This window comes from Chelmon rostratus, chromosome 16, assembly GCF_017976325.1.
Source record: "Chelmon rostratus isolate fCheRos1 chromosome 16, fCheRos1.pri, whole genome shotgun sequence".
Lineage (NCBI taxonomy): Eukaryota > Metazoa > Chordata > Actinopteri > Chaetodontiformes > Chaetodontidae > Chelmon > Chelmon rostratus.
The window spans coordinates 5,948,389-6,085,965 of record NC_055673.1 but is presented as its reverse complement, the minus strand read 5'-3'; the positions used below and the strand labels follow the sequence as shown (position 1 = coordinate 6,085,965).

At 42.2% G+C, this 137,577-nt stretch overlaps 15 protein-coding genes across 24 annotated transcripts in view; 6 read left to right on the top strand and 9 right to left on the bottom strand.

The window, feature by feature from the left end:
• LOC121619606 (probable ATP-dependent RNA helicase ddx6) overlaps positions 1-5,048 on the bottom strand; it is a 10,177-nt gene extending 5,129 nt beyond the window's left edge. For both annotated transcript variants that reach the window (XM_041955433.1, XM_041955434.1), the window contains exons 1-7: positions 4,910-5,048; positions 2,300-3,412; positions 2,106-2,210; positions 1,000-1,129; positions 587-733; positions 178-272; positions 1-77 (exon numbers count right to left, since the gene is read on the bottom strand). The exon at positions 1-77 is cut by the window's left edge and continues 46 nt beyond it. In XM_041955433.1, coding sequence (XP_041811367.1) covers positions 1-77; positions 178-272; positions 587-733; positions 1,000-1,129; positions 2,106-2,210; positions 2,300-2,542 — 797 coding nt within the window. In that variant the 5' untranslated portion in view covers positions 2,543-3,412; positions 4,910-5,048. The remainder of the gene's footprint in view (positions 78-177; positions 273-586; positions 734-999; positions 1,130-2,105; positions 2,211-2,299; positions 3,413-4,909) is intronic.
• A 1,561-nt stretch (positions 5,049-6,609) lies between these two features.
• On the bottom strand, positions 6,610-16,757 carry lipea (lipase, hormone-sensitive a). Of its 4 annotated transcripts, none has more exons than XM_041955631.1 (11): positions 16,704-16,757; positions 13,737-13,975; positions 12,881-13,165; positions 12,459-12,549; positions 12,204-12,349; positions 11,919-12,104; positions 10,677-10,829; positions 10,330-10,474; positions 9,905-10,132; positions 9,109-9,500; positions 6,610-7,594 (listed from the first exon to the last, which is right to left on the bottom strand). In XM_041955631.1, exons 1-11 carry the CDS (start codon positions 16,711-16,713, stop codon positions 7,328-7,330), a joined length of 2,142 nt encoding a protein of 713 aa, XP_041811565.1. In that variant the 5' UTR covers positions 16,714-16,757; the 3' UTR covers positions 6,610-7,327. The 4 variants fall into 4 exon arrangements, with proteins under 4 accessions (XP_041811565.1, XP_041811566.1, XP_041811567.1 ...); XM_041955632.1 differs by having other exon boundaries at positions 16,708-16,736; XM_041955633.1 differs by lacking the exon at positions 16,704-16,757 and adding an exon at positions 14,163-15,028.
• A 5,821-nt stretch (positions 16,758-22,578) lies between these two features.
• slc9a3.1 (solute carrier family 9 member A3, tandem duplicate 1) lies at positions 22,579-36,839 on the top strand. 2 transcript variants are annotated; one of them, XM_041954800.1, is made up of 16 exons: positions 22,579-23,121; positions 29,654-29,956; positions 30,111-30,271; positions 30,980-31,058; positions 31,258-31,435; positions 31,571-31,791; positions 31,893-32,095; positions 32,224-32,313; positions 32,403-32,473; positions 32,562-32,691; positions 32,789-32,934; positions 33,312-33,432; positions 34,109-34,282; positions 34,524-34,569; positions 34,684-34,770; positions 35,493-36,839. In XM_041954800.1, the coding sequence occupies exons 1-16, from the start codon at positions 22,785-22,787 to the stop codon at positions 35,786-35,788; spliced, it is 2,643 nt and encodes an 880-aa protein (XP_041810734.1). In that variant the 5' UTR covers positions 22,579-22,784; the 3' UTR covers positions 35,789-36,839. The 2 variants fall into 2 exon arrangements, with proteins under 2 accessions (XP_041810734.1, XP_041810732.1); XM_041954798.1 differs by having other exon boundaries at positions 34,524-34,578.
• On the bottom strand, positions 36,308-39,225 carry olah (oleoyl-ACP hydrolase). Of its 2 annotated transcripts, XM_041954801.1 has the most exons (8): positions 39,184-39,225; positions 38,949-39,007; positions 38,671-38,805; positions 38,319-38,457; positions 38,082-38,181; positions 37,592-37,761; positions 37,406-37,488; positions 36,308-37,157 (listed from the first exon to the last, which is right to left on the bottom strand). In XM_041954801.1, the coding sequence occupies exons 3-8, from the start codon at positions 38,798-38,800 to the stop codon at positions 37,015-37,017; spliced, it is 765 nt and encodes a 254-aa protein (XP_041810735.1). In that variant the 5' UTR covers positions 38,801-38,805; positions 38,949-39,007; positions 39,184-39,225; the 3' UTR covers positions 36,308-37,014. The 2 variants fall into 2 exon arrangements, with proteins under 2 accessions (XP_041810735.1, XP_041810736.1); XM_041954802.1 differs by having other exon boundaries at positions 38,671-38,863; positions 38,949-39,213.
• A 781-nt stretch (positions 39,226-40,006) lies between these two features.
• ago3b (argonaute RISC catalytic component 3b) lies at positions 40,007-58,609 on the top strand. Of its 2 annotated transcripts, none has more exons than XM_041954813.1 (20): positions 40,007-40,141; positions 40,327-40,614; positions 45,116-45,287; positions 45,493-45,613; positions 45,723-45,931; positions 46,734-46,870; positions 47,411-47,545; positions 47,839-47,926; positions 48,025-48,172; positions 48,981-49,100; positions 49,189-49,311; positions 50,055-50,188; positions 50,525-50,709; positions 50,920-51,079; positions 51,266-51,356; positions 51,785-51,979; positions 52,260-52,394; positions 52,572-52,673; positions 52,919-53,118; positions 53,950-58,609. In XM_041954813.1, the coding sequence occupies exons 2-20, from the start codon at positions 40,596-40,598 to the stop codon at positions 54,056-54,058; spliced, it is 2,583 nt and encodes an 860-aa protein (XP_041810747.1). In that variant the 5' UTR covers positions 40,007-40,141; positions 40,327-40,595; the 3' UTR covers positions 54,059-58,609. The 2 variants fall into 2 exon arrangements, with proteins under 2 accessions (XP_041810747.1, XP_041810746.1); XM_041954812.1 differs by having other exon boundaries at positions 49,189-49,332.
• A 2,836-nt stretch (positions 58,610-61,445) lies between these two features.
• LOC121619252 (free fatty acid receptor 3-like) lies at positions 61,446-62,429 on the bottom strand. The gene has a single exon (XM_041954814.1). The coding sequence runs from the start codon at positions 62,427-62,429 to the stop codon at positions 61,446-61,448; it is 984 nt and encodes a 327-aa protein (XP_041810748.1).
• A 5,184-nt stretch (positions 62,430-67,613) lies between these two features.
• Positions 67,614-68,633, bottom strand: LOC121620005 (free fatty acid receptor 3). The gene has a single exon (XM_041955941.1). It carries the CDS (start codon positions 68,631-68,633, stop codon positions 67,614-67,616), a length of 1,020 nt encoding a protein of 339 aa, XP_041811875.1.
• Positions 68,634-70,724: 2,091 nt separating this feature from the next.
• Positions 70,725-73,252, bottom strand: tekt2 (tektin 2 (testicular)). The gene is made up of 9 exons (XM_041956042.1): positions 73,097-73,252; positions 72,827-72,952; positions 72,509-72,714; positions 72,288-72,431; positions 72,000-72,114; positions 71,569-71,676; positions 71,257-71,400; positions 71,078-71,157; positions 70,725-70,929 (listed from the first exon to the last, which is right to left on the bottom strand). Exons 1-9 carry the CDS (start codon positions 73,250-73,252, stop codon positions 70,725-70,727), a joined length of 1,284 nt encoding a protein of 427 aa, XP_041811976.1.
• A 1,380-nt stretch (positions 73,253-74,632) lies between these two features.
• On the bottom strand, positions 74,633-81,019 carry usf2 (upstream transcription factor 2, c-fos interacting). 2 transcript variants are annotated; one of them, XM_041955175.1, is made up of 11 exons: positions 80,448-81,019; positions 79,694-79,737; positions 79,349-79,464; positions 78,749-78,868; positions 78,435-78,597; positions 78,241-78,328; positions 77,915-77,959; positions 77,383-77,441; positions 77,111-77,202; positions 76,573-76,701; positions 74,633-76,150 (listed from the first exon to the last, which is right to left on the bottom strand). In XM_041955175.1, the coding sequence occupies exons 1-11, from the start codon at positions 80,483-80,485 to the stop codon at positions 76,061-76,063; spliced, it is 984 nt and encodes a 327-aa protein (XP_041811109.1). In that variant the 5' UTR covers positions 80,486-81,019; the 3' UTR covers positions 74,633-76,060. The 2 variants fall into 2 exon arrangements, with proteins under 2 accessions (XP_041811109.1, XP_041811110.1); XM_041955176.1 differs by lacking the exon at positions 77,915-77,959 and having other exon boundaries at positions 80,448-81,012.
• Positions 81,020-83,526: 2,507 nt separating this feature from the next.
• On the top strand, positions 83,527-90,766 carry LOC121619447 (lamin-A-like). The gene is made up of 13 exons (XM_041955172.1): positions 83,527-83,677; positions 84,100-84,453; positions 85,897-86,053; positions 86,490-86,615; positions 86,734-86,904; positions 87,051-87,176; positions 87,629-87,849; positions 87,941-88,214; positions 88,381-88,488; positions 88,586-88,705; positions 88,886-88,942; positions 89,765-89,959; positions 90,142-90,766. The coding sequence occupies exons 2-13, from the start codon at positions 84,116-84,118 to the stop codon at positions 90,175-90,177; spliced, it is 1,929 nt and encodes a 642-aa protein (XP_041811106.1). The 5' UTR covers positions 83,527-83,677; positions 84,100-84,115; the 3' UTR covers positions 90,178-90,766.
• Positions 90,767-91,558: 792 nt separating this feature from the next.
• Positions 91,559-97,679, top strand: naxe (NAD(P)HX epimerase). 2 transcript variants are annotated; one of them, XM_041955575.1, is made up of 7 exons: positions 91,559-91,620; positions 93,025-93,215; positions 93,307-93,415; positions 94,291-94,401; positions 95,662-95,772; positions 96,200-96,347; positions 96,772-97,679. In XM_041955575.1, exons 2-7 carry the CDS (start codon positions 93,043-93,045, stop codon positions 96,969-96,971), a joined length of 852 nt encoding a protein of 283 aa, XP_041811509.1. In that variant the 5' UTR covers positions 91,559-91,620; positions 93,025-93,042; the 3' UTR covers positions 96,972-97,679. The 2 variants fall into 2 exon arrangements, with proteins under 2 accessions (XP_041811509.1, XP_041811508.1); XM_041955574.1 differs by having other exon boundaries at positions 91,559-91,698.
• A 163-nt stretch (positions 97,680-97,842) lies between these two features.
• Positions 97,843-104,688, bottom strand: scn1bb (sodium channel, voltage-gated, type I, beta b). Its single transcript, XM_041955559.1, has 6 exons — positions 103,590-104,688; positions 103,339-103,505; positions 101,827-102,064; positions 101,034-101,175; positions 99,277-99,351; positions 97,843-98,324 (listed from the first exon to the last, which is right to left on the bottom strand). The coding sequence occupies exons 1-5, from the start codon at positions 103,636-103,638 to the stop codon at positions 99,282-99,284; spliced, it is 666 nt and encodes a 221-aa protein (XP_041811493.1). The 5' UTR covers positions 103,639-104,688; the 3' UTR covers positions 97,843-98,324; positions 99,277-99,281.
• Positions 104,689-105,410: 722 nt separating this feature from the next.
• Positions 105,411-110,782, top strand: zbtb22a (zinc finger and BTB domain containing 22a). Its single transcript, XM_041955787.1, has 4 exons — positions 105,411-105,515; positions 107,134-107,352; positions 107,505-108,276; positions 109,174-110,782. The coding sequence occupies exons 2-4, from the start codon at positions 107,146-107,148 to the stop codon at positions 110,289-110,291; spliced, it is 2,097 nt and encodes a 698-aa protein (XP_041811721.1). The 5' UTR covers positions 105,411-105,515; positions 107,134-107,145; the 3' UTR covers positions 110,292-110,782.
• Positions 110,783-113,172: 2,390 nt separating this feature from the next.
• Positions 113,173-121,603, bottom strand: mbpa (myelin basic protein a). Its single transcript, XM_041955813.1, has 6 exons — positions 121,381-121,603; positions 119,394-119,489; positions 118,344-118,370; positions 116,461-116,481; positions 115,013-115,096; positions 113,173-114,462 (listed from the first exon to the last, which is right to left on the bottom strand). Exons 1-6 carry the CDS (start codon positions 121,498-121,500, stop codon positions 114,412-114,414), a joined length of 399 nt encoding a protein of 132 aa, XP_041811747.1. The 5' UTR covers positions 121,501-121,603; the 3' UTR covers positions 113,173-114,411.
• A 13,154-nt stretch (positions 121,604-134,757) lies between these two features.
• Positions 134,758-136,573, top strand: galr1a (galanin receptor 1a). Its single transcript, XM_041955852.1, has 3 exons — positions 134,758-135,411; positions 135,745-135,810; positions 136,220-136,573. Exons 1-3 carry the CDS (start codon positions 134,758-134,760, stop codon positions 136,571-136,573), a joined length of 1,074 nt encoding a protein of 357 aa, XP_041811786.1.
• The last annotated feature ends 1,004 nt before the right edge of the window (positions 136,574-137,577 follow it).

Genomic DNA, 137,577 nt, shown 5'->3' with positions numbered 1-137,577 from the left:
ATCTGCCTGTTCTTGGCCAGGAAGCTGATGATATCCTCGATGAGCACCACAAAATCCTGAGACAGCAGCTTATCCGCCTGAGAGCAAACGGAGACAATTTAACACGAAGCAGGCAATGCTCCAATCGGAAAAAAACAAACTGATTTTAGCAGATTTGACTGTTTTCACTTTGTTTACCTCATCCATCACCATCATCTGCACTCTATCCACTTTTGCCACACCCTTCTTTATCAAGTCCAGGATCCTACCAGGCGTGGCGATGACTACATGCACTGATGTGGGAAAACGAGATTAATTACAATTGCACAAAAGGTGAAGCACTGGAATATGATTCTTATATTTATCTATTCATTTGGTTTTGTATGCTTCATCTTACTAAAGTACACGTTGTACCAAAAAAAATATATAATATAATAACCCAAACATAAAAGTAGAAAAGCGGACTGCCATAAGGCAACACGCAGATTGGGTTTACTAATTTCTGACAGTAATATTTGTCAGCAAATGGCATTTGTATGGAGGACAGCAGCCCCTTTTGGACAAAATGCCATGAAGTAGGTGAGCAAGATACACTGTGGACACTTACCAGTCTCATCTAGGCGCATGATGTCATCTCGCAGGTTGGTGCCCCCGGTGGTGGCCATGATTTTGACTCCTCCCAGGTGTTTGCTGATCTGGATGGAGATCTGGCTCACCTGCAGTGCCAGCTCACGGGTGGGCACCATGACAAGTGCTAGGGTGTAAAAATGAACAATTCACAAATACTGGATGATAAAAGATTTCACTGAGGCAAACTGAAGTGTAGAAGTGATGAAACGACAGCTTACAGATCAGAGAAAAAAAAAGTTTGGCTGGTCACTAAGGGTACAGATAAAGTAGATAAGGGACAAGACGACATGCAGGGAAGCACAAGAGAAGAAAAATGGGCTTGACTTGAAAGTGAAGCTGATGGTAAAGGATGAAGGATTAGAGAGGAAAGCTCTTTTAGCAGTATCTCACCCTGTATGTGGTCCTTTTTCAGGTCTATTCTCTCCAGCAGTGGGATGAGATAGGCTCCACTCTTCCCTGTTCCATTCTTGGCCCGAGCCAGAATGTCCCGTCCAGACAGGGCGATGGGAATGCTCTCCTCCTGCAAGGAAATAAAAATTGTCTGTACTGTCTGTGACTGTACCATAGTACCGCAACAATTCTCTCATCTACATAATGTTCTTGCTACTGACATTACATTATATAATCTGACCTTTTCATGCAATAAACAAAGGTTTGTGTATTTAATGCTCACTAACACTCAACTAAAAACACACAATGAGGCAAAAACATGTCTATCTGCTAGCCAAAATCCTCAAGGCTGTAGCCGACACCCTGATAAACCTACTGGTGTACACGCAGAGTAAACTGCGAAACTGCTGGTTTGATTCGACAGAGGACGTGATCTTTCAGCTACCTTTAGTTTGTTGTGTTTTGACTTTGTCTCTCTTGTTTACTGTCCACATCTCTACTCTAATGGCTGTGAAAAGAACAGCTATATTTTTTCTGGTATGTGACCTGTAGATTATTTAAATATCCAAAGAAAAAGCCCATAGTGAACAAAGACGTATAGAAAAACTATAGTCAATAACTACTGTCAAGGCATGAGGTCAGCACAAGTCAGTATAATCATAGAATATGGCTGCAGACTCTGTAAGCAAGGGACAAGATTTTGGTTTCAGTTTGTAGTCTGGGTTGTATTGACCAATTATGTTTAAAGGGACTTTGGTTGAATGCATGTAAAAGGTAAGTGTGGAGAAGAAAACAGGCGGAACACAATGGATGACATGCAATCACAGAACCCATGGGCTATCATCTGATGACAACTTAGCTTTTTATATGTGTTTATAAGATGAAACACTTATTCTCACATCTCAAGTTGCTAATCAGACTGTAAACAATGACCAGTGCATGAAAGAGGAAGTCCTAATCTGGATATCCGTTATTCAGATATCAGCTGTCTACAAACCCTGAAATATTGGCTGTTGCCATCAGAGGCTAGATCATCATAAGACGATAATCAATGGGTTCAGAGATCGTTTGATCAGCAAATTAACATGTACAAAAATTAACCATACCTGGATAGGGGATGGTTTCTCCCAGCCCATCTCAAAGATGCCCATCAGGAGTTCTCTTTTGAGACAGTAATCTTCAAATTCATTCCCCTTGGTGGACGTCACATCCTGGAAAATACACAGAGAGGTTAGGATGACAGTACAAAACTAGTTTTGAGCCACAGTGAGATAAGAGAAACTTATCAAGTCTGACTCACTGAGGTTTTGACCCTGTTGTCTTTGGGAGGGAGCTTTAGGCTCTTTTTCCAGTCATCTCCAAACTTGATGCCTCCTCCATCCTGAGAGGCACCGCCTGCTATCTGGGGTGCACCCAAAGCCTTTCCTTGAGTTGTGGGTGCTGGCTGGACTGGAGCTGGTTTGGTCTGTCCTCTGAGCTGCCCATTCTGCTTGTTCAGTCCCATGACGACTGGGCCAACGTTTTCTGTTCTGGCGGTTGCCATTTTTCCTGTTTTCCTTGCTTTTGTTTTTTTTCTTCAAAGTATTAGATTTTTGCCTCTTAGGTTTTTCTTTTTAAAAATTCTCTTCAAAAGTAAAAAAGTTTAATAAAGCATTAACAAACAATATTCTCTATTCTTTTTAAGTCCAAAGCTTTCACAACAGAAGTCAATTCGTAGTATTTACATATACACATGTACGTGCAGTTCGGTCCCCTTCAACAACAGAGTGACTGACGTACAAGAACATCAACAACAAAAGAAAAAAACACAATTTTACACAAGAGCTCTTCAAAATGAAGAGAAATTTGCATTCATATGCATGAATATACTTGTCCACAATATAGAAAAATTATATGTGAACAAGTATCAAAGCGGTTCAAGTCCTGAAATAGAACAACTAAGGCAATCTGAACTTGGGGAACAGCTTCTTCAATATAATCTTAGTTCAACACTTAAACTTCTGTTTCTAAACTGAACAATGTTTCTCGTTTCCACTTTGAGTTCATAAGAGTTCCTCAATATCCTGGTACTTGAAAAACAAAGGATGTCCAACTTTGTACAAATCTTTCCCCAAAATCATATAGTCTATAATGCTCTCAGTTTATTTTCCACTGTGTGGATATATGTTACTCCACGTGTGAGAAAAACTGGATCCTGAAGTCACAAATCATACAAGGGGTTATCTAGTCCAAAGCCAAAAAGCTTTCCACCCCTTTTGAGTCCTCAGTGTGCGTTTCCTTTCTCCTCCAGGTGTTCCACCCTCTCTCCGCGGACACCACAGGTCTTCAGGTTGGTGTGTGAAGTGTGTCAGCGTGGCTGTGATCAACCCACTGCCTCCTCAAACTCAGCCAACAACTCAACTTTTCTTGTCACCTAGAAAAGAAAACAACAATCCAACCGAAAGGCTTTAAAATAAACAGCTGACTAATCACCAGGAAACTGACTCCAATTTTTAACATGTTCAAGAATTTAATGAAATACGAAGTATTAAACGTTCCTTCTCGATGTCTTCTTAGATGCAAAGATTTAAATGGATTTCTGTTTTATATCATTAATTGAATGCTAAGATCTGTGAATTGTAAAATCAGACTACATTAGGTAGGGCTCCAACAAACTATGTTAATTATTGGCTTATATCGCCCTTTTTTTAGTCTATAAAATGTCAGAAAATTGTTAATTTCTTATAACACTTGAACTGAGAAGATGGGACTGGGAGAAACAATTTCAACAACTACTTGGTTATCACAATAGTTAACAGTTTCAACCCAAATATGTCAACTGCCTAATAATTTCAGCTTTGTACATGGCCTTACCCTTACTCTTCATTATCTTACAACCAGCCTATTTAATCTCCCCTTTGGGGTCTTGACCACCAGGTTGGGAACCAGTAACAAAATCAGTGTCAATAAAACACTTCTATATCTCTGCAAACTTGTGTGGTGGGTGCCTGTCATCGTTTACAGTTTATAGACTTAACAAGCATTACTTTTCAGACTTAATATCTATCTATCTACATACAAATACATACGTACACATATACATACATTTGATAACACACACTACTAAGCTAGACTCCATAGCAGTAAAAGGCTTTAACAGCTAACTAATTCGTTAAATGGTTTGGTTTAAGATTGCGCAGGTGAACTTGGCAGGTGGCAGTCTTCTGAGGCAGATTACCGAAGCACAAAAGTGCTAACAGAAAAGACTCTAGGCCTGACTGAAACAAATTTCAGATTTACAGTTTATATCGACTGCCCAAAACGGATGCTCAGATAATGCTAACTTTACGTTACTTCATTTAAGGTAAACACAAACTACCTGCTTGTGCCTCGGCCGTTCCATTCAGACGAACGTCAACATACTTCCCCCACCCCCCCACCCCCGGTTTTCCAAACATTTTCTGAAAAACAGTTATCATGACTTTTAAATTAGCAAAACCATTGGTGTAGCTGTAGTAGGTTTTAGTCATCTTCCTGTGCAAATCACTAGCTTAACAACGTTACCCTAATGCTGCGTGTCAGTAGAAACATTAGCAGCGTCAGGCTACTGAGTAAGCAGCTCAAAGCTAACTAACCGCTAAGCCGTTGCAACACTCGCGTTTCAGAGTTTCATTAAGCTTTTAATTACGATATATGATCCTAAGTCTAAAGATAGGCGGACACGATGACATTACAAATTAGCAACATTAATTTAAGCTCTTGGTGATTTTATCGTTAACGCTACATGGCACAATTAGCAAGCTCGTTAGCCTCAAGGCTAATTTAGCACAAATAACTCCACTCGCTAGCGTTAGCTATGTGCTAGCGAGCGCACAACAACTCGGATGTTTTTAACGGAAGCTTGGACGGTTCCGTGTCACCACAAACTTACCTTAGTTTCTCTGTTATTTGACAGGGGATACTCAGTGTGCGGTTGATCAACTATTTTCTTTAGTATTCGCTTTAATAACTGAATTTCGCTTGAAATAAATCGCCTCTATTGTGTTTCTTCTTCCTTTAAATCAACATGGTCGCCCTCTTCTTCGTCTTCTCTTCCTCGGTGTCTCTCTCCTCTTTATTACATGTGAGACTGTATGACGCTACTGCCACCTGCTGTCAAGCCTGGTTACTGCTGCGGGAGGGTCGTCAATTATTTTGCACTGCCTACGGTACATTTCAAAATAAATTAGTACTTTCATGACAATACGCCCCATCCCCAAGACACCACACCAGAGAGCCACCAGACGTTGCCTCACCTGCAGTCACAGTATTCAAATCATGATCTATGACAACTTCTTGTGACTGCTGGTAGGAACTACAGCAAAACTAACACTTGACCAACTTGAACACAACTTGTGCACAAATAAGAACCTTCTTTCCTCATCTAACTCTGGGTGGTTCCCCATCCAGAGACCAGACACTGCGTGCCTGCAGGGGCACAGCTGCTGAGTAGAGTGATGGGCTGGACGTACTCATCAAACTCTGCTGGCTCTGGGAGTTTAATCAGCATGATGTCATTGATGATGATGTAAAGGCTTGACTCCAGGTGGCGGATAATTACAGCAGCAGCGATGCAGTCCTTGTAGCTGATGTGGTGCTGACCCAGACGCGACTCATTATCTTCACCCCTGGGAGACCGTGGTGGAAACAGAGAGAGAGATGGAAGAAAAGCACATGCAGATGGTAAGAACAAACATGCAGGAAGTCATCTTTCAGCAGAGCATGGTGCTGTAGGTCTAACTTACTAATGGCAGTGTGCAGCACTGATGACCCTGCCAATGATCAAGGCTCCTCTAGAACAGTGCCAGCCAACAGAGAGGACACAGGCACAGAAAAAGTGAAAAGAGGGAAAACTGTATGAAATAAGCAGACTACTGGTGTATTTAACTCCAAATTGTTGTTTGCCTGTAATTTTAATCACACAATGACAATTATCTTGGTCTGACCAAAGGTCATGACTGTGAAATCCCTATTAAATTCTGTAAAATTTCTAACGCTGACAATGCAAAAGTAAGATTTTGTCCTAAACTCGATTGAACAAACGGCTTGTTTTTTTGTTTTTTTTTTAACTTACCTTTAGTACCCACCAACACAATAAAAGCAGTCTGGATGTCTGCAGAAAAGAAGGTGTCTCATTTCACTCTCTCAAATTTAAAGCGTGTTTTTCAACCATGTCTACATCACTGTCAGCTGATACTGACAGGCGTCCAGCAGAAGATGCTGAACTGCAACAAGAGCAATTATCAAGCTGTGTTCAATAACTCAAATTCAGAGATGGCTCTTCCAGTCAGTGTTATAATGTTCAGGTTTGAAATGTGTTGCGATTTGGTCCTTTTGTGAGCAATAACCTGCAATACAATTCAACATGGTATTTTTTAGAATGTTTCTACATTATACATGCTAAAATAACCACTATTTATGAACTGGGAGATTAAATACCATAGCTTGTGATTTACGTATAATATATAATATTTACAGGGTCAAGTTGTTTATCATTTGGCTGCACAGATTATTCCATCAGGAGGTGTACCTTTCCGAGTCACTGCTCACTACAGAATATGTCCAAAGGTTTCAAATAAGCACAAGCATTCCTTGAAGTTTTCATTTAATTCAGACTTTAAATATAACAGTTAATAATACCAAGATATACTTAAATTCATTTACAGTATTACAAGTTACTTTCACAGCAACATTCCACATACTGCTGGTCAATACATTGTGAAGGCCTCCTTATCAATGTGTTGTAAACATGTGACAAACTGGCAAAACGAGGTTATACATTGAATCCAGATCTAACGATAACACAGTGCATCTGGAATGTGTTTCCTGTACATGTAAACCTTTAATCCTGGTCAGTTTGGTAACATAGGCAAAGCTTTTCTTCACACATGAAGCAAATACAGCAGCACTTTAAAGTCAAGGCACAACAGCTCCCATTACTTGATATATGCATCAGTTAAGAGATCGCTGTGAGAGCTGGTTACGGTGGAGCCTCTGTCTGTCTGTTGTTTTCTCGATGTGCATTTGATTTGGATCTAGAACTTTGTAGAAAAATAATTTTCCTTTTTTTGTCCTCATTCAGGATCATTTTAGAGCTGGTTATCGAGAGTTTTTAGTGCCTCTATCAATCATTGCTTCCTACAGAAAATGTTGTGCGATAAAGCTTTCAAGTGCAGGGTCCCCAAGCTTCCTCCAGTCCTCATAATTTTCACTTGTTTCCTTTTCTTAAATATATTGCATCCCTCTCACCGCAATATGTCAGATCTCTGTTTCACCCAAGAACACAACAGTCCCAAGAATGACGGCTGAATCAGCCTGACGTTTTGCTACTCTGGTTAGTCTCTGCCAGCTTTGGCCGTTTGCGAAGGGCCGGTGTTCGGTTTTCTCCCTGAAAAATCTTCCTCATTTGCTCCACACAGATTTCTGATGCGACCTCCGTCTCCTTGGCGAGCTGCAATATGCTGAGGAAGCCATGAGGCAGGTCCTCCACCACCGTCAGGCTCACAGGTTGGCCCATGTCTCGCAGCTTCTTGGCAAACATCACCGAGTCATCCAGCAAGGCATCCAGAGCAGAGGCCTGCGAAGAGACATGGCGCAATTAGGAAAAAATCCAACTCTGCAGGGAACAACAGATACTGATACTGATATCAATGTTTGGGAGGTAAAAACAAAGTCAGGGAATAAAAATATTGGTCAAGAGTTATTGTCTTTACACAGACACATAGCATGCACGAACAATCTTGATATGGATCAATTACATATATACAGCTACTGATATATCCACAATAAACTAATATTGGCCTGGTAGATTTATCGGTCTAGCTCTATAACAGACCAAACAAATATGAAAATGAAGCTGGCTTAGGGTGTGTGTTTTTTTAACGCTTTAGTGGAATTAATACAAATTCGTATACTTTACACTGCTGCTGACTGTTATTCCAGTCTTTGGTTTCAAATCATGTCAGTGTGCAATGAAAATCAACTTAAAGAGATGTGAAATTTGTTTAGGGTATTCCAATACAGCTAACATTTAGCTGTCTTATTGTTTTTGTCAAAGATACATTATTTTCTTGTGGTAATATAGTTGAAAGGACATCACATAATGACAAAAACATCAACTCTGATTGACAACCTGTCTCAAGCAACATGACCTGAACTGAAACCAGTGTCTGCATTAAAAACATGAACATTAACTGTAACATATAACAACCTTGTCATGTCAAGTTGTCATGGTGAATGTGCTGACAAACTGCTGCCAGCTATGTACACATTCAGCAGCCACAGTAGCATTAATGTGGAGTCGCCTGATGGATGTTCTGTCCAACATTCACTCTTCTTTTAGCTTCATTTATCGCTCTTCAGCTGCTAAATGCTCCACTGTGTTCACCAGCAAGTCGCATACTATGTCTGTCTGTCGTTTGGTGCTAAGCAGGCCGTATACAGTGAATCAAACCAGAGCCTTTTCACTAAAAACAGCTGTCTGCTTTTACTGAAAACAGCTGATAGTGCTGAGAGTGGACGTCCGGGCCAAAACCCCCAAACAATCACCCAAAATAGACAAAGGATCCATAGAGGTGAGGGAAACTGCTGACTTGGATCATTTTCTGGATGTTTGTCACTATGGGTGAAAACTGTCACATTGCACAGTCAGTTGATCCATTATTATTACAAAAGCTGCAGCTTTAAGGCATGCTTTGTAAAATGTGCATTAACTTTGCACGATTCACAGGAAATCATACAGAAATGTGAGGTTGGGTTGCTGTTATACACACAGTATATGCTGATATAGGTCTCTGAATTGCCGCCCATATTTCGGACTTGTTCAATGGTTCAAAATCAACTAATGAAGTAAAAGGAAATGTCTGGTTATGAGGTTAAAAATCTTACTTATTGCCTCATAATTTCATCAAGATTTGTGACTAGAGGTGCAAGATGCTGTGCTGGCCTCTGTAGTCACTATGGAGAGTCCATGTCAAACTTGTAGCTGTGCATCTGCTGCAGTTAGCTTCATTTATTTTCATCATGGTGTCTAAGTGGGTAAATTGTGTAAGGAGTCTGGATGAGGATAAACACTTCAGTTCCGCTTCTTACCACTATGTGTACAGGTGGCAGGCCTTTCAGCAGGTGGTTGGGAGCCAGCAGAGGCGACACAAACGGGTTCCTGATAATGGGACAGGAAGTTGGGCGAATGAAAGCCAGGGATTCGGATCGCAGGGGCTCAAAGCCTTCTGGGTAATCCATCTGACCTCCGCAGTTTGGTGTGGAGGTGCGAGCGGGTGTCCTGCGAGGTTCACTGCTCTGGGACTTCCTCTGCACTGATGACACTGAGCGGGCTCCGCCTGAAGTCCGCATGGGGTCCAGAAAGGACTGGATCCAGTTGGAGGCTCCCTGGGTGAGATCGCTGAGCAGCACAGCGGTGTCTCTACCCAGAGAGCTCAGACTGCCGCTTTCCACTGCAGGCTGCACCGTCTGGCTGTCTGCACCTGGGACGAACAAATACATGAGAGGAACAGGAAAAAAGATACCTGAGAGACAGAAGAGCTGATGCAACATGAATGTGGCTCATGTCTGAAGTTTTTCCAATCATTTCTTTCTCCTCCTGTGTAGACACAGTTCACATGGCAACAAGATGCTGTCATTACTAAATCTGTGAGGGTCACATTAGCAGGCGATGCTAGATAATACAGTATATTAAAATCAAATTTAGAAATCAGTTTATCTGGATTAATTTTAATGCAAATCTAAAGTAATAATCCTGTTTATGTTAATATATGTAATGGGAAGCTAAGCCCTCTCTCATACACAATGACAAAAATCTGTCACTGGTTCCAAGCTGTTGAGGCCTCAAAACTTGAAATGGTGATAATGGTTTTGTACACTCACATACCTGCATAGGCATTGAGGCACTTTGCCAGAACACCTAGAGGCAACAGCGGGTCGATGAGCGTGAGCAGGCGGGATGGCGAGGCGTCAGTGGTGAGCAGGGTGGCGGGGTAGGCAGCCATGATGCCGTCAGGGACTCGGATGCCGCTGGACATGGCCTTCATGGACACAGTGATGCAGAGGTTTCCTCCAGCGCTGTCACCTGCCAGACAAACCCGCTCTGCTGTGGAGCCTGACGCACACACACACACACACACACACACACACACACACACACACACACAGAGACAGAGTGGGCACGTATGACACCTTCCATGTTCCATGTTTTGGTAATGTATAGATAATGCCCCTCCTCCTGCAGCCAGTGCAACCAGTTACACCCCATAAGACATCGTCCCGTGTTGTTTGAGCATGGCGTCATACACATACCCAGCAGGTGACAGTTGTTCAGAGCCCAGCAGTAGGCGTAGAAACACTCCTCCAGAGCTCTGGGAAAAGGTGCTTCAGGTGACAGAGAGTAGTCCACGGAGAGGATAGGTACGCTCAGCTCCTTGGACCAAGCCCGAAGATAATTCTGATTCATAAGGAGGTGGACAGAAAACAGAATAACTAGGTTTGATATATTGCGAAACATTAACAGATATGCTGTTTAGCAGATTGACTATACTCATAATGGGATTAAGAGTATAAATATTAACGATAACTTTCGCAAACTTCTACTACAGATTAAGATACAGCTAACACCAGCAGTCTTACACCAGCAGTCTGCAGTGTACCTCATGGGATCTGGAAGTCTGGGCCACAAAGCCCCCTCCATGGAAGTGGACGAGCAGCCAGGGGGAGCGAGGCTGCTTTTGTACCCAGGGGAGATGGGAAACGGAGATGGGGGGAGGATCAGTTCGAGAAAAAGCTAGCAGCTCTTCGCTGTCCTGTAAAGTAAGCCACGAGGTAATTAATAATTAATAATAAAGGATACAAAGCAACAAAACATGCTTTTCTCTTCACACAATTGAACCTAAAATAGACATTAAAAACAACTTCTCCCATCAGCGTCAACACATTTTCATCATGATGTACTTTATGTACCTGTACATCGTTACTGTCTCTTGTTATTGCACCTTATGTGTAATCGAACTGTTTGTGTCACTGCCACTGAGTTTGCATCATTCATTCTTCCTGTTTTGTAGCAGGGACCAAACACAATTTCAGTTCACTATGTGCCATGCTGCACTCTATACAGATAAACAACTCGTATCTTTATATTAAACCCCCCCACAAAATAACAAAAATTTAATTTCTTTGTATTTTGTACCTTTTCTCTGTGGTCCTCTTGTAAAAGATAACATTTTTGTCTCCATTCTTATCATCTTGCTGATTTACATTTTGCAACATTCCCTTCATAATTATGTCCAACATCAACATCCAGATTCAAGAGGAAATCATCACGACATGTCATAGTCATAGTTTGGGGTCTCATTGTACCTTCATCTGTAGTCTTTTACGTATAATATCTCTCATCTCTGATGATGCCCACAATGAAACACTGCGGTGGACAATGATGTCATTGTCAGGAGGGTGGTGAGTGAAGTAAGTTTAATATTCTGTTGTGATACATAAAATACAAAGACTTTAAATAAAGATGCATCTTTAAAGCATACAGTAAATAAAGACTGATTTACTATGGCAGGTGCAAACCAGGCAGATTTAAAAATACTTCTTTTCTTAATTAAAACAATGTGGGCAGTACAAAGTCCTATTAAATAAGTTGTTTTCACTTTAGTAAATCAGGGGCAAGGAGCTCTTATAATAATGAGGCTCTGGCTGACATTCCTTAAAATGCATATTCATCAGTACCAGGCACTAAATGTTTTGATAAATGACTCTTATTTTTTTTTTACTTGCAAAACCTTTATCACACTTTTAGTGACAAGATTCAGGTTCAGCCAGTTTCCAAAGACTGTTTTGTCCTGTATATGTTCATCACCTGACATCCCTGTATTAGACCAGAGGAGCCTCACCTGTCCTTCTCGAAGCTCATAAGAAATGAGACGCATGTGGACTGGCCCGGGCCCCCAGTGGGCTATTGGAGGTGAAACGGTGGCTGTTAGACTGGGGTCTGAGGCCAGCGGGAGGCGTAGAGTGACAGGAGGCAAAGTGAGGGTGAGATTCACCTGCACTGGGCTAGAGGCTATCCTGTTGAAGCCCTGCACAGAGGAAGACATGCAGGGAGTTGAGCAGTTCAAACATTAGACAGGGCTTCAGCTAATTTGAGAGTCAGTGGGAGAATACTTGACCCTGCCTACTGTTATAAGGCCGGACTCAGTGAGGTTCCAGAAGGACTTCCAGAACTGCATGTCCAGGTTCTGGGTAATGCGTTCAAACTCAGCACCACGCAACTCCGGATTGATGACGTACTTCCCTGATGTGAGGAGGGAGAGGGCTGCCATACCTGGAAGAGGATGGATGACTTTATACACACATGAAAAGGCCACAACAGGACCATCCAACGACACCTTGACATCATGGACAAAACCAGGGTGAGACAAAAAAAGACTAACCCAAGCCAGACTGCTGTTTACCATACGTCTCGCCATATGAAACCATGCTTATGACAACGGTCTGGAGGAAGGGACGCAGCGTTGGCGAATACTGGGAAAAGAAACAATGGACAGTTAACAATAAGAGCTTTGGTTTCAAATAATCAAAACGAGTGACACATACGTTTCCACAATGAGGCCAACTTACTATGAAGCTTCTTGAAAACATTTTTTAAGAATACTAAACTGGTCATTTGGAGTCTGATGTTTGACTGCATATTGTGGCCTGATGAGAGGTCCTCAATGAGAGATCAGACCAATCAACAGGCTTATATCACTGTAGTTCTTTGATTCACATTTTCGGTGCGAAAACCAATTCAACACGCTAAGAAATGGATGAAAATAAAAGCAACTGGCGTGAACTGAGTCAGTTGTTGGCTGACCTGAAAGCCCAGACAGCGGCCATAGAAACAGGCTTTGTGCATAGAGATGTACTCCTGCACGAACTTGCGGCTTAGTTCCCCGTCCTGCAGGGAGTACAGCTGGCCGTAGCCGTTGTCGTTGATGAGCCGCTGGGCGAGGTGGAGCAGGGCGCGCAGCTGACACAGAGCGCTGCAGTACGCCTCCATCTCAGAGGCGTTGTGCTCCGCCCTGAAGAAGGCACTGTTGTAATTAGAGGCAATGTAACGGCCCTTGTGAATGATGTGCAAAAGGCAGGATTGCAACACCTGAAAGAGAGAAAGACAGTGTAGCTTTTGCTGAGAATAATGAGATTTTTGTCAATAGGAAAAACAGAGAACAACATGAGCTTTAATAGATTTAAAATGTGCTGCACTACAAAGAAATCAAAGATCTAAGCTACCAGCCAACTTTCTTTAGCATAGTGTAATTTTAGTGTAATACACAGTTGTCACAAAAAATGGATTATAACATGATTAAACCATAGACAAATATATAAAAAAATGCTAAAGTAATTTCAAATTCAAGAATTGCTGGTTCCCATGTGTGAATATTTGCTGATTTTCTTAAGCTTCTGTCATAATAAACCGAGTAGTTTGGAGTTTTTGGACAGTTGGTAGAAACAAGCATGTTGTGTCAAGTCAGTTTTGGAAATTGTAACGCACACTTTTCACTATTTTCTGACGTTATAAAGACGAAATTATATTAATGGAAACAGTAAATACACTTGTTTTTGTTTTGTTCATTTTCACAAAAGGTAAAATAACACATTAGGAGAATCACAGCTCAAATGTCAGCAGTGAGTTGAACAGCACATCCAGTCAGTGGGGTTAGTCATACCTTGATCAAGGTGCGGTAGCCATTCCCAGGCGTTTGTGCGTCAAAGTCATAATGGTGGAAGACGGCGGCGAAGCCACCGACCACAGGCTCCAGGGCTCGGCCGTGCTCCTGAATCTGTGTCATACAAGTGACCAGTCGCTTGGCAACAGCGCCGTGAGCCAAATCGGGCCCACACATAACAGAAATGTTGTCTTCACATACTGTCGCCAAGGCTGCAAACAAAACCTTGTAATCCATATCTGAGGTTGGGGGAGAATGAGAGACAAGAGCAGAGTCAGTTTTTTTTTTAACCCCCTTTATATACAGTATCTGTCTCTGTAGCAACCGACACAGCAGACATGTGATGTGCACTGTAAACCTTAAAGAACACACACAGATCTTAATGGCGTCATCTCCTGCGAGACAACTCATTGCTTTATTGATTACACTCTTATCTGTTTGGTCAAGGGTTGACGTTCCTGAGCAGCCTGAGGGTAGCTCCAAATAAATAGTATCACTCTCTTTCAGAGGCAACGTTTCGATCTATAAGATCTTCCTCGGGCAAGCTGCATGTCAATGAAAACACAAAGACGTAGATAAGATAAAATGACTGGACATCATACTCGAACATGCGCATCCAATGTAAGAGTGATTGCAAATATTGAAAACTTGTACATCAAGAGTCTGCTCTCTTTGTCGATACCTGAGAAAGACTCTGCATGTACGTACCTGCATGCACTTCAACAAACAAACAGCTACAGGTTCTAATGTGAATCTTGCATGTTGGATTTCTGACAGTTCAGCTGAAATTAAGGCCTAGTCAGCAAAAACACAGAGGTCTGATTGCAGGTTCCTTGTATTAACATACTACCAGACCACAGCACATAGTTACACAAAGTGCCTCTCTTTCAAGGTAAGCATTACAAATTAAGTTAATGTCAAAGTATTTTTAGCCTCTTAGGCTGAGGTGATATGATGATATTTTCTTTCTCATATCATTAATACCATGATATCTGTTAGAGCATGTCCATTACCAAGTGGTTTGTTCGTTTACTGCTGTTGTGACATGTGAATTTGCCCCCGGGGATAAACAAAGTTTCTATCTATCTATAAATCAACTGTGGCAATACATCAGCTGATATTAGGTTATCCCAAACATGCCAATAACAAGAAATTCAGTACAGAAAGACCAATGAGTATACGTCTGAAGAAATATAGAGAAGGTGTCACCATTGCATAGTTTGTTCAAATGTAAAATGTCAATACCAGTACTGGCCTAAAAATGAGATAGCTGACAAACTGGCAATATTGGATTTAAAAGGATTGGATTTATCAGTGTGACAAAGTACATTGAAATGTCAGATATTGCATTCGCTGGATAAGCCGAAAACAGACGATTCGATCCATAAACGTCAATTTTCTCAACTGATTTCCCAGAAAATGTACAATTTCAGAATGTATTTCTAATAGACTCATATAAAATGACATAAATGATGTGAGAGGATTTAATTCATATTGTCCCACAAGAACTTGTTGGTGTAATAATGAAATATACTGAGCATGCAGTGTGCAGTTCGCTGACCTAAACATACCAGTTTCCAAGCTACATCAAAGTCATAATCTTATTGTTCATGTAGAGATGCAGAGTGGCTTTAAATGTTAGGAAAGAATGGAAAATCTCTACTCCGTCAACAGTGGCTGTCAGTGTACATAGCCTGGAGCAGGAGTTGGAATCAGGACACTCTACTATTTGTGGCAATGTTCATAAACACTAGAGGCTTTATCACGGCTTTGTGACATGCCTGATTGTGATATTCTGTGTCTGCTCAGAAGTCAGTGTCTCAATGGGCAGCCTTTTAGGCTTATGACAACAGCAATATGCCAGCCCTGTAACTAGATGTTCTTTGAGACATCTGCATTAGACATGGGACACATTTTTAGGCCCGGGTGTGATCAACATTTGAACACAGGCAGGCAGGGCTGAGATCAGGAACAGACACGAGACACCAGCCGAGTGAAACTTTACAGGCGCAGGACGATGTATTTGGACTTAAATTACAGTGAACTATGTTGCCCATGTTCATTGAAATGAGTGAATATTTCACCCAGTGCAACACTGCTGCTCTCGGATGTGTTTTATTATTTTTGCACAACAGTGGGGGTCTACAGCACAGAGGAGTAAGTTATGATAGGCTTTAGGTACAGAGACAATAATGCTAGCAGGCTTCATTAAGTGGTGGTTTTTAATCATATAGATTTCAAATATTAAGTATCAGCATAATAGTTGTACACTATCAACTTTCAATTTAGAACATCTGACCTACTCATGCAATGTTGTATGTATAATGTATAATGTAATGAAGGCTTTAAAATAGCCTGGTGCCATTTTAATCTATTCAGTCCACGAGATTTCTTTGTTTTCAGTTTCTGTTTTGAATAACTCAGCACTTGGATCCTTTTGTTTTCCCGCAGAATGCCACCATTTACCAAAATAAAAAGCCTGGACTGTCCTCCGGCAGCCCTTTAAACCAAAACAGCTGATAAATGACGTAGACCTGTCAACAGTCGCTCCTCTGTCACCGTCCGACACTGAGGAGCGATATCACTTTACCGCACAGATATCAGCTTCTCATACTGTTACAACGCCTCTCTGAGGCTTTGGAGCATTTTTTCAGTCGTCCTTTCGCTAGCTTGTCAGCATACCTTCACACAAACTTCACTGCTAAAATGCTAACACAACCGTTCACATTGTAGATGTCGAGCTATGGTTTGCTACCGGTGACAACTTCGCCCACAACACCAAGTTGGAGGAGTTCAACTGCCGATCACGCTGTTGCTTTCTGTTCAGAGCCACGTAAAAACGCTGAAATTACAGTGACATCGCTTCATATTCGTCACGAACAACCCGCGCCGCGACACTATGCTATAAATGTGACGAACAGGACAGGAATATGTTTTTAAATGTGTTTTAAAATTGGCCTGGCTTACCGACCCGCATCCTCTTCCTTCTTTTTTAGTTTTCTTGGCTCTTCTGACGGTTTCTCTCCCACAGAATTCTGGGTAGCGTCATGTGAGCAGAGCGCGAGCCGCCGCGCGTGCCTTTCAGGTTGTTAGCATAATGAATCAACAGGTAGGCTAATAGATCACCATATACAACGGAATAATTAGGTATAGATTTTGACATTCAACATATTGGCATATTAAGGTAATTAATATTGATAAAAGAAGTGATTACCTGAGATATTACCCCTGTTAAATACAGTCATTTACTGCATATACAGAGTTTCTCATAGCAAGTTTGTTACAAAAGGTGATATAACGTTAGCCTAATGTTATTTTCATATACTCCCTTACATTTCATAAACTGTTGGCTGGAAAACAAACTTTAGGAAGCAACATTTTGGCCTGAAAATTAAAAATTAGGGACGATAGAGATATTAATATTATGAGACAGTAGCCTATGTCATTATTTTTAACTTTGGAAATCAAAATGATGAGATACAAATCAATGCAATGAGATAACTGATCAGATTTCAACATGTTAAAGTGCCTCCGCCCTGTGGTTTAATGTAATGTTAAGTTATCTGCTTGTAGAGGTTTCCTTTTAAATAGGCCTCCTTCACAGGCATTACTAATAACATTAATTAAAGCTCTGTTATATTCAAGTGTCCCAGTAACTATGACAGTGAGCCAGCATGCACAATACCAGGGCCCTGAAACGGAAGCAGTGAAATGGGACTTAAACATCATTCACTTTATTGTTTACACCTGTGTTTTACCTGTTGTGACATGTCAAATATAAGTTTACAGTTCAAATAATGTCTTCCATGGAAAAAGGCCCATATATGTGTGTCCTGCTGCTATGCCTGTCAGCTTACAGACCTGGTGACCTTTCTCCTCACTGTTGTAGCAGTAATTGCTGGAAAAAATGATTGCATGTACAGTAAATACTGCAGTTGATGACTCCCATTCTCTTGTGTGTGTGTGTGTGTGTGTGTGTGTGTGTGTGTGTGTGTGTGTGTGTGTGTGTTTGTGTGAAATGAGGTTATGGGAGTCTCTAGTGGCTGTCAGATCATTTGCAAGTTGCAGCACTCTGGTCAAGTTTTGCTCTATGGAGTGCCTGGAGCTGGATCTAGACTTTCATACTGTTATAACCACCCACCCAATTATTTGAAATAATCATTAACTCTGCCCTAGAATTAGGATTGATCTTACAATAAATTAAATAAAGGCCACAGTAATGCCAAACGTCCTCTGAAGAACCTGTCTGGTATACAGGATAGCTGTCTCTTGTTGGGATTGGATCCTGAAGTGTTTTGAAAACCAAATTTTTGAATAGATAAAATGCGTCGAAGTGACCAGCTGCACATCAGTCTCATTTTTGTTATACATTTTACAATGTTAAGCCTGTTTGTGTTCTCTTGTCTCTTTGGACAGCATCACGAGGGAAGGCTGAGGTTTTCCTCACAGCAATTAACAATATTAAAACAGAAGATGTCATGAATGAAGTGACGGTCAACATGCAGTTGAAATCCCACAGGTAAGTGGCTAATCTTATAGTCTAATATCTCTACTCTGAAAGAAATGTGTCTTTGAAACATCCAGTTGGAGGTGACTCGTGTTTTCCTGCAGTTTGTATCAGGTGTTAAATAGCGTATTGGGTGTGGTGACGATACTGTGCGTGTATGGATGTCTTTCTGTGAATGACACAGCATTGACGTGTTGATATGACACTGTATCAAAGGTATTCTGTTTTTTTTCTCTATTTATGTTGTGGACAATCACCTTTTCTTCAGTACTAACGAACTATGGGGGTTATATAAGTTTAAGAATATCAGATTGGTGCACAATATCAAAGGTGACCTCAGTGATCTTTTGTTGGCTCAACATGTCTGTGTTACTTACTTGACCTGTAAACCTAAACACGTCCTTCATCCGACTGATGTTCATGCAGGTTTCACTGCTTTTATTTAACATCCACTCCTCTGCAATTTGACACCATAAACAGACTGTGAGCCAGATGAACTTTTCCTAAACAGCTACAATCAGTACCGGGGAAAATACAGTTGTATTTGTAATGTCCCATTCTGCCACATCTGTGTCATCTGCCCTGAATTTGTCCTTATCGTTCCATTTTATCACAACTTTTAAACTACATTGCAGTCTCAAAAATGTGTCAGAGAATGAAGAACAATATTGACTTACTTGTGTGGAGTGTTTCTTAGCATGAATTTTTTTATGTTAAAAGAAAAAAAAGCTGTCAAGGACATTTATTAATAGATATAAGATGAGCAAATCAATCAATTAAGTCTGGGAAAATCCATCAATAAACACTGAAAACTAACTAAATGATAACGATCACAAGAATGAGGAAGATTCCTGGTTTTATTTTCTTTGTGTCTGACGCTCACTGATGTTTCTTCCTCTCTGTGACTCAGCATTCTCGTCAGCAAACTTTCCTATCACAGTGTGTGCTCAAAATGATAAGTTTTATGGTCTGTGTTTAAATCTATAGAGTGGCTTTTTTATACTATATATATCCTATATATATCTGGTGTCCAGGCTTTGTGTTGAACTGTGTGTTTCTGCTGTGTTCACAGTTGCAAGTATGGCCTTCCGACACTATTGTTAAGACACAGCTGTAGCTGTTATAATTGTGAAAATATCAGGAAATAGTGAGAAATGTCCATCCTTTTTTAGGGCCCATGATGTCTTCAAATAGCATGTTTTGTCCAAACAGTCCAAAACTGAAAGATATTCAATTTGCTATCAGAAGCGATGAATAAAAGCAGCAACTCCTCACATTTCTGCAGCCAGAACCACAGAATGTTTTCACACCTTTTCTTGTAAAATCAATTAGTTGACCAATTGTTTCAGCTCTAGTACATGCAATCACTGAACTGACTGTATGGCCCTTTGACAATTAATGGTTTTAGGCAAAATGTCAACTGACAACTGATGGATTGCTAAGTTAGCTAAAGTTAGCATGCTAGCATGCTACAGTAAGACCGTGAACGTGATCAGCGTTATACCTGCTTAGCATCAGCATGTTAGCATTGTCATTATGTGTCTGTTTGCATGCTCCTTAAGCTCAAAGCTGGCATGGTTGTAGACTCTTAGTCTTGCTGCTTGATAAATGATTTAAACAAACAATTGGTTATCAGATTTATGGATTTTTTTGTCATTCGTGTAATGACATTATTGACTAATCACAGCTGGACCACGGTTAAACAAATTGTTGTTGATTTATTGCACGTGTGAGTCGGGTTAGTACTGATGATAACACACAGATATCATTCTTTTGTTTATACCAAAACCCCCAGTGGTGGCCTGGTGCAAGTCTGATCTGGTTCCATCAAACAAGTTTCCTGTTGATGCATGACCTTAGAGGTGAAGTCACAACCACAGGCACATCTTTGTTGACTGCTGCCCTCACAGAGACCCTCTGATTGCCACTGACCTTAGATACAAGTGTCAGGTGTATCTTAAGCCAGCCAATGCAGCCAGTTTACTCATAAACTGTCAACAGAGCTGCAGTGCAAACAGCTCCCCTCAAGTCCATGCTGGTGTCCCGGAAGAGAACACCTGCATGAAACTGACTGTGGATGTCTCATTGTGGTTTGATGTGTTACCAAGGATGTTTCCTGATTTTCTGCTTCAGATTTTTTAGAACTTCTTAACAGTGCAAGATAATTTTGCTATTTTCTTGTTATCTACCACACTTAGGAGGATATACAAATCTACAAATTCACACCCAGATGTGTAGGTTTCGGTATGTTTATAGATCCAGAAGATATACCAAACTGAAGACAGCCAGATTAAGAATTCAGTATCACTCTTACTCATTGAAAATACATAAAAGGTCTAATTTCCTCATTTAACATTTCTTTGTCAATGACACAAATTTCAGGAAATAAGTTACAAGGGTGATGTTTACTTTACTCTCTTTTGTGTACATTTGCTCTCAATACTGGATTTCTGGAAAGGCACATTTCCTCAATGCCCCACTTTTGATCCCAGCGTTCCTGAAAACAAGAGCAGGAGCTGATATTGATCTTTATTTTGTAACTAAAGGGAATGTGCCCAACAGTGAGAAGTCTTTGATCAGTGACTCATGGAAAAGAAGCGGCACGTCCAAACTAAGGCTCATTTACGAGTATCTGTCACCTAAACACGCATGTATAGTGGCAATGAAGGCTCAACACAGTCACTGTCGTGCAGTGTGTCTAGAGGAGGGGATGTTGGGTGTGCAGGCGCTTCTTTCCAATAGGGGAGACAAACGGGTCGAACTGCCTTCCTGTGCTCACATCACTTGATGCGTTGAGTACATATTTATGTAAAACTCTGAGACACACATGCACACACAGTGGTAGTCACATACAGACATGGATACATGAGGGATAGAGGGGTCTATTTTACTGAAAGAAGCAACCTAGATCAGGTATCAGTTCATCCTATTTATTTTTTATTTAGCCAGGAAGGTGCCATTATGATAAAGTCTGTGAACATGATGAGGGGAAAATCAGGAAGTGACTAATGTACATTTACAGCAAACAATTTGGATAATTACACTAATATGAGCGATTATATGCCCTTCCAAATAACTGGTTTAGATCACTGGTTAACAATGTTTTTGGCTTTTGACCCCTTAAAATGAAGCTGTGTCTCCCTGTAGCCTCTCATAACAGGTCATGTTCATGCGTTCTGACTAGTTCTGGCTCAAAAAGGTTTATTTAAGATGTCAGAAGAGGTAATATTATCCAGTATCTCACAAGAAAAAGGGAAATATTCGGAAAAAGACAGAAAAGATTAGCATATTTGTAGCAAAAATCCTCCATCTTTATGTGATTCCTTTTCCTTCTGTTATGTAAGATTTGACCCATTTGGTCTTGGCTCACTGGTTTAGATAATATGGGTAAACTTGAAACATGAGTGACAAGTGGACTCCATTACAGAGATGAGTTAAGCAGTCTTGTCTTATACCCAGTTCTCTGAAAGGATGGTCAAAATTGATGCAGCTGAAATGCTGAATTCTACATTTTCCACAATCCAGCCATTACACACTCTCCGCCCGGTATATCTTTCAAACTCTACAGCCCCAGTTTGTAACGCAGGATTTCCTTTAAATGTATGTAATATCCAAGCACAAGCTGAGATAGCCCTCATCATTTTCAGACTTTGGTAAACAACAGCCGTGATGGATGCAAGGACTGCAGCAAACAGTTCCTCTCAAGTATTTTCTTCATTAACTGTTGAGTCATTTGGTTTATACAATTTCAAAAAACAGAAACACTAATTCTTTTACTAACACTCACTAACACTTTTATTCTACTGTGACACACATATATTTATTTCTGTGCAATAGAATAAACATTGTACTTAATTTATCTGTACCCACCGTGTCCAATTTCTTTCTTCAAATTTTTGGCAGTATATTTTTTCTTATCTCTGATATTATTAACCAGTAGTAGTAGACTGTAAACTGAACTTGATGTGTAAATTGGTGGTGTGCCGCTTAAACCTGACCACAGAAATCAAAACAAAATAAAAAAAACAAATCACAAATAAGATGTGGCACATAAAAAGTACTTTTTCTTGAAATGGACAACCATACCTTCCACTTCAACCAAACTTTTACTAAGTTGTTAAACATAAATTGGTGTATTTTGCAAAAAAATTCTGTACGAAAAATCAGTGAAAACTTGCTCATCAAGCATTGGCAGCCAATAAAGAAAGGAAGAGAGCATCAAAACCTCCATTGAGTAAAGTGGCCAAACTAGCTGGTCTGGGTACTAAGTGGGAGGAGGCAGACTAGCATCAGGATGGGCTGAGCCTCACCTGCTGTAAAACGCTGCATCCTTAGCGGAGAGGAGAGCAGAGAAAGGGCCACAATGCTCAGGTTAGATAAAAATGTGGACATACATGAGGACAAAGTGAAAGAGACCTGAGAGGGAGGGAGACACAGGACGGGAATGAGAGACTCACTCACAGTCTGAGGTTTACCTGAGCACTTGAGTCCACATCCTAAAAGACGGCTGCTTAAGAGTCTGTGGAGAAGTTTTCCCAAACATGGCAGCTACTTGGCGATTTGCACTTTTTCTCTGCATGTTGCTGATGGTGTCCAGAGGCCCGAGCATGGCCAGCGATGAAGCCGGACACGGCACTGTGGCGAGCAGTGATCATGGGACCAACTCGAGCTTAGACTCAGGCACAGGACATGGGACGGACTCAGGCCATGACACGAGTGGACACGGGGACTCCGGGCACGGGGACTCCGGGCATGGGGACAGTGGTCATGGAGGAGGGCCCATCACCACTCTACCTATTGTGAGCTGGAAGTGGCATCATGTCTCCACCCCGTACTTGGTGGCCCTCTGGATCCTGGTCAGCTGGCTCTGCAAACTAAGTGAGTCCTAACAGGTCTTGTCCATGGAAGGCTGATCCAGATCCATCTAATGCAGCTCAGTACACTAAAACACTTGTTTTAATTAGAGGCAACATGTGATTGTGATCAGTGTGTAGAGTGCAGAATGAACACTTCCACACCACAGTGTACTCCATTACAAGTAAACTGCATTTCAAATCTCATTTAGTACAGAAGTATTATCAGTAAAATTTAAAGTATCAGAAGTAAAAGTAATACGAAGAAATGCCCCTTCCAGAGTGTTCTATTACATGCATCATATTTATTATTAAATTTTTACTACTTTTGTTCTGTTGAGTAGTTTAATCTTTAAACTAATGCAGTTTTAGGTTTAAATCCTAAGGGAGGTGATAATGTTCAGTTTTTGAGGTCACTGTAAAGTGGAGTAGAAGTAGGGAGTAAAATGGGAATACTTAAAGTACACAGCAGTTTGCTTGAGTAAATGTCCTACTTGCCATCAACGGTAATGTGCGTTCAATTTTGGGGATGTGGCGAAATGGTGATTAAATGGAAATTCAATCAACAAACCATTAATTAAATAGCCAGATGGGAGAGGGGTTATGCTTATTGAATTAAAGGTGAGTCATTCTGGAGAAAGACTGATGATATTTGCAGATGGAGAAATCCAGAAGACTCACCTTGCCTTTAAATCCAGCATCGAGAAGGAGGAGAAAATGTCTATAATTTCATTCTATATCATCTTACTGCTCATCCTCATTCCAAGGTTAAGGGTTGGGGTGTAACCAGGTCTGCAATCTGTATTAATTCATGCTACTGTCAGGCTGTTTTGATAAAAAAATGTCACCCAATTTCATGTTACTTGTTTTTATAAATGTCTGCGTTTTTCTAATTCTAATGTTTTGATTGGACCAGGACAAAATACACTTCTGTCATAATGAGCCGGGCGTAAAATGGGAGCCTAAAGAGAGCTTGACCTCTGTTCGATAGCTCACCAGATGAAGCCTGAATACTTGTCCCTGTTGTCATCACGGAGTGTGGTCGTTAGTGTTTCATGTGTACACAACAGGCGTAAATGGGTTGCAGCACTGTGGACAATGTAAATGAATGAGCATGCATTCATGTATGTGTTTGTGTGCGCCTCCACTGACATAAATACGGGACAGTGGTTGTCGCTACATGACGCAGGAAATGACTGTGGATAGCCAAACAATGAAATCAGACACAACCGGCTAACTTTTTTTTTTACAGTAGATAAGTCATGTTTGGCAGCTTCAGCGTTGATCTGTGCTGCCTGTGGCTGAAAATGTTACAGCCCTGTTTGTAGTGACAGTAACTTGTACGAGAGGTTATTAATAATAACAGGAAATATGTTATAAATGGTTTTAGCATATATTTCTGCAGCTTTTGGCTTTCGAGTTTTTGTGAAGGGAAATTTTGCAAGTTAGGAAGGTTAAATACTAGATTTAATCTAAAAACTGCTTTGCAAGTATATTTTTGTCAGCAATTTTATCTTAGCATATCTATCAAAATTGCTACACGTCCTTGACGCAGTTTAGAGTTCACACTTGAAATCATTTAAAGCATCAGAAAGAAAAAAGGCCGTGCAAAAGGCAAACATTGACACAAGGATCGGAGTACACCTCTAAACCTTTACAGCTAAATCTGTCATTTCATAGAGGCATCGAACTTGTGGATATAGAGATAATAGGACTCGTAAATGTTTGATCTTTCAGTCACGACCACGCTGTGACAGATTTGTTCTGCAGCAGGAAACCATTAACATGTACTTAACCTCAAACATGTTTAGAAGCTGGGGATGCATGCTTCTTGCTAGGAGATCAATGAAATCAATGTGATTTAAGAATTGATGCCGGTTTGCCAAACTTGTTTTCAAAGGAAGTGGAACAAATCGGCTACATGGAGTAATCGTGCATTAATCAAAACAAAAGCAGTTTCCTGAAGTGAAGACAATGGCAGAAGTTTTCTTCAGATCTTATTTCCTCCCTCCAGATTTACAGTGCTTGCTTTCCTTCATTCTCCTCACTGCAGGTAGTTCCCTCCGCTCTGCGCTAATTGAAGGACAATGGACAATAAATTCATGTTTACGTATCCGTCATCAGCTGGAAAGCTGCCTTTTCTCCTGTCAGTCAGCGCACGAGCTTAATGTCTCTGGTCTGACCTCACGAGGAAACATTTTGTATAATCAAAAAGGAATTACTCCATGTTTTCAGGAGTTTGTGTTCATTTTTTGTTTTCACACTTTTCAGGTGAGACACAGAAACATTTTTTACTTTATGTGTCACTGTCAGTGTCTCTGACCTTTTCACACCCAACAGGTCAGCCATCGTAATGCTGGTGTCGTAATTCAGGTTAATTTTATTGTTTAGCTCATCTTACATAAAATAAAAAGCATTAGGTGAACACTTGCAACATGAATACACAGTGAAATGGAATTTTATCTAGATTTGCGTCACAGTAAAGCTGCTGCTAGTGTGGCTCCCAGTCTGAAAGCAACTGTATGACCTCTGTTTTTCACCATGAAGGTGACCTCTCTTTGTGGCTGTTTAAAGAGTGCAAGTAGCTGTGGCATTTTACAATGAGTGAAAGGTTTAAGGACCAGCCAGTGTTCAGTAAGATATATGAGGTCATTAGTTAATAAGGCTGAGCAGGGGACTTCATGCTTGACTGTGCAGGCTGTGCAGCTAAACGTTCTCGTAGCGATGATTCATAGCATTTAGAAACCAACAAGTTGTCTATCAGACATAAAGCTGCTTTTCAATAGATCAAACATTGTAATTGTTTGTATATGTTCATGCTAAATTATCTTAACTCCACTGGAATATGAATAACATAATTTACAAAATAATAGATTATGCAGTTTATTTCCATTTTTGTCGCTTGCATAAAGCTCTCAGTAGAGACACACTGGTTCACACCTGCGCCTGTGTGAGAGCTTACGTATCAAATCATCAAACCAGTCCATCTTACCAATGAGGCTATTGTCCCTTGTCCTGCTCAAACAGGACGGGACTGTTGGCCAAAAAAAAACAAAAACAAAAACCAGTCATAATAGAACAATTCCACTCAATGAGCGGATCAGGGAGACAGTACAGTATTCACAACGGAGGCTCATCTTCCTTCACTTTGCAGAGATGTTTTGTTGTCAGCCATGCACAGACCGGAGTTTACTTCCTTTAAAAATGCGAAGTGGTCATTTAAAGGACAAGGCTGCTTTCATTCTGTGTTTTTCTTACAGTCACCTTATGTCATGAAAAGACCCAAACCAGTTAGTCGTCTTTTAATACTGACTTCTGTAACCTGTCAGTGGCACTCAGCCCAAACCCACTGATTACTTCTGAAGACATACACCTTTAATAATGTCTCACAAAAATACAGTTTATTTTGAAAAAGGCACAGTAATTCGCTAAAACAGCTGGGCACTGTAGTTTTGAGCAAATGTTACTCCAACAAAAATAAATGGTGGCTTTTTGGAACTGTTTTCAGATGCGGATTCGTACACAATACTCACTCACTCACTGGGATGAAGGCACGACAGTGCCCATGCTCATCGTAATGAAGGAACATGTTCAACAAAGTGGCAGTTGTGTCCTAAAAAGCAGCTGAAAATTAGGCCAACGCCAAGTGCTCAAAACTGTAGTTCCTTGTATGGCCACTTGTTGCTGGTTCCAAAAGCGTGTCAGTCCCCATAGACCTCCATATTAAAATGTGCAACTTTACAGCAGAAATAAACATGTTTACAGCCTGGTACAAAAAACTTTTTTTGTCTTCATAGCTAATTCCCTGCTCATGACAACTATATGGGGGTGAATTTTTATATTACATTTACAGGATGTTAAAGCTTACGCTTATGTGCGTGGCCACTTTGCGTGACAGCTTGCAGCTTGGTTTTTGCAACCAGGCTTCATTCAGCCCACGTCAGCTCCACCCAAAATCCACATCTTTGCCTATTTTTGGATTAGCGACTAGCAGACACTGCCAAGATGGCGACGACCGGAGTCACTGTGAGTGAGCTTCACCATCTTCATCACTGGACTACAGTTATGTCTCATACAGTCTATGGTCTTCAGAGTTTTTGGACAACACTGCAGCTATTTATCACAGAGAAATAGCACATCAGGCTTATTAGATATAACCTTAAAAAATCTGTATAATTCTCTAGAAATTATGGATATTTCAAACATGTCAGGACAAAACAAATAAATAACAAGTGATAATAAGTGAATCATAGCTTCATTGTTTCATAGTAGTTTATTTAGGGACTGTTAGTGGAGAGCTTTCTCACTTCTCTCACGTCAAGAAACCGGGAGTCTTTAACCAGGATTGAGTAACATCAGCGTCAATCATTAGTAAGCGCAAATCTGGGAGACAGAGTTGAAATGTTCCTAAACACACACATTTGTTCAACATGCATCAAATGACCTCTGCACACACACGCACACACACACACACACAGACAAACTTGAGTGGATGCGGACCGGAAAGCACAACAAAGCGATGACTGGTGAGAGTTTCAAATGTGACTGAATAACTTGAGACCTTTCTTGGACATCCTTTACTCCTCCTTTAATTCTCCAAGCTAAACACACACACACACAGACACACACACACACAACCTTGGTCATAGAGGAGATACTGTACATATAAAAAGCTGAGTCCAGGGTTCTGCACACTTCTGAATTCACTGCTGACCACAGACTGTGGGAGGAATGAGGATACAGAGTCGCAGACTGAGATGAGACTGGGGAAAGAGGAAAGATAGTGATAGCAAACAAGAGTGAGTAAGACAGAGGAAGCACAAACCTACAAATAAAGGAGGGATCAGAAGTGTGACACGCTGTCCGGCAGTTCGGTTTGGCCTTGGCACAGACAGTTCACCTCACAAGACGTCTTTTGGAGCTCAGCCTCTCTTTCCACTGCTGTTCTTTACATTTATTTGATGAAATGCGACGCTGTGGATATGTACACCTGCGGCTGCTGGGGTCGGTGTTACTGATCTGCCTCATCTCCGGGGTGAACGGGGACGCTGCGCTAACACACCAAGAATCCCATCTGAAGCCGTCAGAGTCCAAATTGAACTTGAGTCAGACTGAACATGGCCATGGCTCCGGCATCACAGGAATACCCATCGTGACCTTCAAGTGGCACCATGTGGAAACCCCTTATCTAATTGCATTATGGATATTGGTGGCTGGTTTGGCGAAATTGGGTATGTAGCAAACATTTTAGGAAATGAAGTGTGCTGGACTGGTGAATATGGACTACATGTTACCAGTTACTACCAGCTTCTCATCTCTTATGACCAGTGATGTTCAGAGATGAGATAAGAAGCAAAGTATCAGCCTGTTTGACTCACGTTTGGTTTGGATGTTGCAGTCCGACTCACTTCTCTGTCAAAGAAGATAATGTTGAGCTATTTTTAACCCAACAAATATAAAATAATTACGATGTTGTCCTGTTGTCACACAGGCTGGAAAACTCTGATCTTCCACACGGTAGCATACGCATGATTGATTCTGTCTTGTACCAAAAACAACAAGATACGTTTTTAAAATTTGCCCGAATTTTTATTTTTTTTTTCAACTTGACTGTTCCTTGACTGTTCAGACATCATTTTAAATGATGTTCATCTATTGTAGGATCCCATCGCTTATAGAAAAAGCTGATTGGTTGCCGGTTTCTTTAACCTGCACCACTATGTGCCTCTAATACTGTAAAGCATAGTGTCATTGGCTGCAGCAGTAAACAGTCTCATCAACACAACATGATGTTCCCGGGAACAGAAGACTTTCTTTTTATGCATGTTTGCACTGTGTTCATAATCATGTCATTGTTTCATGTTTTATCTGATTGGACACCAAATGCCACAACACTTGTGTGCTAAAATGAGTGAAAAAAAGATGCATCGTCTTTAGTTTTTAGTTGCGATCAGCAGCTCTGTAGCCTCACGCTTTGGCGGCCACAGTTTTCACCCTTGGAGGCTGAAATTTGCTGTGGAGTTTAAGTGTGTGTGTGAACGCATGAATGCATGGGTGCATGCACATACATGATTGCCCTTAACTCTAATCAAGTATGTTTAAGTGAAACATATTAGGATGGCTGGATGGAGAAGTCCAACAGTTTGAAATGGGTCTATTGCAGTGGTTCAGTAGGTTTGATTATTAAATGATCTTCAGCGACACTTTGTCAGGCCATTAAGTCAAGTAACCTGAAGCAAAAGTGTGTCTTTAGTAATGCAGAGATTTCTAAACCCTCATACGCTCCACCGTGCTGGTTAATCATATGCCCTGAACAAAAAGTGCCACTTTCTCAGTGGAGTGCAGCAGTTGATCATTTGCAAACTTTGCAGCCTCACAAACAGCTTTAGTTTTATGGTTTAGTTATGATGCAATGTTTTTTAAACGTGACACAAAATTGAACACAGAGTCTTGCCAAGAATTCAGTCTTAGTATTGGTTTTTATGAATCTACACTTGCTGGTCTTGCGTGGGAACCTGCTAGAGAAAGTCAACTCTCCTTTTCCTCTCTTCTCTCAGTCATCGAGGCCAACCACCATGTGACCAATGTGATCCCAGAGAGCGCCCTACTCATCTGCTTTGGCTTCATTCTGGGTGGGATGATTTGGGGTGCAGACAAGGTGCAGACCTTCACGCTGACCCCAACTGTGTTCTTCTTCTACCTGTTGCCTCAAATCATCCTGGACGCGGGCTACTCCATGCCAAACAAGCTCTTCTTCAGCAACATGGGCGCCATCCTGGTCTACGCCGTCATCGGGACCTGCTGGAACGCCGCCAGCTTGGGCCTGTCGCTGTGGGGGTGTCACAAGGGAGGAGCAATGGGTAAGAGGGACATTCACTTTATTTCACTTCAGCAGGCTGCCTGTCACTTAACAATCATGCAACTAGTGGATTGTGGGGTGGTTCTTCAAACTTCCTGCTCAGCTACATGAAATAAAAGCCAGATTTCGAGTTTCCCCTGCCCTGTGTGCCGTAGGTGACCTGGACATCGGCCTGCTGCAGTATCTTCTGTTCGGGAGTCTGATTGCTGCTGTGGACCCCGTTGCTGTCATCGCCGTGTTTGAGCAAGTCCACGTCAACGAGGTCCTCTTCATCATGGTGTTTGGAGAGTCGCTGCTCAACGACGGTGTCACAGTGGTTCGTATGCAACTGCTGCGCTTAACTTTTCAAGTTAGCTGAGAAGCAGAACAGGTTGTGAGTTTACTGAGACATCCATCACTTGAAAGTACACGTCCAAGACATGAAGTGTTCAGAATGCAAACAAGCAAGGACAAAGCAAATAAGGACCTTTACCACTTTGTCCTGTCGCCTGTCAGCCTCTTTGGTCAATCAATGCGCTGTTTGAAGTGATTGAACTAAATGTAAATATTGCCTGCATGTGGTATGAATCATGAAATTCCAGTCTATTCATTGCTGAAAAGGAATAAAAAGGTATTATTTTTAACTTTCCACTCCTTACTAATGGCATTGTTTAAGACTGAAAAAGCCCCACACTCTTATCATGTCAAAACTTTATCATGAGAGGTAACAAGTGACAAGAAGTAACAGCATTCTGTACCACAAAAGGAAAAAATGTCAGCACACTGCGGTTTTATTCCCAGCTCTTATTCAACATGCCATCTATTTTATATAAATCTGTTACACACTCTCAGTTGCCATTACAGACCCAAAACACAAGACAGACTCTGTGACAGGCAAGTCAAAGAGAATATAGGAGCTGCAGATATGGAATAATTACAAAAATAAGAAGAAAGCATTTGAAATTAATCATTGATCAGTCGTGATTATTGCATGTTATAAGTCATATCCATTCTTATCCTACAACTCATTTTCTTCTTCTCTTAGGTGCTCTTCAATGTATTTGACGCGTTCGTGTCACTGGGAGGATCCAAAATTGATGCTGTGGAGATCATTAAAGGAATAAGTAAGAAGACATTTATTTATCCATTCGTAGATAGGAATGTAACTGTGCATGAGGCGTCCCGCCTGGCTCGATAGAGTTTGCCTGGGGTTGATTTCAGCGATGCTGTATGTATGCAAACATGTTTAGAGAGGGATAATAAATAGCTTATAATCCAAGCTGAATGACATAAAATTTAACTTTTTACACACGTTATTTTCAGTTTCCTTCTTTGTGGTGGCGTTTGGTGGTTCCCTCGTGGGCTTTGTGTTTGGCCTGCTGATCTCTCTTCTGACCAGATGCACGAAAAACATCCAGATCATCGAGCCAGGCTTCGTCTTCGTCTTGGGATACCTCTCCTACCTGACGGCTGAGATGCTCTCCCTGTCGGCCATCCTTTCGTGAGTCCCCCATTAAAATAACATTGTATATGTTTTATTATTTCTGTGTCCATTTTATCATGTTTATCAAAGGATTTATGGAAGTTCGTGTAAAAGCCATGACCATGCTTAGTTGTACATGTTTTCGTCCGGTAGGATCGTCTTCTGCGGCATGTGCTGCCAGAAGTACATCAATGCAAACATGGACGAGAGGTCCGTCACCACAGTCCGATACGTCATGAAGGTGTTAGCCAACGGATCGGAAACCATCGTGTTTGTGTTCCTCGGCATCTCGGCCATTGACAAATCAATCTGGGTGTGGAACACGGGCTTCATCCTCCTCACGCTCCTCTTCATCTTTGTGTATAGATTAATTGGTGAGGTTTTGTCTTTTGTTGTCAGTTTTGCGTGCAAACAGTACACTATCTGATGTCCACAGTCACAAAACAGCCTTTGTTTGTGTGCATTCGTGCTACAGGTGTATTTTTCCTCACCTGGATCCTGAACAAGTTCAGGCTGGTCCCCCTGGAGTTCATAGATCAGGTGATTATGAGCTACGGTGGCCTGCGAGGGGCTGTTGCGTATGGTCTGGCTACAATGCTGGACGAGAACAAGATAAAAGAGAAGAATCTGATGGTCTGCACCACCCTCATCGTAGTGTACTTCACTGTCATTCTTCAGGTGACCACTTTTCTGACTTGTTACCAGGCTAAAAAATTGTATTGGTTTATTTGTTTTTTGAAGCTTTTTTGCTCAAAACACAAAACCACTTAATTTTGCAAACTTGCTTGAATCTCTTCCTGTTGCAGGGAATAACCATGAAACCTCTGGTCACCTGGCTCAAAGTCAAGAGAGCTGCAGTGACTGAGCTCACACTCATAGAAAAAGTGCAGAACAAGGTAAAGCTTGAAGTTAGAAAAAGTTAGAAAAGCCATAAACTACCAGGCTGCGGTCCAGCGTTTACAGAATCTCTTTTTTCGCTGTTTAGGTGTTTGACCACATGCTTGTTGCCATAGAAGATATATCTGGACAAATAGGACATAACTACATGAGGGACAAGTATGTAAAGACATCTTAAATGATTTGACGAGTTCAGTTTCTTAACTGTTTCGATGAAGCTACAGTAATCTCCTCTCTCGCTATGAAGGTGGAATCATTTTGAGGAGAAGTGGATGTCGAGGATTTTGATGAAGCCGTCGGCGAGGAAGAACCGCGACTACGTCTTCAATGTCTTCCATCAGCTGAACCTCAAGGATGCTATGAGCTACGTGGCTGAGGTGAAACTCATATGCTGTATAAGTCTCTTGTTGTTTTTTATTCAAGCATATTCAAGTGGCTGTTGGTAAAGAAAGTCCTTCTGTCTCGCTGTCGCAGGGTGAACGTAGAGGCTCCCTGGAGTTTGTCCGCAATGAAACCGCGTTCATCGACTTCAAGAAAAAGTTTGGTGACGATTTCTCAGACGTCATGCCCGACATTATGGCTGACATGTCAGACGATCAGGGTGCAATGTCCACCATGAGGTGAGCAAACGTTTTTACCTGATTTACACCACAATCACAGGATATCCGCAGGGTAGTCTGAATACAGGCCAGTGTACAAAACTCTTTAAGTGCAATAGTTTACTTACAAAACTCTCAAGTTCCTTTCATTACTTCCATTTCAGCTATGAAATGCATACTTATATTTAGATATGAGACACCAATAATAAATTAACTATTTACAAGTTGAAACCTAGGTTTGATCTGCTTGCATTAGATCTTTGCAGACACTGCCACCTAGTGGCCAGTTACAGCAGTAGCAGTTACAGCATTGCTGCTTTGTATGAGAAGCCCAAGTTAGTGTTGTTGTTCTTGTTAAAGACTTAAAGTAACTGACGTGATTTTCTGTGCTGTGGAAGAGACCCTGTGCCGACAGTGAGCCTGGAAATGCACGAGCAGACCATGAATGGTGTGAGGGAGACAGAGGACGTGAACTCTCACCACCTGCTGCAGCAGCATCTGTACAGAGGCAGGAAACAGGTGAGTATTTACAGTCATATCACTACACACACCACATTAAATGCGAACTACAGCAATTTAGATTTCCATAAACAGTAGTTGGATAGCTTGGAAGATGAGGTAAACTTGTTTTGGAGAGTAGTTACAGTTATCAGTTAAGAACCATTTCCAAACTTGAGGCACTTCTGTCTTTCCATGATTTAGAAAAAGTAATTCTCTATATTTAGGCCTTCCCTGATCTTCATCAACTCACCTGCAGATAGTCCAAAATACAGCTGCAAGCTTGAATCGTCACTCCAGTCCTAGCCTCTCTTCATTGGCCCCCTCTTAATTTCAAAATTCAATTTAAGCCCCATCTTATGTCACCGTCCTTCTTCACTGGCACTCAGCTCCTTGGTCCCTTAAGCTGTGCTTAAATGTGCTCTAAAAATAAACTTTACTTGCTTACTAAACCAATGCAGCAGAGGACAAGATATCCTCATTTTTATTCAGACAGAAATGCCATATCCTACATTTCCCATAATGCAATGCAATAGTGGCTGTCATAGATGCCACCTGCTTCTAACTGCTTTAACACCCTACACCCCCAGTTTGCAATGCAATGTCTGAAACTAAACGTCTTGTCCTCTTTGTCCTCTCAAAAACCAGCTCTCAGATTCTCATACTGTCTCTTCTCTGCTTGTCTATTGTTTTCTAGCACCGGCACAGGTACAGCCGGAGCCATTTCGACCTCAACAAGGATGAGAATGAGGTGCAGGAGATCTTCCAGAGGACTATGAGGAGTCGTTTGGAGTCCTTTAAGTCTGCAAAAATGGGCGTCGCTCCGCCAAAGCACATTACCAAGCACACAAAGAAAGACCAGCAGCAAAAGGTCAGAGCCTGAGATTTCATTTTTCTGATCATGTAGAACCTGATTTGAATAATAATTTAGCCACTTTTATCCAAATTTAAGTTCTTGTTCTTGTGTGACTGATTGTAATTAGACAACTTTAAAGTTTTAGGACTCTGATTTCTGTTTTTTAAATTAAAACTTGAGTTTTGCAGATTATATTTGTAAAAGTAAAGTCATAAATTGTAATTTACTGATAAAATGACTTCTCTGCCTACTGCAGATGCCAAACGGAAAGTCAGTGGACAAAAGTAAAAGCTACCATTCAGGTGATGAAGGTTTGTTCCTCTTTTTCAGGTTTAAAACTACACATAAGCCCTAAATTGTCTGAATACTCCACAAAAGCCTTTTTGTGCAAAACATTTTCTCCTCTTTTTCCCCAGATTTTGGGTTCTCAGAGGGAGACAGCGCCTCCGGCTTTGAGGCCTCAGGCAGTTCATTCCCCATGAGGGTCACCTATAGAGCAGGAGGTAAAACAAGTCCACCACTGTGTCCACTTACCTTTAACCAGTGGGGCGAAGAAGAACAAGAAGTTCTCAGATCCTTTACATGAGCAAAAATATCATTACAGCATTCTAGAAATACTCAATTATAAGTAAAAGTCCTTCATTCAAAATCTTTAAAGTAAAAGTATTGAAACTGTGACTCATATGACATTATTAGAAACTACTTTTAACTACTTGATATACAGTGAGGTATTTTAGTGTAGTGGTTCCTAACATAGTGGTCCAGCCCCTCCAAATGGTCAGAAGAAAAAACAAAGTTCTGCAACACAAAGCTTCAGTCTTTTTGCAGTTTTTGTGAAATATTGGATAATTTGACCTCTTGGGGCCTCAGTTATTTCAATAAAACCTTTTAAAAAGCTTAGAGGGTAAGTCTATTTGAAATCTGACCAGAGGCCTCAACTAGACACTGTTTATAGCAGGACACAAGCCAAAAAGGTTGGCAACCACTGGTTTAATCTTTAAAAGTGATATAGTTAATGTAAAATCATAATCTGAAAAGTAATTTAGGCTGTAAAATGAATGTAGAGGAGTGAAAAATACAATATTTGCTGCAGAGAAGATGCAGAAAGTAGTGATAAAATTGAAATTCTCAAGTAAAGTAATTGAAACTTCTAAATATCTTTCCCACTACTGTCTTTAACCTTCAAACCCCGTCAGCACTAATTCACTTTCTTTCTCTCATCCAGCTGGGATTGAGAACCCAGTCTTCATGCCGGACCTGGACCCCATGGAACAGGTGCAGATCCCTCCGTGGCTGGCGGAGGGCGAGCTCGACGGCGACTCTGTGGCTCCTTCGCAGCGGGCCCAGGTGCGGCTGCCGTGGACGCCCAGCAACCTGCGCCGCCTGGCTCCCCTTCGCGTCAGCGCTCGCTCCACCGACTCCTTCGTGCTGGCCGACGTTCCTGCCGCGCAGCAGAGGGACGACGAGCAGCTGCCTCCACCGCCTCCGCCTCCACCTCACAGAGACGGAGGCCACATGTAGCAGCACCCCGCCCCTCCTCCAGCTCCCGTTAACCTGGCTGCCAAAGACACAGAACCTAACCTCAGACTTTGCACCCCTTGCTCTCAAAATATTGACCAGGGGGTGTTTTCTTTTCTGTGCCATTGTTTAATCTTAGTCCAGAGTTTCCAGACAAAACATTCACAGTCCCACAACCTTTGCTCTCTTGAGGCAGCTGCACTTGTTGCTCTGCCTTCACCCCTCACTGAGCAAAGGGAAGCTGCGTGGAAAGCGAGGGCTCCTGCATGCACAGTGGCATGTTATTTACCAGCACATGTTGAACATTGTCCTACCTTCTCCTCTGGTTCATGGTAAACCAGTCCAACGTTGCAGATCAGTCCCTGGGGAGACTCTCATCCCACAGTGTGGTGCAAAGACCTTTTTCAATAACGTAGATATTTATGAATTGTGTCGTTTGTAAAGATAATGCGTTTAATTAGAGCGGCATGAGGATAATTCCAACTTTGTAATCTGAGTAGAGCATTTCTGTGTGGTTTCTCATTTGTCCCGGAAGAGTTAAGAGAGAGGTTGAACTTAAACTTGAAGAATGTAAAAACATCACGTGTGATACGGACGTACATTATATTTATTCACAAATGAAGTTTAGTATTATGTGGACTTTTCCAGCATCTCAAATCTGTGCACCAAGAACACTTTGCCTAACTGGTTTCAAACTTTATGGATTTAGAATTAAAAAGAGTCAGTTGCACTGTGTCTTAAGTGAAATGCTAAGTCACGAATGCTAAGTAGACTGTTGGAACATTAATCCACAACTACTTTGATAATTGATTAATCATTTATTAATTTATTTATCAAGAAAATTTTTGTGTTGTTGTTGCTTTTCTCTTTTTCATATTATTGTAAATAACTGTTGGCGTATTGTCTGTACAAAATCAGCACATTTGACTGGACTGCAAATGAAATTTAGCTAAATCTGGCACATTTTCATCAAACTGGTGTTAATTAATATGAGATGTATCTAATAACTAAAAGTAAGGTAAATAAAATAAAAAAATTAATGGCTCATTTTCAAGCTGTGGAGCCTGCTGACTCTTTAATATCCACTGGACACTCGTTCAGTTCCATTTGTCACACAGTGTGTTACATGAAATCTCTGAAATGTGCACAGAATTCATTTGCATCACCACGAATTAGTAAAAAAAACACATTTAAGTCATTAGACACGATCAGTGATTGCACATATTTCATTATAAATAGTCCATTTCTGATGTTTCCAGTTGCTTTGTGACGTAGTCTAAAATAATTTTTTCATTTCCAGAATCCTTCAGGTAAAAATGAGACCCATCGAGCATCCTGACGGTGAAATCTCCTGATGTGAAGCTTTTCCAAGCTGTTGATAAAATACATGAATATACTTCATTACATATTATGGAAACAAGTCATTTTAGAGCAAATTTAGCTTTTTCTAGAGTTTTTTTTCTCACTGCAGGCTCATACAGATGGAGTTTATGTCATTCATTATGAATGAATGAATTTACAGAGACCAAATGTTCCATGATTTCTGATATTAAGCATCCAGAACCCGACAAACTGAAGCCCTGTCTATCTTAGTGTAGAGTGACAAATCAGAGGACTGACCTTGTAAGTCATGAGGAACGTCATCCTTTCCATCGAAGCATGTGACAGGACAGGAGAGGAACGCACCGTCTGGCTTGTTACACCTGCGGGAAAGTCGGCAGCTCCGATCACTACAAACATTCATTCAGAATCACAAATCAGTTAAATACAGATTTGACTAACTGAGTAAGGAGGTTGTCAGCCCACCTGTAGTTCTCCACGACGTGCAGGTCGGCCTTCAGGGCAGGAAGGAAGAGCTTCAGGACGTCCGGGCTCGCCAGCAGCTCAGGTGGAGTTCCTCCAATCGAACTCAACCACTTGAGAAAATCGTCGTCCGATAAGTCGCTTCTCTTCGGAGCGTTGATACGCGTCTCTGACTAGACGACAAAAGACGACATTAATAGTATCTTATCAACACCAAATCCTTTGTCTTCTGTTAAAGTGATGTTATAGTTGAATATAAAGATGCATCAGTCGGTCAGACCAGTCTAGAAAGGAAGTTGTCTGCAGGTTTTCAACCATGAACTGAAATCTGAGCATTAATACACTTAATCAACTGAGATTACAGTCTGTGATACTGTTTGCATGCTTTTATTATCCTGTAATTTGCTTTTAATACATGAATTCAAGCCTCAGAGGGTATATATATATTGATACTGAGTGAACAATCCTGGACAAGTGTAATAAATACACTCACATAAGGTGCAGAGGCTCCAGACAGGAAGATGTGAACAGGTTCGAGGTTGTGCAGTCTCTTCAGAGCGTCCGCCACGGCGAAGCTGGTGAAGGCGCCAAAGCTAAAGCCAATCAGGACGGAGCAAATGTTAAGAAAAAAGAAGTTGGAAGTGGTGGACACTCAAAAAACAAGTGATAACCGGGCTGTGTCTGCATGACAGACGCGATGTGACCTACAAAGCCCTGATTGTTATCATACCTGTGGCCGAACAGAGCAAACGGCTTCTCTTTCAGCACCGGTAACAACACACCAACAACCTCGTCCACAATCTGCTGCATGTTCTGAAAGAACGGCTCCCTGGCTCGGCCCTCTCTGCCTGGCAGCTTGACAGCAAACACTGCAAGTGACAGTAAAAGTGTTAAAAAAATAACATTTAGAGTATAAATCTAATCATATTGTGACATTTCAAGACTTTGAAACTCTGAACCCCATAACTCCTTTTATTACAGTAGATTAATTAGCTTTAATTACACACAGCAGAGAAATTGTTAATGCAGAGCAAACAGCATGGATGAACTGTGCAGAGTGCAGCATTAATGCAACATCTCACCTTCTATGGAGCTGTTGAGGATGTTTCCCCAGCGTGCATAGTGCATGGACCCCCCACCTGCCCAGGGGAAGCATATCAGCCGGGTCACAGCATCCGGCCTTCTCTTGAAACAGTTGATCACCTTTTCCATCTTAACTGCACAGAGGGGCAAAGATCCAAGACTGATTCACATCTGTAGTTTATGCTCCTGCTTCTGTTTAACAAGAGAGCAAAAGTGGTGATCCACCAAATCTAAAGCATTAAGGGGGGGGGGGGGTTATAGAAATGTTAAGTCTCACCTTTTTGTTACTGGCTGCTCCATCAACTTCTCCCTGTAGAACAGCAGTAATTCCTCATGCTGAAGTGGAACATTTCCTGGTTATTTTCTTCTATGGTTCATGTAAATGTGATCTCTGTGGACTCTGGAGACATCTACAGTATGGAGTGTGTATGTCCCTGCACTCAGTTTACATTAGTTATACACTGCGCCATTAACTTGCTCATGTCATACTTTTATAAAATGTTACCTGATACCTGGATGGATGAACAGGACAGAAGTCATTTCAAAACATGGTGTCAACACTTGAGAAAAAGTTTTTCGGAAGTGACGTTGTTTTTCTGCTGTTGGTATTTCCTGACGGGTTTCCCTCCGTGGTGGAGGAGGCGGAGGAGGGAGCAAGAGCTTCGTCAAGTTTCGACAAAATTAAACAGGCAATGACAGGAAATGCCACGATTTTCACTGTCGGAAACATTCAATTCAAAATTCCTGCTTTCAAAATTATATTTAAAAAGGAGTGTTTACTTTTAAGTATGAAAAGCTCTTGTGTTCAGAATTGCCCTTCAACAGGTTTTATATTATTATGTGTTTATTTTATCGCTGTGATGCATTATCTTGTAACCAGCATTTTAAATGTGTATGTTCAACCTGGAGCCAATTTTCTCAAATTTTTGTACTGATGACTATTTCAAAGTATGCAGGGGTTCCCAGTCTGAGGGGCTGAGAATACATGACAATGGAAAGAAAAAATATGTCACAAAATTAATTTTTCCCATATTAGTAATCCAAGTTTTGCTTTTATTAAGGCCCCTGTTCAAATAAGGAGGTAAAATCTGTCTTTGTTGTGTCAATGAGGTGTGCTAAAAACTACATATATACACATAATATGTCCCTCTGGTGGAGTAGAAATATAAAGTTGCCCAGCTTAAAACGGAAAAAACCCCAAATTCTACTTGAGTACCGTGTTAAATTTTTTATCACGCTAGTCGTCATTTTTGCTTTGTTTTGAAGGGGAATTCCGGAAGTGTTGCGTTTCTATTCTCGCTAGCTTTATATTAGCGAGAGAGAGGGCGGTGTAAGTGCAGGTTTCAGACCGGTTTGTAGCCGATACCGAGTAGGACGCCGGGGTTGTGAACCCCTCATATCTGTTTGATAAAGAAGAACACCGGATTGTCACGTTCACCAACCGGGACGACGAATTAAACCACTGACCGGGTAAATATCCGTATCAGTCGTGTGTGTCGAGTTGCCACTTAGTTGCTAGTTGTCGTCGGCTAAAGCTAACTACCGCCGTTAGCTTACTCGCCGCCGCTAACGACCATCAGTGAAATTTAACCAACTCCATGTCTAAACTGCCATAAACATTTCCAACACTGAGAATAACGTCGTTCTTTTTCTAGATACAAGCTGAAGAACTTCAAAGGACGAAACAGGGGACATTTTGTTCAACTTTGAGCTGTCAGTTGCGGTAAGGGAGGTCGGGGGAGAAGATTTCCAGCCGTGGGGAACCCCAAGCGGCCCGGTTCCACATCAGCGACCGAAGCCAGGGAGCGGGGGAGCCGCGAAGTCGGGGAGCGGCGTGTCGGCCGGCGGATCTTTTATCACGTTTTAACCTGCGCAAGGAGCAGTAATCACTGGGTGCCGGGTCATCCGGACAGAGACCTCATGAATGGAAATCGGAACAACAGGTGGGAGCCCCGGACTAACGGCCATGCTTACGGTGCTAATTTGTCGTACAGGTGCTGCACTTGAGTTATTTGCAGACAGTGTGCAGGCTAGTTAGACCCCCATGACTGAACATTTAGGGGGCTGCAAGTGTGTAATCTAAGTCGTCAACACTGTGGTTTGAATGCGTTGCCAGGCTGGCCTGGGGTCAATTTGAAAACTCTGTTCAAATTCCCATCTCAAGATCCAGCAGGCATAATACACGGGGTTGATTGTTCAGCGGTGTTTTACCGGTCATTTGTGCGCCTCTCTCTCTCTCTCTCTCTCTTTCTGTGTGTGTGTGTGTGTGTGTGTGTGTGTGTGTGTGTGTGTTCTAAACTAGTCTCACGGGTTACTTGTGCTGTCTACGTCATGCTTTGTCGGCTGTCAGAGGCAGGTGGTGATCACGTCAGGTGTGCCTGAAGTCAGAGAGGCTGGTTCGCTTTCAGGGGTGTGTGTGTGCGTGCGCGCGCGCGTGTGTGGCTGCCTTTCACACCAGCTGCTGCTATAGTTACCCTAGCTATTGAATAATATTCAGTTAGCTGCTGCCTGTGATAATTACAAATCAATTGAGCATGGCAGGACATTAGTCAATTTACTTTGTTGCCAAGGGGCACAATTTGTGAGTCACAGCTCATATATTATTGATGTTGTTGGGGCAGTGATGGACTGGGAAGGGGGAAAAAAAAGTGCTAAACTGGTTCATTAAAACCAACCCATTCGTTCTCCACCCACTTTCATCTTATGAGCTGGACAGAGCAAAGCTTTATCAGAAAGTAATGTAATTTTAGAAATTTTAAAGCAGTGCCTGACATTGATTAACAGACTTGTGTGTATTTAATTCGAAACGTATCTGATTTATCAGCAGTTGTCAACACAGTTGCACACAGCTGCCTGTACTCAGATCTGTGTAACACGGCTGTTCTTGAAAGTTGGACTGCAGCTCTTAGTTTTTTTCTGTATCAAATAGTTTGTCAGTTCTGCTTTCAATAAATTGGATAGATTGTTTTGTATGTAAAACATCCAAAATAGAGCTGCAACGATTAATCGATTAGTTGTCAAGTACTAAATTAATCAACTATTTTGATAATCAGTGAATTGGCTTGAGCAATTTTTCCAAAAAAAAGTCAAAATTCTCTCATTCCGGCTGCTGAAATGTGAATATTTTTTGGTTTCTTCTAAACTGAATGTCTTTGATTCGTGGACAAAACAAGCCATTTGAGGATGTCATCTTGGGCTTTTTTTAAGAACTGAAAACTTTTTTATAAACCATATTCTGACCTTTTATAGACCAATTGACTAATTGATTGAGAAAATAATCAACAAAATAATCTATTTTTTATTTTTTATCTTTTTTTTCTTGAGCTCAAAGGCGATGTCTTCATATAGCTTTTCAGAAACCCAAAGATACTCATTTAGTAATAATATAAAGCAGCAAATCCTCACATTTGAGCGGATGGAACCAGTGAATGTTTCTTTGGCATTTTTGGCTGATAAATGACAACATGAATCGTCATGTCCTCCTTATTTCCTCACTGATTCAACTGCTAATGTGAGTATTCCTGACAGGCACATTTAGGGCAGCGTAATGTAACTCCAGCCATACTTTACATGGGTGTGAAGCTGGACAACTGAACAGCATGGGACTGGATTAAATAATTTTTCTTGTTAGGGGATTTAGAACTGATCCACCAGGAAAAAACTGTTTTGACAGGTCAGTCTTCCCCTCGTTGAGGCTGAAATTATAGGACACTGTGTGAACGTGATGATAATGAGACGTTGGAGCAGTCTGTACTTGTTTATTGATTTGAGAGTGAGAAGTGAAAAAAAGGCTATGCTTCATGGAGTTGTTCCTGAAAAGTCTGCTGTCTGAACCACACAGACCGGCCTCGGATTTGTCTTGAAACTCATCTTTCTGACATCTTCCTCCCCGTGTTTTGCATTCTCCCATGTTTTGTGTTATGTTCAACAAATTTCCATTATCAAGTAATCTGTCCATTCATCAACTAATCCACACATGAATGTTTAATGCCTGAAGCCTGCACGGTAGAGGGGGTTAAAACAAATTTTCACAGTTTTAGTCCTCTGCATTAGTGTAGTGATGTCAGGATTGTACATTACATCAGTGGAGTATGTCACGTTAAGTGTGTGGGTTGAATGTCAGCTCTGTGTGGGCTGATACTGGTTGTATGGTGCATTTGTACGATGAAGCAGCCTGATAAGTGCTCATTAATCTCTCCATTGTCGCTCATTCTACAGTGAGCGTTTGTGTTTTTGGGTCGGCCCTGGTGCAGGAGCTGCTGTCTGCTGCTTACTGTTTAAGATGTTTGCCATAATTCTTAAAAGAAATCTACTGTTCGATTCCTTTTTGTTGTCGCTTTTTCATTTGAAAAAGTTAAAGAAATAGAAATTAAAGATGTTGAAAGTGTGGACCAGTTTTGACCTCCCATCAGTGGAGAGCTGGTGAAAACAGATGGATTCCACCCAGTACTCTAGACAGACCATACACTGGAAACAACAACAGTAATAGTAATAATAACTGTTATTATAATAATGCATTGCAGAGTAAAGTAATCAACAAATACAGGAAACACAGCATTTGCAGTGCCATCAAAGTATTATTATCTAATAATACAAAACAAATGAAGGATTCGTACAAGGTCTTGAACATGCATCATTTTAACCGTTATGTTTTCAAGGTTATGAATATGCTTGAATTTGAATACACCCTTGGAAAATTGCATACTCTGGTAATAATCTGGTGTTTCACGAACACAATCACTCATGTAAACCAAAACTCTTTTAATATTTGAAATGAACGGATTCCTTCGTCCTATTTATTTATTTTAATTAGCAAGCATTAACAAAGGATCAAAACATGCAATCAAAGTTAATGTGAACAGCTGCTGAAATAAAACGTGACAATATTCTTTGATTGCTGTAAATTTTGTAAACTTTATTTTTCGCAACTGCAATTATAGTAACAATTTGGATGTGATTATAAAGGCTTTGAGAGAGTCTGGTCCCTTGAAAGTGTTTGAAAAGAGCTAAGATTTCACTCTTAAATAGCTGTAGTGACTATACAAAAAAAGTAAAATAGAGTTTGAAGACTTTATTTCAAGTAGTCCGTGTTTTAGTCGCTTCAAGATGAATGAGACAGATCTGTGTGCACCTGCTTTTCCTCCTCCTGTGAGCATGCCTTTAGTTGCCATGGAGAAACTGTAGCGACTTGGGTGCCGTCACCATGGGAACGGCACAGGGGAGGAAGCGACCTGGGGACGCATCAGCAGAAAGTGCGGTCTCTCTCTGTGAGGGATGACTCCTTGCGGCTGGTTCAGGGTCAGCCCTCGACCCTGACGGGAGCTGCTGCTGCAAACTGGAACAGTTTTAAGACTTTCCAGCTGCTCCATTCAAGGCCACGGTCATCATTGCGTCCTTTGTTCAGTAGCTCATTTTTTTTCTGTCTCTGTGGATCTGTGCAGACTTCTTGCCATGCAGGCTATTGTGCGTATCTGTGTGGATCCTCTGACTCACATTTGTGGAAATTGTGTGGTTGTGTGATGTAAGTTGTTTTTTTTTTTAAACACTGAGTACTTTCCAGTTTGGCATTTCCGAAAATTGGTGTCAAGCTCGCGTAGTGTGTCACCCGCCTACTTCTCTTCCCGTCTGGCAAAGGCCATGTCAGTCAGAAGAAACCTGAACGCTGAGCTGGTCTTCATTCAAAATGTCACCAAACTCTGTAACCTTTTTATACGGTCATTATCAGATTGATGTGGGAAAAATGGCGTCGGCCCGTTTGTTTCAGTTTTGTCAGTTTGATGTGAGGCAATCTTTAACGTCCTTGACCGTCTTCAGTCCCAGCACCCATCAGCTGCTCTTTCCTCCTTATTAACCACTTCCTTCCTCCAGTTTGTCAGCCTCACAGAGCTCTCAGCTTCTTTGAAGGGGCAGATCACTTTTACTGGGTTGGGATTTTGTTTTAGTGTTCTGGGACTTTCAGTTTAAATAAGTGTAGAGGATGGATAGGTTTGTTTATACTGGATCTTGGATTTTGTAGGATTATTTGACATGCTACCTATTGCAGATTAGTAAGTGTGCGCTGAAAGTGTTGCTCAGGGGAAAATGCACCAAAATCCAGGGATTAATTGCACTGAAAAACATAAACTGCTGCTCTTATTATGTCTGGCCTTTTTAACTGATAAATGCTCTGCTACGTTCACCAGCTAGTTGCTAACTTTGTCTCTTTGCTGTTTGGTGCTGGTCAGAGAGTACACATTGAGTTTTTAGAGTTTTATTGATAAAAATAGCATCTTAAAGTATTTAAAACTATACTCTTAAATTATCAAGATGGAAACTTTAATGTACAAGCATATTTAATATTCAATTATCATAACAAGAATGCCAAGTGTGACAAACTTTTTTTTTTTTACTGTACTTTTATTTTACAAACTATTTAATTATTATTTTTGGCATGTGTTTTTGTAGGAGCCGTTGGAGCCCAAGCCCTTTTCTCGTTGCCACGGCGACCTGGCTATGGCACCATTGGGAAGCCAATCAAGCTTCTGGCCAACTGCTTCCAGGTGGAAATACCCAAGATCGACGTCTATCTGTATGAGGTGGACATCAAGCCTGATAAATGCCCTCGCCGGGTCAACAGGTAACAGAAAAGACTGAAACTGGATCAGGTCTTGAGCTGGTCTACACAAGCATACTGTAATCAGGGGACATGGACCAGTTTGCTCGGTGTAGACCAGTTTGACTGTGACTCTATAAGAGATACTTAATCTCATTTTATGTCAAAAATATCTTCAGGCGAAGCCTAAATTCATGCTGTATGTTGATTGTGGTGATGCGTGTTTCAGGGAGGTGGTGGACTCCATGGTTCAGCATTTCAAGGTGACCATCTTTGGCGACTGTCTGCCAGTTTACGATGGAAAGAGAAGCCTCTACACTGCTAACCCTCTTCCTGTCGCCACTGGTGGGGTACGACTCTACACTGAAGTTTGGATGCTGGTGTTTCGTGTAGTCTGGAGCAACAAAAATCACAGGTTAGCTTTCAGTAGACCACAGTAACCCTTGTTTTCCTCTTCAGGTCGACCTGGATGTCACCTTGCCAGGTGACGGTGGGAAGGACCGCCCATTTAAAGTCACCATTAAGTTTGTGTCGTTGGTCAGCTGGCACATGCTGCACGAAGTCTTGACGGGACGCGCTGTGTCTGAGCCGGTGGACCTGGAGAAACCGATCAGCACCAACCCCGTTCACGCCGTGGACGTCGTCCTTCGACACCTGCCCTCCATGAAGTGAGTTTTCTCCCATCTGCACGGATTTGTTTTCCATGTGGAAACCTTTTTAGAGAAACATTTTAAACTAAAGTAAAGAAATTCACAGCTATGTCAGACTTAAAATCTTAAAAAATAATATTGAAATATCAGTGTGGCTAAATATTTGAGATATTTTCTAGTTTGTGAGATTTAAAGTTTGAAATTTTGTGGCTCAAATCATGAGTATTGCCTCAAAGTAATTAAGGCTGATGATCACTGTATATGCTTCAGTTTGCCTTTAGCATGTGACGGGTATCAGTGACAATGACAGTAAGGTGAAGATGATAAGAGCTACAATCTAAATAGGATTGAATTAAACATGAGAAGAGTATTTTTTGTTGATTAGCTCTGATTATGAAGTATGATCCAAGGATACTTCTATTACATCCTAGAGCTACTGTATAGCTCCCTTAATTTATTATGAAGTATTTCAACAGGTACAGGTGCAGTTTGCACGCTACAACACTACAGGTGGATAAACTTAGTATGCAAGGTGGCCCAAGTGCAATTTGACTACGACACTGAGATATGGATTAATAACATCTTTTATGTAATCTACCTCAAGAAATGCCATTTGGTGAATCCATTAACCAAAATAGCTTTTAGTAACATGAACGAAAACCTTTTTAGCCTCCTGAGGTTTCAGACCAGTGACTCAGGCTGCGCTTGTGTTGCACCCAGTGAACCACACAGGGAATGCAGCTCCCAGCCGGGGTAGAGTTTTATTTTTGTGCTCTACTAACCTTTGTGTCACCTTTGTGAACCCCTCCGTCCTCACCAGGTACACGCCCGTCGGACGATCCTTCTTCTCCTCCCCAGAGGGCTACGACCACCCGCTAGGTGGAGGAAGAGAGGTTTGGTTTGGCTTCCATCAGTCAGTACGGCCAGCTATGTGGAAAATGATGCTCAACATTGATGGTGAGTGAACACTGTGAAACCAGGGACAAAGGAATAGTTTGACCTTTTGGGAAATGCACTCATCTCCTTTATTGTGTTAGTGTGTGCTGTAAACATATGGCTGCAGCCGGTTATCTTATCTCGTCTTAGCATAAAGACTGGAAACGGGGTGAAACGGCGTGCCTGGCTTATATAGACTAACATTGCCTAACACCAAAACTTGTTCGATTTTTGTACAGATTTAACAAAGGAGGCTAATTGGTGAGCTGTTAGGCAGATTTTGTTCCCTCTGGACTGTAGCTTCATATTTACTGAACAGATAAAAGGGTTGTATTGATCTTCCAACTCCCAGCAAGAAGTCAAAAGGCCTGGGTTTCTGCAAACTTAAGATCTTATTTTGTTGATCAGGTTTGAACTGATTTATACTTCTAAGGTATCTGAAAAGTTATACATTTTGCTACAAATGTAATGCATTTATCTTGACGTCAAGGAGTGATCTGCTCTACATAAACCTTCATCTGCCTCCCCCTGTGTTATTGACCATGTCCCATATTGTTTCAGTGTCAGCCACAGCTTTTTATAAAGCCCAGCCAGTCATCCAGTTCATGTGTGAGGTTCTGGACATTCACAACATCGACGAGCAGCCCCGCCCTCTCGCTGACTCCCACAGGGTCAAGTTCACTAAAGAGATCAAAGGTATGTCACCAAGGAAAGGTGGTGCTTTGTTTTCCTGGCGTTACCCTGTATGGCTTTGTATGGTGTTGTTTGGGGAGCTACTGAAGCTTTTTAAAGTTGGACTAGTCTATTCAGTCTGCTGTGTATGTTTTGACAGTTTTGTTTGATGCATAAAGGAGGTACAGATTAAAAAGCTGAACCTTGGTGCTGGAGGAATTTAAGCCTTTTCAGTAGTTCCACTCTATGAATAAAAACTTCAATCACTTAAATGTTGCTGATGCTTCTTTTCATCAATGGCTCCACCATCTTCACAGGTCTTAAAGTGGAAGTGACACACTGTGGAACCATGCGTAGGAAGTACAGAGTGTGTAATGTAACACGACGCCCTGCCAGCCTCCAGACGTATGTTTCTACAACCCACTCCAGTAGCTGTTAACCTGCAATGAAAGCTGTCGTTGGCTCGCATTAACATGAGATTCCTGTTGCCTTCAAATTCACAGATTTCCGTTGCAGCTTGAGAATGGTCAGACGGTTGAGCGCACAGTGGCGCAGTACTTCAGGGAGAAGTACAACCTGCAGCTGAAGTACCCCCACCTGCCGTGTCTGCAGGTGGGCCAGGAACAGAAACACACCTACCTGCCCCTGGAGGTAAGAACTGAGACAGTCTGCAAATTTTACTGTAAAACTCATTTTCCGTTTCACACAACCGAAGCGCATTTATTCTCTTAGTCGTAATCCAAGAATATTAAAATCTAATCACTACCATAAAACATAACCTCATTTTTGTGTCCTGCCTGCTGCTTGATAATGAGCCTCAATGTGTTTAAAGGTTAGCTGGGTTCCAGCCTTCTGAATCAAAGTCCACATCTCTGATGTGTTCAACTAATTCAGTGGCTCTCAAACTTTTTTTGTCATGGCCCCCATCAGAAGCTGAAAAATGTTCATGTGGCCCACCCATAATCCCCTTACAATGATGCAAGTAATAGAATAGGATCCAAGTTGAATGTCAGCATGACCTTTAGCATCAGAAAACTCTTATTTGTTTATTTTCCTGACACAAATCATATTAATTCAACTTAGTTTCACTCCATGTAACAGGGATGTCTTCTTCCTCAATAGCTCACTACATTAATCAAAAACAGTGATGGAAAAATGGCAGTAAGCGTGGTTGATGTACAAGTTGAAGTCCACGTACAGGTCTCCAAACAGCATATTTCTTTCATCAATGTGAATAATGATAACTTTACGACTTGCTACTACAGCTTCTCTGTCAACTGTAAGTGGATACATCACTTGCTCCTGATTGGTTGGGACAAATCAAAACACCCCCACCCACCCAACAAGAAATCATCTTACATGAACACAGCGTCAGGCTGAGTGAATGAATGAAAATGATAACACAGTCTGATTACTGGGCTGGATTAAGAGCTGGATTAACCTGAGCTGCCGTTTTTAGGTCTGCAACATCGTAGCTGGACAGCGCTGCATTAAAAAACTAACAGATAACCAGACGTCGACCATGATCAAAGCAACGGCCCGCTCTGCGCCAGACAGACAGGAGGAGATCAGCAGGCTGGTGAGCATCCTGTCTACCAGACATAAAACCTGAAAGACGCTTAGTTTTCCCCCCCCTGTTATATAAAAGCATTGTTCTCTCCTCTCAGGTGAGGAGTGCAAATTACGAGGCCGACCCGTTCGTCCAGGAGTTTCAGTTCCGCGTGCGAGATGAGATGGCACAGGTGACGGGCCGCGTCCTGCCGGCCCCCATGCTGCAGTATGGCGGCAGGGTGAGCTCTGAACAATTTATGGTACCTTCCCTTTAAATCACGCTTCATTATGCATGTGCGTTTGTCAACGTGTCTGTGTGTGTGTGTATGTTTGAGACAGCAGGACTTCCTTTAGTTTGTCAGAAAAGCTGCACTGTTGGGCTAATTATGACTCTTGACATTTAATGGAGAAAAAACTCATAGTGATCAGCGATGTGTATTGTGGAAAATTTAAAGTTCTGAGTTAAACACATTTATGTGGGGAAACCCTGTGTTACAACTAATAGTTTATCTTCTCACATTTTAATGTGCTGAAACTGTTCTCCCTGATTGCATCTTGTTTATCTCTCACATCTTTTCTCTCTTTTTGTCAGCACTTAACTTTGGAATTTGCTTTAGATTCATGCTGTATTACACATGCATTCTGTTCTAAGAGCTCGTACATAGAATCAGTCTTAATTGGAAAGAAACCTCTGTTTTGCATGTCTGCCATTAAAAATGTTTTGATGCCATACATTCTTAAATGCATGACCCAATCAGAAGCAAGCACAGTTAAAACTTCAAAATGTATTTGGCTGATCGTGGCATTAGAGACAATCAATCAATGAATCTCATTAAATAATCATTATCCTTTGATCTTGAGATCCCCACTGGCTGCTTGAACCCTTTAAATCTTTGAATCCATACTTTTGTCTGTGTCCTTGTACTGTATGTGTCTGTGTGACTGCCAGCCCCAGCAGATCAACCCTGCACTGTCGTTGCAGAACCGCACGGTGGCCACACCCAGCCACGGGGTGTGGGACATGAGGGGGAAGCAGTTTCACACCGGAGTGGAGATCAAGATGTGGGCCATCGCCTGCTTCGCCACCCAGAGGCAGTGCAGAGAGGAGATCCTTAAGTGAGTTCACCACAATGACTGTTAATACTCAGTTGAGTTTAGTTTGAGTGGTAATAATACACACTTCAGCATGTGAGATTAAAAAAAGATATGAAGAAAATCTCACATTTAAAGAAACTGATCAAATGTATTTATATTAATAGAAAACATGGTGTTTATTTAGAGAATAGAGTAGTCTTGCAGATGTATTTTGAGTAATTATACATTTGTGTGACAGTTAATTTTATGAATATATATCCATATCCATCATAATCCAAATCCAGATCACAGTAAACCAGTGCTCTTTTTCATGAAAATGATCAGTCTGGTCATCCATTTTTTTTTCTCCACGCTTAGGAGCTTCACTGACCAGCTGCGTAAAATCTCAAAGGATGCTGGGATGCCGATCCAAGGCCAGCCATGCTTCTGTAAATACGCCCAGGGTGCTGACAGCGTGGAGCCCATGTTCAGACACCTGAAGAACACCTACGGTGGGCTGCAGCTCATCATCGTGATCCTGCCGGGGAAAACACCTGTCTACGGTACAAAAATAAGGATTTCTGAACAAAATCCAATGTTTGAAATGATAACAGCACAAGAGTAAATCGACCAAACCCCTGACCTCTAGGCTACTGCTGCCTTTTAGAAAGACAAACCTAAAGCAGCCTCACTTCAGGCATGTGAAGTTTGTGAGGCTCTTACAGTAAGCAGCGAATGATGAGTTACAGGAATATCCAATCTTTGACCCGCAGCTGAGGTGAAGCGGGTGGGAGACACTCTCCTCGGCATGGCCACTCAGTGTGTGCAGGTGAAGAACGTAGTGAAGACGTCCCCTCAGACCCTCTCAAACCTCTGCCTCAAGATCAACGTCAAACTGGGAGGAATCAACAACATCCTGGTTCCACACCAACGGTAAAATGAACACAGCAAATACAGATAAAAAGAGAGCCTCTGGGTTCTTGTCGTGCGGCTTATTTAAAGTACTGGTATTTGACAGCTGCGCACGCCGTTTCCTGATCCCACCGTGATCTCTGTTCCTGTTTGTTGGTTGTCACAAATATTGTGACGCTTCATGACAGATTGTTCTTATCCGTGCAGACCCTCTGTGTTCCAGCAGCCTGTCATCTTCCTCGGGGCTGATGTCACTCATCCTCCAGCGGGAGATGGGAAAAAGCCATCTATTGCAGCGGTGAGACTTCGCTGCAGAAAGAAGCTACTTGGGCAACAATCTTGTATTTTCTCTTCACTCGCACTGCTTGTATAGATCTGTGTCTGTCAGACTTTTAGCGACCACTAAAGTGCGACTGCACATTGGTGATGTGACCCTGCTTTTAGCACTATTGTAGCACAAAGCCACGCATATAGAAAACCTAGTGTGATGTTTAAAAGGGTGGCTGTAGCCTTTTCCTTACTGATATATCTGCTAAACACAGGCAGCTTCCTGTGTAATTTTATGGCTTATTCTGAATGTTTATAAGATGTAATGTAGTTGTATTTATTGTATTACTTACACACATTTGCAGAAAAACACAGACAGATAGTTCCTTAAATGCTCTTCAATTGCAATGCTTTTACATGTAATTGCTGACCCCTCTGATCGATGTTGTGCCTGTGCAGGTGGTGGGCAGCATGGACGCCCACCCCAGCAGGTACTGTGCTACAGTGCGGGTCCAGAGGCCCAGACAGGAGGTCATCCAGGACTTGGCTTCCATGGTGCGAGAGCTCCTCATCCAGTTCTACAAATCGACCCGCTACAAGCCAACCAGGATCATCTTCTACAGAGACGGAGTGTCCGAGGGACAGTTCAGACAGGTGGAACAACTTGTTTCTTCCCTTTTTTTTGGCTGAAATCGTACATGTTTTGTTTGACATTTGGTAAATAAATCACACCTCTTTAAAAAAGCAAATGTCCTGTAATGTCCAGCTTGACGATAATTTATGGAGGGAGCACATAATCTTAAATTGCATGTTGCCTTAATGCTGGTAAAATTAGTCTAGTAGATGTAGACTCTTCAATCTGTCCGCCAGTTTTATAAAACACATGCATGCTAATTTGTTTACTCAGTAAGTCTAACTCCATCTTTCTGTGTAGGTGTTGTACTACGAGCTGCTGGCGATCAGGGAGGCTTGCATCAGTCTTGAGAAGGATTACCAGCCGGGGATCACTTACATCGTCGTACAGAAACGCCACCACACACGTCTCTTCTGCGCAGATCGTAACGAGCGGGTGAGTAACGCAAAGGAGTTCTGTTTGTAGACAGTATTAATGGTACTCTTGTAACTATTATGGCTGCCTGCGCTCTCCATCTGTTTGATTGGTTCACTGCTCAGGCCTGTAAAGGGGTTTTTCAGGCAGCTTGACCCCTCTCTTAAACGAGTTTGTTAAATTACATCTCCCTCTCAGGTTGGACGAAGTGGGAACATTCCTGCCGGCACCACAGTGGACACAGACATCACCCACCCCTACGAGTTTGACTTTTACCTCTGCAGTCACGCTGGAATCCAGGCAAGCTTCATACGAATCACTGAAAACCTTTAACACACCGAATAGCATGGTGCAGTACTTACTGTATATCTGAGACACAGAATATTTTACCTACCTCAAACACACTTGAGCAGCTCCAGCTTCTCCATTTCTCTCAAACAACCAGCTCTCCCCGGCTTCACCCAATTTTATCTGCTGATCGTTTGTCCTCTCTCCATGGAGCCGCTTTCTCTGGGGTGCCATTAACTCGGCTTTCCTCCCTCCAGGGTACGAGCCGGCCTTCCCACTACCACGTTCTGTGGGACGACAACTGTTTCACCGGCGATGAGTTCCAGCTCCTCACCTACCAGCTGTGCCACACCTACGTCCGCTGCACGCGCTCCGTCTCCATCCCAGCGCCGGCCTACTACGCCCACCTGGTGGCCTTCCGAGCCCGCTACCACCTGGTCGACAAAGAGCACGACAGGTGGGGAGAAACTCCTAAATTAAGATTAAATTCGATTTGCTGTAATGTCAGAGAACAAAACAGCCTTTTTGTACGTAAATACAATTTAGGGGTACTTGTACTGAACTTGACGTGAGTTTTTCCCTTGTTAGGCATTTCAGAAATGCCTTTTCTCTTAACTATATCTATTTAAGAGCAATAGTTACTTCTCAAGATAAGATTTTACGCATGATCAGGTTCTAAAATACAGATTAAACAAAAAAAGTATATGAAGCAGTTTAGAATTAGCTCCATCTTGAACTACTGCAACATTAAAGTACCTCTTACATATTATTACGTCAATAATAATCATCCATAATATAAAAGAACGACACTGATAGTAGCCACTCGCTGCATTATGAGCAGGGCAATGCAGGGTAATGTGCGTTTCCATCCACGGCCATTATGCAAATATTAGAAGTTATCTGCTGGTGGCGCTAATTCTCCACTCAGGCGCCGTTAAAGCATGAAGTACACAGGGGGGGCGCACAAGACAACGTCATTAAAAGAGTGGCAGTAAAACCTCAAATGGTGGAAATAGTGATGGAAGTAATGACAATGTTCACAGCTGTTTTTATACAAGTGAATAGAAACAATTATGAAAATGATTGCATTCAGGCAATTATGTAATGTTTGTAACATGATGCCTAATTATGAGTATTTTTGCTATTTTAAGTACATTTTGATGCGAATACATCTGCACTCTTACTTGAACTGTTATGTTGCTTCTGGTGTTCAAGTAAATGGTTTCTGAAATACTTCCTCCACCACTGTCCTCACCATCGCCTCTTTCTTGTCTTGTCCTCCTGACAGTGCGGAGGGCAGCCACGTCTCAGGGCAGAGTAACGGCAGGGACCCCCAGGCGCTGGCCAAGGCCGTTCAGATCCACCACGACACACTGAGGACCATGTACTTCGCCTGAACGCCCCCCCTCCACTTCCCTCCATCTTCCCCAGCCCCTCAGCCAGTCTTAGTGTCCCACTTCCACCCAGCCGCCTTGTGCGGCCCGCAGACTGGCGTAGCTTTGGCCACCAGACCTCGATGACGAGGGCCGCAGGCCGTGTGAGGACGTAATAAGCCAGAGAGGAGTCACAGCCACATTATGCAAATTGAAACCAGCCAATCGTTTCTGTGCTCCCGCTCATGCGTCTCCTTCTCACCTACATCTCTGCTGTATTTAAATCCCGTTGGACTGTGTCTCCTTTAGAGCTCGCAAGTCATGTCCTTGCCTTCCAGTTTTTGACAGCAGCTCAACGTTTTAGCTTGCTGTTATTTCTTTCGTGTGTTTTTAAAGAATGGCGGAGCAGCAGGGAATACAAAAACTGAAGATTTATTTGGTGCATGGGCGGGCATGAAGCAGAACCAGTGAGGACCTGACTTGCTCCGTAGCATCATGTTGAGCTGCTGGTTTATATTGTAGACGGTTTTTACATGTTTATTTGTTGTTGTTTTTTTTTTTTGTTTTTTTTTAAGCTTCTCTAGATACAATACTGTATGTGTTATCTCTCTGTCGAGCAAATGCGTGATTGCCATGGCAACACGTTAGCAGAGTACGCTCGTAAACGGCGTGCCGCCGTGTTGGTTACTCTCCTGTCTCCCTTTAAGCCAGTGGTTCCTCACAGTCATTGAGAAGCGTAAATCTGCACTCTACCAACACAGACACTGAATGAAATCTTTTTTTTTTTGTTAAACAAAGCCACGTACAGCCATCGATGAGTTAGCGTGTATCGCTTGAAGCCTTACTGCGAGGCAGGTCGCATAGAGAGGACAGGTAGAATACAATGCCATGGCCACAAAATGGACAATTTTAAAATTCTTTCACTTACAGTTCAGCTTGGTACAAAGTGTAATACCAAACGTTTCTTGCGTGTTTTATTCCTCTTGCTGTTTATGACGTGTTGTTTTTCTTTTTAACTTGAATTAGCGTTCGTTTTCAGCAATAGAGCAGACAGTTTTAGTCTTCTGACGACCACAAACCTTTTGACTTTTCCCACTTTTTACATGAGGAACTGACCAATTTAGTTGTCAAGAACTCCTTCAGTGCAATAAGGTGTTGACGCAGAGCGAGCAGGTGCGGCAGTGAATGTTTTCGATGAGTATTGGTGCGCTAAAATTGTTGGGGGGCGAGTTTTGGCAAGTGACAATGAGCTTGGATTCAGGAATGTACAGTATTTGACATTCTTATGAAGAAGTAGGACTGATGCCGCAGACGTGAGCATCAGTCGTGGTGTCTGATGGTGTTTGGAGAGATTAAATAAGTGCCTGATTCGGTTAGAGGGTGAACTGTTGGTTGGATGGAAGGTTTTTAATCGTATGTTGGTTCGGGTGCCTCTGTTAAGGAATTTAGTGACGGTCTCAGAATCCCAGCGAACCTTAGAAACACTGCACTGCCCGACGTGTGGCGGGACGAGCATGGCGCGCCAAGTTTGTGTGACTATTTTTAATGTTTCGGTTCCTCGCGATCAGGAAGTAATTACTTCCATATCATCTTAACCTGCTTCGTTTCCCAGCGATCACAAAAATATTGTGTGATCAGAGTGAGACGTCATGCGAAGGTTTCATCATTACGCAAAAAACAAAGCTAACATTGGTTATGAAGCGTGACAAACTGTTTTCTCCACGTAGCACAAAATAGTTGTTCAGTTTTCTCAAGAAAACATTTATAAGAATAAAAGAAAACATTTATGAGAATAAAAGCTCCATAATCTCAACATGCACTCGGTAGCCGCTTTTATTAGATACACCTGGAAAACCATAAAGTCTGCTTTTATGATGCCTATAATATTCGCCGTGTGTTGACACTGTCATATAGATGTTGATTAAACATGTCTCAGCATTGAGGTCATAAAATTAAAGTTACGTAAAGATAGTTGTCGTGCTGCTGCGTTAGGTTGTGCAGGCGTACCTAATAAAGTGGCCACTGAGTGTAGTTTTCTGCACTTAAACGATCAGCTCTTCCAGCTTTTTTTGCATGATAATTAGTTACGTCATGATATAAATTATCAGTCTTTGCTGCTCTGGCCGGACTTCTGACAGATGCAGTTACTCTCGCCAGGTGAAGGCGGACACCGTCGGCTCCGACCACCTGCTGACGTCCTGTCAGTAATCGCTGTTTGCTCTCCTCCAGTTCAACACTTCACATCCACATTTCAAACTCTTCATCGCCTACAGTATATTTGTTGCATTTGTTTTCCGAAGTCTGGGTTGGGTATCTTTGAAACTGGTTTCAGTACTTGAAATGCAGCCCAGTTCTAAGTAGGGCTGCAACTAATTTAATTTAAGTTTAAATTTAAGTCCAACCAACAGTCTAAAACCCAAAGATATACAGATTACTATCATGTATGACAAAGAAGAGCAAATTCTCACGTTTGAGTAGCTGAAAATGTTTTTTTCCTTGTAAATGTACTAATAGATTAACCAATTATCAGAATCCTTGTTAATTATTTTTCTGTCGATCGACTCATAGTTGCAGCTCTTGTTCAGCGACGTGCTTTTCCTAAAAATACTTTCTGCTCTGGAGAAAACGGTATGTCTCATGCAGACAGATTTTCTGCTACATTTGGACGCACTGGTGGCTCATCAATCTCAAATTAGAACCAAATAATTATCAATATCGTCACGTGAAAGGACACTTTCATGCCTCTGATCGCCGCCAGATATCTGATCTGAAGCTCGGCCCTTGAGGGGGCTGCATCATGGTCTCGCAGTATAGTTTAACACAGACGAAGCTTTCAGGCTTCGTCACTTGGACCAAACCCAAACGTGCCTGGTCGGGGTGAGGGCGGAGGACTTGGAGAGGGGGGGGGGTTCAGCTCTCGACTCTCACAGCCTTACAGCAACGTGCTGATGGGTAGCCGCATGTCACCAGAACCAAACTGAAGCTGCTATAAGAAAACACATTTATTTAAGATTTCATCAGATACATAAAGGCTATATATTAATACAGAGAGAAGAGGAAACAGCATTTTCCTGCACTTAAAAAGACGCGTGTTTGAGGCTTGTTATCAGAACAGATTGTCCCCCTCTGTGTTTGTTGTCACGTTGAAGCTGTTTCTTAATGTCAGACATTACCAGCATTTGATTTTACTTGAAGAAAATTAGCCGTGGGCATGTTTAACATTGTTGGCTAGTGCTCTGCTTGTTATTGAAAGTCTATATGGAGCCTTATTCCACTCGTCGCGCCACGTACAGTAACTCGACCTCTGGAGCCTGTAGTGCTGGACATCAGATGCCTTTTTCCTCGAAAACAAAAGCATTTTTAAGTCTGAATTGAGATATATTTATATGTAGAGATATTAATGTAATGCACACACCACTTATTTTTTCTAACAAAGTCCTATTTGAAGCAGAAGTGTGATAGCTGTAGTGAAATATGGCGTTTAATAACCGCAGTGGTCTGTGATCATTTTTCCAAATTTGATAATGCAATAGGTTTACTTGTGTGAAAAAACCGATGCGTTCGCTGCTTTGAGCTGCTCCGTGGAGACCGCCGGGGGTTGTTTTGTCATGTAAGTGATCCGATGAACCGTCAGCCCTCCTCTGCAAAGACCTGTGAAGACCTCCTGCTACTGTTATCATCTCAAAAGCCCATCAAAGAAGTGAAAGACTCTGACTTTGATGGGGTTTATTTCTCAATGCATGTGCTGCAAACTGCATCAAAGACCTTTTTTTTTAAATGTAAATTCACAAGAGGAGGAGGGTTGAAAGTTCATCCTCGGACCGATTTGTCCGTGAACAGACTGTGCCTTTCCTGATGGTGCTGAAAATACAAACAAGTAAATCAAAGGAAATCTTAACTTTCAGAAAGGGCGCGAGGCCCAAGTCTACATTGATAAGTATATATTGATACATGACAATACTGTAAGGTGTGTTTGTTTGTGTGTGTGTGTATGTATTTGTGTGTGTGTGGATACCTCTGACATATGCCAAGAACACAAAAATATGCAGAACTGATCAGTGTGGAGCTGACCGGACCAAAAGGCCTGTGGGGACCGGTTTAGTGGACGGGCACTCGCAAGCACAACCCAAAACATTTCTGCAGAATAAACGGCGAGGGGAACGCTCATGACCGCGTAGGTAGCGAGTAGCTCTGTGTAGACATTATGTAGCATTATTTATTTAACTTTATTTCTCTGGGGACGTGACGCCTCCCTTCCCTCACTGTACGCATGTCACTATCTGACACCTTTATGATTTTAGCTTCTGTCTTCTAATGTGAATTTTAGACGTTTACAGACTCGGGGTAGTTCTTCGGTTGAGTCGTTCCTCCACGAGTGCCCGTTCCTCATGTTAAGGGATTCCCCACAATAATAGATTTTTAAACCTCTGTGGTTGGCTGCATATCACGCTCAAAAAGAAAAATAATGTTTGGGTTTCACAGTATATTAATGTGCTTTTTTTTTGTTTTTTGTTTTTCTTTGCCTGATTTTTAAATGGTGTCACTTTTAGAAATAAAACTGTACATCAAGACCTTTATTTGTCTTAACACTCATCTGATCCTGGTCCTAAGTTGAGCCTTTTTATTTGGTTGTCATATTTAATTTTGTTTTTTTTTTTTTTTTTGAATAAATACTCTATGTATGAAACGTGTTTGTTCTTGGTGTTTGGACGACATCAGCAGGATGTTTAATCAGGCTGAAACCCGCACTCGTAAGAGGAAATAGAAAGCTTTAAAAGGCAGTTAAACACGCTCGTGGCTCATGACGTTTCCGCAGGTGTGAAGGAGCTCGTGCTGTTTGCACTTCGCGCAATCATAAAATGAATTTCATGTAATGTCAAATCAGCCGTTCGTGCCTCGATGTGTTTATGCGTCAATATGATCGTCCATAACAAGTGTGTGTTAATCTCATTAGAATACATTGGATTGTTATTTGCAGTGAAGATGCCACAGCAGCCCTACAACCTAACATCAGTTACACCTTGATTTAGTTTCTTTTTAATAGGTATTGTTGTTTTTAACACAAATAATTTAACTGCTTCCTGTGTAGGACAGTCTGTACGGATGATACCTCCTCCCTAAAGATGATCCTTTATTGATTCAGGTGTTACAGCAGCACAAGGGCGGAAATAAGTACAGATCAATTTGAATTTCACATCTGATTTTGTGACATTTTTATTTTGAAGGTCAACAAGGTAGACAATCTTCTGAGACGGACATATGTCAGCACTCAGTTTTTGTCATCTACGGATGGAAGGTCAGACCACCACTTTGCTCCAGACTGAAGTAACTTTGCAAATGTTTGCTGAACGTCAGAGGATGAATATTTGGTTTAAGACCAAATACCTGCAGAGCGAATGACATTCACATCAGCCACAGCTGTACTTTGTGCTAATTAGCAATTGTTGCGCACTGAGCTTTGATGGTGAACAAGTAAACGTCACACCTGCTCAACATCACCATGTTAGCATGCTGATGTTAGCATTTAGCTCAATGCACCACTGTTATGAATCATACAGATCTGCTAGCATAGCTGTAGACTCTCAAATAGAACTCTTTAAGTTGCAGTAGAAAAAAATTGCAAATAATTAAAAGTATGCAAATTATTATTACCAAGTTAAATAGGCCTGTGATAAATTAGTAGGGGCCCACAAATTTAGAGTTACACAGAACTGTGTATCATAATATGATTCTACTTAAAGGCAATACCCTATAATTAAAAATAAAAGTGGATAAGTGACTGGTTGTATGAATGTTTGAGGTGAATTTGAGCCAAAAACCACAGCACCAGTAAAATAATGTCTTCTAAAATCAGAGCCAGATGTGCTGCACTCTGCTGGCTCGTTACCTGCTGGACACCTGATTAGATTCGTTTAAGTTTCTCTAAATTGTCGGTGCACACAGTAAACTAATAAGTGCACTGCTGAACCAACACGCCCGTCTGTACACAGCTCAGTGTGCGACAGGACACTATAAGGGGATGTTATCTGTATGTACATGCACTCCGCCTGCATCGGAGCGCCACCTTCATTATTATTGACAGGAAATGGCCAGAGGGCGGTTATCAGTCACTTCCTGTTTGAAGTCCCCACAGAGAAGACAGAGACACACTTTATAACTTTATAACTGTGTGTTTACACTTCTGCCTGTGCTCATAACTCCATATTAGCTTGGCAGTGTGCAGCCGCCACTTCCTGCTTAGGTAGCCTAACATCCCCAGGTTTTTAATTGCTTTATCCCTTGCTCCAATAAAACACTCATCCATGATTAAACAGTGCCCTCGTTACACTGTGAGTCACAGAAAAGGATATTTAACCTGCACGCAGCCTGCATGTTCCCTGATGGGACAGTTTCCTGCTTCATTTATAGCCGAAGGTCACAGAGGGTGCAGAGCAAACATTTGATTCTCATTAATATCAGCCCGGTTCAATCTGTTTCTTCCAGTTATTTTGCCCATTTCAGAGTTTTCTTTTAAAGATGCAGCCTTCTCTCAAATGTTGGTGTTTCCCATTTCTACCGCTCACGACCGACCGCTGCTAAATTGAATTGAACTGAGTCCTTTAGGTAAATATGCTGTAATTGCTTTTTACAGCACTGTACACTTTGAAGCGATGGTTTGTTTTGTCTTTTTGGTCGCTCTTTATTTGCCTTGGAGGGATCCTCCAGTGGACTTGTGGAAAAAGGCTGCAGAGGATCCAGACAACAAACCTTAACTGACATACACACAATCATTACTGCAGATCTGACGGCTAACTTACATACCTAAATATTTACATAGAAATGATGGATTAACAGTCTCCAGTCTTAATAGGGACAACTTTTAAACCCGTATTTTAAAGGACCAGTGTGCAGGATTTTGTGACATCTAGAGGTCAAATTCCAGACTGCAACCAAACTGAACTCCCTTCGCCTCACCTTCCAAGCATGGATAAGAACTTACAGCAGCCACAAAAAACGTTAACTGCGCTCTCTGGAATCAGTGTTTGGTTTGTCCCTTCTGGGCTACCGTCAAAACATGGCGGACACCGTGGAAGAGGACCCACTCCCTCTCTAGATATAAAGAGCTCATTCTGAGGTAACCAAAACACAACAAACATAACTTCTACCAATAGGTCCCCCTAAATTCTACACACAGGACCTTCAAGTTATTCTGAGGTCATACTGTAATGGCATGTTAATGAACGTGAAAATGAAGCATGTGCGGATTTCAGCTGTAAGTGTTGTAGCTTGACCAAAACAGAATCAGCAGATAAATAACTGAAAACAAACTTGCTCATTGAAGCGTTTGTTGCATCTCTTTTGACATGACGTGAGAATCTGAAATGATAAAACACATCTACAAACGAATGAAAGAATGATTCCTGCGGAGCGTTTAAGGAAGGGGAGCTTCCTTGTATCTATCAGCCTTGGAGGGTCTCTGGGTGGGACAGCAGGCGGCCCCTCCACACCTCAGGATGTGCAGCTTCGCCCTGATGCTCCTGCAGCAGTTACTTAACGTGCTTCTGACGGCCGCCGACGAGAAGTAGAAGATAAATGGATCCAGGCAGGCGTTGAATGTGCTGGAGAGCAACGCCACGTTCCTCCACTCCTCGCTCTCCTGGCGAACGAAGCCCACCACATGGGAGGCGTTGTAAGGCCCAAAGCAGACGGCGAACACTATCAGCGTGCCGAGCGCCAGGCCGATGGCACGCAGCCTTCGCCGCCTGCTGATGTTTGGAAGGCGGGACAGGATGAGGATGAAGTTGACGTAGCAGAAGCAGCAGATCAAGAAGGGGATGCAGAAGAGAACCACGAAGAGCTCCAGGCGGAACGGCAGCAGGATGGCGAGCTCATCCGTGGTGAAATCCAGGTAGCAGGTGGGCGGAGGCGTGGCGGGGCTGTTGGTGGCGCTGCCGTTGTTGTCGCCACTGTCTGCACCTTTGCTCCACTGGGCGTAGGGTATGATGTAGACGACGCTGAGGTTCATACAGCTCACCACCCAGAAACAGATGCTGGCCAACCAGGCATAGCGAGGCCTGCGACACAGGGAATACCTGAGGGGGTAGGCGACGCCCAGGTAGCGCTCCACACTCACAGCGGTGAGGAGCAGGGTGCTGTTGTAGATGGTGACGTAGAACAGGAAGCCAGTGAAGGGACACAGGGGGAAGGGCAGCAGCCAGGCCATGTCATCAGAGGCCTCCTTCATCTTAAACGGCAGGAAAGCCAGGAAGATGAGGTCGGAGATGGTGAGGTTGAGGAGGAGGATGTCTATCGGGGACGCCTTGCGACGCACCTTGCGGCAGAAGGTGCAGAAAGCCAGGATGTTGGCGGGGACCCCCATCAGGAAGGTGACGATGTAGACGGAAAGCAACAGCATGGCGGCTTCTCACACCAGATAGACCGGACAGATTCTCTCAGACGCTGGCTGCAAGACAACATGGAGCATGACTCATCAACACAGAGCACTCGAGCCTGAATCTCTGACTGAGAACTAATGATGACTGAAACATCTCAGCAGCTTCTGGACTGACTGCCATTAAGCAAGTACATCCTGCAAGTACATCAAGACATTAATCTGAAGGACTTTAAGATAAAATATTGATGTTCTGAGGAAACCAACATCAGACCTGATTCCTCTGCAGAGGCAAGGAGTGCTTCTTCTGCTTTTTCGAGGAAATTAAACCAATTAAGACAAAAGATTTTTCCTGAAATCCTTTAACAAGTCAGTGGAAATGAATAATTAACTGCTCAAAGAAACTCTTTTCGTCCATTGCAACTACTGCAAGTAAGGATGTAAAACTTCTGCTTCAAATATCTCACACAACCTGACTTAATAATGCAGCATCTTCTTAAAAACACCATATGCACTTTTAAATGACATCCAGGGATTCAAATGGATCATGCAGAGACAGCGACGTGAAAAAGGCTTCAGTCGGTTGACGGATAACGCAGACGTGAGTCTAAAACCTCATGAAAAGACCAAAGCAACATGTTAGTCTGGCTTTGATCTGTTTGTGGCTCTCAGACCAAACCCATCTGAAGGAATACAACTTTAAAAAACAGCTACAAATACCATATATGTATTTATTCTAAAAAAAAGGCAACATTCTGAGTAAAAATGGACAAATTGATAAAGTGTAAGCAATTTTTTTGAGGAAGGAAAGAGAACATCACAAACAACCAGACACAAAACAAACAGGGATCAGGGGCTCAGTAATAATAACACTTTTAATCATATATCTGAACACGTCAAAAGAAAGTGCAGATTCCAAGTTGCCTCGCAGCTCATTCCAAACTTGCAGGGCGTGAAAGGAAAAGTCAGATTCATCCAGCTCAGTTCAGATGGTTTGGACCATGAGAGGAATTTCCTCTGATGATCTAATGAATTCCATCTAACACCCAACAGAAGTCACAACTTCCCTTCATAAATGTGACTGACTCACCTCCGTCAAGCTTGATGCAGCCTCTCCATCCGCGTGCGGCGGTCCTGTCTGAGGCTGCGGGCTCCGGCAGCATGCTTCACCTCCTGAGAGCAAACTGTTTGATCAGACCACAAGACTGCACTTAATACGCATGTCCTGCTGAATATCTGCTGTCTCACCATCAACAGGGGGAAATTTAATAAGCCTCCGGTCACTCTTTGTCTCTCTGTCCAAACATCATCTCCAGGCAACCGCTCAAAAGCTCGCCGTGATGCGGGTGGAAATGTGTCGTAATAACTTTTGGTGTGAAGGGACAGTGACAAAGAGAGGGACAGATGTGTCAGAGCATCTGACCACAGGTCCTGTCTGCAGTGTCCACCAGAGGGCAGCCATGTTCATGTCCGCTCTACAGGTTCCCTCTGGAAAACTGCCACTTTTATTTTCTATTCACAGCAAAACTTAAAGAAATATGCAGAGGCTATAAAGGGAAGCTACACCTTCCTTTGTGAGTTTTATTTAAAGACACGTTTAAAATTCAGTCGTGGAGACCCTCAATTATCAGGGTTTATCTTTTTATAAATCCAACATAACTGGATTATATAGCACAAAAATATGTGTTTTGTTAACAGGAGTTCTGCATTAAAAATAAATAAAGGAAATAGAATTAAAATTGCAATTCCAAATAATGAAGGATGTTTTAAATTAGCTTAATTAATCATTTGGACAAACTGTATGTCAGTAAAGGGGAGTAAGTACAGGACTGGTCCGCCACCAGATACTTATCGAAAGCAATGCTACAAACACTTTACAACAAACACATGAACACAGCAATAAAATGCACAGTAATGTATAAATAAACAGGCCAGCACAAGGGATGAAGGAGGAATAAAAACCTATTGTATGTAATGTATATTTATATCTACATATTGTTACTTGTAATAATACTGCTTTTGTCTGCCTATGGACTATGGATGTAAATTAGCATTCTTGCTAAAATCCAGCATGCAAAATCTTGTGTTTTTGAAAAATAAATAAATAAGAGCATTAAATCTTAATTGATGTTCACAAATTAAACACAATCCAACAAATCAAAGATACTCAAAATAATGTCTCTACTGCAAGTTTTGCCAACTTTGGAACCAAACATGAAACCTTATAGCACCAAACCAGCGTCTCAAAACACCACAAAAACATCTGCACCAGTAGTTACTGCAAAAAGTCTGAGTGGAGACAAGCCGACCTGCCTGTTATCTGTTGATGCCTCTCACATGAGTCCAGATCTGTTGGCTGACTGGTGTTGGTCACTCGGCCACTGAGGATCAAGCTGCCCGAGGGAACAGCTGGGTTCAGTCTGCAGCCTGTGGAGTCGCTCACTTACTCAGTCAGTTTGTATCAGATCCCCTCCAACCAGCCCCTTTTTATATCGTCTGACAGCACAACAATAAACCTGATTATGGTGCCAAATGATCCCTGGCTGATCTGCGCCAACAGAGGCTGAACATTAAAGACATATAAAGACCAGGCGAGTTCATCAACTGGTTCACGAGCACGTGTTTATACAGGAGGATGACATAATGTGTTCAGGACTGGAGTCTTAATTTAAATCAGCATCGCAAGTTATCCAACAACAAGGATCCCAACGTGCATTATTCTTAAAAGTTTGCATTATTTATATTTTGTACTTTGCATGATTTTAACATATTACTGCTTTATTAGGTGGGCTGCTTCCAGATTAGTACATGTTTGCAAATATTGTAAATATTTTTTGTGTTAAACATGTGAGAAGTTCATGTACCACCCTATGAAAGCACTCCATTACCTTAAAGCCCTGCGTTCAAAGTTTTACTAAGTATGAAAATATAAGCAACAGATGTACTTAAAGTATCAAAAGTAAAAGTACTCATTAGGCAGGACAACCCCTGTTCGTGTTGTATGAGTGCATCATTATTAATGATGTCACTTTATCAACCACCTGTACCTCCTCTGTGATTGCACTAGAAGATATTCTTATTTTATTTTTATTTGCGATCGCTATATTACATTATTGCACTGTTCTTATTTGCACCCTCAATACTGTTTGCACCCCCCTTGTGTGTTCTAAAGAGCTTCTGTAACAGTAAATTTCTCCGTTGTGAGATTAAAAAAGTCTAAATAAAGTTAAAGTATAAATATGAAAGCGGTACTTCAGTTGAGGTGGAGCTGCTTTTACCTGCTTCATGTACTGCTGTGTAGTTTCTAAAATCTTACTCTGAAAAGGAAACTGTAACTGTTAAATAAATTTAGTGGAGCAGAATAATAAAATACACTGAAATTGATTAATCAATTAAGGCCCAATTACCACAAAACTGTACTTGAGTAAATATACTTGTTTGCCTTTGCTTCATGCATTTATTTGTGCACCTTTAATTAAATTAAATCCTCACTTTTATGCATCCCCATGTTTTTCATTCCTGTCACATCTTCCAGATATACATCTCATAAAGCAACATGATTTTATACAGAAAATAGTGAAAGAAAATCATGTTTTTTCTAATGTTAGACGCAGTGGAGATAATAAAGTAAGATCTGCTGATTGAATATCTATTTTTGTCCAAAACCTTTTTAATTTTAGCTGTTTGTTCTTTTTATTTAGCTCACAATACTTGATTTATGTGTATGTTCACATGTAGGACGCCAGACAGAAAACTGTTTATTAGACAATGGTTTGATAATGTTTTGCTGATATGTTTCTATGACAATCATGAGCTCAAACACACCGATCATTACATCTGTGAGTATTTATTTCCAAAACTGCCCCTTTTATTTTTGGCTTCATTGTCTTCATCCTCCAACTGTGTTTCTGTGTTTATATTGTAACCAAAAGGAAGTGACACATATTCATGAAAAAGGGGCAGGATTAAATAACTTTCTGCTTCTTCCTGCTCCTTTTCGGAACAAGTAAAATTACTATTTTTTTGTTGGTTACATGTTCAAAGCAAAGACTTCATTTATTCATTCATTCAGTATTTTTCTTTATTCTTCTTTAAATAAAACAGACAATGTACTTTATTTTGAAGGACATTTTAAAACATTTTACTAGTAAACAGACTTAACTGAGAAAAATGATTAAAATATGAAAGAAACCAATCAATTAATGCACAAACATTTATTAAAATGAAGAATGAGTTTCAAACATGAAACCGTTGAGAACAGTTTTAACTCATCTCAGCATGGAAGAGAGCAGGTGTAACTAATAACTAATTTCCACTGAGATGTGCCAGTGAGACAACTGTTGTGTTAGCTGCAAAGAACACCTGCAGGGAAGGGTCTGCTCACAGGTCCGGTTCTACCTGTCTCTCTGGAAAAAACCCTGAAAACACTTTGCAGAGGAGACGTCAAGTGATTCCTGTCTTCCACCCTTGAGCGGTAACTGACACCAGATGGAGCCACCAAACCAACCGTCTGACGAGAAGTTCACCACCGGCTGGTTTGAAGTTGAAAACAACATTTCTACTCCTTCAAAGATGCAGTTTCCTTTGCCAAAACACATTTATTTTCCAATTCTGCTAACAGTTTCCCATAATGTGAAACGGAAAAAAAAAAGCATAATGAGTCACTTTTTAATCCTCTGCAAAAAATCTGACAAAACATGAGACACGTCAGTACTCTAGAAACATCTTCTGTCATCTTCTTGTCTTTAGAAACACTTGACCTGTAGAAAAAAGGGAAGTTGTAGCCTGATGACAGTGTGATGTAACTTTGAGGAAGCTATTCTATCAGTGGTTCCCAACCTGAGGGTCCCGACCCCGACAGTGGGTCGCCAAAGCTTCACAGTGGGGTCATGATGTTGTTGTATTTTAAGGGGAGTAAGAAAACAGTTCGCAGAGCCTTCACTCTCTGCTTGTCAGTCTCGTCCTGCATTAGAGAAATACGTAGTTAAAGAAGAGCTAATAGACGATGGCCAAGTGTCAGGGGGCAAAAAAACACAACAAAAAATAAGCCTGTGAAGTTTGGGAACAGGCAATCTGGATCATTTGCTGCTTCACCTGTTATTAGCAGTGCTGATGGCTTCTATCAGACTGTCCTTGAATGGTTTTATCCTGTTTCTCCTCCTATTTGTCATGATTATTTTTCCTAAAGAGCCTCGTCCCACTGCGACCTCACTCCTGACTTACTTTCGTCACCTCGGCCCCCGCCTGGCTTTTCCCAGACAGTGTCGGTGGTAACTTGACGTTTGCGACACCCTTACTGCTATTACATTGATGCCGAAACCCTTCGATTTGGCTGAAATGGCTTTGCCGTCCACAGATTCTTCCCACGATTCCCCTCGACACTGCCGGGGACAGCATCAGCATGACCACGGGCTCCAGGAAAACATTACAGGAGCTCGTCAGCATGGCGTACGTCCTCCACTCGACGTTTTCCTTCAACACAAACCCCACGATGTGCGAGGCGTTGTAGGGTGCGTAGCACACCACAAACACAGCCAGCGTGGTGAGCGCGACAGCCAGGACTCTTCTCTTTCCCATAGGCCGCAAATTTGAGCGCCACACCAGTGTAACGCAGCGCAGCGTGCAAAAAGACGTCACAGCGAGAGGCAGAAGAAACAAGACGATGGCCATCTCCAGGCGTAGAGGCAGCAGAACAGCCAGCTGGGAGGCGTTGAAGTGGTCGTAACAGACCGAGGTGTCACCCTTAGTGGAGACGAAGTAAGCTCCTCCTTCAGCCACAAGAGCACAACCGAGGTGAAGGAGCACCAAGGCCCACAAGGCAACACAGATGACGCAGGAGAGCCGAGCACGGCGGTACCTCTTGTAGATAATCGGGAACGCGATGCTGAGGTAGCGCCCCACCGTCACCGCGGTGAGGAACAGACAGCTGCCGTACAGCGAGGAGAAGAGGAAGAAGCTGTAGACGAGGCAGATGGCTGGCGGCAGCCTCCAGTCCTGAAACAAAGTCTCCATAGCCTTGACGGGCAGCCAGGCCACGAGCGCCAGGTTGGCCATGCACAGGTTGAGGGCGTAGACCACGTTGGGTGTGGCGGCGCGCTTGCAGGCCTTGCGCACGTACACGAACAGGACCAGCAGGTTGGCGGGAAGGCCCAGCAGAAAGGTGAAGGTGTAGACGGAGAGAGCGACCCAGTCCTTGGAAGCCACCTGCATCTCTTCAGCTGAGGACATGGACACACGGAAGTCCAGCAAAGAGGTCGCACCGCCTCCAGTTTACCATGACACGGGTGAATATTACAAACGCAAGCCAGAAAAATATCCACTGAAGCAGGCAAACAAACTGATCGTTTGAGGAATATTTAGGTGCCCGGCTGTCCTCGCGTCCTCTCTGTTTATAAACCACATCTTTCAGAAGACAGATTCTCCTTTTGTGGCAGCTTTTTCCTTTTCCAAGCTGCTGTAGCGGCAGGTTTCTCCCTCCGTCATGTTCAGACGCAGCTCTGAGACACAGCCCACATCTCTGACAGCAGAAAAAAAAAAGAAAAAAGGAGGCGGTGACCACAAAGGTCCTGATGCATGTGGGCACGAATGGGGGCGAGGTGCACACGGCATCATGACTGAGGTGCAGATAAGGAGACGCATCCTCTCATGCAGAAGTAGGGGGCATTTAGCAGGCACCAGGCTGCCTTAATTGCCCTCTCAGTGGGAAACACACAGGTAGCATCTGGGCCCTTAAGTGAAATGATTCAGAATAATTCAGCGCGTCAGGAAGCACATGGCCGTCCCCTTAAAACCGAGGCTGTTTAACTGAACTGGAGGGCCGGGCAGTAAAATCATAAATGTGCTGATGGTCGATGCCAGGACAGGACGGGTTGGGCTTTGGTAAACGGCGACTTGTTTGCAGCGTGGAGGCGATTCTCACGGCTTTATGGTGGACATTGAGTTGTTCGGTGTGTGTATGTGAAAAAAAAATGTGAAAATGGGAGTGTATGCAAAAGGCTTTGGGGAGGAAAATGGAGCAGAAAATCAGTGTGACTTGTTGCAGAGGCATTTTATTGGAGCAGAAATAACGTTTTTCCAAGAAAAGACCTGCAGCGGTTACAAACACGGCTGCTAGCTGTTTGATTAGTCTATCGATCCACTGTTTAAATACGTGTATAGTTACACTTCTGATATCTTCAGATGAATGTTTGCAAAGTAATGACTACATATTTATCCTATTTATTATCTGAAGTGAAATTGACATCAGCACAGACTTCATCATTCTCTCATGTTTTGTTTCTCAGGAGCGTCAGGAGGCTCATTTAATTACTCCCAGCTAAGTCGTCAGTCACAAAAGCAAATGATCAATTATGTCAATTATCAATGGCTTCAGCGATGCCCTCATATTCTAGTTAGATATGGTACCAATTACAGGAAAAGTGACTAATTACTCACTTGCTAGCATAAGTCGAAGCCTTTCAGTCATTTGCTCACATCAGATCAACATGAAAAATGTGAAACTCGTCTAAAGGCAAGCATACGATTATATTATGCTGTGATTGAATCATTTTCCCAAACAGACAACTCATCTCACTTTCCAAACATTTCCTAAAAACAGCTCTTTCTCTCTCGTCTCAATCCTGCAGCAACTGACACAAACACATCCATCTGAAGACATTACAACCGAGGCGGGTGAGAGTTGTGGGGGTTTATTATATGAGGGATCGTGCTTAGTGCCTGTTTACCAGAATTTTATCTAAACCGAGTACACTGCACGGGTCAAAGTTCAGGTCATTATCGCCATCTTCGTGCTACAAACAGCGTCAGTTGGTCAAACAACATGACGAGGCCAAACAAAGCCATTAAAGCTATAAAAGGTGGATAAAAGTAGTGATCTAACCAAACACGTGAGCACTTTCACTTGAGAACAGTCACTAAACTTGTCAAAAAAGATGCACAAATACATTCAGGTGCCAGAAATATTGTCAAGACTAAATGTTGAATTAAATCAGAGGAAACAACGAAATAATTCATATTTTAAAAATCACTTGGATGTTTTTTTGTATAGTATAATTTAGCACAAGTAAAAGCAGATTAACTACACACAGCGAGTTCAGGGGACAACTTCATGCAAGAAGATAACAGGTATTATAATAATAAACTAATAAACTAAATGCAGGAGAGTATTTTGTTCTTCTGCACTAATGGGGATGATTTATGATGATTTATTATGTATCTCAATTATAGGCAGAACATTTGATGGCTGCAGGGTTAAAACATGAGGCTGAAAAAGAATGAATCACCCTCATATATTTGATAACCTCCCCTCATAAACTCGTCTCACTGAGCCAGCAGCTGCAGGTTGCTCCTCCCGCTGGAGTTTGTGAGTGGGACCAGCAGCACCGGGGCTTTATCAGTGCAGGAGGTGGATGTGAGGCGAGTGCGGGTGGTCAGGCTCCGTTGCTCCAGAGACAGAGCTTCCTGTTTTCTGGACAGATCCTGCAGCATGCGGGAGTGATGGAGCTTCATCTTCTGCAGAGTGAGCCTGAGTGAGGATGAGACGGGAGAAACGTGTATGGCTGAAAGTTTCAGAGTGGTTTCTTTCTCTTTTTGACTTTTGATCTACAGGAACTGGTAAATAAAATGTGGATCAAGTATTAGCTCCACTTGGGGATCATAGGAACAAAACTCACTGAGCCTCAGAAAGCTTCTGTTTCAGCACTGTGATTGTGGACTCCAGCTGATGGACTTCATTAACGAGGCCATGCTGCACCTGGAAACAGGCAGGAAGGAAAGGATTAAAGTAGCATTAACCCTTGTGACCTAACTACTGCCCTTACTCCCACTGCTCATATTCTGGATTTATCTAAACCTCGTCTCTGCACAGGTCCGTGCCAGGTCTGGTGGTCCTGTTCTCCAGTCTGGTGTGAGCCAGTTTCAGGGAGGCCATCTTCGCCTGCAGGTCTGCATCCAGCCCCTGGATGTCGCTCTCCATTTCTGCCATTTCATCTTCAGTCTACAGCCAGATGTGCAGAAACACTTCACTGTAAGCAATAATCTCTTGCCCTCTGGGAGAAAGTCTGGATTAAAATCTCTTTGAGCCCCTGCATGCTAAAAACAGTAAAGCTGCAACCTGCATTCGAAAAGATAAATAGCTGACATTATAGGCTATTAGATATCTTACATTTCTTATCTGCCACTCCAGCTCATTGCGGGCCTGCTCTTCATGGTGATTACGCTTACGGAGAGCAAACTCGGTGGCCCTGCGCTGAGTGTCCAACTCGTTCTGCAGCTAAGAAATACAGAATAGAGAAAGAATTCATTGGAAATGTGCCATTTTTTACACTGCTGACCATAAAAGAAATGAGAGCAAGATTGGTACACAACATTCCCAGGCTGTTCGGAAAACCAAAAAGGGAAATGTGAATCAAACACATCGTTTCAGATCCCCTGTTTTCATGTGTGTTCAGTCCTGGGCTAAATTACTGTGTGAAAGCAGTTTGGTTGCTGTAGTATAACTCATCTGCTCCTTATGTACCATACATTTGCAATACATATGCCATATAGTCAATGCTACAAATACCATACATGCAGGTGAAGTTACATCACGCACACCTGGGCTCTGGCGAGACTCGTGTCCTCCCTCATTTGCTGGGACACCTGCATGGCCTCCTGGGCTCGATCTACGTTATACTGGCTGAACTGGATCCACTCCTGTGGGGTGGAGGAACTACAACGACACCGTTCATGCATTTTACTTAACGAGGCACGGGTGAACCAGGAAAACTGTAAAAGGTGGAGTATAGGTGTAATCCTACAAACAGAATATAGTAGAATAATGCTTCTACTACCACTGTGTGTCATTTTTCTGCAATTTCATGCACACCCTCATCCCAGCATTACCCTGATGCTATACGAGTTGGGTTGGTCTTCAGGGAGATCTCAGGTGACTTTATTGTAAGTGACAGGCAGGACATATCAATGTCTAGGGCGTCCATCTTGTTCTGGAGGTCGGCGGTCAGATGGTGCCGAGCCTCCTGCAGGACACTGGGAGCAAGAACAAAGAGAAAAAGCTAAAAAATGGCACCTGAGTGATATTCATATCACACCATGGTGCCTCTTACCACAGTTGCTCAAAGGCCTTGTCTATGTGCTGCTGCAGAGCTTGCTGCACTCTTTCAATCAGCGCCACTTCTTTTTTCAGCTGCTCGTCTGCGGGGTCTATGACAAGCTCGTACCCTCGCCGCCCGTCCCTCAGCGTCAAGCATTCATTGCTGACCTCCAGGGGAACGGCAGTCGCAGCCAGGGCCTGCTCTGTTTGCTCCTTAGACTGTCCCAACACACATCAAGGCAAAGGTCACACAGGTATAAAAGTACATGTGGGTCTGACACTTAAAAATGGCTTCTGTACTGTTTTGAACAAAGGTTTTTGGACAAATCACCAGAGTGAGAGCCTCCATCTCTTTATCCACTTTCTGTGCACATGCTTCTAACGTCTCTTTCCACCGGGCAACATCCCAGGCCCGGTCCCTCAACCTGCAAGAGGTGTCGCTTTCATCCCAGGTTGTCTACAGAGACAAAGTGCAAGAAAATGACTGAGAGGAGGTCGATAAAACCTGCAAGTATAAAGGAATGTGTGCACAATGCGAGGTGTCACAGAATATTCTTCATCACACTGACTCCCCTCTGGTTCCTCATAAACCAGAACCCACCTGACAGTTGGTCTGGTCGCGCAGTGACCTCCCTTCCTGCCGGATCACGTTAGAAACATGTCGCTCATGTTGTGCTGTGGCAGACAGCTGGTGGTTGTTGTCGTACCACTCCGGCACACTGTGGCGCAGGCCAGGCTTTGCAGGAAGTGCCGACATCCTACTGTCGCAGCAACATGCAAACATCCCAGTCACTGTGTTTGCCAAGTACAGTTAAACTGTTTTGGTGACACTCTCGCAGAAGCATATTGATACCCTTCAGTTTCACGGTAAACACAGACAGGCATGGTACAAGTCCAACAGAAGAGGCAGTGAGAGATGATGCAGCACAATAAACACTAGCTGTCATTATGCATTTATCACACTCCTGTTTTCTAATATTATTAACCACTGATTCATAAATCATGATGCTACTTTCAGAAGAGGCGTCTTTCAAAGAAAGAAAAATTTGGCTGTAGACAGTAAAAATCTGATCACATCATCATTTCCTCTGCACAGCCTGAATGACCCAGAAAACAACCAGAGCTGATTTATGAGGGCAATGTGCGGAAGAGCAGCAAAGGAAATGGAAGTTACAGTTTAATTAAGGGCTAGACTTACCTACATCACCACAATTCTTCTAAGGGAAATATTCTATTATTTGGTCCCCTGTTTGGCACCTATACAGTAGTCAATAAGTTCATGTTTAGCTTCTACCATGTGACTAACTCAAAAATGCATGTTGTTATAGTTACAACTATTCTGTGTCTTAAGTAGTTATACTCAGCATCACCTAGAATATCACTTAGCATAGTGTAATTGAATATTGTATGAAAGTAACATTGTTTTTGTGACTTAAAGATGAGGGTAGCATGACATTACATCACATACATGCACAGTACATGTAGATTGTATAAGCATAATTAATTTAATGGGCTGTTTGACGGTTGCTAGCAGTGAAGGCGGAACGTAACATATCGGACATATTAATATGACACACATGAGGGAATCATTAAACCCGCAAATGGAACTTGACATTTTGAAAAATCTGGATGAACTGGAGAATTTTAAGACCAAACCACCAGATGTTTGTCTGTTTCACCGGATCACAACTGGAAACTGTCCTCGTACTTTTTTCATCTTGTCTTTAGGGACCATAAAGGCCTTAAAGTTTACGGTTAACGTCGCCAAAACATCAAGCTTCTCTTATCAGCAATTCCCGCCTTTTACAGAGCCGAAATTATAAAAACCGCGTCGAGTTTAAAAGTCAGTTTAAGAGTTTGTTCTCGTTGAATTTTACTCACCAGAATTTCAGTTCAGCTTTTTCTGGACCAGGGTTCCTATAGCAACAGCTCGAGCCGTCTCCAGGCAACGAAGCGACACAACGTTCGAGTGTCATTTTTTTAATATTTAAAATCCTGAGGCAACGTTCACGGCGTTTCCGAAAAGACAAACTCCCCTAAAACAAAGGCAAAAATAAACACTGAAGTTGTCTTACGAGCTGCCCAAAGGCAACTTCGAAACACACAAAGCGAAGGGAGCAACCGTGACACACACGACTCAGGTATAAACACGTCTGTTTTATTGTAGTATCAGAATTAGTCATGCCAGTGGTTGTATTTCCATGCTGTGGTGACTTTCAGTGTAGACAAAAGCCGGTTAGTCAACAACTATCATCATCCAAACTCCCCTCAGCACCTTCCTGACCATGGTTGTTCTACGGTCTTCTGTCAGCAGCAACGGTTCCAAAGTTTTAAAGAATTAAATACTGCAAAAAAAAAAAGAAAGAAAAAAAAAGCCACCTCAGGTGTCCACTTAAATGCAGCAGGACGAGCGGGCCAAACAGAGGCCGGTCTCGAACCAAGACCTCTCATGACTGAACCTCTATTTCAGTGCATTACACCAGTGACCTATTAAGCAGATATACAAACAAACCATATTTTAATGCCCGTTAAAAAGGACTCACACGCTGAATATCATCTCCATACTGTTATTTATCTGTACATTGCACCTAATGGGGACACGACAGAGATCTAAGCTCTATATGTAAAGACTTCATTGAGTCTGGGAACCACTTGCCAGTGCACTATCCCATTTACCTGAGCTATGTTAACACCTAGATTCTCCGATAGGCTTCTATTAAGGCCTTGCACTAAAAATAAAACCTCCATGACTGTGCTATCAAAGCTGCTTTGTCAGAAAACAAAGTATTATAGTATTTGCATGTACTGACATTGGACTGTGTTTATCATTATTATTATTATTTAAGTTTGCAAGCTCTGCCTGGTGGTTGGAGTGTCAGTGTTAAGAGGCAGAAATTAAAAAGTTACCTCAACCTGCACACAGATCAATTATACACACCCACACACACATGCATGCACACACACACACATACTATCCACTGACAGTATCCTTAGTAACAGTGATGAGCATCATCAAAACATCTGATTTGCCCATTATTTGCTGCTAGATCAGGATCAGCTTTTCTTATTCCTCTCTGTGTACACATTCCTTAAAGACTAATAAATTAAAAGTAAATGGGAGCTATCATTCATGTCACATTTAGTTTCAAACACAGCAAACGTCAACAGAAAAAAGAAGGAACAAGCAGGCGTTTGTGGTACAATAAAAAGGTGAGATCATTAAAAGTAAATTTTCTGTGGCAGGTTCATAATTTAAAGTAAAAAGAAAGTTTGGTGCAAGCGTGGTGGTGCTGTGCAGAGGTCGTTATCCTTGAAGCAGAGGTGAGAGGTCCAGTTAGCCACACAGTTAACGGATTTCAGAGTGTTCAACCTCCGAACAGCTGGAGGCGGAGGAGGCATTTTCATTTTTCCGTCCTTCAGTGTTCTTCTCGAGCCCTGCATGTGTGTTTGTGGTCCAATTTCAGATGGAAATTGTCATGTCATTGTTATTCCTTTCCTGGTATTGTTCAGGTGGGTGGGAGAATGCGACATTGTGTTTGTGATGTTACATGTGTCCAGTCCACAATCACTGTGGCGTTGCATCTCCATTGACTTCTACGCCGTGCTGCTGTAGCTGTGCTCGAAGCAGTGCATTATCATTCTTCAGTTCCTCAATCTAGAAAAACAAAAGATGATTAGCAGTGGGAAACATTCCTACATTGATCGGGGTTGTAAAACTTGGATGTTGACATGAATTACACGATGGAAACTGGTAATTGCAATTACTCCTATATGACTTGAACGCAGCATCAGTCGCTATAATGACAGCAAAGTGAGTCAGTTGCACTTAAGCTCAATATTAAAGTTGGATAACATTAGCATATATTAGCCACTGGCCATATAATTTAAACTAAGACTGTAGTGGACTACTAAATTACATTAGGTTAACTTTTTGTTCTTTGTTTTGTGTTGAATTTTTTGGTAAATGGTTACCTGCCTCGATATTTTTGAAACTTTTGGTTTCAACTCTACAAAATAAAAGGTTAAACATGCACATTCAGTTCAGGCTGAGTGCACTCAAGGAATGATGATGTTAACCTGTTGTCTAAGCATCTCGTTGTCCATCTCGACTCGCTCCACCTCTTTGTAGCTCTCCTGCAGTCGCTGGTTGCTCTGACGGAGCTCTCGGATGTAGTCGCAGGCTTTGGACAGGATGCCTCCTTTACTCTGAGAAACACAAGATGAGATGTTAAAAAAAAAAAAAACCTCACATAAATCTTTACTGAATAATTTCAGAGCAATATCAGAATAATAAACTGCATAAGCGCCGCAGCAGAGCCTAATCTGACCTGAGCTGAGACTGAAAGTCCTGAGCTGCTGTGTGTCAATCTGACTTTTAGCATCAGTTATGCAAGCACACATTAGGTGAAAGGACAGAGTGTAGATAAAGTGCACTGACTCGGGTATTGAAGTGGTGGTTATGAGTCTGGATGTATCCCTGCTTCAGCATGCAAATAAGCGAAGTGAGGACATAAAACCTGATCTTTACAGGCAGATTTAATGAAATCCAAAAGATGCGTGTTCTCACAGCCATCTGACGCTAAATTTGAAAACATTATCTCTGCAAAGCACTCACCGCTCCAGTTCTGCTGTCTACACTGCAGTCAGGGATGATTTTTGAAAGCGTGACAATCCAGTTGTTGATCTTGTCTCTTCTTCTTCTCTCCACTGCAAAAAAATGCATATGAATAGTTATTTTTAATTAAAAACAGGGAATATCTTTTAGGCCCTTTCAATCTGAAAACTTTGACGCGCTGTACGTACACATCAACATACAGCTACTGTTTGTGTCGCATCCACAGAAACACAGGAAACATGAACTTTAAGACACTTCTCCTGACAACAAACCTTCATTGTGCTGCGCTCTCCGCCTCTCATCTCTGGGCGCTCGTGTACCCTCCACCTTCCTGTAAAGACACAGCAAAACACATTTTACCATGAAATCATGAATATAATATCAGACTTTTAACATTAACCAGATCTGTGACACCTGAACTAGCACCCAGTTAACAAAAAAAACATATTTATCTGTTTATTCTGGCTGGTTGATGAGGTGTTCCCACATGCACCATTAGTCTTCATTAGCCTTGACTGTCTCATTTGTTGAGGAGGTGCAGGCACGGCTGAACCTTCAGGTCCTCTGAAGGGTTTGTGGGATCCAGCCACTGAATCCAGATGTGTAATTCCTAACATGGTATTAGCCTTATTTATGCTAACAGGACTCAGGTTTAGGTAACAGCTTTCAGCCAGCAGTATCCTCTCTGTCAACATTTAATTCACGATACAATGATGCTAATGATCGATTAGTGATCCACCAAACGTCTGTCTCTACAACACATGATGGGGGCAGGGTGGGGGCGTATGTGAAAGTTCTTCTCACCAGTTTGTACTGCCATGCTGCAACATCTCGCTTTCACCAAGGTCTCTGGGGATGGCAGGTAAGTAGGACAGAGTGTGGTTTTCAGATGTTGGATGTTTTAAATGACGGATTTGTTTTGCTTTTCTTTTTTTTTTTCTCTCTATCTTCATTTGTACACACAATTACAAAAGTGATCATTCCAAAAAGGGAAAAGGTAAAGGACGTCCGATCCACTGCGAAGTTACGGGGAAAGGGGAGGTGAGAAGTCGGCCAAACACGTGGGGAGAGAGTTATGGCGGTCTGGTATCTGCAGGGGTGAGCGTGTGGGGGCGGCCTGCTATACTCACGCAGTGTAGGTGTGTGTGCGTGGCGCGATGGTACGAGGGGCCGTCGTCTGCAGCACCTCAGGGGGGCTCATCATCACGTAAAACTGCCCTGGAAGAGACAGAAGGGGAAGAATTAAGCTATCCTCAAATGGCTGTTTTATCTGAACTGATTGGGAATGTGATCGGGGCCAGCGAGGCCACCGTCGTTTTCTCACCTCCCGCCTGTGTGATCGTCGGGTCGGCGGCGGCCTGCACCGACACGGCCGTGGCTGTTCCATCGCTGACGGTGGCGGCGGGGAAATAAGCGAAGCGTGTCTCTCCTCCCACGGTCTCCCCGCCTGGACTGCCCCCGTTGCTGAAAGGGTTCTGGATGACAGCCTGGAGAAAGTGGAGTCAGTTAATATCAACAGCTAATATCTAATACATGGTACAGCTGTGTGTGTGTGTGTTCACATCGAATTATTACCGCCATAACCTGGACAAAAACACACCCTTACACCTGCTTCAGTCTCACAGTGTGTTTACTCACCTGTGCCACTGCCTGAGGGGCTCCGGCAAACGCTGCGGTGGAGACGACGCTGACGGCTCCGGTCCCGTCAGCCGTCGCTTCTAGCTGATCGTCTGTCACCTGAACCACACGATAGGTCACCTGAGGACGGAGCAGAGAGAGAGTTTCATTAAAATATAACACTGGTGTTTACTTTTACGACGTTTTAAAGGTTTTTTCTGCAGAATCACAGCGACAGCAGGGCTCGCTAACGGAAAACGGCCGACACACATCCACGTGTTGAAGCACGGGACTGAGGTTAGAGCAATGCTCTGCATTTAAAGGACTCACCTTTAACAGTGAATTCATGTATAAATCAAATGCCTGTAAGGGAAGTTACTGCGATTCATGACATGTGAGGGAACTTTACGCTGTCGACTGATTTTCTGTCACGTTAAACCAACTCATTCGTCCAAGTTCTGATATTTTAAAATAATCATGTGGATGTTTTAATCAGTGCTTGTGTGACTGACTTGTCTTGTGTATTGATCTCAGTGAGACTTCCTGAATATAGAGCTGAACTAATGAACTAACCGACATGTAAAAAACGCTGCTGAGCAGAAGGCAGGTTCAGGTGCTCACCTGTCCTCCGCTGTTATCTGTGCGGAACTGGTACTGCACATTGTGGTCGGCGAACGCAGCCTGCGGGACACCGGTGATGGTCACTGCAGTCTGCTCCTCCGTCCCCACCGCCTCTCCTGCAACGCACAGGCCAACATGTGTCAAATCTGTGACGCCGCACCACGGCAGCACCATAAAAAACGGATGGGAGTGAACGCATCTCTGCAGCAGGCACACATTTCACTAGAAGTTCTTACAATGTGTCTCAAAGAAGCAAAACCTAAATCTGCACCACAGATTGCACATTCAGAGAAGAAGCAGATCATTCGCATCACTTGTCAGGATTACAAGAAACGAGGCTCCCACCTTCCTGTAACTGCACCACTTCTTCTGTTTCCTGTTTGTCGTGACTGAAAAGAAAAAGTGAACACCGGTGAGTCAATTGCAAGCTGAATCAAACATGCACATTTCTCAGAAACAGCATCATTAGATGTACATGTGGAGCAAGCTCTCACAACCAGCTGTGGGTGTAGGGCGCCCCCAGGTGAGGACATGACGGATAAGACATAAATAAAGTGATAAATATCTGGCAGGAATCACGTTTCCTGCAATTTCCGGGAGGAAAATTCCAATTACATGAAAACTGGAACTCAAGTTAGTGTTTTAATTAGCTGCACAAGGAGAGGCAAACTTCCCAAATAACTACAACACTCCCAACAACGCCCTTCCAAGTTTCATTTAAGCATTTTAATCCTAAAAAGTGCTGCATCGGGTGCAGAAACTGCACAGTGCAGTTGCACGTCGCAATGAAAAATGGTCACAGATTGCTGCTGTGCATTCAGCCTTCTTGTCATGTAAATAAAACAGTAATCGTGGTGTTACATTTGCAGAAGGGCGCACAAACTGTGCTGAAAACGTCTTTCTGGGTGCCCAAACGCATCATCCCCGCAAGCTGCACAGCCCCCGCTCCAATCGGTGGCTCCAAACGACACAATGCACGCATATTATAAGTATCTGGAGCGGGGCAGGTCATTAACGGAGCATTGCGCTGCAAGGAGAAAAAGGTTTTAGGCCGTGGTGCGAGCCATGGCTGAGCAGGAAGCGGCCAGCAGCCTCTCACCTCGCCGAGCTGTCCAGACTCTGCTCCAGCATATCCATGAAGCTTTTGCGGGTGTAAAACGCCGATATTCAACGACACTGATTTACGGAGATGGAAGCGCTGATCACGGGGACAAACACACGGGTCATGTGAGGAAGACAGTCCAGGACACGTGAGGCAACGACCGGGCAAGGAGCTAAAATGGAGGCCGCTGCCGAGCAGGACGGAGCCGTCTGCGTCTGTGCGGAAACCAGAAAAAAAGAAACCGTCTCCGGGTGATTGCGCGGCTTCGCGGCGGCGGTGGAGCTCCGGTCGGGGGGTTTAGATCGTTGTAATCTTCTAGATTCCCTCCTGGATGAACGGATGGGAGATTGTTTCCCTTTTAATGGCGCTGGGGATGTTTTTGTCCTCGGTTTCCTTTCCGTCGCTCCGCTGCGCACAGCTGCTGTTTATCCGCGCAAAGCTGCGGGCTGCAAACATGCGCCCCAGAAGACACGGAGTGGACTCGTTTGCGCGCTTTGTTACGCGACCAAAGTCGTGTTTTTATTCCGCTAAATGTCGCTTTCCGTCTGCAAGAGTTCACATTTTGTCACCTAGTATTCACGTGACTCCTCGGATGCGAAGAGTTTGTCGGTTGGACGCTGATTTTCTGTCTGTTCTCGGTTTATTTCTGCATCAAATCTGACATATGGAGGAATTATTTGTCGTGAGCTTTTGAGACAAGTGGGTATGTGTTCTCCGGGCATTCATATTCAGCCACACGCTCTTTATTTCTGACACAACGCGGACAGTCAGCTCTTCTGCGCCGCTTTTTTCAGCTCCTGTGCCCAGGTGACCACAGAGATCCAATACGGGTTTTCCCACAAACCACATGACAGAAACTGGCCCTGTCGTGCCATAAACCTGCTCTCCGCGCTCACGCGTTCCCCGTAAATCACTTTTATGTCACGTCGAGCAGCTAAGTACCAGTTTTTACTTCAGAACCAGGAGACGGATTGAGTCGGGGGACAGTAAGGACCGGATCCTGCCGTCTTTCTGCTCTGTCCATCAAATCCAGCGTCGGTGCGTCTGTCTGCAGGCGTCACGTCCTCAGCAGCCACGACCGAGATCGAAACACCTCCCTTTAAATGTTTCATTAAATTCACGGATTATTATTTGTTTTAATCAACATCTGTTTCGCAGTGTTTTTTTTAATGAGGCTGCAGACCTGCAGAGTCTGGCTGCTGAGCGGGTGAACTAATGCGCTCCAGCAGCTTCGCAATGATTGATTCATTAATTAACCGTCCAAAGTGTTTTGCACGGCAGAAAACAACATAACGCAGCAATTTACACATAAACACTGAATGCAGCTTCGTATGAAACATAGTAAAGCAATAAACAAGAAGTTAATAGACTGCAGACATCAGCGAGCCTTAAACACATCCAGACATGATGTTTTTTTTTTTTTTTTTTTTTTTTTTAGAGGTTCCCAACCTGCGGGTCAGGATCCCTCAAGGGGTCACAAGATGAATCTGAGCGGGCACAACGTGTTCAGGCTGAGACAACACATGAAATACATGTTTCTTATATCTGACTTTTCTACCCTTAATACTTTAAACTCCTCTGGTCTATGAATGATCATGAATCCATGACAATGCCTCATACAGATCAATATATACTGCAGTGATGCCCTTCTGGTCGTGTAATCGCATTGTCGCAGGTTTGAGTCCAGACCTCACTTCCTGTCTGTTTCCTTGGAATAAAGAAAAAGAAATCAACATATGAAGGAATAATCACTGACATGTCCTCACTGAGCCCAAAACCTGTGAAAAGAAGTCACAAGCACCTAATTTCAAGGGGTTGCAACCATGTTTTAGGACCCCTGATGCACACCCCCAAAAACACATCCACAACAGCAGGGCCCAACATGGCCAATAACTCATTTTACTAACTTAATGTGTTGTTTGCTGAAAATCCCTCTCAGTAAGAAAGTACTCAGCTGTAGTCAGTTGTAAAAGCTTACAAATAATTAAGTCCCTGTGAGCATAAGTGTGCAAAAGAAAACCCTGAACTGGGAACTGCTGGAATATCTGATGGAAAACGTGTAATAAACACTTAACTGATGTTTTAAAACCCTTAAACATCAAGTTTTACCCTTTTATTTCCCATTTTCTTTGCTTAGCAAGAGACCACCAGATTTAAATGGGGGTCTGCTAAAGCATGTTTAAGTGTTAAGTGTTTTTTCCTGGCTGTGTCTAACTAACAACCCTGATTCAAAAAGTTGGGATGCTGTAAAACATAAATAAAAACATAATGCAGTCATTTTGGGGTGTTTCTGAGTCCATGTAGTTACATCCTTTATCCAGTCATGTGTTCACAAAGAGGTGAACCTCGCTCCATCCTCGCTTCGGAACGACTGAGCCTTTCCAGGATGCTCCTTTCATACCCAATCATGATACTATGATGCTGATAAGGGCAAACACTAAATATATTGTCTTTGTGCTGTTTCCTATTGAGCACACATGAGAAAGGATTTGCAAATGATCACATTTAACCAACTTTTTTGGGGATTTATGGGGCAGCTGAGCATCATGGGATGGTTTATAATAGCTGACTGATGTGTGAAAGAAACACATTCCTGAAATTGAAGCACCTTTTTTGACACTTCTCACTGAAGAATAAGGAAGTCTAGAGTCTGCAGCCCATGCACAAGAGGAATACTTTAAGCTCTGAAGGCTCCGTGTCTGTATTTAGGGGTTAAAACAATCTGAGACCTCTTATATAACTTGTTCATGGAGAAGTACGAGACGTGTGGTTTCAATCCAACAAACCCAACTCTCAGGCAAAGTTTCTGCTTAAAATTATGCCTTGTATGTATCACATGGCATTGTGAGTTTCTTTGAGTGGAGGGTGACTCATTCATTCAGACTGCACACCCTTCACAGTGGGAGAGAGACAGAGAGAGAGAGAGAGAGAGAGAGAGAGAGAGAGAGAGAGAGAGAGGGAGAGAGAGAGAGAGAGAGAGAGAGAGAGAGGGAGAGGAACAACCACCTACCAAGTGCCAAACTTGAGGCCAACCTCTATCCTCTCCTCCCATCTCATTCTTTCCTATATGGGCACTCTCACATGGATTTGCAGACAGCGCAGTAACAGACTGAACAGTACTGGAGAGCTAAGAGGAAGACTCTGACCACAAGATAACAAAGAAAATTAACAGAGAAGTCTACAAACACCTCGGAGCAGCGTTTTTCTCTTCATCCAGCCAGCAAAAGGTAAATCTCCCCGTCGCAGTTGGCATCTTTTGTGCAGGGACGTTTCTTTGAGTCTCGGGTGGAGTCGATAACCCCTCCCATGTCTTTTGATTAATTATACTCTTTGTCTTTTGTATGTTTTATGCCATTGTGCTTAAAAGTGCCTGGAAACAGTGGATATTTTAGGGTGAATTATGTTTAATTTAAATTCTAAACACGTATTTATGACTTTTTTTTATACACATAGAAGTTCACAGATCTGCATTTTCCTTAAAAGTAAAAATCTACTTTGATGGATGAATTAGCTGGAAGTTAAGCTGGATTTGTTTCAATAAAAAGGATGTTGAATGTAGATTTGTAGACTGATATTCAGCTTCCTCCTTCCTGTACATTAAACAAACGTCCAGAATAATTAGTTGATAATCATGTCTGTTTCTGCAAAGATTTCAGATAAGTGCAATGGCGACACCCAAAAACACTCCCCGAGGTGCAAACACACCACTATCCCCCAACCGCATCACCCGGCTCCAGGAGAAGGAGGACCTGTCCAACCTGAACGATCGTCTGGCCGTCTACATCGACAAGGTGCGCTTTCTGGAGGCGGAGAACTCCGGTCTGCGTCTGCGCATCACCGAGTCGGAGACCGAGGTCAGCCGGGAGCTGACGGGCCTGAAGGCCGCGTATGAGACCGAGCTGGCCGATGCCCGCCAGACTCTGGACTCCGTGGCCAAAGAGCGAGCACGCCTGCAGCTGGAGCTGGGCAAGCTGCGAGAGGACTACAAGGAGCTGAAAGCAAGGTGGGCTGCAGCACTGGTCCAGATCTAAAGCTGACAGTGTTTTATGTAGTGCTTTCTGTGTGTGGTGGTGCAGAAATAAGGAGGACTAGATTTAAACAGTCATAAACTACATTGATTAGGGTGGGGTGGGGGGTGTTTTGAAGGGGTCTCAGCACGTTTGAGGCCCTGAATTCCTTAGAAGCACCCATGTATGTTTCTGACATTACAATTAAAGTGAGACAATGGAATATGAAAACACTTATTTTTGCTGTTGCATCCTCACGTGGACCAGCATGGTGGCTAATGTTAGCAACTAGATAGCTAATGCTTTATAACTGACATTACTGGGCCAGCGTCCTGCCTTTATGACTCTTCTCTACTTGTTCCATTGTTGCACAACTTTCTAGCCTATACTGTTATCCCTTAATGATCACTTGCGGTCACAGTGGCTGCTGTTCAGCTACAGTAATAACATCGTCTGTACAGAATTGCCAAGCCCTTTGGTAGATTAACACAAAACACAGCAAACTCTGTGTAACTAAGATTCTAAAGGTTTTTGTGTCTAAAATAAAACAAATCAGCCTGGCACACCCTTTATAAGAAATAAAAGACACCACTGAGCCCGATTTTTTGGTGATCATGAGAAGAAACAGCTTCCCCGAGGCTTCTGAAATCCCTCCTTTTCCAACCACATCTTTTCTCAGTTAAATGCATCCTTTTGTCCGTTAATGCATGAGTGACGGGGATTCGCGATTGCAGTGTTAATGTGTAAAACCCTCCTGCACGTGTATCCACAGCAGCAAAACACACGCTCGCTCCTCAGCTCTTAATGGCTGATGATTGTATAACTACTGCTGACACTGTGGGAGCAGCCGGGGGCCACTCCCTGGCTCCAGCACACCCTCCTCACTGCTCATTGACGCTGGACTGCTATGCCGACTCCTTCCCATGCCGCCACATCCAGAGCCCGATGACTAACTCTTTCCCCAGTTTCTCCTCCTTCACCAAAGTAACCATTATACACACAATACGTGGCAGTGTTTTGAGGGCTCCGCTCTTGCCTCCGTAATTTTTCCATAAATATTGAGACGAAGGCAGTTGAGTGTTTGGCAAAGCCAAGCCGTTGCCATGGCAGCGTCTCAGCTAAACACCAACGGCTGTGGTTTGTGGCTACCAGATACACGGGACTGGACGCAGATCGTTGTGGCCTATGAGTCATATGCACCGAGGCTTTTCCCTGCTTTTATTTCATCCAGGCTACATCCTTGTTCAAAAATAGCTCATATTTGTTTCATTAGACTGTGTAAAGGAAACTGTAGTAAGTTTCCACTTCTTAAGTTCTTAAGTTACGAAGCAAATGTGGATGTCTGCCCCTCTTCTATTCGCTGGACTACCCTCCATCAGTGCTGAAAACACATCCAGGAAGGTGCAACCTAACAGTTGAGACTCATTTTGTCTTTACAGGAACAGCAAAAAGGAGTCGGACTTGGCTGGAGCGCTGCAGAGGCTCAAAGACCTGGAGGCTCTGCTCAATTCCAAGGATGCGTCCTTGACCACGGCTCTGGGAGAAAAGCGCAACCTCGAAGTGGAAAACAGGGACCTGAAGACGCAGGTTGCCAAGGTAACTCAAAGCCACGCTCCGTTTAAAGCTCAGTGGAAAAACATCTGGGGTTAAAGTTAATGCAGATACTCTACAAGCTCACCAGCTCAGAGTTTGTCCCTTACGATCCTTTGTGTTTTCACTTGCTGATAATAAATGTCAGCTTATGAAAGACCCAGTTAACCTATCTGTGCCTCCACTGCTCGCTGTTTATTTAGTTTTCCAGGGGTGGTTTTAAAAGGGCCTCACATATCCAGGGCTTGCATAATTTTATTGAGTAAAAGTAAAACAGAAAAAATCTTGGATTCAGTGTCTCTGTGAGTTAATGAAGAATCTCTCAGCTGACTCTTTCTGTCAAGGCCACTCTCCTGTGCCTTTTGCTGTATTTACTGCATGTTTCTGCGCTTGTTTGTACATTGCTTTGCGCTAATATTCAGTTCCTGTTGTGCTTTCTTAGCTGGACACCAGTTTGGGCGATGCCAGGAAGCAGCTGCAGGATGAGATGCTGAGGAGGGTGGACGGAGAGAATCGCATCCAGACACTCAAAGAGGAGCTGGAGTTTCAGAAAAACCTCCACTCTGAGGTCAGACTCCCGGAGAAAAGCTTCTTCCTCCACTTTGTTTTTACCTCTTGTCACATCAGCACCTGTCATTTAAAAAAAGATGTATTTGTAGCTGATGATTTTGGGACTTCTCCAACAGGAACTGCGGGAGATAAAGCGGCGCCATGAGTCTCGTATGGTTGAGCTGGACAATGGCCACCAGCAGGACTTTGAAAGCAAGCTGGCGGAGGCGCTGGTGGAGATGCGCAACCAGCACGAACTGCAGATCAAAATGTACAAGGATGAGATTGAGAAGGCCTATAATGCCAAGGTAGACCATCAGTTTAATGTTGCTAGAAGGCATAAAAGGCAGTTTTCATTTGCAGCAGGTGTGCAGTTTCACAGCCTCTTAAAGAGATGAGCAGAGTTGTTTGATGATCATATTAACCGTCCCCCTTTGTTGTTTGCTTCTGTCAGCTGGAAAATGCTCGTCAGTCAGCGGACAGGAGCAGCCACCTGGTTGGAGCGGCGCACGAGGAGCTCCAGCAGACACGAATCCGCCTGGAGTCCATGTCCGCTCAGCTCAGCCAGCTGCAGAAACAGGTGATCTGGAATGAGCAGTTCACGTTCAGGGTTCTTATGCAAGATGCTCGTAATCATGCAACGCAGTGCATCATTGTGAATATGTGCCTTTTAAGACTGAGAGGGAAGAAGAGGCATTATGTGATGTCTTCTTCACTTTCAATGCAAAAAAAAAAAACTCACTTGAATTCATGTTCTATATAAAATGTAAAAGTTAAAAGATTAGTTGTGTTCTTGTGAAATGTTGATTTTTCACATTTTAATCAGAGAACAAATAAAGTAGTATAACACTCCTCATGTGGCTAACATGCCACTGAACCCTCATCTTCACCCAAAATGATATCAATATTTTTATTGTAGTTGTACTGTGTGTGGTTATCAGTCAGCTGACGGTGATCAGCCCCTCTTGTTGGACTCCTGTGGTGTTTTGAGACTCTAATTTTGCCCTGACAATGTCCTTCTATGTGATCCAGCTGGCGGCCCGCGAGGCGAAGGTGCGGGACCTGGAGGACGCCCTGTCTCGGGAGCGGGACACCACCCGTCGCCTGCTGGGGGAGAAGGAGAGAGAAATGGCCGAGATGAGGCAGCAAATGCAGCAGCAGCTGGACGAGTACCAGGAGCTCCTGGACATCAAGCTGGCTCTGGATATGGAGATTTGTGCTTACAGGAAGCTGCTGGAGGGAGAGGAGCAGAGGTGCGTTCATTCAATATTTGCAGTAACCCATGTGCCTCCCACATCTTGTTTTACTCCCAGTTAATAAGCACCATCATGTTTGTCCCTGCAGGCTGCGTCTGTCCCCCAGCCCCCCACCCACCAAAGTGACAGGAAGTCGCTCCTCCGCTTCAGCAGCTCACTCTCGATCAATCAACTACAGCAGTCAGAGCTCTCCAGCCAAGAGGCGCCGCCCCAACGACACCGACAGCGAGGCCTCGAGCTTTGCAGGTGGAGCTGTGGCCCGCACTCGCATCACCCAGCAGGCCTCAGCCAGCGGACGGGTCACCGTGGACGAGGTGGACCTGGATGGGAAATATGTCAGACTCAGCAACAAAGCAGATGAGGTGAGAGGATGGATAAAATCATCTGAGAAATGCTGTGATGGAAACAAATGGGAGCACGTTGAGTACAGTTTTCTGACACTGTAAACAGACACAAAGCTGACTCGTGTAGCTTTAAAAGGCCAGATTATTATTCACTATAAAAAAGAGCTTTTTATCCAACCATCAGGATCAAAACTTGGGGAACTGGCAGGTGAAGCGCCAGGCGGGATCAGGTGTTCCCATCGTCTTTAAGTTCCCGGTGAAATTCACCTTGAAGGCCGGCCAGAGGGTCACGGTAAGATGCACCTTTACTCAGAAGAATCACAACGAGCACAGAGATGAGCGCAGTTACAGACAGCTCACCTGACTTGTACCTTTTGCGTGGTTCACAGATCTGGGCCTCTGGTGCTGGCGGAATCCACAGTCCCCCATCTGACCTGGTCTGGAAGACTCAGCCCTCTTGGGGCACTGGAGACCTGTTGCAGACCACCCTGATCAGTGCCAACGGAGAGGTATTCAATTTACCAGTCAAACTTATTTTACAGACACTTTATTTAAACCTAAAGTACTACGATTACATTTTATTATGGCCACAGTGTTGATGTAAAGTCCTATGTGAGACTTCAAAGTGTCAGAACTGGGCAATAAATGAATTAATTCATTAATAAACATTAGAATCCTTTTTCCCTCAGGAAATGGCAATGAGGAAGGTCACCCGCACACAGCTTGAAGAAGAAGATGATGACATGGTGAGAGACATTGTGCTGATGACACAGAAATCGGCAGAACAAAGATGCAGGTAGCAGCGTTCAGCGGCTGCCTCGTTTTCATGACAAAGGAGCTGAAGTCCATTGAATCAGACCCAGAACATCGTGTCGTCTTGTCACATGATCAAATAGTCAGTCGACACTGGACGACATCTACATAAATATTACCCAGCTTCACTGTGTATATGACAAAGTACCAAAGAAAGAAAGAAATTGTTTATTTAATTGAATAGTTTGTTTTTAGTTCATGCATCGTTTTTATATTTTATGTAGAATAAGAATGAAATTTTGTTCCAGGTTGCTACTGAGTATTTTATAGCTGATAAAAAAACCATGATGCAGATGGATTCGTTTTTTTTTTGAAGGGATATATAGCAAGTGGCACCAACTTTATATTATTGTGAGCTCTTTTCAGAGGACTCAGTCTGAATACGTCAAAGAGGCACCTGTTAAGAACCCTATATAGTGCTTTTACATAAATATTCAATTAGCTACTTTAATGCTGCTATAGATCAGCCAGGGATTATAGTGTTGAATTAAATAAATGACTGGCAACTGACATGATGCTGAAACATATAAACAACCTGAAACTCTGTCATGAGATGCTGATTTCTTTGCTCATTCTGGTTGCTCTAAAATGGTGCGAAAGAGCAGAACAACAACCAGATTTTGGGAATACTGAATGAAATTAGTGCTAAACTCATCATTATTGAATCCTTTTGCCAGAAAATGCCAAATTTTCCTACAGCCAAACATGAGCGAGCTCTCATTAAATGCTCTAACTTGCTCTCTTTGCCTCCGCAGGTGGCCCACAGCACCTGTGGGGACAGCGAGTACAACCTGCGGAGCCGGACGGTGGTCTGCGGCTCCTGCGGACTTCCCTCGGACAAATCCAGCAACTGTTCCGTGACCTCGGCCTCCCGCTCCTTCCGTAGCGGAGGCATCTCCGAGGGTTTACTGCCGCACTCCTACGTGTTCAGCAGCAGCACTCCTCGCAAGGTGAGCCCTGCAACACCTGCAGCCGACACCGGACTTCCTGTTTAACCTTTTAAAGGCCTAATCAGGAATCCAAACAAAAGCTACTGTTGGAGGCTTAAAGATCAATGTGTTTTATTGACGTTTCTATAGATTTTGAATTGATTTGTGCAACTAATAATAACTGTGTCCATCTGTCCTTTTAGGCTGGAACCAGGATGGAGAGCTGCCCGATTATGTGAGGCCCTGGAGCTGCGCTGAACCACTTCAACTCTTCACTTAGTTTTCAGTTAGTAGTCCTTTAGTTACCAGCTGTAGTTATGAAGTTAAGTTCATGTACTTTGGAATCATTTTCAAGATATTGGTATGCAATAAAACTTTATACTGCCTTTTTTTTAATAATGTACATAGGCATGCTTATGAAATATTTTCTTGAATTCATTGTGATTAAAGCAGCAGCTTTAGTTTGGATCTGTGACATTAAGGGTTGGAAATGTCTTCCAGGCTTTCATTGAGCAGTAAATCATGAGTCTACCAGCTTTCTTAACAGCTTAAAACAACTGTTTAGGCTAATTTATTCTAAAAAAGTTGGTGATATCCACAACTGCTGTTGCTGGTAGATGAAATCATACTTTTTGTGCTATTCATATCTCAGTTAAATCTGATTTGCTTTACTCTCTGTAAACATACTGATGCAGCAGGGTTAGAGTAAATCCATTTTTGTTCACCTATTTTGAAAACTACATTCATTTTTCAACAGAATTCATATCTGGAGTTAAATAAATTGACCCTAACCTCAGTACAGATCCAAAGAATGTGTATTTTTTACTGATATCAATAAAAATGTTTTCAGAATTCTGCCTCATTTGTCTTGATGTCCACACACACACACACACACACACACGCACACACACACACACACACACACACACACACACACACATTTTAACATTTCATAGTAATATTATGATGGACAAGATATTTTAATTGCTAATTAATTGAATATGACAAGAGCAAGAGAAATCAGAGATGAATAATCCATTTTTCAGGTGTCTATCTCAATAAGCAATACTGTCTGGTAATATTTATTGTGTGTTTATATTAATATTGTGTTCTTATTCATTAACTGACAGCAATGTAAAGTAATAAAGCACATTTATGTTGTACAAATACTATTTCAAGGTACTTCTGCTTTAATTTATTTCTATTTTATGCAGCTTTATGCTTTTACTTTATCATTGTTATTTTATTCATTTTGTTTGGTGTTTTATTTCATTTTATTTTGCATTATTTTTGGTGTTTCCTCAATCCTGAAATGTTTTAATCCTGTTTCGACCATGTTAAGCAGTTTGTAATTTTTATCTTGAAAAATGCTGTAAAAAAATACCCCTTTTACTCCAGTAACAAGCATTCGGTATTTTAATTCTGCACATGGACTATTTTTATGGTGTTGTATTGCTACTTTAGCGTAAATTGCCTCCCACTAGTGTCTAGTCTCAGAATTAAAACAGCACTCAATACCTTTCCCGGTACAGCACTTTCTCCTATATATGCGGTGTTCCAGGGATCGTGCTTTTATTTTGAAATTAGGGCGGTGTTTGTTTTTCAAACCCGGAAGTGGCGACCCCGTTGGGCTCAGAGAGTTGCTGCTCGTCTCCTGTCTTATATCAGTATCTTATTGTTCTGTTAGTTGTGCCACTGCATTGTTTTAAAGGACAAGCGTGCATGTGAAGTTGTTTTCAGGAAAGACTTGTTAACATTTGGTGAGTTTCGTTAACACTTTGTCACGAAGTCTAGCAAAGTCAAACTTAGCAAATTTAGCTAGCAACTCACAACCACTGAACTGAGCCTGTCGACTGTAGCTGAGGAGCGACCGGATCCTTCTGTGCGTCTCAATCTACCGTTAATTCACTGTGAAAACAAACCTGTTTAATTAACATACTCGACTTTTACTGACATGTTCATACAGGGGAGGTTAGCTAGCTGCTTTCTGCTAAAGCTATTAAATACATCCAGTAGATCTGATCCAGGTGGAACAGCAAAATGACATTATATCAGCATGTATTGATGTCACCTGATATGTTCACAATCACTGAGAGCATGTTATAAAGTTAAACCAGCTTTCAAACGGTGTTCACTAAAGTTTATAATTTTGTGGTAGATTTTACTTTTGATGTTGGACTGTTAATTGATTTTGTCTTGATATCAGTGCTGGAACGAATGGTAGATTAAAAAATGAATAGACAGAAGACTTATGCGTTTTTAAATGTTTCATATCATTGTAAATGTCGCAAACTGTTATTTTCGTTATCAATGTATTGATTTATATATCATTTATATTTTGATTTGGATATCAGTAAAAGTTAAAAATGGTCCTCACAGTTTCTCAGAGCTCAAGTTTATGTCTTCAAATTTTTCTGTCTGACCTACAGTCCTAAAGTTGTATTTAATATCAAGATATTTTAATATATTATATTTCCAGTGATATAAAACAAAGAAAAGCAGTAAATCCTCACATCTGAGCAGCTGGGACCAGCAGATAAAATGACTAATTGGTTGATTGACTGATCTTTTCAACATTAATTCAAACAAGAAATACTTAGACCTTGAGCTCTGGGAAACACTTGCATATAGTCTTAAATATCATCTGACTTGTGATGAATCAATTAATTGAAAAATAACTATCAGCTTAATAGATAATGTGTGTATAATTAGCTGCAGCCCTGCTTGATATGAGCATTTCAGTTCAATTTGATTCTGTTTGATCACTCAGCCGTAATTACAAGTTCAGAAGTTTACAGAAAGAGAAAAAAAAGAGAGATTCTTGTGTCATCACTTCCTGTAAAGTATATCGAGCAGGGAGTGAAGGGATGACCAATGCCTCGGGGACTGTGAGTTCACAGCCTGCAGGTGGACGGATGTGAGCGAGCAGTGAAAACAGTGTAGCAGCTGCAGGAGCGCGATGCCAGCAGACTGAGCAGCAGAGCGCTCGTTAGGGGGAAAGTGTGCAACAACACTGGAGAAGGCTCTCGCAGGCCTTGCATCATCTAACAGTTCATGGGAGATCACTGTGGTCTCTTCTGTTCCAGGACTTTGGATCCCTCTGGATGTTGAGTGTGCGGGCTCTGTTTGGGATCGGATTCCTGGTGACCTCAAAGGCCGCCACAGTCCTCGCTCAGACAGGGACATGTCCGCTGTCCACTGCCGCTAACAATCACAAGAGGGACTGTTTCAGCAGCAGACCTGCATCCACGATGGCCCAGAGCATCAAATATCTCGGGTAAAGTTTTAACTCTAGTTCACAGAGCAGCAGACCGTTTACAGGCTGTATGTGTGTAGACTGTCCAGACTGACCTGTCGACGCTCTGCAGGCAGGAGGAGGCCCAGCACATCGATGAGGAGCTCTTCAGTGAGTATGGCTTCAGTGTGGACCAGCTGATGGAGCTGGCTGGACTGAGCTGTGCCACAGCTGTCGCCAGGGTGAGATGTCTATCAGTGCTCTTATTTTGAAATAAATGACTGTGTTTAATGTAGAGAACTATTTAGAAATAATTGTTTAAACTAAATATTAAACCAAATTTTTGACTGTTGGTCGGACAAAAGACATTAGAAGGTGTCACATTGGCCGGTTGGAAACTATAATGAGCATCTTTCCCCTTTCATTTTATGAACAAAATGATTGGATCAGTTAATCGAGAAAATAATTGGCCGGTTAATCAGTTATGAATATAAATATTAGTTGCAGCCCAAATAATGCAGTGGTGAGTAGCCAGATTAATTTAGGAAACTGGATCATGTGTTTTTATGTGTTGAATTTGTCTGATTATTCAAAAACAGCAGTTTTCATGATATCTGGTCTGTCTTGTTTTGCTAGCCGTTAGTATTATCGTTCTTCACAGGCAACTGACAAAATGCCATGGGAGACAAACGCACCTAAAATACAAATATATATATTTGAATGTCAGTCAAGTTGTAGAATACATGAAAACAATAAGGTAGATTAAAGACAATAACAAAAACAACAACCATTGCAACCACTTTGACATTATAATTGTGTTGCTGTATTTTGTGGTTTTTAATGCACATGAACACACCTTTAAGGCCTTTTAGGCCTTAAAATATTTGGTTCCTCCACAAAAAGCCCAGCTGTGTTACCAGGAAACCAGTTTTTGCATGAACAGGAATTAAATTATTGCCTGAAGATGGGAATAATGAGATTTCTCCAGCGTCTGACTCCACAGCGCTGGAAGCATGTCTCTCGAGTAGCTGCTGTGAAGAAAGTCCTCTTTTCCTTGTCAAACACCGGTTGTGGTTTAGTGCCGTATAGATTTTTTTCTGTCTGCTTTTTCCTGCAGGCCTATCCAGTTACCTCCCTGATGAAGGCCAGACCTTCTCTGCTGGTCATTTGTGGACCAGGAAACAACGGTGGCGATGGCCTGGTCTGTGCCCGACACCTGAAACTCTTTGTGAGTGTCCTTCAGTTCATTTCAAATACTGCACTTAAGTAGTTTTCAGGTGCTTTTACTTTACTTAAGTGTTTCTGTTTTTATGGTATTTATACTTCTGCTCCACTGCAGTGAAATATATTGTACTTTTTACTCCATTACATTTATTTAACAACTATAACCACTAGTTATTTTGCACGTGTTTTGTCATCTAAAACTCACGATGAGCTTCTGAAAGGTCATTTTATTCTGGAACTGGGTGTTATTCTTTGATGAAAAGTGAGGAACATCTGCCAGTTTAGCAGGAATATTTCAACCTGTTTTAGAACATTTAAAGCATTTTCTAAATTTCTGGTGGAGCGATGATACCTTCTTCTGTCTTCTTTCAAAATATAGACATATTTTAGGATCTGAATCACCTTTATTGGACACATGCAAGGAATTTGACTTGTGTTGTTCACGATGTTCCACACAGTTCCAGTAGACATTCAGCTAAAAACAAAGACAACAAAGCTGAACCAAGATAAGTTTACAACATATTGTCAATAAGTTGTTTTAATTAAAAACATAAATAATGCAAAATAATGTTTGGAGGACTCGTTGACACAATGAAGAGGATCTATTGGATTGAGGTTTTTTGCAGATTAAACTGTCCAACACACAAAGTTGTGGGATGCTCCAAAAACACCTGTTTGGAACATTCCACAGGTAAACAGGTTGATTGGTAACAGGTGATTGTGTATGAAAAGGAGCATCCTGGAAAGGCTCATTAGCTCACAAGCGAGGATGGAGCGAGGTTCACCACTTTGTGAACACATGACTGGATAAAGGAGATTAATACAGGAGCACTTTGTAAAACTGCTGTCTGTCAACACAGTTTGTTTGGAGTCTGGCTGGTACAGTATCAAATATATAACACCATGAAAGGGTCCATCTGGTATAACAAGTACTTTTACTTGTGTTACTTTAAGTACATTTTGACATATTTCCACTTTTACTGAAGTAAAGGATCTGAATACTTCCTCCAGCCCTGCTGTACAGATCCATTAGTGTGTTTGGCCACATTCTGACTTCAGGTGGTTAAGCAGAAAACCATTTAAAGACCTTCTGTGCTACATAAATCCTCAGTGGCAGCTTTGAACCAATCTGAGTGCTTTCTTCACCCACAGCTATGCTATCAAACTCCCGGTCGATGCAGACAGGAGATTAACTTTGCTTGGCCAAACCTGCGGCTGTCAGTTTTCAAACTATGAAGGATGCTTTCTACCTCTCCTCTTGCAGGGTTACGAGCCCACCATCCTCTACCCGAAGAGGCCCAACAAACCTCTGTTCCAGGGCCTGACCACACAGTGCCAGAAAATGGAGATCCCCTTCCTGACTGAGATGCCTGAGGTCTGGAGTAAATCAATTATGCAGCGGTGTTATGTACAGTGGTGATTTCTTCTGCCTGCTGCGTTTATGAGTGTGCATTTTATTTCAAGCAATGCGAGTGCTGTATTACACATTATTAGATCTTGCTCAATGAGGCTGCAGTTTAGACTAGTCGAAGCCTCAATTATCCCTGTGGGGGAATTAGGGTTTTTATTGCAACAAACAACACAGTCTGTAATATAATTGATTGATTGCTACAGTAATCGTTACTGTAGCAATCAATCTGTAGCAACCTCTGGGTTAGTGGCTTTACTGATGTTTTTCAAGTTCTAGATCTGCATTTTCTAACACATTTCGAGTGTTTTTACACATGTTAAAGGCTGATGTTTGTTGGTCTTTTGAGGAAATGTAAAAGAACAAACAACGATTGAAGACATTGATTTCGCAGGCTAAGCTGGTCGACGAGGCTTACAACCTGGTGGTAGACGCCATCTTCGGCTTTAGCTTCAAGGGGGCCGTGCAAGAGCCTTTCGGTTCCATCCTGGACGTGTTGAAGAAGACGACGGTCCCCATAGCCAGCATCGACATCCCCTCAGGTCAGTCGGGTTTACATGAAAGAAAAATGTGCTTCCGACCAGGTTGGTGAGTTATAATCTTAACAAATTGTGCGTATTGTGTAATTTTTCGCCTCTATTCATCTGCATGTGACCAAAATAGAATATCTTAAAAAAAGGTTGAGAGGAAGAATTGATTTTGGTGACTTTCCCTGTAGTGCTACCATGAGACCAAACTTTCTGTAACCAAGATATCTGGAAAATAATAATAATAATAATAAACTGATTGTAGGGCTGAGCAGTTATTTTCAGTTTCAATTTTGGCTTCCAATGATTATAAAAACAAGTTAATTGAGATAAAATGATTATTGTGCTGCTTTCTACGTCACAACGATGCTCACATTTGTCTTGTGTTCTAATATAATATATATATATATATATATATATCTGTTTTGTTTTTTTAAAGGCTGGGATGTGGAGCAGGGCAGTACAGATGGACTGCAGCCCGACATGCTCATCTCTCTGACTGCTCCCAAGAAGTCGGCCTCCTTGTTTAGAGGACGATACCACTTCCTGGGAGGCCGGTTTGTGCCTCCGGGCCTAGAGAGGAAGTACCAACTCAACCTGCCTCAGTACCCCGACACGGACTGTGTGTTACAGCTGTAGCGGCTGTAGGTTTGAGGACAGGTTTCTGTGTCGTCTTCAAAGGAAGAGTTCAACATTTCTCATCTGCCTTTTTTCCCAAAAGATAGATGAGAAGATCAATACCACTCTCTTGATTTTATGTCGTGGATGTATGAAGAGTTGCAGGTCTGTGTCTGACTGAGGGTGGGGTTAAGTCACACACACATACAGATCAGAGGCCATAGTGGACAGGATAAAGCATGTATTTCAGCTGCGTTAACACAAAATCCAGCAATGCGGCACCTTCGTGCTGGGTTGTGCAGAGGCTCGTGGAGGTGTGGGCGTGTTTATTCGTGCTTCAGAATGAAAGCGGTGTCAAACAATGACAAAATTACATTTTATTTCTCTGATTCACTGCTTTGTTCTCACTAACGCCTGTCTTCGTTCACTCTCTAGCTCCCTTGACCACCGCTGCTCCCTCTCTTTCACTCTTTTTTTAGACCACCTTTGAATGGTGTGTTTAAAAACAGCAACAGACAATCGGTAGTATGCCTTTAAATGTGTTGATCTGGTTGGGTCCTGTTGTGTGGATGACGGTGGGTGTGATCTTAACATGTGCTGTTAATCCCAATAAGGTGTCATAATAGAGCTTTATTAGCTCTGTGGAAGCGATTTCTTCATGTGAAAACACTAAGATTTAAAGCATGGCTGCTTCAGCTATATGATAATGAATAAGTAAATAAAAATGATCGGAAGTTGTCTGTGTTGTCATTATTCATGTTATGCCAGCCATCCATTTCAACCCCTAAAATATTTATAAGACGAATCAGCAAAAATGTTCATGGTGAGGTGCGTCAATGGAAGACTTCTCCATCACATGTACTTTTTTAGTTTTTATTAGTACACCTTAAGATTCAATTGAATGTACAACTAGCAGCTGGAAAGAAAGTCTATCATAGTCCATCACATTCTATTTTAGAAATAACTTTACCAATACGTGTTGTGTGTCTCATTGTTTATACATTAGGTGGTGATGATGTAGTAAAAAGCTTTCTCTTACAATCAGCCTCACGGAGTCCAACAGACCACCATAGTACCACATACATTCTATATAAATGTGTGACTACATATACTTAAATACTGTATGTACAGTATATGCTTCTGACAATGTGGCTCATTAATGCATAATGGGTTCTCATGTAAGTGCAGGACATGCTTTTGCGGGCAGAATACTATATACAGTGCTGGTACCATGCTCTCTGTATGTGATATCCATTTGTGATCTTTGTCAAGGAAAAGGTAAAATAGAGACTCGAGATGAAGAGGAGTTTTCCCTTCAAGTTGTCTACATGCAGGTCAAAGGGTGGAAGAATGTCTTCAGTCCATGAAGGAAGCCTGAGGATGAAGACAACAGGCATAAATGGATTTAATGGCACTCAAAACCAGTTTTTAGAGTAAATCCAGCCCATCAACAGACAGTAGTGCCTCTAAAATATACAATAAGTTGCCTGTTTTCAGGTGCAGTTGATTAAAGCTGTTTGTAAGGCAGTTTCATATAAAAACTCTACCACATGGTTATGATTTAACATGGTATGTCATGCTTAACTTGTCATGCTGTACAATTTTCATGTGTTATTCTGACAGGCGTTTGTAATATTTAGTCTCTCATTGATAGAAATTGAGTGGACAAAATATCAGAAATGACTGCTTCAACAAAAAGCTTAACATTAAACCATCATGAAGGTACAATGTATTGCCGGACATTAGATGTTAGTTTGGTGTACCTAAAAAACATAAATGCATCAGAATTATCAGTAAATGTGAGAGGATAAGTCTTGAATTCACTTTTTGATACTAGCTCACATACACAAGTTTTGGTACAGAAATATAAGACAAAAACCCTGTTTTTCATAACAAAAGACACCAAACGTGTCACATGTTAAACGCTGTTAGTAGCCACAATATTTCTGCCTTAACATGTTTCACCTTATTTACCTTTTTATTTGACCAGGAAGTCTCTTAAAATATATTCTTTTAAAGAGACACCTGGCAAAAATGTAGGTAGAACGGTGAGAGGAAGACTTCCACATAAGTTGAATAAGTTCACTTATTCACTTTCCTGCAGAGAGTTCGATCGATAGCACTCTTGTGTCCGTACGGTGAATATGAAGCTGAAGCCAGCTGTCTGTTAGCTTAGCTTAGCAACAAGACTGAAAACAGAAGGAACAGCTAGCTTGGCTCTCTTGGCTTTAGTGTTTCTGATAGCAACGCACCATTAGATGGTATAGCTATGTCACGGTGGAATGATGCTGCTGACGTGCATTTTCACATTAATATCACGACATACCTGTGCTATTCTCCGACCTGCACTCCTGCGCAGTTATCTTTACTTTCCGAAGCTATCGCTAAATATTCAGCATTTCTGGAAGGAAAGGAGAAAAAAACCCAACCCCCAGTGGTTATCAGAATGTGAAACTCTACTTTAGCACAATGAAATGGGTGGAAAAATGCAAAAACAAAACACCACAGCTATGGTTGTATGACAGGTCTTTGTTCTTTTCTTTTTCTTTGACTTACAGGAGGGAGGTTTTGGTTTTGGTTTTGACTAGGGATGACAGGACAGGACGGACAAGACGACAAACATGACAGACAGACACAGGGAACTGAGATGTTAGACAAAGAGACACAAGTGAAAACACACAAACACGATGGACACTTTGATCATATTAAAATAAGTAGGTAAGACGACAAAGTGGGAGACATAAGAACCAAAGTGAGGACGCAACAGCAACGTTAAAGGCTTGACTTCAGTAATAGAACATGAATAAGGTCTGGCAGTATTCATGGATACACACTTTTCAAAGCTTTCCACATCAAATGCCTCATTTTGAACACACCAGTGAGTTTGAGAGTTAGTTCTTAGAGTAAAGGCCCTCACACCAGCAAGTGACAGCAAAATTCAGCTGTCTGAAACATGCATGTCTGTAGCTAGCGAGCTAACTGCTAACAATCTAGAAAGAAAATCACTACCCATCGCATTTCATTCTCAGGAATGTATTTCATTCAGTTTTCGAAGAGGTGTGCTCCATGCCAATGAGCTTGCTAAATATTAGTTAGCTGACAGCTAGCTTGCAAACAACAGTTAGCTGTTGGTTAGTTTGACACAACATCAGTTAGCTGCCGGTTAGCTTGAAACAACATCAGTTAACTGTCTGTTAGCTTTCAGTTCACTTGTTAACTCACTTGCAATGGGACAATTAGTTCACTTTATTCAAGAGACATACAGTATGTGTGCCATCGACCCACGTCTCATAAATGTCTGTAAACCGTTCCTCTTTTGTGGAGCAGACAGACAGAAGAGGGTTAAAGAAAAGTGGAGCGACTAAGCTAACAAGCTACGATCGCTTCCTTCAGGTCGGACTCACAGGTCAGAGCTGTCAGGACAGCTTGCTATTAGTGAACATGTTCAAGTCCACCAGGTTAAACTCTATGTGAAAGACTTGTGTGGATACACAACGATTCCACTGGAATGAGTTGATTTTGCTGTTTTATGCTTGTGTGACCGGGCCTTACCCCAGGTGTGTGTTGTTTGAAGCTCTGCAAGCCCAAAAGCCAGACAGATATATCTATAGCAAATATGGTGGACAACAAGTAACCACAAATTGCAGCATATTTGTCACTGGCAGGTTAAGTTAACTGACAGGTTAAGTACCTTAATACTTCAGTGCTTTAATAACCAAATTAAGGACCTTTTATCCATAATGGCTGCTTATGTTAAAAACTTGATATATCTTTACTGGATTTTTTAAGACTATAAAAATTCCAGTACTTGGTTTGGGCTCTACAACACACATACTTGTATAAGGTTTCAATGGTAGTGAATAAAAACCTTGTATCTCCTAGAAACCTTGAAAATTTTTTTGCCATTGAAAGGTTTGCATTAGTCTAATAAAGAAGCCGCTCATCTGTAAAAAAAAATATGCAAATATGCTGTGATCATTCAATAAGTCTGAAACGAATCTAGAAAGAGGAGATACAAGTTTTTCACGTCATGAGTGGCATGACATGAATGTGCATACAGATGTATGCAGTGAAAATACTTACGCTGCTTCCCGCAATGCTTCTTCCCCGGCTGCTGCTATCTTCCTGTAGCAGTAAATCATCTCGATGAGGAGCCAGACCTGAAGGCCAATGATGGACACGTACATCATGACCTCGGACACGATGGAAGCTGTTCCTCTGGTGGCTGCACACAGGAAGCCAGGAAATAGAGAATCAGACCAATAGCAAAGAGGTAACAAGACACGGCTCTTGCAAAGCAGGAACTATTTGGAATTTAGCTGTTATCTGGAAATGTACAAACAAAAGATGGCATTTATTTTTAAGGAAGTAAGAGTGAGTCACTGTGACTGTTGATGAAAAATGATACTAAAAAGCTACCTGAGGGCAAGAAAGACCTGCTTTTAGATGCTCGCTCTGTTCCAATGCTATACCATCTATTATATAGCATATGCTGACTGTTTGGGGCAGAGTAAGTTTTCATAAAGATAATAACACCAAGCAGCTGAATGAGCAAGGTCACTAAGGATGGTGAAGATTGTTTACTGCTGTTGCTAATGGTGCAGAGAGGAAGTGAGACCCATTTCTTTAAACCCTCCATCTTTATGCAGAATGACCTTATTAGCCACAAGTCTGACTTCCAGTCCATCCTTATGGCCTGGGAATGCTCAACCTCTTGCACCAAGAACCCCATTTAGTCGATTTATAGCTATCTAATATCAAAAAAGTGTAAATGCATACAAGATGGACTGAAATGTGATTGCTCAAACCACCACAGGAGGCACTTTTCAGGCACTATTTGAAAATTTAAACACAAATGCAGTTGACTTCATCGTACCTTTAGCCACCACGGACAGGTGGACCACCTTGCTGACGACGGTGTTGTACTCGTAGTTAGCGTAGAAGAGGATGCGGTTGAAGAAGCAGCGGTAGGTGCCCGTGTCGTTGAAGGTGACGTTGAGCAGATATATGGACGCGTCCTGGATGTCGCTGCTCCTCTTACTTCCGTTCCAGTCCACGCGGTCCATAAAGTGGTCGTGTTCGATGGTGGGTCCGTCCTCGTTGTAGGTGTAGATCTGGTGCCGCAGAGACATCGAGGTTAAGTAAAGTGATTTGCACAACATACAGATCATGTGTAAGTATTGTAATGTACTGTATATAATGTACATAGCTTTTTTATGTAATTTCTGCGCTTTTTTGTTGTACTTATAATTTAAAATAGTTTCCTTCCCCCTCAGCTTGTTTCTCATGTTCAAGATTCAAGATTCAAGATTAAAGAGTCTTTACTGTCATTGAGCATGACATGTCAATGAAAATTTCATTGCAACCCCCATGTTAGAGACTGAAAATAAGAAAGATAAGAAAGATTAGAAAGAATAAAATTAAGATAACTACAATAAAATAAACCAACGTGCAATAAAAATGCTTGTAAATGCAATTGAAAATATACCAGAATGGAAATATACTAAGGCAATAAAATATACTAAACGATAAACAATAAAAAATTGCTGTAAAATGTGAATTTCTCCTCTGGGGAAAAATTAAGATGAATTACTGTCATATAATGTTGAAAACATTCTGTGTCATTCTGTGATGCAGGTAAAGCAGGTTGGGATGGTGTAAGAATCGATGAGGACTGAGATCCACTGAGTTCCCAGTCAAGGTTTGAGTAGTATTTACTGTAATTCTCTTCATATACAATACTCAGTAAACAGGGGAATGAAGACAATTTAAAAAATAATTGCAGTGTTAACACATATGTGTATACAAAGGAGATAATCTGTTTTTATCGCCACATAAAGAAACAAAATTCACGTGAAATTCATCACAAAAATCCAGACGACCCAATCCTTAATCTTGTTTCTATTTTGCTGGAAAGGGGCTTGGTATTATTATTTTTTTCATCAAAAAGTTTACTGTTTTGCAGTGAAAGTCAAATCACGTGGTATCTGCATTTGGATAATGTTACACTGAAGCGTATCCACAGCTGCATTATCACAGCATGCACTCTGAAGCTCTAATGATCTCTGTGGTGTAAAATATCACAATCGATTCCATATGAACCTCATGACGACCTCAGCACTGGCCGTAACCATGCAATCCAGGGTGTACGTGTGTGAGTGAGGGAGGGAAATAGGACAGAAAAGAGCTCGGGTGTGCGCTACATATGCATATATAAATAGCTTGCGTCTTGAGGAATATAGCCCAGGACAAGTTTGATTTTTTGAGGATGCTTGCACGGCTAGAACTCCTCTAGAAACCTTCCTGTACTCGGCGGTGTGCTGCGTCAGATACATTTTGTGCTGGCATCAGACTAAAAATTCTTCAGCAACGGCGGATTTGTACTCACATGAACAAAGTCAGCCTCCCCTTTGGCCCTGAAGTACCATTCGACGGTGGCAGAACCATCCACCTCACTCCTCCTCTTGCAGGAGATGCAGCCCAGTTTGAAGCCTTTGCCAGCCACTGCCTCAGTGTCAGAGTCCACCTCTGCACAGGCCCCATGACACCGGTACACTGTTAAAAGAGAGGCAGTCATTACTCCGGTTTAACGTGACGTAGCGATGGTGATGCAGGCCACAGGCCATGAGCTCAACTCACCAAACAGGGAGCAGAGAAGAGAAAGGAGCAGCATGTGCACCGCTGCCATGTCTCCAGACGTTAGAGGAGATGTTGTCTTTGAAGAGGGGTCTCAAGAAGTGCAAACTTTGACACCAACGCTCCAAGTATGGAGCTCCAAAAGATGACACTCATAAACTAAGCACCTCCAAGTTTGGAATAACCGAACAGATATTTGCAATGTTTTTGTTTTCTACACTTAAAGAAGGCCGAGCTTATGTGTAAATTTTAAAAGCTGTGTGTCAGTAAAGTGCAGGCAAATATAATGTATGTATTAGAAAGCTACCGCTAAACATGCATTGTAAAGTGCAAAATGTATCCGTCTAGACGCCTTCCTTATACACCTAATTTTTGTGTCTGGTGTCCTGACAGTCCCGTGGAACCCTGTGCTCTTTGGCTCAAGCCCGCACCAGTTTCCTGTTTCCGGTTACAGAATTTATTGCCAAAAATTATTGCTGCTTTTGGGAAGTCCCCTCTCAAAGATATCTGTTTTCAGCTGATGCACTCAAGTGGTGGGCTTTCTGCTTTTAATTATCGAGTAGCATATGAAGCAATCCGGATATCTGGTGACTCACAGTGCTCCCCAGATCAACACCCTGAGAGTTGATAGTCTTTTCCCTGAGGTCCTAATGTGAGATGCACAGAGCAATCCTTAGACTGGCCTGGGGCCACATGCTCTGCTCTTTTATGTTGGCTAATTACAGACAGCACAAAGTTATATTAAATGTGTGTTTAGATAATGTGCAACATGCCAGCTACTGACTGAACGTCTACAATACACTTACACGCCAGTGCATATATAATTAATTTGCATGCTCTATGGGAATCAAATGGCTACCTCTTGCAGGCTATACGCTACCAATATTTAATGCAGACCAGTCTAATGGTCTAAAGATGGTTATCCAAAATCGGATCACTGAAATCAGAGCCTACGGTCCTGAATCACAGGCCTCCCCTCCTCGAGCTGAGTCTTTTCTCCGGGAAAAAAAATTCTGTCCTCTCCTGCGATGACAGCTGAATGTGGAAGGACTCGTAATATCACCTATCTCACGACCCCGTGCTCGTGGAAGAGATGCTTCGGTCGTGCTGGCATTGCAGATAAAACTGCGCGAGCGCACACGGCTACATAAAAGCCCGATGAAAAAAAAAACAAAACAACAACAACAAAACAATGAACACGTCCTGCTCCAGTTCACGATGTTTTCTCCTACGCCACAGCGGCACCCCTGTCGCTCCGACCAGAGGATGCTGCAGATGCACTGCGGTAAAACGGCGGCGCGTCTATGACTGTGCAGTTGCTCTGTGTGACGACTGTTTGAGCGTCTGCCCCGCTGGTTTTAAACTGACACTAGCTTAGCTTTGTCTGGAAACAGCTGCGGGGGCCTCGCGTAGCCTTCACAGCACATTTAAGGAGAAAGAAAGGGCTTTAAGCACTGATACTAAGCTGGACTGGCCCTTTAACTGAGCCCCGGTGGGGCGGGGTGATACAATGATGGAATCTTTCTGTCAACAGAAGTTCATCATGTTACGCAGGGACAGCCAATAATTTCCTAATAACGGCCCATTCAGTTGTGGATTCATCTTATATAATGGCAATTAAATATTAGTGCGGCTAAAGCAGCATGTTAATGAGGCCATTGTGATGGCATTTCGTAATAATCCCAACCAAATTTCACACCAAACACCCACTCACGTTGTGTGTGAGGATACTGATGCTGATTTGTCAACCAGCTAGCATCAGCTACGCCTACGGGCAAGCTGCTGTTAGCATTTACTAGCTGGCTTCTTTTTTTTTTGCACAAACAAGCGATGGTGCTTCGTATCTGGAATTCACGATAACAATGAGCTGCAAATAGCTAGCGACGTTCACCGTAAAAGTAAAAAGCTCGACATACCGACATATCAAAGGTAAAGTAATTAAGCTAACGGTAGCTACCTAGCTAGCTAGCAAGTAGTGACTCCTGGTTAGCGACACGCTAACGCAGGAATGGGCATACATGAACGAATGCTGTTAGCAGTGAACCAAAAACACGAAAAGCTGTTTTGTGGTTCTATAACCAGACTTCCTGTTAATAATGTCTTTAACGACACGTTAAGTGACGAGCCATGTAACCAAAGGTAGTGCTTCGTACCTTGGAAAGCTAACGTTAGCTAGCTAAATGTGATAGTGAGCATCAGGTGGAAGCTCCCTTCATATCACAAATCATTACAGGTTTGGAAGCCCACAACAGGTTATCATTCAGTACCTGCCTGTATTGACAATCAACCTACTTTTATTTTATCTGACGCATGAGCGGAAACGATAAATCGATCAGATAATTATATATAATCAGTTGACAAGCAATGATCAGCAATGATGTAATCAAAAAGTAGTTGATTAAAGGATATCAGACAAACTTTCCAAACTTCTTGTCTTAGCTTCACAGATGTGAAGATTTGCTGCTTTTGTTAATCTCATTTGACAGTGAACTGAATATTTTAGGTGGTGTTAATCAAGAGTTAAAAAACTGGGAAACAAATAAATTGGTAGATGATTAAGACCTTAGGATTAATCAATTAAGAAAATAATCATTAGCAGGAGCCTTAACCATTTTCTCCAGGAAACTCACTACCTTTATATTCTCTACTAAAGTTGGTTGGTTTGTCTAAATAAACGATTCATTCATTCATGATTCATTTAGTCTCCAAAAAGCAAAACAAAAGCAGGAAGTCTTCACTTTTGGAAGCCTGAAACTGTACATTTATGCATTGTTTTGCGTGGAAAATGCAATCAATTAATTATCCTAATCATTTCAGATAGACTTTCTGTTGACCAACTAATTGAGTAGTTGATTTAGTATTTCAGCTGTGCTGTAATTGACATACACTCATGAGAAAGTATATTAATCTATGTACATGTAGAAATTTATTTAATTCAGAATAGATTCTTCCTCACTGACAATGTTTAAATACACAAACAGAGAGGAACAATGAGCCCATGAAGCAGTTTATTCTTGTTTGAATGTCATTGTCACTGTTGTTGTTTTCCCTTCTGCTTAGCTTTGTCTTGGATCAGCCTTCATTACCTTCACCTTCATTACTTGCCTTTGGTGTTGTATTATTGTCTCCAGTGTAGACAGTGTGAGAGGTGTGCAGCCTCACTTGTATTGTAAATGTCAACAGAAAAGAAACTGTACATAATAGTCATCAACACATACTGCAATTTAAACTGACCTTGATACAAAGGACAAGTTACTTGAAATAATTTTCCCATCAAAAACACTGAAATTAAGATATATAAATATTTAGATATTTATACCAGTGAAGGGAAGCACATGGCCAGAGGCATTGTACAGAAGTAACCCAAGAGAACTAGAATACTACATACATTGTGTGCATGTATTCAAGATAAAGCAATCAAAAACCAAAATAAGTACCAAATACTGTATACAGCATTAAAAAGAATAACTACAAAGTGTATTGAGACACAAGATATATAAAAAGTGATCTGCTTTTACACTTTATAATGTTGTAATGTTCTCTACAGTTTTGTGTGGCCATGGATCCGACCTGCAGTGTTTCTGCTGCTCCAGCTGGTCTGACTGTCCAGGTGTGCTTCCCTGGTGCCCGTGCCGCTGTTTTGGACAATCTGAACCGCCAGCGGGAAGAAGGCAGGCTGTGTGACCTCTCCATCCAGGTGCAGGGTCAAGTGTTCAGGGCCCACCGCTGTGTGCTCGCTGCATCCTCGCCTTACTTTCATGACCAGGTAGGCTCAGCCACATTAGTGCACAGTATACTGTGTGTACAGTCATTCATTTATAATAAGGCTTTTGTTGTTTGGTGGCCACTTCACTCAACCCACGTTTTCTATCCAGATGTAGAAAAGCTAAGCATGTCTTTGTTCCGATCTCTCAACAGGTGTTACTGAAGAATGTTACAACTGTTTCCCTCCCCTCAGTTATGGACCCAGTGGCCTTTGAGAGTGTCCTGAGTTCTGCCTACACAGGCCAGCTGAGCATCGTGCATGATGACATTGTGAACTACGTCACCGTGGCCAGTTTCCTCCAGATGTGGCACATCGTGGACAAATGCACTGAGATCCTGAAGAGGCCCCGGCCCTCAGCAGAAGTCACCCCCGGAGAGGCCGCTGTAGCTCACCCCGGCACGGCGTCTCGCCAGCAGTCACCGAGCAGCACAGACTGCTTATATCTGGAAAGGGAGGGAAGAAGGAAGGAGAGAAAGCCTGATGCATTGCCTCCATTAGCTACATGGAGACGTCCGCAGCAGTTTCCTAGATGGGGACGTCCACGGCCCCCATCTGCCCAGCAATTAGCAGACTCTCAACTGGACACCCTTCCTGGCTATGCGGATAGTGATTACACCAGCTGTGAGGAGGCATGGGTATCAAGCCACGCCAAAAGCAGCCACTTTGGTCATGATGGACCTGGCCACAATACCCGGCACTACGGGGGGTTCCCTGGTGGTGAAGCATTGAAGCTGAAAGTCAGATTTCAACAGCGGGGAGCAGCGCCGAGTGCTGATAGACTGCTCGATAAGAATAGAGAGAGCGGGGACAGTGATGAGACACGAGAGAAGAGGAAGAATGAGAAAAGAGAGATTGAGGCGGATGAGGGGGTAGGAGAAGAGGCGGTGGAGAATAAGCAAGGCTTTGCACAAATAGGACACTGTGGTAAGATACAACAGCCTCATTTTCCTTAAACACAAACACTAAGTCTAACAACATATAGCTTAACCAGACATAATTATAGCTGTATGTAGAGAAAATAATTAAAGCGCAAAGTTGAATTATACTTTTTCCTCTTTAGTTAATGCTGGCATAAATTGATATTTATGTAAACAGGATTTTTACCTCTGGAGGTCACTTATGATGTAGAAATATGCAATTACTTTTTAAATTAGTGCCTTATTGCCGGAAGAAAAAGCCTGTAGATGTCTTTATCACTGAAAGTGGAAAATCCTGCAACAACCACAATGTCTTGCATGCAGTGCCTACAAGATGGCTCAGGCCACTTCTTTTATCAGTTCTTTCCACACAAGCTTCAGCTGATGGTGCTGTGTTTACTGAAGGCAGGCAGGCAGTTTGTTTCCCCGGCGACCGTTTTAGCAGAGACAAGTTGGCATTGACTACTATTGTATGTCTGTACTGAGGCTTTTGTTCATTTCTAACAAGTTTTAATCATCATGGAGTCCAGAGTTTCTGCAAGAAGTACCAATACTGAAACATTAGAACTAGAAACATGTTTTCTCGAACAGTACTAAAATGTTAATTGTTGTCTTTTTGACATGCAAAAAGTTTGCCAAAATAAATCATTTTAAGGATAAGTTTGATAAAAAAAACAACAATGTGATTTCAAAGCGGAGCAGACTCTCTGTGCATTCAGCTCCTCTTAGTTTTCGATACTCGCAGGCACATTTAGATCAATACCAACACAAAAGTATTGAGGCGCAGCCTCATAGTGCGGCTGTTCCTCTATGCTGCGTCTTGTTTGCCTTCTTGTTCTGTACGTGGTCTGAATTAAAATACTGTAGCATCTGCGTTTGATTAGATTTTTTATATCTCCAACAGGCTTCCACCCAATTTCAAATGAGAGCGTAGGTGCTGGACAAGCCACGGGGAAGGCGAGTGTGGACGAGATAAAGGAAAAAGTGCAGAGAAACTCGGACGGCAGCGACGCCTCCTCAGGCCTGCCCAGTGTTCATGCTTGCCAAACAGGTGAGGGAGTCCCGGGTCCCTCCTGTCCAGTTTCAGCCCGGCTGCAGTGGCAGACGGGTCCCTGGTCTCAACAAGAGCAGAGGCCGCAGGAAGGCGAGGGTGGCAGCTGCAGTAAAGACGAGGATGAAGACGAGGAGGAGGAGGATGTGGACTTTGAATGTTTCACAGAAGGGACCTTCAGCAGAGACACTTATGATGAGATTGAAGACGGCACGGGGCAGGTTTCACAGAGGCCTTTAGTGCCTGTGTCTCCTGACTTCACCATGGCAGGCTCGGAGGTGAACTGGCCCTCCACCAGCGTGGGACAGGGTGGATCACTGACCCCCACCTCAAATCGCAATCTGTCTCCATCCTCCGCCGCATTTCCGCCACCCTCTTCACCCCCGACCCCGTCTTCGTCATCCTCAGTGTCCCTCGCCGCCGCCCCCTACACGGGCAAAGTCCACTTCTGCCACTGCGGCAAAGCCTACACCCTGAAGAGCATGCGTGACCGACACGTGAAGATGCAGCACCTGAATCTACGGCCCTTCGGCTGTCCCGTTTGCACAAAGTCCTTCAAGATGAAGCACCATCTAACCAAGCACCTCAAGACTCATGGAGGGCTGCGGCCCTACGAGTGCGGCCTGTGTGGGAAGAAAGTGATCTGGAGGGACAGCTTCCTCAGGCACCAGGCTCGATGCGAGAGACTGGCCTCCAGCTCCTCTGCTAACAGCAACAACACGAGCACACCTGCGGCGGAAGCGGATGACAGCTACAGCTACGGATTTGATGACGGGGAGGCTTTTCTTGCAACGGGAGGACAAGTGAAGGTGGAGGAGGTGGATTTTCACGGGGAGATGGAGGACGGGATGGGCGGCCTGTTGGGCAGCGTGTCTGGGATTGTGGATCAGCTAAGAACTCAGTCACAAAACCTGAACACCGGCAGTCATGGTTTTAAAGAGGAAGCGAGTGAGAGCTTTAGCGGAAATTGAACGTTAATGTGAAACATGGGTACTTAAACAGCACTTAAACTGTATGTACATAAATACAGTACATACAAGACGGACAATTAATTACATGACTTTAAAAATCCACCAACTGAAATCACTGAAGACTTTTTGAAACAGCTGCTTTTATTTGATCTTTTGATGAGCATTCTCTTCATGTCATGGGTGTTAAAAAAAAACAATCATATGCTTTATTCAAGAGATCCTTTTTGATTTGTGCAGTGCCATGTAGACTCAGTTCTTGTTTAGTGATGCTGTAAACTGTCCATCTGTAACAAGCAGTGTTGTGAATGTACTTCTTGAGCCCGAATGAAGTTAATTTTGCACATAAATTATTTGCATTTGATCTGCATTAGATAATAAATACAAGGGTATGAAAATGTTTTCTGTGCCGTATTGATGTGTCTTCATTCTGTGTAAAGGAAAGAAGTCTCGCCATATATGGTAATAAAAGCAGTTGGGACTTTTCTGATTGATTTTTGAATGTTTGCAATTGTTTATTGTAGAACCCTGAGGCTCACTTTAAACCATTGTTGGTCATTTCTGGAACCCCGAGGCTCTTAGTAGAACATCTCTGGTTAACCCGGGTCACCGAAGAGCATTCTGTAACACTGAAACTCGTTCTAAGATGCCATTCTAGAACAGTTTGGCTCACACTGGTCCATTTTTGAACAATTCCTTTGCAGCACAATGGTGGGGCACCAGAGGTCTCTCTTGCTCAACTCTGCACCATCCCTCTCCTGTGATCACATTATGCCAAAGGTCTTCACTGACTGTTCAAAGGCAGCTTCCTCCGTCCATTGTGAAACCCTGTGACCTCAAAAGACGCCCAGTACATGAATGGGACTGTTTTCTAATGCATTGAGATGCATTCAGGGGACAGCTCATAGAGATTTTTCCATTTCAATGGCGAACATGAGGCTGTGACAAAGAGCAGCTCTACAGTGAGGTGCAATAAGGGCCAAAGGTATTACATATGGCATATATATAACCATTTTATTGGGACACAGCGTAGGGAATTACACAACAGTTAGGAATAAATCACATTTAACTATTTTGGGTGGAACTTTTGAGCTTGTGTCTCATATCAGAGGATTCTGTTCTATTTGTTTTGACATGTGTGGAGATATTGTCTCACCAGAACCAGCGTGCAGACAAACCACGGTGACAGCCCTGGACTGTATGTGAGTGCTAAAATGCGTCTGGCACATGAAAAATTGCCTTTCACTTCCCCTTTGTGCGGTGTGGGTTTTGCGCCACTGAGCCAATTATCGCAGGAACATCGAATGAGGGAGCGTCGGAGCTCTTGCTAATTGTGGTTTTAGGGGCAGCTGTCCTTGAAATGTTCAATCTCAGCGTTATTTCTAATGATGAGAAACATTGTTTTTCCCACCTCTGAGTATCACGCTTATTAAGTGTTGCTGTAAATGTAGGACAAAATGAACCACATGATGCAGTGGAGATCAGGTTTTTTAGAACACTTTGATATCGGGATTATTGTCTGAGATAGATGATTGGCCTCCAGAGGATATTTCAAGAGCGTGTGGGAGCGTTTCCAGTGGTGTATCATGGGTTGAAGTCGAGGATAACACAGTACATACTTCACTGTATTTCTTCCCTCTTCAGTTATTCAGCTGACATGTGGCAGTGTCAGGGTTACAAACATCGGTACCATCAGTATCATCTTTGAGTACCATTTATAGGTCACGTTTTGAGTCCTAATACATTCACAGAAAGACAAAATAAATGTGTATCGCCCAGTTATTATCGGTTTTTTGATGTGGAAGAAAATAGGCTGACAAGAATGAACATACATGAACTCTTTTCTTTTTAGGATGATAATATTCGAATATGGTGCTGAGAATTATGTTTGACATAATTAACCAAAAAGCAAAGAGCCTCACACACCTGAGATCTGTTGAAACCGGACGGTTTGTCGGTCTGGATGAAGAAAAGTGACTTTGTTCATGTGCTGTTTGATATAGAAAATGGGTTTCACTTTGTTTTCTATTTCTCTTTTTACTGGGAGCTGCACAATACTTTTTTTAGTCACATAAAAACATTGATTTTGTGAACCTGGACGTTACACAAAGATTGAGCTTCCCTTACGTCTCTTTATGTTCTTTACTGAATGAGGCTGTGGTTAAAGGCTGGAAAATGTTCCCACCTCTTGTTACAAATAACCGGTTTTGTTGCAAGAAACACAGCTTGAACAGGCGTCCGCTGTTAACTGTTAGGCCGCCACCATCTCCTCCTCCTCCTCCTCCAGCTCATACACATGCACCAGTAATCTGAACTACACATCACTTTGATACTCATTGCAGAAACGTGGATATTAAATGTACAAATTTCACATGGCCATAGTTTATAGCAGCCTATTATGCCATCATCTCATTCTGATGACTGGACTGGTAAAATGACATTTTCTTTTTTTACACTAAACAAATGTGTTAATTAGTGACCTTTAGTGTGATTTATAATATATTGGTTGTGGAGTTAAATTGCAGGCGCTCCGGTTAAAAAGTAGACCAAACATTTCTACGGACATCAGTTTTTGAGCCCAGCCCGAAATGACGGGCTAAACCTTGTTTTTTGCCGAGCTAATTGCTGGAAATGCCTTTTGCTATGTTGTAACACATATCCTCAAATAGCGGAATAAAACTGCAATATAAAATAGGTTTTTCAAAGACTGTGAATGTGCAAACACAAGAGGAAGAAGTAAGCATACAGTGATGAATGTGCACAGAAACTAGAACTCTGACTGGTCCAGTATGCGAGATTAGCTGCAGACAGACACACACATGTCCAAACGTATGGTCTCCTCCAGGTTTATGTCTTATAGAAATAATGAACAGCAACAGTATTGTCAGATTTTAAAACATTTAATAACAGAGAGAAGACATAACATGTTTATTTCCAGTTAGAGTTTTACATTAAGAGGAAACACAGTTTTCTAAGTATCAGTTCCTGTTCCTGTAGCACCACCACACGTCAGCAACCTCAGGAAAAACAAGCAAAACACCTTTACAGTTCTTTTGACTTTTCAATTAAAGTGAACATACAAACAGAGCATGTACAGACGAGAGCGGCGGTGTCATTTGTCATGAACAAAATAAAGTTACGCGTCAGAACATTTGAAATCAACATACTGTCCTTCAGTGTTAAACTCCTCACTCCATCTCAGTGCTTCCACCGTAAACCTTTGAACCACTTACTATCTGACCATCGGATAACACGAACGTTTGTCTGTCTTCTTCTAAATAAAACACAAATGACATTAAAACTTCAAACTTAAGTAAAGGTGCAAACAGATAACTCACAATAATTGAGATGCAAAGAAAAAAGAGAGCAGACCAGTTTTTTTAGGACATTTTTTAGTTGAATCATTTAGTTGTATATAACAGTGCATCTGAAAAGGGCATTTTGTTTTATTTGATAGACTTGAATGACATCGTGCTGTACATGTTTTATTAATTACACCGAAACAAAACTGTTACATAAAAACAACATTAGAGTCCACACTGCTCATATACTGTAGGTTTCCAGTTGTGTTTTCAAATGCATTTCTTTGCAACGTACGTTTCACTCAAGCACAACGACCACGAACAGCAGCACTCTCCGTCTAGACTTCACGATATGGAACAAAAATGTTTGGCGCGTGAGTCGCGTGAAAGCGGCGAGCTACATGAAGCGTCACTCATGTACAAAATGACGGGAGACGAATAGAAAAACAAACATCTGCCATGAACGGACCTCAGACAGCAGACACTAGCACCATCAGACCAAGATACTTGAATGGGTGATTTTTACAGTCAGATATTTACTGAAAGCTTGACCAAACCTCTTATAAACAGCTACATAATGACTGACTCAGGATATGCTCAGAAGTAGGATTAAAAGCAAAACTGGCACAGTGACCACCTACACTCCCGGAGAGCGGATTTCATACTGTGTCAGTGTGGCGTCACTGTCCCAACATGCACGAGGCTCGTGTTAGTGGGTTAGCGTTTCTTGAGGTTGTGAGTCCGCCGCTTGCAGATCTGTTCCTCCTCCTTCGTCTCGTCCCGTCGGCGTTGGATCTGTGGTTCGGTCCTCGGCGGAGAGCTTAGAAGATGGTGCTCCAGCGTTTAGGGGGTGGACGGGACTTGGTGTCTCCCTGGAGAGAAGAAAGAGGATGATGAGGTGGCTGAGAGAAGCATCTATTTTCTGTCCCCAGAGACGGCATCTATCAATCCGGGGCGACTGAGTTTTCAGTTTAAACTGTGCTGCAAGTTCAGGAAAGATTTGATTGTCAGATGCTTCATATTTACTGGGATTCAAAGAGATCATCCACTGAAAATAAAGCCTCAGAAGAGTCGAGGTAGATGGCATTTACATGGAAATAATCAATGAATACGCGTATGAGGGATGTAATATTTGGGTTTACATGTGGTGTCACTGTGAAGATGAAAATGTTGCCCTGATTAGTTTATTATGATGGAAGGCGTCTGTGAAAGCATGTTGATGAAAGGCTGAATGAAAAGAAACACAACTGAAACGGAGACTCATTGTACTGTATTTAATTATTACTCACTGATCTTTGATGAGAGCATCACTGTTGCATTTGGGCAAACACAGACAGGAGACAGCGTTCATGAGGCCCAGTTTTACAGATACGATGAAGAAACTTTGGGTAAAACAAGCAGGCAAACGTGTGGGAAGCTCACCAGGTTGAAGAGTCTGGACAGCGTGCTTTGGTCTCTGCGTCTTCTGACCGGCGACTTTGTGCTCTCGGCACGCGGCGACGAGGCCTAGAAAAAAACGCTCTATAAGCACAGATGGAGACCTGAAACCAGCGCCCGAAAGCACGTTTGCTGCTTTGTCAAGAGTTAACCTTTAACCAGACGTTTAATCCATTTTACACTATGGCCTTTTTCTACCTCAGAGCATCTGAGATGCTTTAACAAAATGCCAAGCACAAAAATGATTGCTTAAAGATGTTATAGAGGGCAGTTATTGCTGTTGTTGGACAAAAAACACATATCCACAAATAAGTTGCCCTTCAGAAATGAAGAAAAGACTTCATACTTCCTCATTAGCGCAAAACTTTTGCACTTTTTGTACATTTTGCGCATATATTTTTCTATGTTTACCATCTATCTTGTTTAACTGCATTGGGATCGACCCTCTGATGTTTGAACCTATGCTGTCATTGAGATTTAATGCGCTTTGCCACAAGCTGAAAAACAACAAAATGCAGGTATGTGGTTTCTCTGCAACAGCAGCAGCGCTGTGATGTGGAAGATACAGTCGTCTCTGTTCTTTGGTCTGTTATTGTGAGAGAACAAGATGGACGGAGACATGGAGGACAACATGAACATGTGACAGGAGTCAGATAACGGCAACCTTCGGGGGAAGAAAATGGATGAAGGGCAACGTAAAGTCCACAGTGAACTGATCAATGCAGAGGACACAAGCAGACAATCACCGTCAAACGACACACGTGTGGCCGTCCACAGCCGCCAGACAGATGAGGTGACACAAAGAACAGATGGATCGGTGAGTCATCTCTGGCACAGAGGGGGTGGAGGTGTTACAGAGAAAGAGAGGTGAGAAAGAGAAGAGGAACAGGAGGAGGAGGAAGGTGACGCCGGCCAAGAGGTCCTAAGAGAAAATGTTTACCGGTTGTGGTTCATAAATAGTTGAGCTGTTTCAAAGTCATCCAGAAGCAGTGAGTCGCTCTGGATTGAAGCAAAGAAAATCATTTCACCAATAAAGCCAACACCTGTTGGCGTCAAAGATGCACAACTCAGTCTTTTTTCGGTCTGATCTACCAGTGAATGAAAGTGATTTTCTGTGGCACCCGTCAAGAGTGAGCCGCCGTAAGCTTTGCCTTTCAGCTACTCTACGCGCATGCTGGTGAATCAGCCTTCCTCTTGAACATGCCTTGATTCCACATGCTGAGGTATAAATGATATTTCTCTTCAAGGAGCAAAGCAGTGAAAGACACAGTGAGAGAGAGACAGGACGAGCGTGAGGGTTAGGTAACAGGTGCGCTGCAGACAAAGGACGTGTTGCGGAGGAGATCTCTACATTGCACCCACACAGACACACAGCGCTGCAGTCAGCAGCGGGGCTTTTGTTTGATTCGAGAAGGGAAGATTGTGTGACGTACCAAACCCAAGACGTCTCTCCACTGGACATGAAAAAGAAACAGACAGTGACATGATGAGATGAGAGAGAAGCGGCACCTGGATCCACCTCAACGCCTCTGAGAATCATCCAGTTAAAGATTAAAGATTAGCCGTGATGTGGTGAGAAATAAGAGGAAAAGGTGGGAACTTTCTAGTTTAAGTAAATACTTCATCCTGCTATTTATGTCTACAGTGCTGACCCGTGATTCCCAACAGTTTTGGTTTGTGACCCCTTAAAACGAGGCGAGAGTGACTTCCCCCTTACACTTGCACAGAAAAGCTAGAAACTAGCCAGAAAAAAATGAATATAAATGTGTGAAGCCGAACAATGTTTTTATTTCTTTTCCCAGTGATCATCTCTTGACCCCTCAGATTTATCATGTGACCCATTGGAGGGGTCTGGCCTCACAGGTTGGAAACCACTGTGCATTTCCATCAATATACAGTAGAATCATTCTTTATCTTTGCTTGTCCCCATCTACAATTTAAAGGACCTGTGTGTAGGATTTAGTGACATCTATTGGTGAGGGTGCAAATTGCAACCAACTAAATACCCCTCGCCTCACCCTCCCCCAAGGTGGCCACTAAAAACAAACAAAATGGGAAAGACGCTCTTGGGAAAGGTGTCTGTTCTGGGCTACTGTGGAAACATGGCGGACTCCATGGAAGAGGGCCAGCTCCCTCTGTAGATATAACGAGCTCATTCTCAGGTTATGAAACACCACAATTCCTTTTTTTCATTATTAAACACTAACGAAACATATCATGAATATCATACTCCATTGTTGCTGGTTCCCCTAATTCTTACACAGTGGACCTTTAAAGCCAATATGTGCAGAATTTTTAGCCATGCTAGCAGTGTGAAATACCAGCTTTTGGTTGAATTGCAATGGAATGGGGTACATTCATGATCCCCAGAGGATGAAGCCTGCTGACTTTGAGATGTCCTTCCTTTTTATCTACTGCCACTAACAAGGCGAAGTGCTCAATTATCCAGTGAAATATCACCACAGCTACAAGATGCATTAGCATTAAAGTTGGTTGTTCTCTACAGGATGTATCCTCGTGGCTTTGGTGAGTTTCCTCTAGTGCCATAATAACATCAACATCTCAATTTGTCCAGTAGTTCGGTTTTTGGCAATGAAATACCTGCGAAACTAATGACATTTGAATCAGTCTTGGCTGTACTTGCACTAATATTGTTAAAATAGCGTTTAGTGCTAATAGCTAAACATTGGCTAAAAAACTGCGTTCAGTTCTAATTCGCTAAACTATTGTTTAGCGCTTCTTAGCAAATGTTAGCATGCTAACACACAAAAGTGAACATGGAAGTCCATTATACCTGCTAAACATTGCTATGTTAGCATTGTTATTGTGAATGTTAGCATGTTGACAATAGCTTTTAGCTGGGCCTAGCCACAGTGTGGCTGGGGAATCTTGTTTGATTTGATTTGAATATAACATCTTTCGAGTTGTTTTGATGGTTTACATTTTTGCTTGTAAAAAATATGTTAATTATTGTTGGGCAACATCCACGGGGGGAGGGGGCTAGCGACAGGCGTTGCTGTCTTACACTGCATCTTACGTGCTACTACCACAATGTTTTAAAATCCCACACATAATAACTTAGACCCAAATATCCTACCACAAGGTATCAAATGAAACCCCAAATGTATATCCAAGAAAAAGCTTAAATCATCATTAAAAAACTGCAGCTGTTGGGGGAACATTAGCATAAAAAACCATGACTAACAAGTGATCAGAAGTCCTCTTTTGAATTATCAGTGCATCTCTGCATCTTCACCCTGCGGCTACACCTCTGGATCGATCAGAACAACAGATATGGTGAAAAAATGAGACTCACCCTGGATTTAGGTTGAGGAGAGGAAACCTGAGAGACACCAAGCAACAAACGACAACAGAATGACTGATTGTGCAGGGCAGGAAAGTACAACAACAAACTCTGTTGTGAAATAAACAATTGAGCTGCTGATTGAAACGTATCCCAGTTCCTTTTTTAGCAGTATGCAAATGAAGGAGTCATGCAGCTTTGCAATCAGTGACGGCGCTGAGGAAAACAGTTAAGCCTGCTGCTTTTGAAATGCTGCCGCACTATTGATGCCAAGAGTTGGATCTGAAGGAAATCAAAAGAAAAAACTGAACGTTCAACACATTGCTCTGTTGAGCTTAAAAAGCCTTTGAATAAAACTGAGGATGTTAGCATGATGCAACAAAAAGTGACTTAATGTACATGATTAAAGGTTTGTGATATTATAGAGTGCTACAGGAATGAGTCCTTAAACCTGGAGGTGAGTTAGCATTGTTGCACTTCTGCTTTTTTTAATAGGTTTTTGGTTTGATGCCTGAAAGAAGGTTTGTGGTTAACGCGTTTTGTTCTGCGACATAAAATATGTCATTAAATACCCCACTTGTAAATTCTGAAGCTTTAATGTGCCTTAAAACAGGCGGTTGCTAACGAGCAGCTAAATGTGCCTGCAGAGGTTATCTGGGACGTTAAGCGTCATCATCCTGAACAGGGAAGCTCATCTACTCACTAATCTGCCTTTATGGCGTTATTGTGTTCATACTGTAGATTTAGCAAATTTCCAACTTGTATGTTAATGATTTATGCATGTGCAGTATAGAGTAATGGAAAGTGTCGTTCATTTATAGCCTAAAGTGAGCTTTTAAGTTTTGCCGATTGCACTTAAGTTTCAAAAATCATAAAAGTGGTCTTCATTTGTAAAGAACAAAACGTGTAGGTATCTGAAACTTATTTATTTTTGTTTTCAACAGTAATCCATGATTCAATCGAAGAATCCGATTGGATTTTCGTTGAGGAAACCAGGGTTGGTTGCTAACTTCTGTGTTAACTATAAAAACACGCCATCCCTGCAGTACTTTAGAAACTTACAAGGCTCCTGAAGAAATGCACCACAGCATTTTCATTGGTCCGGCGGCGAGTAGAGGATTGCTGAGGTGAGGCGGCCAGGTGACCCCTGAACGAGCCCTGTGAGGACCATCGGAGACAACAAGATGGAACAACGCTACAGTGAAACCAGACTGGAATCAAATAAAATGGTATCAGGCTTTTAGAGCTTTAAGCACCGTGGAGCGCAGCAGCACTGAAAACTATTCTTCTGCAGTATATATTCATGATGGATTAGCTTGGCATGAGCTTGAATACACATCAGTTATTCCCTGAAAGTTGGTCTCAGCTGCACCATACCTCCTAATGTAATAATTACAATAATAATTCTAATACTTTCAAGGCCCTACTGGGTGTCAAGTCTCACAATGTGAGAAAGAAACCAAATTAAGTTGACAAAATCGGCAAATTAAATAAATTAAGGGCAATTAAGACATTACAGAGTTAAGAGAGTGAGAGTGTCGCCGATGACGATGTGGAGCTGGCTGACAGGCTGGCTGACACCCAGTATGAAACCAGTCAGTCAGAAGTCTCTTCGGTATGAAAAGTGCAGTTAACACAACCTCCAGAACAACCTCACACATGTGATTATCCCATTCATCCTGCAGTCTAACAAAAAATATCAAAAAATACACTGATGTCTGTTTATCCAAATGAATATTTTCTGCTGGGGTTCATCAGTGTAAATAATGTAAAATAACCCTGAAAAGATGCCTTTGATGGACATAGGTACGTATCTTTTGAGGTTTTCTTTCAGCACTTTACTATATTACAACTGCAGAACAGAAAGCCTTTAATATATGAGGGAAAACTTTTCTTCAAACTCGTCTTTAAACAAATTAATGAATACACAAAATCTGAAATCCCCTCGCTGCACCTACTCAGGAAAGATGAAAGGGGGTCTGTTTGAGAGCCGCTCTGACCCCTGAGGTCCCCTCCCATCACACTGTGTTGAATCTTGAACTTGAAAGAGGTTTTGTCTGAGGTTTTCTATCTGCAGCTCAGGGCCAGGCTTGCACTACAAGCTAGATTTACCTGCACCATGGAAGTAGTGCATCTATTGTAAATATAGCTTAGGTGTACCCTTTTTCCAGCTTAATAGTCATATAATAATGACATTATAGTAAATTCACTACATTTTGATATATAATATGTTGTATAATATTTGTGCAGCAACACCTCTTTATCATTAAAGTGTCTAAATGACTACAGTCAAACATTATGGTCCAAGTTCCTAATTTAAAGAATTGTTTTCATTTTAATCTATAAGAAAGATAACAATAAACCTGAAGCAGAGGTTTGGCAAAACAAAATGAATCTTCTAGAAAACCAGTGTTCTGAATACAAATTTTCTTCTTCAGTGACATTAAAATCATGCAGCAACCTGCTCCTCAGAAGGGATCTTTCCCTCAATATATATTTATAAAAAAACAGCCAGAAATGAAAAAGTCTTTGATCAGAACCTCAGTTAAGGAGCGTCTCCTTGGGGAAATGAGCCATCGGTGCTCTCTGCTCCTTCAAACAACGACTGTCAGAAAGCCTCTCGGCAAGGAGCATGACCCCAAACTAAGCAAGATGTTGTTTAAATTTTTCAATTAGTCTTACTGATGGATTTTGTTATTATTTTATTTCATGTTTCTTAATGAGTTTGACTTTTACAAACCCAGGAGATAATCTTAAATTAGTCATATTGTCACACAGCTGAACAAAGCTATGTGGTTTTCACAGGACATCAACCCTTATTATTGACATATCAGGTAATTGTACAGAGCAGCTGAGACTCTTGAGTCTTGGTTTAAAGCAGACTGACTGAGACTAGAATTGCTCTCAAATGTTCCCAAAATCATCAGAGCACTTAAAAAAAATAGAATATTTCACAGTGTTGTTGTAACGTGTCTAATTTGAAGGTTTTCTGACATTACGATGAAGTTTTTAGACTCCCTGAACGATACCTTTAAATGTAGATTCTCACCTTGCTCCTTTTCTTTTTGTCTCCTCCAAAGAACTTGCTAATCTGATCCATGAGACCTGGGTTCTTCTTTTTCCTCCCGAGCCCGAAGGTGCTCTGCCCTGAGGTGCTCGCCGTAGCCATGCTAGCAGTTGCTGGGGTTGGGTGGGGTTGACCTCTCACTATATACTCGGTAGTCCTCTTCCAAGCCGGTCCACAGTGCCAACACGCGTCTCTGCTGCTGCTTCAGAGGGGTTTGCAGCTCTTCTGACGCGCAGGGGCCGTCTTTGAAGGTGTCATCCTCTCGGTCCCAGGGCACCATGGGACATGAGGAGGGTCAGGTGGGGGGGGGGGGGGGCGGGTCGCGGTGCGGTTGGAGCGGCAGCGAGGTCCGTGGTTCTGGCTCGGCTCCAGGCATTCTTCGGAGCTTCAGTGGCTGTGTCAGTCACTGCCGCCCTCTGCATGGGCCCGTCCATTGTTCCTCACCCCATCTGCCTCACCCCGGCCGCAGGGACAACAAGGGTTATCTCTGAGTCTGCGCTCACACCCTGATGGAAAGCAGCCCGCAGAACTGTGAGGCCATTGTTGAGTCGGCCTCATATATTTTCTTAATGGATTGTGTTTAAATTAGATGTATGTCACCCAGATTAACATATGGAGAGGCCCAGAAGAAAAGGGAAGCTTGTGCGAAAACTTGTGTGAGCATGAGTCAAGTATCTGTGTCTGCACAGTGTCAAACTTGTGGTGACTTTGCATGTTCACATTTTCTCTATTTTTGTGTTTTCATATTGAAGCCAATGAAATCCACACAGCACCACCTATAACTGCAAGTTCATGACTCACGGAGCTTCAAAAGTTGTCTTCTGGGAAAATTAAAAAAAATTGCATGTTTTACTGTAAAAAGTTACAACAACATATCTGAAAGCAACTGAATGTGCAAAATGAGTGATGATTGTTTGGATAACTGTTGTTTTGATGATCAAATACATGAACTGTCATGCTAACATTTAAGCTAACAAGGATAAAAAGGCTTCACAGTGTGCAGAGAAGTGAAAGTTAATTTAAGAATGTCAGTCTCAACCTTTATTTTATGGTGAGAACACTTGTTCGAGTTTCTGTCAGTCAGTCTGAGATGCATGACTTCAAACATCCTCAAATGTTTGCTTAACTTGTGATTTATTTTGCCATTGCGCCACATTGCAACGCGACCAGGAGTCCTGCATGTGTTGCTGCACCCGCGGCGGCTGCAGCAGCCAGCGAACAAGGGTCAGTTGTGTTAGAAAACACCCATGCAGCATCAGAATATTAATATTTTAGAACAGATGCTTTTTTGTGGAAGCTGCTGCTTTTTTCAAGTCAGAAAATAACGTTTGGAGGGGGAAAAAAAACTCGCTGTTGTTAAACCGAAGGAGCAGATGAATCTGTTTTCACAGCACAGACATACGACAGATGGAAGCAGGAGGAGATCAGTCAGATAATTTCAGAGGTGGAAATACAGCTACGAGATTTCACAAATGCGTTTGTATCCTGTTGCTCATTTGATCCAGATGAGCATAATCACAAGAGATAATTAACATTCTGAGAGACTGAAAAAAGCTGATTTGAGATTTTAATTTAAATGACTTCATCTGCATGCAGTCACAGAGGCTGGATGTATCAGCACAGGAAAAAAGACATAAAGTCACATCCACGTTATCCACAAGCATTGTTGTTATTCAGGAACGATAACACAGTTGTTTGAGACTAAGGTAAATCTAATTAAACTAGCCATTTACTTAAGAGTAAATCTCCATTTTATAGATGTAGCAGGTATTTTGTCATAAAACCAAAACACTGGACAATTCAAATGACAGACAAATACAAAATTTAGTGCAGACATTTATGATTCTGGGATGATGAGGCCTCATGACTTGAGCCCTGCGTTTTCATATCGTGCCAACACAAGGTTGAATTTTTTTGGTTTTATGTGAAATATCTCGAAAACTGTTCGATGACTTGCCATGAAATGCAGACATTCATGCTCCCCCGAGGATGAACTGCATTAACTGTGATGATCCCATCTAGCGCCATCATCAGGTCAAAACCACAGTGTTTTGGTTTATGACAAAATACCTGCAAAACTTGCATTCCCATCAGCCTCTGCTGTGCTTTGCGTCTGCTGCTAATTGGCAAGTGTTAGCAGCTTGCGTGCTTAACTTACATCAGCATGCTAGCATTGCTATTGTGCGCAAGCTAGCATGCTGATGTTAGCATTTAGCTCAAAGCTCCACAAGTCTCGTGGCTCAAGAGTCTAAAACCACTCTGAGCTGACTGCTTTTATACTATATTTTTATATTATACAAAAGTCTTGTTATTTTGAACATTTTTGTCACCTGGAAGCACAAATGTTCAGCATTCTAGCAAGATTTATTCAGATATATTTATGGAAGTCTGCAATATGAATATGATTATTTGCTTGGTATAATTGCTGGGAAGTTACAGGTTAAATTAAATTTCATTATCTAATATTACTCACATTTAGCTTCAATAACATTACTCATGTATTTTTATTTTGGTGAATCATTTGAACTGGATCTAACACAAACATGAACATTATTCATCTTCTGTCAACCGCATGTGCCTCAAATACAGCTCATTCAGCAAGACTTCAAGGAAATTCAAATGCTTGTAAAAGCAGAGCGCCTCGAGGCCTTTGTTTGAACTCATCCGCTGAGGAATCCTGAATATGAGAGTGGGGGAAACTTTCATGTATACACAAGCTGCCCATAATGTTGAAGTCTATGGAGCCAACATGGCTGCCCAGTTTCCTGTGTACACAATGGGGAGTGAAATGGGGATAGACTCAGAGGGAGACATGTTTGTGCACAGAGCTCCGTCTGTTTGTCCCGCAGGGCCGAGCCTCAGCGCAGCACCCACGGGCCTCACAGAGGTAGGGTACAGGAATGCAGATGGTGGGCTGACCACACTGCTTGTGCCCTCGTGTCCAGAAGAGTCTTGGATTTGTTCCTGAGGCTGGAAGGTCGAGGCCGAGCGCAGGGGAAACAATGGCGGCCATGCAGCAGAGCTGTGGGACACAAACACGGGAGATATCCTTGAACCCCGGCAGGAATGTTGATCTAGACCAAGACGCCCACCCAGAGAGGCAGCTGAATATCTATCTGCTGCTGGAGAGAGAGAGGAAGAAAGCCTCCCTCTGTTCCATCACATGTGCAGAAAATTAGAATGCTGGTTTTACAGTAATTAGATGGTTAAAGCACATTTTATGACTTCTGCAACTTCTGTGAGTGAGTGCAAATGCAGCCATCAGCCTGAGGGGATCAGAATTAGTCCGATACGTCACAGCTATAACTATAGCTATAACGAGCTGAAGGTCACTTGATTTAAAAATAGTCCAACAAGAGCCTAGATTTTTTTGCTTTTTATATAATCATTACTTTTTAAGACCAGTGTAGAGAAAATCTACCATTCAGTTCAAGTAAACGCTAATGTGTTATTGTCATCTGCATCAGTGGGATCCATACAAAGAAATTCCTGTATCAAGGCACCCCCAAGCGCTCGGCATGTCGCCATGACAGCGCCATCTTGACTCCTATCCCTCCCGTCACATCAGATAACTACTAAATCCAGAAGTCTGGTCCACTGGTGCCCTTCCTCCTTGAAATGTAATAACGATTGATTTTGAACTTTTCATCTAGTGCCATCATCACATAAAAATGCTATTTTTTCCAGTTACTTTTGTTTATGGTGAAATACCTGCAAAACTTATGACACTCCTGTCAACCTTTGTGTATAATGCCAATGTGAGAATGCATGCTAACATGCTAACCTAAGATGCCAAACATCATCATGTTAGCACTGATGTTGCGAGCACATTAGCATGCTAACATCAGCATTTAGCTCTGGTTTAATATTATATATTTTAATTTTGCTGTTTTTTTATATTGTCAGTCTGTTTCTCCATATTGTTTTACTGCTACTTAGATTGTAGTCTTTGTACGACACCTGTTGCATGTCTGTTTTTCTTGCGGTTGCTGACTTTTAACAGTTTATACTCCTTAAGATTCATGTTTTTATTTCCCAAACTTATAAGGTTATCAATTGATGTTATTGACAAAAGTTTATGGTGTGTTGCTTACCAAAATAGAAAGTAGCTGTTTGGCTTGTTAGTTTGATGTTTTGAGCAGCATGCTAGTTGGCCTAACATGTCGTTAACTAGCATGTTGTTGGTGAATGTGTGTTGATATTAAAGTGTTAGACAGACGTGTATGCTTTGTTGAAGATGATTATTTGGTTTATATGGTGGCTCAGGCAACATGCTGGTTAACTCAACATGTTGTTTGCATACTCGTTAGCGTAACATGCTAGTTAGCGCAACAAGATTGCTGTTTGGCCTATTTGTAGTTTGCATGCTAGTTAGCTTAACATGTTGTCAGCATTCTAGTTTGTTTAGCATGCTTGTTATCTTAACATGAGTGCTGTTTGGCCTAAGTGGTTGAGGTAGCATGCTAGTTACCTTAACATGTTGTTAGCATTTAAAAAAAAATATTATTATAATTATCATTATTTTTATTATTTGTTAGTGCAACATGTTGTTAGCTGGTTATGTTGTAGACAGGGACATGCTTTGTTGCTTGCTAAGATGAGGCAGCTGATCGTTGCTGTTTGGTGGGTTGAGCAGCATGCTGCCGGTGATAGCAACATGCTCATTAGCCTAGCAACTGAGCACGCTGTGGTAGCTGAAACTGTCCAGTGGGGCCAGCCACTGTAGGCTAGCCTAAGTACATGATGAGGATAGAAGCACTTTACTTGGCTAAGTGTGAGATTTTAAGGCACATTTAATTTGCAATGATAACCTCAAAGTAGCTTTAAAATGGGAAAAATTATCATCTTCTATATTGTCTGACAGAATCACTTACATAATATGCCCATTCTCATATCAGCTTGTTCTGGTTCTTAATTTATCTGTTCATTATCAATCCACCCACACATCCATCTGTGCATCCACATCCATTTAGATTAGTGCAGTTGTGCTCAAAGATGAGTGGCCATCAAACGCAGTGAGACAGTTTGTCAAAGGGTTGAAATATGTCAAACTTGTCCTTCAGTCGGAATAAATCAGTCTGACCCTGAAAACTGCTTTTACATAAAAACAGCAGAGTTTCCTTTCATTGACAGGTGTCCTGTCTCATGAAAACAGTGTTACATAAGTTGTTCTACTCAGTTCAAGGGTATTTCTCTCCAATCCAGCAGGGATGACACTGACTCAAGGGAAAATAAGAATACTTGATTCCATCGTGTTCGCTAATTGGCTTTTAGAGTGAAAAGCCTTTGTGTTGTTCTGTCTTTGTCACCCTGGATGACCTCTTCATGTCGCATCCAGTCCCTGTAGCCTATAGATGACAACATAGCTGTGACGCCCAGCGGCTGATGTCACCATCCAGCGGTCGCTGGAAACGTCTCTGCACTTCCTCCACATCTAATTGTGTCTGATCTCACGTTTTGTATCGGGTAAGCACGATAAATAAAGAACCAGTGCCTTTAAAGCTGATGTGCCCTTCAAAAACTTGATGTGCTGCTGATTTCCTGAGGCGTTTTGTGTGTTCTTTCTCCTCAGAAAATTCCCATTGTTTGAACTAATAGGATCAACTGTAAGACGTGAATGGTTTCTTTTCCCACAGCGTGTCCTCACAGCGCTGCTTTTGGCTGGTAAACAACTCAATGCAAATGGCTCGGTGGTCGAAAGCCAACGATTCCATCAACATTTGGCAGGAGTCGAAGGGCTCCAGCATAATGCTATCATTTGTTCAGCATCTCAACAATATCATGCGCTCTTGTTTCGAACGGAGGGATATTTTTGAGGCGCTGCTGCTGTAAATAAAGGATTGTTGCGAGAGAGAAATGGCTTTTTCAGATTTTAGATGTCAGAAAAGAAGAGAAGTCAAACTTACACACTCTTTTATTCATTGTTTCATGTCATGTCCACTCTTTGAGGTTCACTACACCATCAGACATGTTGAATAAAAGCATGAAACTTGCACTTTGGCATCAATCTGAAAATGATCACAACTTTCTCTAAAACATAATATATAATTTTGACATTGATGGCCATAATATATATATAAATATTAGTCACTTAATGCTTGTTCGTGACGTCTTTAAATGTGAATTCGACGAATCAAGTGTTTAATTTCTTCACAGAAATCCATCTCTATTGTTTTCCTTTGCTCGTTCTTCTTCCTCACACCTGTGAAATAATGTGCAAATGAGGTTTTGTCACAGCCTCCTTTGATTATCACAGAACATGCGGCACTGGCAGGCATTAATGTCGTCCACAGTGCTTCATATTAATTGGATTCACTGATGTGTGCATCCTGTTCTGCACCTGCACCCCACAGAAAGTCGCTGGACCGGAGGGACGTTCGCTGAATCTCGTCCGTATCAGAGCTTCTTGTCATTCTTCGTGCGAGCGAAGGCATGGCTGGGGTGTTTCGGCCTCCAGTCCAGGAGAGAACGACTGAAACATGCTGGAAGGCAACCAAGGTCACTGAATACAAGAAGATGCTTCACAGAGGTGGAATAACTGCAATGAATTCAGCTATGAAAAGTGTCGGGCAGCTTTGTGTTGCAGCTCTTCGCTGCAGAATCAGCACCTGTTTCAGTGATGTGTTGCTGAAAAGCTTTGGTCAAGTGCAGCCTTATTGTTGCTGTGATAATACAACTTGGCAATATCTTCAACTTTGAAGCCAAAAACCGTCTCTCAGTGCAGGCGATGATTTTCCTGGCCCGTGTGAGGTGTAGCTGGAAGTTCCGGGCCAGCTCCCTGTTGTATTAGTTCGTTCGAACACGACAAACATCTGCAGCATCCTGCCGTTTGCAGCGACCGTGTCAAGTTTTCTGAGGAGGGGAAAATGTATTCAGATGTATGCAAAAAAAATTATTGAAAGAAATATCTTTCATAAAAATAAACCCATGTGTATCTCCTTCCCCTCTTACGTTTTTTTGCCCTTTAAACTACGTCACCTTGCTCTGAGTGTCAAAATTGCCTTCAATACTGGGGCATCTCATCAAAATCAGAATCAGATTATTGATCCCTGGTGGGAAACTGGGTCAGCTGCAGTTGCTTCAATTGTAGAACAACTCAATGAAAAAGGAAATAAGACACATCTCAGATGATACTTAAAAATATGTAAAAAACTATGTACCATACACTGTACAAGAATATAAATCAACCATAAATAATAAACAATATGAAATAAGTAAATGTAAATATGTAAACTGTGTGTGTTATGCTACAATAAATAGCAACCATCTATATAGAAATATTTCTGTTGTTCAACATTCTACATTAATTATCAAGAGTAACAGAATATTATATGGCAATAATAACAATAATGACATACACATAAACACATACAGAGGCTAAAGGGTACCGTGTGCGTCTGTATGAGACACTGAAGGCTGTGATTGGGAATGAGACCAGGCTCTATAATCAATAAACTGTCATGTCACGATATCTGTCTGGTATTTAGTGCTCATTCCTGTCTCTCTCTCTCTGCCTACAGGTACATGAGTAGGGGCGGGGCTGATCTCCTCAGGAGTGAAACTGATTGCACACACCTGACACTAATCAGCCCATCAGCGCTGGTTACTTAAGCTGGGACCAAGCACCCCTTCACTGCCAGAATATTCCCTTATGTCGCCATGCATTGTGTCGCTCCTGAGGAGAATCTAGCCACGCTTCCTGTTCATTGTAGTTACGAGAATTTACCTGAGTTACTCTCCTGAGTTTCTGTATTGTTCTTTTGTTGCTACTTTGTTAGTACTTTTCCCTGTTTTGGATGTTTTGCGTTTTGTAACTCTTTTTTAGTTGTTACTTTGATTATTGATATCTTTTTCCCGTTTTGGTGTCCTCAGTTGTACTTTGTCATTGTTAAATAAATACTTCTGGTTTCCTCTCTTCATCTGGGTTCTGGTTCTCATTGCCTGAGCCATAGCATAAACTCTGACTTATAATTCATCTAAGAACTGTTTCTTCACCAGGACTTTAAATCCCTTTCCAATCTGCTTCTGCTACAGAGATGCTGGAATACTGAGTCATATAAAAATGTATTTTTAGCAAAGAAGGCGTTAGTGTGCACATCCAACTCCAGCTGGTTACAGGAGTAACAAAAGAAAAAGCAGCGTATCACATAAGTCCTGCAGTTAAATGTTTTGGGGACAATTGGTGTGATTTTGTATCAGATAATCTCACACTGGATCTCCAAACTGTAGGTGAAGCAGTCGTACATCCTGCTTATGGGTTGACACATCGATAAAATATAAGCCTTTGAAATGTATCTTTGACATCTTGTTAAACAATTATTTTTAAAGCTAAAACAGCTGATTGACTGAGACTTCCACCAGGACTGCTGATGAAATCCACCAAACATGTAATTTTCTTCTGTGTTAAACAGCTCTGTGTGTCATGCATCTATTCGCTGTACCTCCAGGCACACCTGTGAACATGCTGTTTCCTTCACAGCTGAGTATTTTTATATTTTCTGCTGAGGATGTGTCGCCTCAGATGCATGTTGGAATAATAATAGCATGTTCCCAACGCAAAGTCATATTTCAGTTGCTTCCTGCTGCATGTTGCACGTGCAGGACGTGGAAGCGGGTGTGTGTGTCAGTCTGGATTTGCTTCAGTGGTCGAGGCCAGTAGCTGTGCTCGGGTTGTGTGTGTGTGTGTGTGTGTGTGTGTGACTGTGTGTGTGACTGTGTTGCTGACACTGAACAGACGTTCAGCACATTTATCTGAGCAAATAAACGTTTAAAAAGAAACTGCCTCTGGCTCCGGCCAGGCCTGTTTGCGTTTGCACTTGACACAGTATCACTTGTGGATGATAAATCACGTTGTGATGACACGAGTGTGGAGCTAAACCTCCCTCACGCCCCCTACTGCTGGTATGAGGAACGAACTGTGCCGTGCAGGAAATACACAGCAGGTGGACAAAATATCTGAAACACCTGATGATTTAGGGTTTTAAAGGCTTCAGAAGGCCTGCAGTAAACACTTGCTTTGTGCTGCTGAGGTGTTCATCATTTCTCTCCGTATCATTTGTGAAAGTCTACAGTCAAACCTTCCAAACCGCCTCATATCTAATCTTTCATCACTTGTTAAAGATCGTTAATCTCCCTCATCTTAGATATCCCATTAGTATGCACTCACCTTAACTAAGATGCCGTCAAGCTGGCTTCTTTGGTTGAAGATCTTAAAGATTGCTCTCCTGATGTCTTTTATGACTCTTATATTCATTTTATTAATTATATTTTGTTGCTTGATTGCAGGCTGTCTGACTTCAGACCTGTTTTTCTTATGTGCTCATTTTGTGGTTGTCTGATAATGCAAATTTATTGTTTTCAGGTCTCTCTTGAAAGAGAGCATAAAACCCTGATAGAAATAAAACAAGTGTGACAGAACAAACAATTAAAGATAATAAATAAATGATATGATTAATAAATAATGTACCAGAGGAGTTCACCAGCAGAAAATACTCATGTAAGAAGAGGGAAAACATGAAAAGAAAGCTTTATATAAAACAATATCCAATTTGTAAAAAAACCATAAAACAAGAAAGAATTAGATACATTCATGAGCTAATTATTGTGACATTATGAAAAAAAAATGACGATGACAATTTCTTTTTCAGATATTCAGAACTTTGACTATGTGGCAATCCTACTGGTTTTGCAGTGATGTGTGCTTTATCATACACCTATTCATTGCTGTACTACTACTACTACTACTACTAGTACTACTACTGTAATACTGCTCATTTTTCCATATTGTTCTTCTCTGACATAGCCCTTTGTATAAAATGTACATATATATATAGTCAGCCTTTATTTTGCGTATTTGCTCCGTAGTCCTCTATATGAAAAATAATGAGCCAGTTAGTGGAAAAAATGAGTTTTTGCTGGATAATATTTTGAAACTTCAATCTTGAGACACTGAAGATTGATGCCAGCTTGAACAGGAAGAGATTTTTAAATCACCCTCTGCATCTCCCACAGTCATAAACAAGCGTTATTATCTCGAGAATTACTGTTTGAACAGAAAAGGGAAATTAACCATAAATCATCCAAAAGGCAGTCTGTGGCTCGAAGCTATTTAGCAGGCAAGGTAAGTCCTTTTCAAATTATTGGGGCAAATGGATGTGTTGTTGCTGCGGTCTCCTTTCATGGCTCAGTGTCATGGTAACAACAGGTCTGCCTCCCGTCTGAGCTAAAGGGCCGACCACCTGAGAGGAAGAGCAGCGGGGTCCACAGCGGCTTATCTTCTTATGTCTCCAATAAGGTTGATGAAAAAAAGCGCAGAGGCTGGAGGGACACGATGCAGTGACACAGGGCTCGTGCTATGATATCATGATATCACTGTGCATTAAAGCTGAAGCACAAACTGAGAGAAAGACATCAAACATCACAGCTTCTTGACTCTGCCCTTTAAGACTCCATTAAGACCTCAAATGCTCCTCTGTGACTTCTCCTCTGCTTCACTTCTTACTCTGTCAGCTACAACAAAATGCAGCTGTCTGCTCCAGAGGGCTTCAAAAATCTTACGACAGTCCTTTGACCCTCGATTAGCACAAGGAGAACTCCAAAAAACACATTTAAGAGATAAAAAGCTTATTCTGAATTTGCTGCAGCAACATGTTTCAAGCAAGTTGGGACAGGAGCAACAAAAGACTGGGAAAGTTGTGGAACGCCCCAAAAACACCTGTTTGGAACAGGTAAACAGGTTGATTGGTAACAGGTGATAGTATCATTATTGGGTATGAAAGGAGCATCCTGGAAAGGCTCAGTAGCTCACAAGCAAGGATGGAGCGAGGTTCACCACTTTCTGTTCACAAAGTGGTGAACCTGGCTCATTGATTGTATAATACATGCACTCAGGAACACTTCCTAAAACTCTTAAACGCAGCGTCTCAACCCTTCTGGAATCAGGGTTGTAAACCAGTTAAACTTGCTAGTGGCTCCGTGAAGCTGAGCTCAGGCACAGAGGTGCTTTGAGCTAAATGCTAGCATCAGCATATCACAATGGCAATGCTAACATGCTGTTATTTAGCAGGTATAATGTTTACCATGTTCTCCTTCTTAGTGTAGCATGTTAGCATCCATGCTATTTGGCCTCTGGAATCCTCGTATTTATACTCCATCATCTTTAATGGTTTGTAGGATTTTATTTGTATTACCTACTTTTATCCTCCCAGCAGTGCTCTGTTTGTTCTGTCATCTCTTACATAACGTATTTGTTTACTGGACTGGAAAGGTTAATTAAAAACACTTTTAACAAAATGTTACTGTATATACACACAATGCACCAGAAAAAAACACTATTCCCCCTCTAAAGAGTACGTGAACAACTTCGATTTGATCAGTTGTTTTTTTTCTCGAGGAGCAGCTACAACTGACACCAAATAAGAATTTAGAGGCAAAAAACCCTGAAAGTGTTTAACTGATTATGAGTTCAACATGTGTAAGAGAAATAAATATTTCTGCTTAAAATATGGACACAGCCTCACTTTCCTGGACTTACTACATGTGAAACTGTTAACATTATCTAGATTATCCCACATTTGAATCCCCTTCTCAGACAGGTAAGATGATTAATTGTGTCCTCTGACAGACGTTTATTGGTATTAACAGAGTCGTCCAGGACACAATAAAGCCAAGGTAAAGCAGAGAATCATCTCTCTGTGGTTGTAAGTTTGGCAGCTCTGAGCACGGTGAGCAGACGAGCTGTCCGTGGTGCTGAAATGATTCATCACCACAGACGGCGCCAAGAATCTCACACGACCCTTTTACTCTATTTTTCTTAAAACAGGTATCACATAGATATAATTAGATGTTGTCTCGAGGCTTCGGTGTGTCTTTCGTCTCCACGGCAGAAAGAGGGATAACATCTCGGTCGATGGAGTAACGAGTCGCCATGGAAACTTCAGGCTGCCTCAGGACATTAACCCAGAAACCAATTACAAAACAATCGCCCGCTACCAAAAATATAATAGACCCATGATTTAAAAAAAAGTAATATAATGACTGCTATTAAGTTCCTGAAAGGCTACTCCATCATCTTCATCATCAAAACCATCATCGGTATCACCACCATCCTCATCGTCATGATCTGTAGGGTTTAAGCATTGAAAGAGCGAACCCTCTGTGCCGAATCCACCTGATTCACACCAGCAAATTAAAAGACGCACAAACAACAAAAGCTTTGAATGTGCACAATCGTCCGAGGACAAGCGGACCCCAAGATAACATCGGCCCCTGCTCTCAGGTTACATAGCATGTGCATCATCCCTGTCATCATTTCCAGATGGTTATCCCCCGAGCAGATCTCCCAGCACTGCTCCGCCTGAGACTCACATGCTTGCATAATGATCATACAGCTGTTTCCAGACCTGGTCAGAGCAGATCAATGGCACAGACAGAAGGCTGAGGGCGATCAATGGAAACGAGAGAAATGATCAACTATTTCCTAGTGGAGTCTCTACACTTTCGCTCACTGTATTTGGCTCTTTGAAAAAACAATTGAATAAAAAATGTTGCAGCAAACGGTGAAAAACTCAAAGGCAAATCCACTCGTTTAACTTATTTAGTTAAATATACATAGAAAAATGTAATTATTTCTTTTTTTTATTATAGTTTATGTGTACCTCTTTGTGTTTCCTTGTTACATTTGTGAATGAAAAACAACAGGAATATAAGACGACAAGAACCTCAGAAGTCTCAGAGCAGCAGAGTTCATTTTCATGCTGAGCAGCATCTGTATGAGAAGATGTGCAAATCCATTCATTATGTGATGGACTGAAGTGGCCTCAGTGGGTAAAGTAAAAAAGTAAAAGGCTTCATGTTTAATCTTAACAGGCAGGTTCATCATGCTGCAGAAACAGGGACGCATTGTGGAATACACTGAATTTATGTATTTACATATTTCCACTTTTCATATAGTGCATATCTGAATATATGATACAGTTTGTTTGGTAGCACATTCAGGAATAATGATAATAATAATAAAACTTGGTGGGAATATTCTCTTCTCTGTTGCAGCATGTGCTTATTTTTTCATACAGTGCGGATGCATGCTTCTTGTTCTTGTTAATAATTTAAGTGTATCAGAGGCTTTCTGTTGCTCCCCACTCTGCTGGCTGCGGGTTACTGGAAACACTGGAAAGGTATTGGTGGAATCGGCTGCGCGCAGCATGGTGACGTTGCCTCGGAAGGCAGGGAGCAGCCTGCAAATGCATGAGCTCCATCCTACCTTTACTCAAGAGAAAACCCATCCTCGACCCGAGCTCCATGTGGAGGATATGCATCTTTAATATCAACATGTAACTTTTCTCCAATAGCGAAAAAAAGATGGAGCTACAGGTGGAGAACCAAAGTCAGTCTTTCAACACCGACACCGTGAGGCTGCCAGCTAAACATATACTGGGGATGGGTGTAGATAACTTTATTTCTCTCCTGATATTTGGACTCATTTTCATCCTCGGTGTGCTTGGGAACACCATGGTGATCACAGTGTTGGCGCGCAGTAAACCGGGACAACCGAGGAGCACCACCAACATCTTCATCCTCAACCTGAGCGTGGCGGACCTGTCCTACCTCCTCTTCTGCGTCCCCTTCCAGTCCACCATCTACATGCTGCCCACATGGGTGCTGGGAGCTTTCATCTGCAAGTTCATTCACTACTTCTTCACCGTGTCCATGCTGGTCAGCATCTTCACTCTGTCGGCGATGTCCGTGGACCGCTACGTGGCCATCGTCCACGCCAGGAAATCCTCATCGATCCGGGTGTGGAGTCATGCCATGCTCGGAGTGGTGCTGATCTGGATCCTGTCTCTGGTCATGGCGGCTCCCGTGGCGCACTACCAGAGCATCGTGGAGCGGGAGGACAACAACACCTTCTGCTGGGAGGTCTGGCCGGACCAGCACAGGAAGGTCTACGTGATGTGTACCTTTGTTTTCGGATACCTCCTGCCTCTCATTTTGATATCTGTCTGCTATGCAAAGGTGGGTGCGCATGAATCAGAGTCAATGAATGCGCAAAATTTACGCACGGGTTGGAATAAATGCACAGCAGATTTACATGTCAGCAAATTTATACATGATGGAAAATGGTGGATTTGAACACGATACAGTGTAAAAATGTTGAGTTTTCAGCAACAGTATCTGTCCAATCTGCTGGCATTAGTCTGGAATGCATCCTTAATAAGCAAAAGTGTTGATGCTGCATTGATTAATACGTTACAGGAAAGAAAATGGAGAAAATGAAACGATGGAGAAACAAAAAAAGGTGCACATACTCAACAGCCTTTATCTTTTACCACATCTGTATATTTGCAGGTCTTAAACCATCTGCACAAAAAGCTGAAGAATGTCTCCAAAAAGTCCGAGCTCTCCAAAAAGAAGGTTGGTAGGAACTTATTTGTGTGTCTGTATTTGTCTGTGGTGCTCTAAAGGTGAGCGTGCACAATGATGAACTGATTAGTTTGATTAGTACTTAATTTTTACTACTATTTGACACCTAATTGAGAAAATAACTGAAAGATCAATTTATAATGAAAATAACACCAGTTGCAGGTATACATTCAGCTCTATATGACTGAGAATTTAAGTGAAAAGTGTGTGAAAAGTCCAGCTGGGAACACAATTCAGTTGGCACAAATGCAAAAAATCTGCATAAAACACCTGCTTGTTGTTATTTTGCTTCATCACATTATGCCATCATTAGTTGTGTTACTCTTCCTCCATAAACTGCCCAGTAACGGTTATATTTTATCACATGACAGTCACCATCTCCTCCGCCCTCCCTCCACAGACAGCCCAGACAGTCCTGGTGGTGGTGGTGGTCTTCTGTCTGTCTTGGCTGCCTCATCACATTGTCCACCTGTGGGTGGAGTTTGGCTCTTTCCCCCTGAACCAGGCCTCCTTCGTGTTCAGGATGGTGGCTCACTGCTTGGCCTACAGCAACTCCTCCGTCAACCCCATCATCTACGCTTTCCTGTCGGAGAACTTCAGGAGTTCCTACAAGCAGGTTTTCTGGTGCCGGTTGCCCAGCAAGTGTCCCGTGGCCGACACCCGGGACCCCCGCAGCCGAGTGGAGACGGCGCCGTCCACCAACGTCAGTGTGGCTTACAAAGGTCATGACTCTCAGATCAGTAAAATGCTTTGATCGTCTGTGTTCTTTGCAGAGTCTGATCAATGCTAGATCTTTAAGGCCAGTACATATATTGATATTTAAGAAATTACGATATCAGCCAATATTTGTTTTTTAAACTATCTGTAACAGAGCAGCTTGAACTTTTCAGAGCCCGACAGGCAGCAGTGGTAATTTTGTTCATCACTTATCCACACGAATTAGCATTTTATTAATAAACGCATAGATCAGTGTTTTGGGAAACACACTTCTTTGCTTTTTTTGCTGAGAATTAAATGATAAGAATATGATTAGATTTGATTGATATCACACTCATGTTTGTAAATATGAAGATACAACCAGCGGCTGGTTAGCTTAGCTTAGCACAAAGACTGGAAACAGGTGGAAAGAGTTAGCCTGGCTGTGTTTAAAGGTAAGAAAATCCACCTACTAGCGCTCAAAGTGTAACATGTTATATCTTTGTTTTTAAAGGACCAATGTTTGTGGATTTAGAGGCACCTAGTGGTGACTTTACAGATTGAAACCATCTGAACACCTCTTGCCTCACTCCTCAATTTCAAAAATGCAAAAGTCCCTCTCTAGAGTCAGTGTTTGGTTTGTCCATTCTGGGCTACCGTAGAAACATGGTGGTGCAACATGGCGACTCCGTGGAAGAGGACCTGCTCCCTCTGTAGATATAAAGAGCTCATTCTACACTAACGAAAACACAATGATCCTTATTTTCAGGTTATTATACACTAATGAAAACATAGGTCCTGCTAAATCCTACGCACTGGTCCTTTAATCCTCTTCAAAACAAAAACAAAACAAAGTTTAAAACTGTTCATTTGTGTTTTTTAAGCAGGGTTGTTTGCTAGGTTTTGTATTGGCTGAGACCAGCTGCCAGGCAGGAAGTTACTGCTCCTTACATAGACCACATACTGTGACATCAGGTCATCTGTCAGCCAAATCGGTGTATTTCCCAAAGCTGTTACTGTAAGACTTTCCAATTTGTGGCTTCAAATTAAAAATTCCTGCCC

What these genes read in the sequence shown, in the direction of transcription:
- scn1bb (XM_041955559.1), bottom strand. Translation starts at nt 103,638, where the DNA reads ATGGCAGCGGTGCACATGCTGCTCCTTTCTCTTCTCTGCTCCCTGTTT. An exon ending in GGGAGGCTGACTTTGTTCAT is followed by an intron (nt 102,065 to 103,338) that starts GTGAGTACAAAT and finishes CTGCGGCACCAG; the next exon opens with ATCTACACCTACAACGAGGA. An exon ending in GAAGCATTGCGGGAAGCAGC is followed by an intron (nt 99,352 to 101,033) that starts GTAAGTATTTTC and finishes CTTTCCTTCCAG; the next exon opens with AAATGCTGAATATTTAGCGA.
- mbpa (XM_041955813.1), bottom strand. Translation starts at nt 121,500, where the DNA reads ATGGCTACGGCGAGCACCTCAGGGCAGAGCACCTTCGGGCTCGGGAGG. An exon ending in GGAGAGACGTCTTGGGTTTG is followed by an intron (nt 115,097 to 116,460) that starts GTACGTCACACA and finishes GTTTTTTTCTAG; the next exon opens with GCCTCGTCGCCGCGTGCCGA. An exon ending in TGTCCAGACTCTTCAACCTG is followed by an intron (nt 114,463 to 115,012) that starts GTGAGCTTCCCA and finishes TCTTCTCTCCAG; the next exon opens with GGAGACACCAAGTCCCGTCC.
- tekt2 (XM_041956042.1), bottom strand. Translation starts at nt 73,252, where the DNA reads ATGTCGGCACTTCCTGCAAAGCCTGGCCTGCGCCACAGTGTGCCGGAG. An exon ending in AAGGCCTTTGAGCAACTGTG is followed by an intron (nt 72,432 to 72,508) that starts GTAAGAGGCACC and finishes TCTTGCTCCCAG; the next exon opens with TGTCCTGCAGGAGGCTCGGC. An exon ending in CGAGTCTCGCCAGAGCCCAG is followed by an intron (nt 71,677 to 71,999) that starts GTGTGCGTGATG and finishes TGTATTTCTTAG; the next exon opens with CTGCAGAACGAGTTGGACAC.
- ago3b (XM_041954812.1), top strand. An exon ending in GGGGAAAACACCTGTCTACG is followed by an intron (nt 50,710 to 50,919) that starts GTACAAAAATAA and finishes TTTGACCCGCAG; the next exon opens with CTGAGGTGAAGCGGGTGGGA. An exon ending in GCGCAGATCGTAACGAGCGG is followed by an intron (nt 52,395 to 52,571) that starts GTGAGTAACGCA and finishes TCTCCCTCTCAG; the next exon opens with GTTGGACGAAGTGGGAACAT.
- lipea (XM_041955630.1), bottom strand. Translation starts at nt 14,147, where the DNA reads ATGAGTTGTCTCGCAGGAGATGACGCCATTAAGATCTGTGTGTGTTCT. An exon ending in AGACTTCCAGATCCCATGAG is followed by an intron (nt 10,475 to 10,676) that starts GTACACTGCAGA and finishes CTTATGAATCAG; the next exon opens with AATTATCTTCGGGCTTGGTC. An exon ending in TGCCACCTGTACACATAGTG is followed by an intron (nt 7,595 to 9,108) that starts GTAAGAAGCGGA and finishes GTCTCTTCGCAG; the next exon opens with GCCTCTGCTCTGGATGCCTT.
- naxe (XM_041955575.1), top strand. Translation starts at nt 93,043, where the DNA reads ATGTTGAGTGTGCGGGCTCTGTTTGGGATCGGATTCCTGGTGACCTCA. An exon ending in CCCGACACCTGAAACTCTTT is followed by an intron (nt 94,402 to 95,661) that starts GTGAGTGTCCTT and finishes CTCCTCTTGCAG; the next exon opens with GGTTACGAGCCCACCATCCT. An exon ending in TCCTGACTGAGATGCCTGAG is followed by an intron (nt 95,773 to 96,199) that starts GTCTGGAGTAAA and finishes TTGATTTCGCAG; the next exon opens with GCTAAGCTGGTCGACGAGGC.
- usf2 (XM_041955175.1), bottom strand. Translation starts at nt 80,485, where the DNA reads ATGGATATGCTGGAGCAGAGTCTGGACAGCTCGGCGAG. An exon ending in CAGATAACAGCGGAGGACAG is followed by an intron (nt 78,869 to 79,348) that starts GTGAGCACCTGA and finishes CTCCGTCCTCAG; the next exon opens with GTGACCTATCGTGTGGTTCA. An exon ending in CCCCTCAGGCAGTGGCACAG is followed by an intron (nt 78,598 to 78,748) that starts GTGAGTAAACAC and finishes CACTTTCTCCAG; the next exon opens with GCTGTCATCCAGAACCCTTT.
- slc9a3.1 (XM_041954798.1), top strand. Translation starts at nt 22,785, where the DNA reads ATGGCAGCTACTTGGCGATTTGCACTTTTTCTCTGCATGTTGCTGATG. An exon ending in TCCCTGTCGGCCATCCTTTC is followed by an intron (nt 31,436 to 31,570) that starts GTGAGTCCCCCA and finishes TTCGTCCGGTAG; the next exon opens with GATCGTCTTCTGCGGCATGT. An exon ending in GGTGCAATGTCCACCATGAG is followed by an intron (nt 32,935 to 33,311) that starts GTGAGCAAACGT and finishes GTGCTGTGGAAG; the next exon opens with AGACCCTGTGCCGACAGTGA.
- galr1a (XM_041955852.1), top strand. Translation starts at nt 134,758, where the DNA reads ATGGAGCTACAGGTGGAGAACCAAAGTCAGTCTTTCAACACCGACACC. An exon ending in TATCTGTCTGCTATGCAAAG is followed by an intron (nt 135,412 to 135,744) that starts GTGGGTGCGCAT and finishes GTATATTTGCAG; the next exon opens with GTCTTAAACCATCTGCACAA. An exon ending in CCGAGCTCTCCAAAAAGAAG is followed by an intron (nt 135,811 to 136,219) that starts GTTGGTAGGAAC and finishes CTCCCTCCACAG; the next exon opens with ACAGCCCAGACAGTCCTGGT.
- LOC121619447 (XM_041955172.1), top strand. Translation starts at nt 84,116, where the DNA reads ATGGCGACACCCAAAAACACTCCCCGAGGTGCAAACACACCACTATCC. An exon ending in TCAGCAACAAAGCAGATGAG is followed by an intron (nt 88,215 to 88,380) that starts GTGAGAGGATGG and finishes TCCAACCATCAG; the next exon opens with GATCAAAACTTGGGGAACTG. An exon ending in TGATCAGTGCCAACGGAGAG is followed by an intron (nt 88,706 to 88,885) that starts GTATTCAATTTA and finishes TTTTTCCCTCAG; the next exon opens with GAAATGGCAATGAGGAAGGT.
- LOC121619252 (XM_041954814.1), bottom strand. Translation starts at nt 62,429, where the DNA reads ATGCTGTTGCTTTCCGTCTACATCGTCACCTTCCTGATGGGGGTCCCC.
- LOC121620005 (XM_041955941.1), bottom strand. Translation starts at nt 68,633, where the DNA reads ATGTCCTCAGCTGAAGAGATGCAGGTGGCTTCCAAGGACTGGGTCGCT.
- zbtb22a (XM_041955787.1), top strand. Translation starts at nt 107,146, where the DNA reads ATGGATCCGACCTGCAGTGTTTCTGCTGCTCCAGCTGGTCTGACTGTC. An exon ending in CGCCTTACTTTCATGACCAG is followed by an intron (nt 107,353 to 107,504) that starts GTAGGCTCAGCC and finishes ATCTCTCAACAG; the next exon opens with GTGTTACTGAAGAATGTTAC. An exon ending in TGCACAAATAGGACACTGTG is followed by an intron (nt 108,277 to 109,173) that starts GTAAGATACAAC and finishes TATCTCCAACAG; the next exon opens with GCTTCCACCCAATTTCAAAT.
- olah (XM_041954801.1), bottom strand. Translation starts at nt 38,800, where the DNA reads ATGGAAAAGGTGATCAACTGTTTCAAGAGAAGGCCGGATGCTGTGACC. An exon ending in TTTGCTCTGTTCGGCCACAG is followed by an intron (nt 38,182 to 38,318) that starts GTATGATAACAA and finishes GATTGGCTTTAG; the next exon opens with CTTTGGCGCCTTCACCAGCT. An exon ending in CGTTCCTCATGACTTACAAG is followed by an intron (nt 37,158 to 37,405) that starts GTCAGTCCTCTG and finishes TTTTATCAACAG; the next exon opens with CTTGGAAAAGCTTCACATCA.